Genomic DNA, 138582 nt, shown 5'->3' with positions numbered 1-138582 from the left:
CAGCTGGGTTGGAAGAAGTAGAAGGAGCCTATGCAATAATTCTTCCTGCTGGGTGTAGACCTCGGAGTTGGAACCCAGACTGGACTTTCTAATGGTGTGACTTTAGGCACCTTGGTTTTTCTGGTCTCTAGTCCCCTCCACCATCGTCTCAGTAGCTGGGAGTAACTGGAATGGAACGATGTAAGAGACCCACTTTGCCGAAACCTCAGAAGCGAGAAGGCTGTGGCCCAGACACGCCAGGCGTGCTAGCAGGGAGTGGCCAAAGTAGGGAGAACAGGACATGGGCAAGCACTTGGGGACTGTCTCCAGGGAAGAGGGGTAAAGGAATGGGGTCACAGTCCATCTGATAGCTGGGCCCAGTTGGACACAGCTGGGTGGCACTCCCATCCACTTTAGGACCCTCTTTACCTACTTTTGGCCAACATGAAATGAAGTTCCGTAAGAAAGCAAAATACAGAGACAACTTGGGTTTGTTTGGTTTTCGAATACCACATCCTCCTACTTCATAGAATGGGTACACTTTTTACCTTTCTGGATTCAGAAGAGATAATGGCTTTGAAAGCATTCTGTAAACTTCACAGCTTTGGGAATCGGTCCATCATCCCACCACTAGCACCATGACCATCGCTAAAACCACCAATAAGAAAGAAACCTTAGACCTCAGAAAGGCCCTCCCACTTCTGCCTGGAGGAAGCAGGGAGAGGAGCTAGAGTTCAGATTTATGGGTATCATCTTCCTCTCCTTCCAGTTGCTTCCTGAGGAGATGTACTAGTTATATGTCACCCTTGGGCCATGGCGTGGGACACATGGGCCAATCCTGTGAGTTCATGACCTCACTCAGTTCTTACCACCATATGTGGAGGCTGCTTTTAGACCAACAGGCATGAGCAATGGAAGGCAAGAAGCCACTGTGAGGGGCACCTGGGTGGCTCAGTCGGTTAAACATCCAAATCTTAGTGTTGGCTCAAGTCAGTATCTCATGAGTGTGAGCCCCACGTGGGGCTCCACGCTGAGAGTGTGGAGCCTGCTTGGGATTTTCTCCTTCTCTCTTTGCATCCCACCCTGCCCCCAAATAAATAAAGTTTAAAAAGGGGGGAGGGCACAGTGACCAGCTGGCTGAATGTAGACAGGTCCATCAGGCAACCCTCCCTAAAATATCCCTAAAAGTTCCCTATGTCACCATTCCTCCTCGCTCTCCCTCCTAAAAAGCAGCCCCTCCCACTGCCTTGTAGACTGCCCCTCCTCTGCTGTCCAGAGTCTCCCTTGTGGAGTATTCAGTAAACTTCCGTCTTCTTCGATCTGCCTCAGGTGAGTTATTTCACCGCCCGCACCACCAGCTTACACCCAATCATCATCTAATCAAGAGATACCCCATTTAGGCACCACACACTCTGCAGGAGAACTATTGCAACCATTGTACAGATGAAGAAACCGAGGTTCCGAGTCGTTAAGCACCTTAGCCAGAGTCATGCCACAGTCATACCGCCCGATCTCCCCCCCAAAACCTGCGCCTCCTTCAGGTTTTCGCATCTCTGCAAGTGGCAACTGCAACTTTCTAGTTCCTCTGGCCAAAATCTTGGACGTTACCCTGACTTCTCTCTTCCCATCACAGTTCACTACCCATATTAGTAAATCCTGGTGGCTCTGCTTTCAAAATATTCAGAATCTCACCACCTCCCACTGATGTCACCACGACTGCCCTTATCTGAGCATTCATCACTTTTCACCCGAATTACTGTGGTAGCTTCCTAACTGGTGTTCCTGTTTCTCTTTCCCACGCAGTGACCAGAATGATCTTTATGAAATATGGGCCAGGGGCACGCGGGTGGCCCACTCCATTAAGCACCCAATCCTTTATCTCTGGGTCATGAGTTCAAGCCTACATTGGGCTCTGTGCTGTTTTAAGTACACTTGTACTTAAAACAAAACCCCGTAAATCAGATCCTGTCTTCTTTCTGCACTAACAGTTCGGTGGCTCCCATCTCAAAGTTAAAGCCACAGGCTTTAATTGGAACCTACAAGGCTTTGGGGCGATCTGACCTCGCCTAGCTTCCTGACTCAACTTTTATCCTGGTTTCTCTCATCCTGCTGCAGCCACACTGGCCTCCTTGCTGCTTGTTAACTGTGCCAGACATGGGGCCTCGGGGCCTTTGTACCCACTGTTCTCCTTTCCACCAGGCTCTTTCTCCAGGTATCTACACGAGGCTCTATCTCACCTCCTTCAAGTTTTTGCCCAAATGTTCCCTATCCATCCTGTTTAAAATTACACCTCCTGCCGCCCATCTCTGTCCCCTCTCTCTCCAAACCTCTGTTTTACTTGTCTCCACATCAAATCATTTTGACATGCTGTATATTGTATTTTACTTCCTTATCTTACTGATTATCTGCTCCCCCACCCCCGGCCCCAAAGAACGTAGGGACATTTTGTCCGCTGGTGGTCCCCAGTGCTTGGCAGTAAACGTTCAATGTAAAGAACAGATCAGTGAAGGTTCTGTGATAGGACCCAAACTCACACCTGCTGGTCCAGGGCCTGCCGCTGCTGAGCCCCACAGCTCCTCTGCTCTGAGTGCCCTCCCAGGATGTGAGAACCCAGTTTGCCATGAACAGCAGGAGAGAGCCTTTTAGAGAGGGGAGCCAATCACATGAACCCAAGGGAAGGGAGTCAGACCCCATGGTTCCCTCTGGGAACCTTCGAAGTATGCAATTTTGAGGGAAGCGTGGAGTGCCAACCAAGCACAGGCCCACGTAAGCAGCACTTGATGGCCCCAAGTAAGTCACACTTCCCCTCCAACCTCAGTTTCTACAGCTGTGAGATCCTTGGGCCTTGGACCTGGAGTCAGATGCCTGCCCATCCTTGTCCCATCCCCCATCTCTGTCTCCTGTCCCATCCTCTCCCACTCCCCCCCCCGCCCCCCCCGCAAAGCACAGTGAGGGGCTTCTGGACCTAGGCTAGTGAGGCAAGTAAAGGAAACAGGATGTTGTCTCTGGTAACAATGGGGAACCTCAGGGGTTGGGGGGGGCGGGTGAGAAGGGAGGTGGGGGAGGGGGAGCAGCTGCGGGGACCCAGGTCTCCTCATAGTTTACTCTCCACTCCCCAACCCGCCTGGGATTCACCGCCCTGTCCACCTCCTTCCCACCCTCACCTGGATTAACCCTTCCCTACGCCCATCAGCCTGCCCCAGAAATTTCCTCCAAGACAGAAAAACAAAAGCTCGACGGATTTCCTCAGCTTTTCCTTTTCCTGAAAAGATAACCATTCCTTCTGGCAACAGAGCTGCACAGCAATTCCTTCCAGTTCCTGATGTAGCCTCGTGTACTTGATCCTGCCTACACCACCCTCACCTCTACCCTCCACCCTCGCTGCTGGGGAGAGGCCAGAAACTTTGAGGAAACTGGCCAAACTTCTTGTTCCTTAAAGTCAATTAAAAACAAAAAGGGATCTGAGGGCCAGCTTGTGAAGTTTGTGACCCCGGAGTCTTCCTCCCTGGTTCTCGCCCCAGACCCTCGGGCGTCTCCAGAGGGCTGCTGGGCATCAGTTTCCTGGACCATTCATGTCCACAACAAGCATGGAAGTACAAGCAACCCAACCGAGGGCCATGCCGGTGGGAAGTGCCACCGAGGACATGGGACAGATCCACAGAGGGTCGGCAGATAGTGTGAGACGAGCGTCGAGCGTCGGGGTAGACCAAGGATGGGAGGGGGGTGAGTTGCAATATAGTTAATTGTTTGTTTGTTTGTTTTTATGTAATCTCTACACCCAAAATCAGGCTTGAACTCACCACCCCGAGATCAAGAGTCTCACATTCCACTGACTGAGCCAGCCAGGTGCCCCATATAGCTAATGGGTTCTTGGGAGATCAGGGAGCTCTGGGCCTTCCTGCTTGTCCCATCCAGGGGTCCACAGCACTCTACTACGTGGCCTCCTCTTTGGCAGCCTGTGCAGAGAGGCGAAGAATGGATTTACATGCTGGCTCTGGGACCCTCTGTCAGGGCCGCCGGGGACGCCTGAGTGGACTGTGCACTGTACAACTAAAGATGAGGATAACACCCTCCGGAGCCCTGTTGCCCCTCTGGGGGATCAGCACTGGCCTGGAGCCTCCCCATTTTGGGGAAGTTGAGGGCAGAGCTACGCCCAAACAAGAGTTCTGAAGAGAAACCAGGGACGCCTCATCAAGCGCAGGGGTGCTGAGGGCGCAGGTGCTGAGGGGCAGGTGTGGAGGCCAGCCAGGTGCGGGGAGTGTCGGTGGGGAGGACAGAGCACCAGCCCGGAACTGGGAGTTCACTCCTTTCACCTCACACAACTCCTCTTGGCTTGTGACAATAGTCACTCAATTATCTGAGTGGAGCTGTTGCGAGGATCTAAGGCCTGAGAGGAAGTTTCGGGACCTTGCAGCATCTCCCATGTAAGAAACCATGCACTTGGGAGGGACAGTCCCATGACTATCCCATATTCCTCTGCCCACCAATTCCAAGCAAGCATAGACCCATGAACCGGCAACCAGGTAGGAGGCCACACGCTAGACATGCTTATTGGGCGTGAAGAACTGGGCCAGGGAGTTGAGTTTGCCTGGAAGAGGAACTCGAGCTGACAGGTGGCGCCCTCCCCTATCAGCAAGAACAGTTGCTGCGGCCAGGGAGAAGGCGGCCCAGACAGGGGCCTGTGCAGAATGCGGCCCATTGTCCCCGCTGAAACAACTGTCACTCTCCCCAGGCTCAGCTGACGGGACCTGAGGTGGGGGGGTGTGAGCTCTACCCCTCTGGTAATGCCTCACAGGGAAGTCAGCTGTTGGGGCTGGACAGCTGCTCCCTGGGCAGTGGGTAGGACGGACGTGCACCAAGAGGCAGGAGTCGGGGGTAAGGAAGGACATGCCTGGCATATTTGACGGGTGGAGAGACAGCAGCAAAACCCACAAGCCCCGGGAATAAATCTGACGGAGACTGACCAAGACTTGTCATGGCAAAAGCAAACAGAATTTTTACAGAGAGACCAAAAAAGGAAGACCTTAAATATATGGGTTAATGTGCCACCAGTGATAATGGTCAGGAGAGCATCGTGTTATACAAATGTTAGTTCTCCCCCAGATTAATCTGGAAATTCAGTGTGATTCCAATTAGGATCCCAACAGTGTTGGTTTCTTCTCTTTCTGGAATTGAGGAAGCTGATCAAAAAATGTATGTGGAAGGGGCGGCTGGGTGGCTCAGTCAGTTGAGCATCCAACTTAGGCTCAGGTCATGATCTCATGGTTCGTGGGTTCAAGTCCCATGTCGGGCTCTGTGCTGACAGCTCAGAGCCTGGAGCCTGCTTCAGATTCTGTGTCTCCCTCTCTCTCTGCTCCTCCCCTGCTTGTACTGTCTCTCTCTCTCTCTCACAAAAACAAATAAATGTTAAAAAAATGTTTTTTAATGTATATGGAATAAAAAGAACCAAGAATGGCCAAGTTGACCCAAGAATTAAAAGATGAAAGGATACCAATCTGGCCCTAGAGATACCACTCTGGCCAATCTAATAATATGGGAATTAAAACGATGTGGCAAAATGCAAAAACAGACATAGTGCCTAAGGAACAAAATAGAGAATAGAATATATGGGGCAGAGGGGGAGTTTCTGGTCAAAGGGGAAGGAACAGGGTCAGAGCAGAGGGTGGGAAACAAGGCTGGGACAGTTGGCCACCCGTGAGAGAAAGATATGTTTCGATCTTCTAGTGTACCAATTACAGAAATATATCCCAGGGGCATTAGAGATCTGAATGTGGAAAGTAAAACTATATAACACAGGAGCTTATCTTTAGGAATTTGAGATAGTCGAGGCTTATTTGTTTTATAGATTTTTACAACCGTTTTGTTATGTTATCTTCACAATTCCACAAAAGTAGAGGTAATAGTATACCGAAGTCTCATTTATCAATCACCCCACTTCAAGAATAATTCAAAACCTTTCAACTGGGGCGTCTGAATGGCTCAGTTGGTTAAGCATTTGACTTCAGCTCAGGTCATGATCTCGTAGTTCGTGAGTTCGAGCCCTGCACCAGGCTCTGTGCTGACAGCTCAAAGTCTGGAGCCTGCTTCGGATTCTGTGTCTCCCTCTCTCTCTCTGCCCCTACCCTGCTCATGCTCTGACTCTGTCTCTCAAAAAAGGAATGAATGTTAAAAAATTTAAAAACAAAAACAATTTCAATTAACAAAAGACACTAACAACAAAACGAAAAGACTGTCCCTCACAGCCTGGGAGAAGACATTTGCAATCCACGTACCTGGAAAGGATTTGGTATCAATCATAAATAAAATACTTGTAAAATTGAGAAGAAAACAACACCAACAAGGAAGCAGCAATAACTACAAGGAAAATAAGCAAAAGTCATGAGCAAGTCATTTCCTGAAAAGGAGGCATGAGTGATCCATAAGTGTGCAAAGTTATTTATCTACATCAGCATAACGGGAACTGCAAAGAGTATCTGAAAGAGTTCTGCATCTCTGAGAAGTAGAGGATACGAGAGCTAATAGTCACAATCGTTGCAGAAGGCCATCTGGCGATATCTGGCGAAGCCGGAAATGCACGTTTGCCTGGAATCCAGCAATCCTACTTCCAGACAGGATTCTAGAGCAATGTTCACAGATGTGCATAGGAAGATGTGTGCAAGGGTGTCCGTGCATGCCTTTTGTAAGAACAACAACAAAAAAACATGGAAACAACCAATGTCTGTCAGTAGAACAGAAAGTCAACTTTGGGGCACCTGGCTGGCTCAGTCATTGGAACACGGGACTCTTGATCTCGGGGTTATGAGTTCGAGCCCCACATTGGGTGCAGAGATTACTTAAAATCTTTTAGGACCACCTGCGTGGCTCAGGGGCTGGCTGCTCTTGCTTTCCTCTCAGGTCACAATCTCACGGTTTACGAGATTGAACCCCATGTCCAGCTCCACGCACATGGCGTGGAGCCTATTTGGGATTCTCTCTCTCTCACTTTCTCTCTGCCCCTATGCCCCTCTTTCTCTCTCTCTCTAAAAAAAAAAAAATAATAAACTTAAAAAATCTTTTTTTTGATGTTTATTTTTGAGAGAGAGACAGAGACAGAGCACAAGTGGGAGAGGGGCAGAGAAAAAGAGAGGGAGACACAGAATCTGAAGCAGGCTCCAGGCTCTGAGCTGTCAGCAGAGAACCCGATACAGGGCTCAAACTCAGGAATGGCGAGATCATGACCTGATCTGAAGTCGGACACTCAACTGACTGAGCCACCTACGTGCTCTGTTTATTTTTTAACTTTATTTATTTATTTTTGAGAGAGAGACAGATTGAGAGAGAGAGAGAGAGAGCTGGGGAGGGGCAGAGAGAGAGGGAGAGAGAATCCCAAACAGGCTTCACTTAATCAGCACAGAGCTCGATGTGGGGCTCAAACTCATAAACTCTGAGATAATGCATGACCTGACCCGAAGTCAGACACTTAACCAACTGAGCCACCCAGGCTCCCCTCAAGAAAGTGGCTTCTTGAGACGGAAGCAGCTGCTGGTGAAGATGCTGTGAAGACTGTTGAACTGACGACAGAGGCTTTAGAATATTACGTCAACATAATTGATAGAGAGCGGCAGGATGTGAGAGGACCGCCTCCAGTTTTGAAAGAAACTCTAACGCGGGTCAAATGCTGTCACACAGCAGCACATGCCGCAGAGAAATCATTTGTGAGAGGAAGGGTCGATGGATGTGGCACACTGGACCGTTGTCTTACTTTAAGAAACTGCCACAGCGGCCACCCCAACCCTCAGCCACCACCACCCTGACCAGTCAGCAGCCATCCTCATGGAAGCAGGACCCTCCAGCAGCAAAAAGATTATGATTTGCTGAAAGCTCAGATGAAGGTTAGCTTTTTTTTTTTTTAGCAACAAATTAGTTTTTAATTAACATGCGCACATTGCAGGGCGCCTGAATGACTGTGTCGATTAAGCAACCGACTCGGTTTTGACTCAGGTCCTGATCTCACGGTTTGCGTATTTGAGCCGCATGTTGGGCTCTACGATGACAGTGCAGAGCCTGCTTGGATTCTATTTCTCTCTCCCTCTCTCTCTACTCTTCTTTGTCTCTCTCTCTCTCTCAAAATAAATAAACTTAATTTTTTTTAATGAAAAAGATTGCTTTTTTTAGACAAAATGCTATTGCACACTCATGAGACTACAGTATAGTGCAAATGTAACTTATATATGTACCGGGAAGCCAAAAAAATCCACTTCACTTAACGTTATTGAGTGGTTTGGAACTGAACCTGCACTATCTCTAAGGTTTGCTTGAGTTGGTCTCTCCAACCTCTTAGGCTTTTTCTCTGGATTTCCCTAACTCTCTTCACCTTTCCCTATCTCTCTCTCTCTTTTTAAGTTTATTTATTCATTTTTTTATGTTTTTATTTATTACTGAGACAGAGAGAAACAGAGCATGAGTGGAGGAGGGGCAGAGAGAGAAGGAGACACAGAATTCAAAGCAGGCTCCAGGCTCTGAGCTGTCAGCACTGAGCCTGAAGCGGGGCTTGAACCCATGAACTGTGAGGTCATAACCTGAGCTGAAGTTGGATGCTTAACCGACTGAGTCACCCAGGTGCTCCTAAGTTTATTTATTTTGAGAGGGAGAGAGAGAGACAGAGAGACAGAGAGACAGTGAACGGGGGAAGGGCAGAGAGGAAGAGAGGGAGAATCCCAAGCAGGGCCTGTCAGGCAGTGCTCAGTGCACAGAGGCCAATGTGGGGTTCAAACCCATGAAACCGGGAGATCATGACCTGAGCTGAGATCAAGAGACAGCTGCTTAACCGACTGAGCCACCCAGGTGCCGCACCCTTTTTTTCCCTCTTTCCCTCCCTGCCTCCCCACAAGTTTCTGGACCCCAAGAAGCAAAGGCAGTGTGGGCTGACCGTTAGGGAGCATGGTGCTGGGAGGGAGGCCTCTTGCTTCTGGCCGTTCCCTGGGGCGTTTCCTTCTTTCTATACTCAGTCTCTCCTTGGGTGTCCAGAAATGGTCCCTTTCTGCCCTCCCTTCCTCCACTGGCCCTCTTAGGCAGAAATTGGTGCTTTGTGCCAGGGATGAGGCTGGCATCAGGCATGCAGCAGTAGGTCAGGCACAGGGGACAGGTCAGGGGAACCTGATGTGGAGGTGACCTTGCCACGCCACCCCCATGGAGGGGGAGCACAGCCTGCATCCTGAGCCACAGACCCAGAGAGACTATCAGTGACCACCAGACCTCTCTTTTTATCTCCTCCTGTCCTCTGTGAACCCAAGAGGAGAGCCCCACACAGGATGGCCTCTTTCTCCCTCTCCCTTGCACCTGCTCCCTCTGTGAGGGAATTCTGGAAACTGCCTAAAGGTTCTTGGAAGACCTGAATGGTGGTTTGGGGAATTGACATCTCCAGTACCCTGAAGGCAAATCCGTGTGAGTTATGGAAAAACAGATGCTTTTAAACTCTGTGTAATTCAATGGAGGGGTTGATCCTGTTTGAATCTGATAACACAAATGTCAAAGAACAGGAAATATGGGCATGGTTCTTTCTAAAGAGCTACAGTTTATTTTTTACTTTAATTTAAAAAAATTTTTAACATTTATTTTTGGTAGAGTATGAGTGGGGGAGGGGCAGAGACAGGGAGAGACACAGAATCCAAAGAAGGCTCCAGGCTCTGAACTGTCATCACAGAGCCAGACTTGGGGCTTGGACCCACCACCTGTGAGATCATGACCCAAGGCGAAGTCAGACGCTCGACTGAGCCACCCCAAGACCCCTAAAGAGCTACATTTTAAACACATTTCCATTCTTGAGATAGATAAATAGATATCTACACAAAAATCCAGCTACAGAATTCCCATTAGAGTTAGAATCATTCCAGGAGAGGGGCGCCTGGGTGACTCAGTCAGTTAAGTATCTGACTTCGGCTCAGGTTATGATCTCACAGTTTGTGAGTTCGAGCCCCGCGTCAGGCTCTGTGCTGATAGATAGCTCAGAGCCTGGAGTCTGTCTTCAGATTCTGTGTCTCCCTCTCTCTCTGACCCTCCCCTGCTCACACTGTCTCTTTCTCTCTCAAAAAATAAATAAGACATTTAAAAAAATAATAAATAAATAAATAAATAGAATCATTCCAGGAGAGGGTCGCAGTGTGGTTGAGTCAGTTTTATTCAAAGAGGGCCACTTTCAGACCAAGTGATATTAATATATATTATTTAGTAGGGACCCAATATGGGGTGGTGGTTAAGCAAACAGGCTCTGCCGGGAGTTCAAACCCCAGCTCTTTCACCTCCATTGTGGAATCTTAGGCAAATAAGTCATTAACTGCTCTGTGCCTCGGTTTACCTTTCTGTGAAATGACATTAATACTGGTTAGATATTAGAACAGTGCCTGGTAGAGAGAACATGCTCAGTGAGTGGTAGCAGTCTTTTTTTAAATGAACCCACATCTCCTATTCATTTGGTCCTTAGACTTTTTCCCAGAGTGTCCTCTTCCCTAGACAGATGAAAAAAACTGAGGTTCAGAGAGGACCTCGGTGACAGTTGGAAGAGGGTGCTGGGAAGACAGTGGAGGTAGAGAAGTTTGTATATCAGACCCAGGAAGGTTCTAATTCCAGCAGCGCCAGCTTGGGCCCACAGGAGGTGTCCTTGTGGAGAACTTTGGACGTTGGACATAGGGGGTGATCACGTTAGTTAGGAGAACCATTCATTTCCCTAGTCAACAAACAGTTCCTGTCCCTGGGAAGGCATTTGAAATACCTTGAAATATGTCAGTGAAAGACAGCCCTGCCAACGGCCTATCAGTAGGGGACCCAGAAGAGTAAACAGGAAATTACAACAAGGAGAGATAATTGTGCTGCCAAGGAAAGTGCCTGGCACCTTAGATGTCCAGGAGGCCTGGCCAGCATGGAGCCCGTGGGGAGCAGGGGTGGAACTTCTCGGAGAAGGCCTCCCGCAGGACTGACCGAGCTTGGAGCCAGCTGAGGCCTAGCGGAGGGGCAGCCGGGGTGGGGATTGGGAGGGGGGGGTAAAGGGGTGTGGGAGTAATGGGGGTGTGGGGCAGTAGGGGAGTGGGGGTGAAGCTTCAGAGAGGGACCGGAAAGAGAAGGCAGAGGTCAAGGGTGCTCTGGGAGCAGAGGAAGACCTGCTGCACGGAGGAGGAACAGAGTCCGGATGAGGAAGAGCTTGAGCCAAGATGGAGGCCACACAGGGGGGCGAATTCAGGAAATGTTTGGTTCCTGAAAGGCGTAGGCTGGAAACCACGCTCCGGCGCATCTTGTTCTGACTAGCTGGTGCCACTAAGGGACAGAGGGAAAGCAGAATCTTTCTGGGGGTTGGGTTGAGGAACCCAAGTTTCCAACAGGGGAAGGTGCCTCTGAAGACCCACAAGACCCAGAGTCTGGTGTGATTGGCAGGAGCGTGCACAGCGGTTAATCTGGGGCAGGGCGGGAGAAATGTGTGTGGGAAAACGAGGCAGGGGATGGGCAGGAGGGGCAGTTCCTACGCCCACCGGCAGCTCCAGTTTACCTGCCTGTGGAGACAGAATAGACACAAGGAGAAATGCGAGGGCTGTGAAAGTGCAGTGATAGACTCCCAAAAGGGCTGTGCAGATTTAAGAAATTAAAAAAGAAATTAATTTGTAAATAAATGCACACACAGATACACACACACATAGGCCTTGAGAAACAGAAAGTGGTTATCGTGGGAAGCAGGCTAAAAGGCGAATTTTGGTTTTCTTCTGTGTGCTTTTCTCTATTTTCCACGATCTAAAGAGAATATGTAATGGGGGGGGCGCCTGGGGGGCTCAGTCGGTTAAGCATCCAACTTCTGCTCAGGTACCAATTTCTTGATTGGAGCACCACCTCTGGCTTTGCACTGATAGCTGGGAGCCTGCTTAGGATTCTCTCTCTCTTTCTTCTCTGCCCCTCCTGTGCACACATGTTCTCTCTCTCTCTCAACAATAAATAAACATTTAAAAAAATAATATGTAATCCTAAAAGTCAGACAAAGGACACAATAAATGTATTTACAATAAGAAGAGTTTTAAGCATAGAGCCAGATGTCACCAAGAGGTCAAATGTCACCAGGATGAATGAGGAGCTAGAGGGGTTTGGGGACGTGGCTCTGAGAAGGCTCCGAGGAAAGCAGTTCTGCTGGAGTGAAGGAGAGGGGTGGGTCTGTGTGGCAGGCACTAAAAACCCAGTGGAGGGGCGCCTGGGTGGCTCAGTCAATTAAGTGTCTGACTTCAGCTCTGGTGACCATCTCCTGGCTCATGAATTCAAGCTCTGCACTGGGCTCTGTGCCGACAGCTCAGAGCCTGGAGCTGCCTTGGATTCTGTGTCTCCCTCTCTCTCTGACCCTCCTCCTCTCACTCTCTCTGTCTGTCAAAGATAAATAAAAATTTAAAAAAACCCAGTGGAAAGACAAATGACAAACAAAGGGAAATACTGGCAGCCCCTATGGCAGAACAAAGAAAAATCTTCCTAAAATATAAATAGCTCCTAAAATTGTATAAGGAAAGACACAAAAGCCCAGTATAAAAATGGACAAAGAATATACAGAGGCAGCTCACAGAAAATGAAATGCAGGCAAAACAGGAGTCTTAGCTGAGATTCAACTTGCAGTAAGAGAAATGCAAATTACCAGGACACTGAGAAACCATTTTGTTTCTATCAGATTAGAAATATGTAAGTTTCACCACATACTGTGTTGATGTGGGGAGACACGCACCCTCTTATGTTGCTGGTGGCATATACTCCCTATATGGAGGGGAGTTTAATGTATATACTGAATTATTGATGAATATATTTTTTAACTTAACATTCTACTTTTAGAAATGTATCCCATAAAAACACCTGCATTATATAAAACGTCATTGTGTGGTGGCATTCATTGTAGCTTTGGTTATAATAGTCAAAGGATTGGGAACAACAGTCAGTAAAGAATAGGTAAGTTAATGTCAAGACTTCACTACCTAGTGAAATCCTATGCAGCTATAAAAAAAATCATAAAGAAGCTCTCTGTACACCAATAGAAAAATATCTCCAAGGTATGTATTTTAATTACTTCTAAAAATAAACTATTTTGGGGGGTGCCTGGGTGGCTCAGTCAGTTGGGCATCCCACTTCAACTCAGGTCACAATCTCAAGGTTTGTGAGTTTGAATCCTATCGGGCCCTGTGCTGAGAGCTCAGAGCCCGGAGTCTGCTTCAGATTCTGTGTCTCCCTCTCTCTGTTCCTCCTCTGTTCGCGCATTCTCTCACACTCTCTCTCTAAAAGATAAACATTAAGAAATTTTTAAAAATCAACTATTTTTTAAAGTATTTTATCATTTATTTTTGAGATGGGGAGGGGCAGAGAGAGAGGGACAGAGAATCTTAAGTGGGTTCTGTGCCAACAGCAGCGAGCCTGATGTAGGCCTTGAATCACAAACAGCGAGATTGTGACCTGGGCCGAAGTTGTACACCTAATCGACTGAGCCACCCAAGTGCCCCAACTATCTATTTTAGAGTAGTTTTAGATTTGCATAAAAATTGTGAAGATAGTACAGAGAACTTCTGTGTGCCCCACACCCAAACCCCCCTATAATTAGTATCTGACTTTAGTACAGTATGTTTGGTACAATGGAGGAGCTGATGTTGCTACATTAGTATTAACTAAAACCCATACTTGATTCAGATTTCCTTAGCTTTTACCCAATATCCCTTTTCTCTGCCTGGATCCCACATCACACTTAGTTGTCTTTTTTTCCTCAGGCTTCTCTTGGCTCTGTTTCTCACACTTTCCTTGTTTTTGGTGACCTTGACAGTTTTGAGGAATACTGGGCAGGTGTTTTGCAAAATGTCCCTCAAGTGAGACTTGTCTGTTTTTCTCATGATTACACTGGAGTTTTTGGGTTTTGAGGAAAGAAACCACAGAGGTAGAAAGCCATTCTCATCACATCACATCAAGGGTGCGTCCTGTCAACATGACTTATTACTGCTGATGCTGACCTTGATCAGCTGATCAAGCCTGAGGTCGTGTTTGTCATGTTTCTCTACCATAAATGAACTCTTTCCTCCCACTTTTCATACCGCCCTCTTTGGAAGGAAGTCACTAGGTGCAGCCCACACTTAAGGGGTGGACAGTTATGCTCCACCTTTGACATACTCTCATTGTTGTGTTTTTTTTTTTTTCTATTGTTTTGAGCATTTCCTTACTTTCTGGCACAAGACGCTTTGGGCTCATCTTATTACCTTTCCTGCACCAGCCCTAGAATCAGACATTTCTCCCACAAGCCCCAGTCCTATTTATTGGTGAATGGTATTAGAAACCAAGTACTGGGCACTCGGTGTGCTCATTGCTCTTGGGGTGTTGTTGCGTTAGGCCCTCTCAGCCTGTGTGTATACTGACCCCTGTAGACACACATATCTACAAATATATTGTATGTAATCGTCTGTATCTATGTTAAGCTAAACATTAATTCATATGGATATCTCCAAGTCTAATCTATGACCACTTGGATCACCTAGCCTCTTTTCCTGGCTTATCTGTAATATTCTCAAGATAATATATTTTTTTAAGTGAAAAAAGGAGAGTGCAGAGGAAAAAGATGAGTATACTAGGCTACCTTTTGTGCAAAGGAGGTGGAGAAATAAGAAAATAGGTTTGAGGGCACCTGGGTGGCTCAGTCGGTTAAGCATCTGACTCTCGGTTTCTGCTCAGGTCATGATCTCACGGTTTGTGAGTTCGAGCCCCACATTTGGCTCTATGCTGACAGTGCAGAGCCTGCTTGGGATTCTCTCTCTCTCTCTCTCTCTCTCTCTCTCTCTCTCTTTCCCTACTCGTTCTCTCTCTCTCAAAAATAAAAATAAACCTAAAAAAATAAAAACAAAAGAAGTTTGTATTTGCATAGAGAAACTCTTAGAAGGATGTACAAAAAGCTACTGAGAGAATAGAAAGTGTACATTCTCACAATAGTTTGCACACAAGTGTTCATGGTAGTGCTAGTGACAGTTTCACAACAATGTGAATGTTTGTAATGCCATTGAACTGTACTTGAAAATGGTTAAGATGAGAAATTTTATATTCTGTTGAAACCATCATTTAAAAATGTAGAAAAAGTTATCGTGTTCATTTTGCTTTACTGTTTTCCACTCAGCATATTTTCAGAATCTGGTAGCTGTTACTGAATGGTGTCCAGTCCATGGCTTCTAACTGTTACATTAGAACAGTTTTTCTGGCACATTCTATCTTTTTAATTGAGAAATAACTGGCATATGACATTATATTCCATTAGTTTATATACATTATAAACATTCTATTAGTTTACATACAAATATGGTTCCTTTTTTTTTCTTGTGTTGAGAACTTTTAAAACAATTTTTTAAATTTATTTTTGAGAGACAAAGAGAGAGATAGCAAGCAGGGGAGGGTCAGAGAGAGAGGAGACACAGAATCTGAAGCAGGCTCCAGGTTCTGAGCTGTCAGCACAGAGCCTGATGCGGGGTTTGAACCCACAAACCGTGAGATCATGACCTGAGCCAAAGCCGGGACACTTAACCAACTGAGCCACCCAGGTGCCCCTGTGTTGAGAACTTTTAAGAATTCCTCGGACAGGGCACCTGGATGGTTCAGCAAATAAATGCAACATGCGACTCTTAATCTTAGTGTTGTGAGTTCGAGCCCCATATTAAATGTAGAGATGGCTTAAAAATGAAATCTTAAAAAAAATAGAACTATTCTCCTAGCAACTTTCAAACATACAACAGTATTATTTATAGTCATGATATTGTACATTACATTCCCATGACATATTTATATGGAAATTTGTACATTTTGACCCTTTCATCTGTTCTGCACACTCCTCCAACCCCCTCTGGTAACCACCAATCTGTTCTTTATATGTATGAGTTAGATTTTTTTGCTTTTTGTTTTGTTTTTCTTTTTCTATATTCTACACATAAGTGAGATCACACAGTATTTGTCTGTCTTTGTCTGACTTATTTTCCTTAGTATATTGCCCTCGAAGACCATCCATGTTGCTGCAAATGAACGGCAAGATTTCTGGCACACTTTAGACCCCACCTTCTCAGAAACCAGAGGACGAAGCTATCGTGACATTCTGAGGGAATGGAGAAGTCGGGCTGAGGCAATTCCTCTGTTGTGGCCTTATCTTTGCAGAAAAATGGGAGGCGTGGAGGAGGGGGTATGAAGAAATGGGGGCAGCAGCTGTGAAGGATGACAGTTAGTCAGGATGTGAGATCTAGATTGCCACATGGCTTCAATCAAGGTCACCCAGCCTGAGCTGTGCAGTTGCAGGTGGCGGGGGGCCAGTACCCTTCCCCACCGGAACCGTACCTCCCTGTGCTGTGCACAGAGGAAGCTGGCCACACTGAAGGCGAGAGGAGAAGAATAGAAAGTGTGGTTACAGATCTTTGAGAGACAGCAGGACAGAGTGGGAGTGTCTGTCCAGGGCATTAGGCTGAGGGAGGAGGCAAATGAAGTTGAGTGGGATCAAGTCTCAAGGGACTGGAGAACGAGTGAGGTGGGGGTGGGAGTGGGGGGTGAGGTTTGACAGGCTGCAGGAGGGAGCGGCCAGGCCCAGCTGTAGCTGGGGGGCACTTCTGTTTTACAGTCTGGATGCGCAAGAATGTGACGTATGCATGCTTACATGTGTGTTGGATGTGTGTGTTCATTAGACACATTTATTACACGTATGCGAATTCATTTCACTTCTTGAATGCTAGACAGCCGCCATGTAGTACAACTGGCGGGGGGTGCCCTTCACATCACAATCTGCATGAATGACACTCCCTTTAATCGTTCAGCACACAGACTGCAGATGGGGCTCCTTGGACTCTAAATGTGATGATGACGATGAGTTTGCCACCTGGGCAGTGCTTGCGGCTCTCCAAGCACTGAGCACCCTCATCTCTGCCGCCCATAACACAACCCCTGAGAGGTAGCCATGGTCACCTCTGTTAAAAAGAAAACCAAGGGTCCAAAATGGAGTCACATACGTTAAGGCCCCACATCTGCAAACCAAGATTTAATACCTAACTTAATAAGAGTTTCCACCTCTCCCAGGAATGTGACCTTTAACCAGTCAACCTGGAATTTCCTGGGCAACACTACGAAATTTACAGATAGGCTCCATTCATCCCCCTTTGCCTGAAACAATACACTCTGCTAATAATTTCCCTCTCCCGCTTGCCTTGGCAAACCCGTCTTTCTCTACAGCTGGACGGAGCTTTTCTCTGTTTGCCAGGTGGAATGCTGCCTGCTTTGTGAATTATTCAATAAAGCCAGTTCGATCTTTCAAATTATTCAATTGAATTTTTGTCGTTTAACAGATTTGGTGGCAGCGGCGGACTCCCGAAGATTGTGGATAGGTGCGGTGCCTGCGAAGCCCTTGTGGAGTTCAGCATCTTTCTCACCGTTTCCGAGGGCGGTGGGTAAGTCTCTCTTAGTTGGGAACCAAGCTTTCTTTGTGATGAGCTCTTGGCCTAACTGGCTTTCCAGTCCAGGGCTTAGTGGGTCAGCCTGAGTTGGCAGATGGTTCCATCCGCAAGCTGAGGCTGCAGCCCTTGGTTCCATCTGTAATTCCCCAGTTGTTTGGAACTCCTTGCCCCAGATCAAGACTGAGGTCTGTCTCTGGAGTCCACATGGGGTTTGCACGTGGCGGTGCACGGGGTCTTCCTATGGGCTGGGTCGCAGTGACTTCGAAATCCTCAGATTCCTCACTGGGAGTGGCTGGTTGGTAGCTGTGGTTTTCCATTTATATGGAATCAGTCCGCAGTCCCCATTCTTTGAGCTCAGTTGGTCCTTTCCCCAGCCCCTAGTTCTCTGAGTGCTGCTGTGGCCACTGTCTGTTTCCTAGGTTTCTGTTAGCCCACCCATGAGGTAAGATCTAATTGCTAATGGGGATCTTGGAGGCCAACAAGCCACACAAATTGGTGGGCATGAGTGAGGCATTTAAGAGTTGTTAAAGTGCTTAGAGTGCCACCTGACCCAAAGACGCCTGTGTTAGGATAAGCTGGTCACAGAACAGGTTAGACTGCCGCGCAGTCACCTTCCAGCCTCAAGAAAATTATCATGCGGGCCCCTGTTAAGCGTCCGACTTTGGCTCAGGTCATAACCTCAGGGTTTGAGCCCTGCATCAGGCTCTCTCTCATGTCAGCAGAGAGCCTGCTTCAGATCCTCTCTCCCCCTCTCTCTCTGACTCTCCACACCCTCATCTTTCTCTCAAAAATAAATAAACACTTAGGATGCCTGAGTGGCTCAGTCGGTTAAGCGTCCAGCTCTTGATTTTGGCTCAGGTCATGATCTCATGGTATGTGGATTCGCACACCCCAGTGGGCTCCACGCTGATGAGGCACGGCACCTGCAGGAGATTCGCTCCCTCTCCTCCCTCTTTGCTCCCCTCTCAAAATAAATATATAAATAATAAATAAACACGTAAATAAATGAACATTAAAAAAAAGATAAAAGTTCTGTGCAATGAGGTGAAACACGGAAACACCGCACGAACCCAACTCCGTGGTGCATCTCTCTTAGGTATTAATCTGGCTTTGAGAAACCCAAAAATGTAACGAAAAAAATAAGTAAATAACTGAAATAAAAATAAGTAAATAAATAATAAAGGGGGATCCTTAATTTTCACAGAGTCAAGTGTGCCACCTTCCAGTGCATCTCCTTATTTTATGTCTAAGAACTGTTCTAGAAGCTATAGATATTTACACAAATGCAAAATCTTACTAAGCTTGAACGGTGTCTTAAGAAACTTGGCTTCATAACCATCAGGTGGGGATCCCCCAAATAAGGCCGGACAAAGTGAGTTGCATCTCATTTGTGGCTAGATCTGGCTGGACAGAAATGTAGGCTAAACTCCTTTACTAGCCCTCAGGGGAATTACAACCTAGAATTACAGTGGCCATTACGAAGAATGTTCCAATCAGATAAGATCATTTAAGAGGCTTCAAAATTGCAAAACCAGCTTTATTGAAATTTCGGTGCAAAAAAACTGATAAAAATTTACAAAGTCACAGAAGCAATACAAATGACGGTAAGACTGTCCTAATTCTTGCTGCCTCCCCCCTCCCTCTGGACTTTACTCAAAGACTCCTAGTTATCCTCTGTCTGAATTGCCTCTACATTACATGACTGTAGACCAAAGTCCACCAGATTAATCACTTTAGAGACACCACTATATCTATCCTAAAGGAGCACCCCCCGCCCCTAGCCTCTCCCAGAGCTGATGGGACTCTGGGGAATCCTCCGGTAAGCTGCTACATTATTCCCTGAGACAACCAAGAGAGAACTAAAATTAAAAGCAAAACAAAGCCTTGCCAAATTCTAGTAAATATCAGAGCTATACTCTTTTCACTTTAAGCCCCGCGCAGAACCTTTGGATGGGATCCTGGAAAAACTGATGGAAGCCGGCTCCACTTTGAACTGATTAGCTCTTCCCTTCTCTGTGACATGTACCCATGAAGAAACAAACAAACAAGCCTTTCAACATAGGTGGATGGATATGTCAGGCCTCCACATTGAGGCTGCAGCCCAGTTCTTCAAAAGAGGGATTAAAGGCAACTGTCCTTATCTTAGAAATCTTTACAAAACTAGACAGGCAGCTCTAGAGGCCATTCAGAGTTCGCCTATTTCTTTACTAATTTCCAAGCCTCCCCTCTCTCAAGTGGCTTGTGAGTGACTGACTTTACAAAAGCAAAGTCTTTCTTCGAGTAATTTGCATTCTCTTCCTGGGACTTTGAGATAAAAATATTAAAAGTACAAACCTCAGGGAAGCCATTCTTCCCCCCACCTCTTTTTATTTATTTATTTAATAATGTCATAATTCTAGAAGTCTGTATGTCTTAATTCCCTTCACCTCTTTTGCACAAAGTAATTCTTACCAGGAGTAGAATGAAAGGGAAAAAGGCCATTTGAAGTTTTTAAATTTAATTAAAAAATTTTTTTTGAGACAGACAGAGAGAGAGAGAGAGAGAGAGCGCGAGAGCCCAATAGAGAGAGAGAGTGAGAGAGAAGAGAGAGAGAGAGAGAGAGAGAGAGAGAGAGAGAGAGAGAATCTTAAGCAGGTTCCACAGTCAGCGAGGAGCTTGATGTGGGGCTTCATCCCACAACCATGAGATCATGACCTAAGCCAAAATCAGGAGTCAAAAGCTCAACTGACTGAGCCACCCAGGTACCCCAGGTCATTTGATATTTAGATGAATGGGGGCGCTTGGGTGGCTCAGTTAGTTAAATGTCCAACTTCGGCTCAGGGCATGATCTCACAGTTGGTGAGTTCAGGCCCTGCATTGGGCTCTCTGCTGGCAGCACAGAGCCTTGCTTCAGATCCTCTGTCTCCCTCTTTCGATTCCCCTGCCCTGCTTGTTTTCTCTTTCTCTCTGTCTCTCTCACTGAAAAATAAACATTACAAAAAAAAAAAAAGAAAGAAACTTAGATGAAAGAAAAGTCATGGGTTTTCTCCACAAATATTAGTAGAAAAGTCTTTAGCAATCTGAGCAGGTAACCTTATAAACTTAACTTATTCCATCTGCCAGGAAAACAGTTTGGATCTACCTGTTCTTTTATAAACTAGTGGGTTTTGTATTTTCATGCCTGTCTCATGGCTAAAAAATTTAAAACAATAACTGTAAAGTCTGTTTATACATTTCTCGTAGATAGGTGACATTTTCTACCTCCGGATGGAATTGCTAGAATTAATTTGTAAAGGCTTCTATTTAACTGGCTTAAAAATAAACACTTATAAATTAAATATTTCTAAATTTCAGAAGTATGATAGAAACTGACCCAAATGCTCATCAGGTTCACATGCTTCAAGAAGGTGTTTTAGTATTAAAGCTAAATTAAGGTTGTTAGTTTAATGAAAATAGACATGCCTTTGAAGTTATTAGAATTACATATAATACTTTTTCCTACCCTGGTTTCCTAATCAGGAAAGATCACGTTATCTCTGTTACAAAATTTATCAACAAGAAAAATAGTTTGGGACAATGGTTGATTTTATCTGATGTCTCATAAAGTTTTTGTGGGTAATCTAAACATAATTGTGAAGAAAAAATAAATTGAGTAGAGATAGCTAAGATAAAAAAAAAACTTTATGTAAACTTTTAACATAGTTTCCTCATGGGGCGTCTGACTGGCTTTGTTGGAAGAGCATGTGACTCAGTCTCAGGGTGGTGAGTTTGAGCCCCACGTTGGGAGAAGAGATTACTTAAAAAAAAAAGTTTCCTGAAATCTTTTAAACATCTTTTTTGTTTCGTTTTTAAATTAGGCTCCACACCCAACTGCGGGTTGACCCTGAACAAGACTTGCACGGTCTCCCGCCAGAGCCAGCCAGGCACCCCTTCATCAAGTCTTTTTGGTAACCTGAAATCTTAGTTTTGCTAAATAAAGTTAAATTCATAGAATATCCAGATCATTTCCAAATAAGATAAAATGCTGAAACATTAATTGCTGAACACAGGCTTATTCTTTTTTTTTCTTTTTTCTTTCTTTTACAGAGGAGCTAAGATAATTGCATCTATTAATAAATGGTTTTTGCCACAGTGAGAAATTTTCTATTAAAAAGCATGTTCTGGGGTGCCTGGGTGCCTCAGTTGGTTAAGCGGCCAACTTTGGCTCAACTCACATCTGACTTCGGTTGTGAGTTCTTCAGATTCTGTGTCTCTTTCTCTCTCTGCCCTTTCCCTGTTCATGCTCTGTCTCTGTCTCTCTCAAAAATAAAGATTAAAAAAAAATTTTTAAGCATGTTCCTAGAAATCGTATTAAGTATTTAGAAGTCTGACAATTGGCAATATGCTAATGTAAAAGATAGTGCACAATTATTTACTTCTTAGTTAAGGTTCCCAAGAGTTAAGAATTTAAATTAATAGGGCGCCTGGGTGGCTCAGTTGGTTAAGTGTCCGGCTTTGACTCAGGTCATGATCTCACAGTTCGTGGGTTCGAGCCCTGCGTCGGGCTCTGTGCTGACAGCTAGCTCAGAGCCTGGAGCCTGCTTCGGATTCTGTGTCTCCCTTTCTCTCTGACCCTCCCCTGCTTGTGCTGTCTCTGTATCTCAAAAATAAATTAAAAAAAATTTTTTTTAAAGAATTCAAATTAACACATATGATTACAGCTACTAGAAGGCAAATGTCTGTGTAAGCAAGAAAAGCAGGATGTGTGCTTTCAGTAAAAGAAGTTAATGGAAATGCATTTTTGTCGACAGAAGTATAATGATTTTGTCCTAAAATGAGGGTATTTAAAGAGGGAAAATAGAGGACAAGATCTGAATGTAAAACAGAAAGAAAAAGAGAGTTATAGAAGATTTGTGGAAAAGGAAATTTTCAAAAGGAATTTTAATGTGTGATCAAGCTGGCTAAGATTAAAATGAACTTCTCTAAAAATTTTTTTATGTTCTTTATTTATTTTTGAGAGACAGAGAGAGACAGTATGAGCAGGGGAGGGTCAGAGAGAGAGGGAGACACAGAATCTGAAGACAGGCTCCAGGCTCTGAGCTGTCAGCACAGAGCCTGATGCGGGGCTCAAATCCACGAACCGTGAGATCATGACCTGAGCCGAAGCCAGACGCTTAACCGACTGAGCCACCCAGGCGCCCCTAAAATGAACTTATCTAGAAATGAGACTAAGGGCCGACTGGGTAGCTCAGTTGGTTACGTGCTAGACTTCAGCTCAGGTCATAATCTCATGGTTCCTGACCTCAAGCCCAGAATCAGTCTTTCTGCTGTCATTGCAGAGCCCACTCCGGATGATCCTGTCTCCCTCTCTCTCTGTTCCTCCCCCATTCACTCTCTCTCTCTCTCTCTGAAAACTAAATAAACTGTAAGGTGCAGAGATGATACAGAAAACCGAGGTCAGAAATAAATGTAAAAAGCCTTTATTGGGAGTGCTCTCAGGGGAGGTTCCCTGGTCCAGACAGAATGGGCCAGAGAAGTTGGGCCCGGGGATGGGGTGGCATGTTTTTATAAGTTGGGTGGGTGGAGGGGGGTATGGAGTATTGATATGTCCATATAGGGTAGTTTTTTGCATCAATTCCTTGTTCCGGGTGAGGACATGTCGTCTTTCATAATGGGAAGGTTCGGTAGACGGTCTCCTGGGAAGTTTCTGGGTGGGGCCACATTGAGCTATGGCGGTGACCCTTGTGGCCAACCCTCGCAAACATAAACATTTTTAAAAATGAGCTTTAGTATCAAAAGTACACTGCTGCAAAATTAGAAGTTGGCTTTATCTGTCAAAAGGACAAAGTTTTCTCAGGGCACATGATCAGCTCAGTGGGAAGAACATGTGACTCTTGAACTTGGGGTCATGGGTTTGAGCCCCACATTGGATGTAGAGATTACTTAAAAAATATATATGTATATGTATGTATATGTGTATGTGTATATATATATAAAAAACACATTTTTCTGGATTATTGCCTGCTCTTAATAATACATTAAAAACAAAGGTTTTTATTTACTTTTTTTTTTTTACCTTTAGTGTAATCTGCCTAGAAACACAAAGATTCTATGTTTGCCTTTTTTGGGTCTTTGATTATTTAGGGGGAAAAAAACTTGAGTCTTTTCAATGTTATAAGAGCTGAAATTTTTAATAACTATTTAACTTTCTGTATTTGCTTGCAAATTATTTACTTATCATTTTGGTTAAATGGATAACTAAGTATTGTGAAAGTAACCTATGATTCTATTTGCCCAAGTGTTTTAAGACCTTATTTATTTATTATTAAAAATTTTTTTTTTAATGTTTATTTATTTTTTTGAGAGAGACAGAGACAGAGCATGAGGAAGGGAGGGACAGAGAGAGAGGAAGACACAGAATCCAAAAATTTCCAGTTCTGAGCTGTCAGCACAGAGCCTGACTCAGCCTCAAACCCACAAACTGTGAGATCATGACCTGAGCTGAACTTGGACACTTAACTGACTGAGCCACCCGGGCGCTCAGTTTGCATTATTACTTTTATTTATTTATTTATTATTTATTTTGAAATTTAAAAATGTTTTTGAAAATACATTTTATTTTTTATTTTTATTTTTGGAAAGAGAAAGTGGGTGAGCATGAGTGCGGCAGGGACAGAGGAAGAGAGAGAGAATCTTAAGCAGGCTCAATGCTCAGGACCTGAGCTGCAATAAAGAGTCAGATGCCTAATTAACTGAGTCAACTACGTGCTCCACCCTTTTGGAGGTTTTTAATGAGCTTCCCCCAAATCAAATCCTAAACAGTCTTTTTGACCTTGAACTAACCTTGGGTTCTTTCCGCAGTTTCCCAGAACATCTCTAATATAGGTCAACTTATGAAATGTACTAGGTCAACTTATAAGAGATCAGAGAGCTTACTGGATATAGGTTCGGTTTAAACTCCCATTCTGGTGAATAATTAAAGATTGGGCAATCTGGAAAGGTCCTAAGAATGTAACTTGATAAGGAACATTGTAACCTGAAGTTTAACTTGTTTTTCAAGATTGTTAAGTAACCCCACCCCTCTACTGAGACCTGGCTGAAGCAAAGTCCACAGGTGAAAGTCACCTGGTCACTGTCTCTCAAGGTATCTTAGGTGTCTATGACTGGTCATTCTAAGGGGACAAAGAACCTTAAAATGATAGGTTCCCACCAAAACTAACATCTGTGTATTACAGAGTAATTGGCTATCAAGGAATGCTGTGAATTGTAATTGGTTAACTAAATGATGACGTGTTCTGTCCTATAGTCTCACTGCTGCCTTTGTTCAGAGCCATTCTCTGCTCCTTAACACCAGGGAGATCAGATTTGGCCCGGCCATGAGAAAAGCATGCGGCCGTGAATAAAATTATGCCTCACTTCTATTCAGCATTGGTGGTCTTTTCATAATCACCCCACAACATTTGGAGGTCCCACCAAGATTTCCAAGACCACCCAAAATTTAGAGCCTGAAGTGGAACAGCTAGGGGAGAGCTCCTGAGATGTTCCTGGGCCCCAGCTTTCCGTCCTCAGACTTGGCTTAAATAAGGTAAGCGAGGTGGCGCCAATTTCTGTTTTCTGTCCTGCTGGCCAGATCTGTAGCTTGGTGGGAAGGCTGGACGTGGCTTACTTCCCCCAGGCGCTGGTGTGTTGGAGGAGACATCCTCACTCACCACTGGGCCCTTAAGTCACCTGGGTCTTCCAACCGCCTGGGTCTTCGGACTGCCTGGACTTTTGGGCCACCTGTTTTGGGCTTGATCACCCCGACTATTCTGTTTTGTGTGTCCTGTTTTTTGTCATTTTTGGTGTGACCCACTGTTTAACCTTCGTCATGGGTCAGTCTTTGTCTGAGTCTTGGTCCCCCCCACTTGAATGCATGTTAAATAACTTCTCCAGTTTCAGGAAAAGAGGAAAAAACTACGGCTTTAACCTAAAGCCATCCTGACTGCAGACGCACTGCCAGCTGGACTGGCTGACATTCTCTGGGATTGACTAGCTTCCAGAGGGCTCCTATAATCTTAACCTTGCCTCTTCTGCCTTCCCCTCCCACTCCCTGTTTCTGCACCTTCTTAGGTGTGACATGCCTCATTGCCTCCTCCCACCCTCAGGGACTAAGAGCAAAGTGCATTTCCATGGACTTTTAGGCCTTGGGAGCCAGGGAGACACTCTTGTCTTTCTGCCACTCTGAAGGGGGCACCCATGCTCTGTGAGAGTCACCTGTCTGAACCTCTGGAGGTAAGCCAGTTCATCCTGGTTGTCATTGTCATTTTATGGGAGGGAATGTAATAACCTCTGGTGTGTATGTGTGAATGTGCGGCTCGGTCTGGCTTGCCTGCTGAGTTTGATTCTGTGGCTCCATGGGTGGGCACCCTTAAAGTCCCAAAAAACCTATGGAGTCTGGGTGGGCCCATCTGCAATTCCATGGTGAACAGCATACAGTCTATAGCAGCATTGGAATAGCTTCTGATTGTAAGTCACAAAGCTGAGACCACTACGGCTAAGCATCACCTAAGTTCCTTCAGACAGGTATCTGACTGGTCTCCTCATTAGAGGAGACACCCCTAGCCCTTTGTCTGTCTTTGCAACACCACATCATGGGAACATTATGGGGTTGGGACTGTGCAGAGAAGGAGACCTTATTGGTCTGGCTGAGATAAAATCAGACTAAAGGGGATGCTAACTCTGTTCCTCTGCCTAGTTGATGTACGGGCTTCTCCCTCATTCAGTTCCCAGGTTAATAGCTATAATTGGAGCCAACGGTAGTTAGTCTACCTCAGGGCAGAGACTTTAAGGGAATATTCCCAAGCAACTGCTGAAACTGATTTTGTTTCAGGGAAGGTTCCCTGTCTTCCCTGGACTGACATGGACTGCCTAATTCTACTGATTAAAACAAAACAAAAGAAATTTGAAGTCTGCTCCTCTGTCTGAGCTGAAAAAATTTTAAACTGGAAAGTCTCTTTCTCTGCCTTCAGGTGCATCTCCTCTTTTGCCCTCCTTTCCCCCACTCCTTTTCGGCACCTCCTGGGTGAGGAAAGGCCAATCTGCATAAGTGACCTCTCCCAGCCTCAGGCAACATCGGTTCCTCCTCCTGTCCTAGGTGTTATAGCACAGACCACAGAAGTCAGATTTTCCCAACCTTCCAAGGTCAAAATTAACTATGAAAAACAAAGTGTCTTGTGTGGACTCAAGTCAAACTTATTCAGTGTTTAAATTAATCTAAGTCTGTTGGTTTGAGATAAAAACAGAAACAAACTTGTATTCTACCTGGATTTGCCAAAAGTCAAATAAGTTCCTGTTATCTCTGTTCCAATTTGTTAACAAAGAATGACTTAAAGTGATGGTTAATTTGGTCTGTCTCATAGTTTTCATGGGAAACTGTTCAGACAGTTTTAAAAGTTCTTGGTAACCTAAAACATTAATGTTTTGCTTGCATGATAAGTTGAGATTGAATTCATTGGCTAGCAGATGAGATAAGAAGCTAAAGCACTAATTACTAGATATAGGTTTCTGCCTTTGAGTTGTTGTAAAAAAACTAAGGATATTTAAAAGTGTTAAAAACATGTTTTGTACTTAATTGGTTCATAAATTTGCCTTCTAAAAAGTTCTGGTATAAACACCTTTCAGTTGGTTACTAAGTCCTCAAATGGAGATTAAAGTTTCCTAAAAGTTAAAATTCTGCTAAGTGTATTCAAGGCTGTTGAAAATAAGAAAAGCAACTCTATATGCAGGAAAATGGGGGATATGTAAGAAAGATTTAAGAAATGAAAATACATTTTTGTTGAGAGTAAAATAAAGTAATTTTGTCCTAAATGAGACTGTTTGTTTGGAGAGAAATGGCTTTGGGACAAAGTTGAAAGGCAAAGGAAAGTTGTAGAAGGTTCATAAAGGGAAACCATTGAAAAAGATTCTTGTGTGTGCTCAGGATAGACTGAGGTTGAGATAAATGGAATTTTATAGGTACATTGGTATAAGGTTGAAATTCTGCTTTTCTCTGTGTTCAAATGACAAAGTTTTCTTGGATTGTTGATCTGCTCTTGATTAGATAAGATAAACAAAGTTTTTTTTCTTTTGTCTGCTAATAAAACCAAAGCTTTAGGTTTCATCTTTGTCAAGTCTTTGATTGCTTATTTGAAACTCCTTGATGTTAAAAGAGCTAAGTTTTGCTAACAACTATATAATGCTATGCATTTGCCTTTGGGATCTTTTATTGCCACTTCGGTTAGTAAATGGAGTTTTGAGATTTGTAATAACCTGTAATTCTATTTAGGATGTGTTTTATAACTTCCTAAGGTTTTAACAAACTTCTCAGTATTCAAATGGTAGAGAGGTCTTTTGACCAATTAGGCCCTTTTATTGAGGATGCCAGGTTACTTGGAAAAGCACTGTTGTACAATGGTAAACCTTAGGTTGTATTACATGGGTAAATGCTGCAACTGCCCAAATATATATGCAGTTCCTAAAGTCTTAATGTTTTTGGTATAAGGTCATTACTTAATACTCTGATTACTGAAAGTGTTAAGTGTCACTGAGTTTGTCAATTGCATCAGAATGAACTCTCAGATCTTTAACAATGACCATTTCTGAGATTTGTCACAAGACATGTTTCTTCTTCAAGGAGATTTATAAAAAGGACTTTGGGGACAAATACGGGTATTTGACATCTTTAAGATTAATACTAAAATGGGTAGAAATTTTCAGAGCTAAAAGCTGTGTTCAACCTGAACAAGAATTAGAAACATGGGACTAAATAAACAGAAAAATTATAGTTTTGTGACTCTTGTTGGAAACACTGTTCTTTAATGTTTGCTTAGCCAGATTAAGAAACTTTCTCTTAAGATATCTATGATATACAGAAATGTCGTAAAGTATTTGTTTGTAAACTGAAGTATTTATCTTTTCTCTCTACTTAAACCGTCTGAAATTCAAAAACTCATAGTGAATATTCTTTCTTTCATGGCAATTACAATTGTTTGCATAAGTTCAGTAAGAATCTGTTCATTTTGTAGCAGGACACGATTGGAAATACTGGTTATTTTACCAAGGCTTTGATTGGAGAGTCATGCATGGACTCTCATATGACCAGACAACTTTAAGGAACTAAGGTTGACTTTATGGAACATGGAGCCATAAAGCCTCGTGGAAATGTTGGCTGCATACCTTGCTCACAGAGGTCTCAGCAGCCTCCCCAGGTGAGTAAAGAAGGTCATTTCCTGGCAGGTGCAGGAACTTCAGCATATCTTGGGAACCTCAGGAAGAGGAATTTGCCCAATTCTACAGGTATTGCAGGCCTGTCTGATGGGAATTACTTGGCTTGGCTTCTGGCCTGGAAAGGCTACTAGAAGGTCAACCTGGAGATTCCTTATAAAAGGTCCCAGAAAAGCAAGCTTTATAAAATCCTCATGAACAGTCCTTATTCTTGCTGAGCTTATGTAAATAATTAAGCTAGGGTTGTTAAGAATGGACTCGTTCTGGGGCGCCTGGGTGGCTCAGTCGGTTAAGCCTCTGACTTCGGCTCAGGTCAGATCTCACGTTCGTGGGTTTGAGCCCCGCATCAGGCTCTGTACAGACCGATCAGAGCCTGGAGCCTGCTTCTGGTTCTGTGTCTCCTTCTCTCTCTGCCCCTCCCCCTCTCATGCTCTGTCTCTCTCTGTATCAAAAAACTAAATAAAACATTTTAAAAAAATTAAAAAAAAAAAAAAAGAATGGACTCGTTCCACAAATGCATTGGTCTCGATTTGGCTATCTGGAAACAAGGTTTTTTAAAGAGAAAAACTATGTTTTAACAACGCACAACTGTAAATGTTATTTTAGTTCTGAGTGTCTTTGAATATTTGTTGTTTGGCTAAATTAGACAACTTGAAATCACCTTCAAGAAAATTGTTACAGTATTTCATGTGTACACAATCTACAGAGCTTGTTATTCTGTGAGGATGCTATTTAAAGAATGGGGGTCACCCTTTCAAAAACTGAGAGGTGGACTTAACAGATATAGACCTAAACAAACTTATTAAAGTTTCAGGCATCACTCTGGAGTTAAGTAGGCCAGCTCAGAAGAACCCTCAACCCGGTGAGGTGATCCAGATCCAGTCAACCAGCTTAAGCTGACCCTCAAAAAGACCCTGGCTCCAGAGATCTCCAGCCCTGCTCCAGCCACACCCCAGAAGCTGGCTGGTCTATGCACAGCAGAAACTTGAGAAACCGATAAGCTCCAGTCCAATAAGATAAACTGTTCTTACCCTTTGCCATCGGACTGGCAGATGTTGCCCAGAAAGCCGGGAACAACAAAAGGTTCCTGTTTATACTCCCCTTCCTCTTGTAAATAGGATGTTCTGTTAATATTAATTGCCTCTACCCATTTATAAAAACAGGGCACCTTCAATGGAAGACTCTGTTGAACTAACCCTTCGCTAGTATAATGATTATGGATTATAGGCAGTGCAGGAGAGCAGGCATTACATCTCTTGGAAATCCTGTTTTTCTGGGGACTTTCTCTTAGGGTTATAAACAGCCTGATGACCCTTCTCATATAATAGCATGAGTGCCTCTAGCTAAGTTTTCAAAATTGGGAAGCAAACAATGGGCAAACATCTCTAACCTACATCTCCTTAAGTCCTTGCAGGCCCTATTCCCAGCCATTTATAATTTGATAAAACAAAGCCGAAAGGAAACACTCCCCTGCAGTCAAATCTCCAGAAAAGGAACTCACCTGGAGGTTGGGTCTGGGTGCAACACCATTTTTCTCTGAACCTGGATTGGACCTTTTCCAATCATCCTGTCTACTCCCTCCAATGTGAAAGTTGCTGGCCAGAGACTTCTTAGTACCGCCCTCTGGAACTTGGTTTGCCTGTTCTTCGGGTTTAACCCCATGTTTCAACCTCCATCTTGTAAACCAGAGATCTGATTTTCTGCATCTTAGTTCACCTCCTTTCTCAGAGGTTTTTTACTTCTCAAGTGAAGGAGGTAGGGAACACCTCGGTTTCATTCCCCTAATCTTGGTTGAAAAGAGAACTCATTTCTGCCATCCTAGTGCCTCCCTTTATAGGGCTGGGAGTAGCAGGGTCCCTGGGCATGAGGACTGCTGCTTTTATTACAGGAAATCAAAACTTTAAACTTTTTAAGTAGACAAATTGATCAAGACGTATAGAAACTAGAAAGAAATATTGATAAGCTATCTGAATCTGTAAGCTCTTTAGCTGAGGTATATCTCCAAAATAGAAGGGGAATAGACCTGTTATTCCTATGGCAGGGAGGGCTCCGGGTAACTCTTGTAGAACAATGTTGTTTTATGTCAATAACAGGAATCATCAAGCAGAGCTTGAGGCAGATTCAAGAACAATTGGAAGAAAGAGAAAAGAGACAAAATAGTGAAAATTGGTATGAATCTGCATTTTCCTGGTCCCCTTGGCTAACAACTCTCCTAAGTGCCCTTGCAGGACGCCTCATTGTTCTCTTTCTAGCTATAACTATAGGATCCTATTTGATAAGACTGGTACTTCAGCTAATAAATCAAAAATTAGGATCTATAAAGCTTATGGTATTACATGGCCGATACATCCCAGTAGCCCAAATGCCAGAATAAAGTTTTTCAAGGGTTTGAATAACTAACAAACAGGAGTGGGGAATGTTATAGGTCAACTTATGAAATGTACTAGGTCAACTTATAAGATATCAGAGAGCTTACTGGATATAGGTTCGGTTTACACTCCCGTGCTGGTGAATAATTAAAGATTGGGCAACCTGGAAAGACCCTAAGAATGTAACTCGAGGGGCGCCTGTGTGGCTCAGTCGGTTAAGCCTCCGACTTTGGCTCAGGTCAGATCTCACGTTCATGGGTTCGAGCCCCGCGTCAGGCTCTGTGCTGACAGCTCAGAGCCTGGAGCCTGCTTCTGGTTCTGTACCTCCTTCTCTCTCTGCCCTTCCCTCTCTCATGCTCTGTCTCCCTCTGTATCAAAAATAAATAAAACATTAAAAAAAATAAAAAAAAAGAATGTAACTCGATAAGGAACATTGTAACCTGAAGTTTGACTTGTTTTTCAAGATGGTTAAGTAACGCTACCCTTCTACTAAGACCTGGCTGAAGCAAAGTCCACAGGTGAAAGTCACCTGGTCATTGTCTCTCGAGGTATCTTAGGTGTCTAACTATGACTGGTCATTCTAAAGGGACAAAGAGCCTTAAAATGACAGGTTCCCACCAAAACTAACATCTGTGTATTACAGAGTAATTGGCTATCAAGGAATGCTGTGAATTGTAATTGGTTAACTAAATGATGACATGTTCTGTCCTATAATCTCACTGCACCCTTTGTTTGGGGCCATTCCCTGCTCCTTAACACCAGGGAGATCAGGTTTGGCCTGGCCATAATAAAAGCATGTGGCCGTGAATAAAATTATGCTTCCTTTCTATTCAGCATTGGTGGTCTTTTCATAATCACCCCACAACAATCTCAAAGGGTTTGTTCTCTTTCCTTATAAAAAGGGAGATATCAAACTAATTAGGTTTATTTGCTATATTAAATTACATGGGGAGCATTGTCAAATAAGAAATAATGCTGATGTGGGGAACAAAGGCAAAAGGAAATGTAGATAAAATTCAATTTCCTTACATCCTGCAGCCCATTGACAAATACTTGAGACTGGCAGAGAATAACAGTCTTCCAGGAACTCCCAACTGTCTTATCGTTAACGCTGGAAAAACAAGCTTAGCTTGACAATAGTTAGGCCTCCAGGATCTTCTGGGTCTTCTTTAACATATGAAAGTCCTTTTGGAAACTTCCCCTTACCCCAAGTATCTAATTAGTCACTCCTCACAGTCCTAGTGTGACTCTTTCTGCCCAGAGGTCCAGTTTCTGTGCTTTACTAAGACCACCCTTTTGCACCAAAGACTTCTCAAGAATTTTTTCTTGGAACGCCTGAGTAGTTCAGTAAGTTAAGCATCCAACCTTGCTTGGCCCAGGTCATGATCTCATGGTTCGTAATCTCGAGCCTCACACCGCTGCAGATCCTCTGTCCCCCTCTCTCACTGCTCCACTCCCCTTTCTCAAAAATAAACATTTGGGCACCTGAGTTGCTCTGTTGGGTAAGTGTCCAACTCTAGATCTCGGCTCAGGTCATAATTTCAAGGGTAGTGAGTTCAAGCCCCACATCAGGCTCTGTACTGACAGTGCAGATCCTGCTGGGGATTCTCTCTCCCCCCTACTCTCTCAAAATAAATAAACATTAAAAAAAATTATTTCTTGGCCATCGGCTCTGAACCCCAGCACTTCAAACTGCATCAGTACTAAACCTCCTTTATATTATGCCTGTATACATGTTCCAGAAATTATGTAAAATCCCTGGAAATCTGAGGTGTCCTACTATAATGTCAGTGTTGTAGGTTAGCAAACAGAGTAAAAAATTGAAAATCATTAACTTGCTGGTTTGCTTTGCAAATGTATCTCTCTGTTCACTGTTCTGACCAACTACGTGGTGACTGCTATGTGGCTCTCTGTTGGAATTATCAGAAGCTGCTAACCCCGCCTGCAAATTTGCCTGCATTCTAAACAGACAACCTAGATGGTAAATTGCACTCCCACCGCCCTATTTGAAGCTGACCAGACAGAGCACACATGTGGGAAGTCACGTATTCACTATCTCACAGAACCTGGCGTGCCTAACTATACTTGGTCATTTCAAACCTCATGGAAAACAAAGAACTCTAAAACCGATAGGTTTCCGCCAAAAGTAGTGTGTGTGTAGAAAGATACTATTGGTGGTACTATGACCTGTAATTGGCTGACTAATAAATGGCGTACTCTGTCTCACAATGCCCTTAAAAACCCCATGTTCCAGCCCAGCGGCGTGCTCCCTGGGTACTTCCACCACTCCAGAGGAGCCATTCGGCTGAACTAAAATAATCTGTAATAAAGCTCTCTAAAACTCTGTTGCCTGAGTGAGTTCTATCTCGGTGGGTTACAACAGTCAGCACTTGTAATTCTAATTACTTTCTTAATTCTAACTACTATGTCACAAGAATAACCAAATTTCTTTGTCAATTACATTATAATGAACTCAGCAGAACTTTACCCAGGCCATTGACAGGCAGTTGTTTTACTCAGATAGTTTTACAAAAGCATCCTGTAGGTGTGTTTCACCTTCAGAGAAATTTATGGAAAGGAATCTGCTAAGGACTCTCGAACATACGAATCATGAGATTACAACCTGAGTTGAAATCAAGAGTCAGATGCTCAACTGACTGAGCCACACGGATGCCCATAGAATACAGATTTCTGATAACTTTAAGATCATACAACTGGACTGGTAAGAACAAAGATTGCTCTTGAATCTCCTTGGAAGGGACTATAGCAGGTCCTCCTCACTGGCCAGATGACAGCCAAACCACAGGGCTTTAAACCTTGGCTGTGCTCCTTGGTGCTGGAGAAGGCCCCCTCTGACATGTGCTGGGGACCGCCAATCCAAGCGAAGAGGAAGAGAACTAGTCAACATCGAAGTCAACTGCTTCCTCCAAGATGCTGGATCCTGAGATGTCACACTATAACTGAATATGAAACCCTTTTATCTTTTCTTTTTCTCACAACGTCACTGGCCTGGAAAGATGACCCCCTCACTGATGTCTCTCATGCCACTTCAAAGGGGGGTAACCTTTGCCTTTTGGCCTGCTGGATTCGTCATCTCAAAGTCTTATCTGTCCACATTCACAGTGCCACCTTAGTGGAAGTAGTTTGTGACCTGATGGTGTTTGTCCCTTGCCTTTGTGGCCATCACTCTCCTTGGGCCTACAAATGTCTAGAGAGTTGGTGCATGATATGATTTGAAGTGGGGTTTGGGAACAAGCAGTCAAGGAAGTATTCTTGAGGGGCCCTGGGTGGGTCAGTCAGTTGAGCGTCTGACTTCGGCTCAGTCATGATCAAACAGTCTGTGAGACTGAGCCCCTCGTCAGGCTCTGTGCTGATGGCTTAGAGCCTAGAGCCTGCTTCGGATTCTGTGTCTCCTTCTTTCTGCCCCTCCTTCATTCACGTTCTGCTTCTTTATTTCTCTCTCTCTCTCAAAAAGAAGTAAACATTCAAAAAATTTTAAAAAGTACTCTTGAGACATTTTTAATGCAAAAAAATGTGGTTTTTATTAAAGCCCAGAGACAGGATCTGTGAGCAGAAAGAGCTGTACCAGGATTGTGAGGAGCAATTGGTTATATACTTTTTAAGTGAGGGGGAGGGGAAAAGGAAGTTTCCAGAAGGATTTTCTAATGTTAAAGAGGACTCACAGGATGCTGGAGACCTAGCTATTGTCAGGCTAAGTCTGTTTTTCCCTCAACAAAGCATTAACATTAAGACAGTTGGAGGTGCCTGGTTGGCTTGGTTGGTGGAGTGACGACATTCCACTGGTGATCTCAGGGCTGTGAGTTCAAGCACCACATTTAATGCAGAGATTACTGTTTGGCCATGGAGGCGGGTGTGACCTTCAGATGCCCAGGCAACAAGGGCCACCTCCCTACCTCAATATGGCCCCACCCGGGAACTTCCCAGGAGACCATTCACTGAGCCTTCCCGCCATGAACGACAGATGTGTCCTCACCTGGAACAAGAAATTGATGCAAAAAACTACCCTATATGGTAGTATATGGAATACCAATACTCCATTACCCACCCCCCCAGCCAACCTCATAAAAACGCACCCCTCCCCCCTCTCCTCGGGCTTGACTTCTCTAACCCATTCTGTCCCATTCTGTCAGGACCAGGGAACCTCCCCCCCCATAAATGCTTTTTACATTTATTTCTGACCTCAGTTTTCTGCATCATCTCTGCGGCCTTTTAAAAAAAATGTAACAAGACAGTTGCGAGTTCCTGGAGGAAAGTCACACTCTGTCTGTCTCAAGTATTTGTCAATGGGCTACAGGGTATCAGGAAATTGAATTTTATCTACATTTTCTTTTGCTTTTGTTCTCCCTGTCAGTGCACAGCCAGGCAGTGCTTCTTAGGTTATCTCACTGTGTCCACAACTTGTCACAAGTGAAATAAGACATGTCACTGGTTGACTTCCCTGGATTTACATCATTGAGTTAGAAAAGACCTATCAGGGGTGCCTGGGTGGCTTGGTGAGGTGAGTGTCTGACTCTTCGTTTTTATTTATGTTTTTTTTTAAGTTTATTTATCTTGAGAGAAAGGGAGACCATAGGGGAGGACAAGAGAGAGGGAGAGAGAGAGAATCCTGAGCAGGATCCACCCTATCGTGCAGAGCCCGATGTGGGGCTTGAATTCACAAACTGCAAGATCATGACCTGAGCTGAAGTCGAATGCCACATGTGGAGGGCAGGGGCAGAGAGAGAGAGGGAATCTGAAGCAGGCTCTAAGCTCTGAGCTGTCAGCACAGAGCCCAATACGGTGCTTGAACTCGTGAACCGTGAGATCATGACCTGGGCCAAAGTCAGACACTCAACCGACTGAGCCACCCGGGGATCCGGAGCATTGGACTCTTGATTTCAGCTCAAATCATGATCCCAGGATCCTGGAATGGAGCCCCTGTGTCAGGTTCTGTGCTGAATGCTGAGTGTGGAGCCTGCTTGGGATTGTTTTTCTCTCTCTCTTTCTCTTCCTCTGCCTCCTCCCCCTTCACTTTCTCTCTAAAATAAAAAATTTAAAAGAAAGAGAAAGAAAGAAAGAAAGAAAGAAAGAAAGAAAGAAAGAAAGAAAGAAAGAAAGAAAGAAAGAAAGAGAAAGGAAGGAAGGAAGAAAGGAAGAAAGAAAAAGAAAGAAAGGAAGGAAGAAAGGAAGAAAGAAAGAAAGGAAGGAAGGAAGAAAGGAAGGAAGAAAGAAAGAAGACCTACCAGGAGGGATTCCCAACTCAGGGTTTGCTTCCTGTGACAGAGCCATTCTTACCTGGTTAGGAGGGAATATAACTAATATGATCAGAAACCTCTCCTTAACTCTGAAAGATATTACAGAATCTGTCCCTAAGACAATAGCTGCCCAACAAAAATCCTTAAACTATGCAGGCAAAGTTGCCTCGATAATGGGATAGCCCCCGATTATCATTTCACGGAGCAAGGAGGCATCTGTGCCACGGCCATTGCCATCTGCGGTGCCTGGATGAACACTTCTGGGGACGCTGAAACTCAGTTGCATGAGATCACCGCACAAGCCATTGGGCTTAAAACAGTGACTCCTTAGGCAGGGTCTTTCTCTGACTTATTTGATTGTGACTGGTTTGGGTCTTGGAGACCGTGGCTCTGAAGTACATGCCAGACATTGAGGATTATCCTGTCTATGATAATCACAACAATCTCTGCGGTGCCTTGCACTCTCTCAAAAGCTTTGAATGCATGTTCACAGCTGTACTTCACCAAGTACATGATCTTCCGAAGACTGGACTGTGAGAAAAAGAATGAAGAGGACAACTGACTTAAAAATTGTGAACCTTGGGGGGTGCCTGGGTGGCTCAGTCGGTTAAGTGTCTGACTCCAGCTCAGGTCATGATCTCACGGCTCATGGGTTTGAGCTCTGTGCTCATAGCTCAGAGCCTGGAGTCTGCTTCAGATTCTGTCTCCCTCTCTTTGCCCTTCCCCCACTTGCACTCTATCTCTCTCTCAAAAATGAATAAATGTTAAAAAAAATTAAAAAGAAATTGTGAACCTTGGATGGCATGGAGTCCATACCATGGAGCATGCAACTGGTGATGTTGGGGTTGTGAGTTCAAGCCCCATGTTGGGTATGTGAACATTGTGAACCTGAAGTTGCAGCCTGTGACTATCATAGTCATGGAATATCTTAAATTTTGGTCACGTCGCTCAGTTAAGCTTAGAATCTAATTTAAAGGGAGAAATCCTTAAAAAGAGGAGCACCTAGGAGGCTCAGTGTCTGACTGTTGATTTCAGCTCAGGTTATGATCCTAGGGTTGTGGGATCAAACCCTGAGTTGGACTCCATGCTGAGCATGGAGCCTGTTTAAGATTCTCTGTCTGTCTGTCTGTCTCTCTTTCTCCTTCTGCCCTTCTCTTCTGTTTGTGCATTCTCTCCCTTTCTAAAAAAAAAAAAATTGCTGAAAAGGAAAGACCCAGACCTCACATGGCACATGGAGTTGCTTACATTAAGGCCCACAGCAGCAAACCAAACCAAGACTTAATAACTAACCTAACTGTAGTTTCAATCCTCCCAGGGATGTGACCTTTAACCACTCAACCTGGAATTACCTGGACAGCACTAGGAAATTTAGGGAGAGACCCCTTCCATTCCCCTTAGGAGGGTGATCTTACCTAAAACAATACACTCTGCTAATAATTTCCTTCCCCTACCCCACCCCCTACCCTTGCAAACCTTTTTCTACAGCTGGACGGAGCTTTTCTGTTTGCTGAGTGGGATGCTGCCCAATGCATGAATTGTTCAATAAAGCCAATTTGATCTTTGAAGCTACTCAGTTAGATTTTTGTTATTTAACACCCCCAACCCACAGGTGAGAAATAAGAGGCTTCCAGAGAAGTAAAATAACTTGCCGGAAGCCACCCGGATGGAAGCTGGTGGCATCTTGTGCCAGGGCAAGGAGCAAGAGATGGGGTTGGCGTCTTGCTGGGTTCCCAGAGCCAACTGGGACTGCCCAGGACCTCTCAAAAGCTCAAAGGACCTGGTAGTTTTGGGGCCTCCCCAGACGACCCCCGCGCTGCCCCCCAGGAACCTTAGAGAGCAGCTCTGTGGCGAAAGGGAGGCAGAAGGTGGCGTGGAGGAACCAGCCTTTAAGAGGTTCCTCAAGAGCGTGTGACCTCCTCTTAGACAAGACTTGAGAGGGCAGAGGAAGGAAGAGGGCGGTGGCCGGCGGAAATGATTCCTGGGAGGCAGTGGGGGCAGCAGAGGAGGGAGACGGTAGATGACTCCGTTTAGTGTTTGAGGCCACACAGGAGACAGGAAGTCGGGCTGGTGCAGAGAATTAGTCACCTGATCCAAGGAGATGGGAAATCCAGCTCCCCCCTAAGCATAAGTTGTGCAAATGGAAGGAAGCCTCAGACCACTGCTGCAGGAAGGAACTTGAAACCAGCCACCCGCCAGAGGACAGGAGGAAAGTGCACACAGACTCAGGAAGGATCTAGATGCATTTAAGGTGGACAGGTCCCTAAGCTAAAGGGATTTGGAGGCTGCCTCTGGCCAAGGGGTTGAAGGGCTCACATGCACAGGCCCGAATGTCCAGTCCAGAGAGACTGGAGGGGAAGCCACGGAAAGATCTGGAAGGATGGGTGATGTGCAGCTGAGGGGCTGCTGCAGGTGGTATAAACTTCTTGCTGCAACAAGAAGCTGGAGACTGGAGGAGACAGCATTTGGGCCAGAGACTCCAAGGTCAAAAACGGACAGTCAAGGGTCCCTTGATCCTTCCTGTGAGGGCAGCAGTTTGGCAGTAGCAAGTGTCTAACAACACAGATGATTTGAGTCGGAGCACGTTTCAGGCAGGAAGGAGCTCATTTGTTGCCACAGTCATGCTCGCCCCTTCCTTCCCGTGTCTCACACCCCAGGGGGGGGGGTCTGCTTTATTTCTATGACTGGCTGGCTCACGTGGGTGCTGGAATTTTGGCCTTTGAGACACCTGTAATGAGACCTTTGGAGACCCCAGTTTGGAGGAGGGGACAAGACAAGAGGCTAGAGTCCCATGGTCCCCTAACTTTGCCCAATCCCCTCTCCTCAGATGCTGCTCATTGGTACCTCACTCTGTGCTCTGTGCGGTTCTCCGGAGGGACTGTTGTGCCTTTAGCGTCCAGGGTACTGCCCATAAATGTCAACAGCGCCCTCTAGTTTTTGTAAGAGTCACACATTCCTCCCTGGAAGTAGGGGTGAGATCACCCTGAGAGCTCCTGGGACCCTTCATTGGTGCTGGGGAAGTGACTTCCACTCCTGCCAGAATTTTCTTGGCATAGAAGCAGGGAGACACAGAAGCCAGTAGCATGGGCTGTTTATTATCATAATGCCCCCAAGGGAGGGAGAGAAGAGAAGGAGGGGCCTGGAGGGATAAGCAGCAGGTAAGTGTGAGCAGGAAGGTGTGGAGAGCCTCCACAGCCATTGGGGAAGTGACACTTAAACTTCAATAGAATATACTCAGAGAGGGAGAGAGACTCAGGGAAATCCAGCCACCAGAAGCTGGCTGGGAATAAAGAGAAACATTCTGGGCTGGGAGGGTGGCCCATGGAAGGCCTGGTGCTGGAGTTAAGCCTGGTGCCTGGGGCCCAGGTGCCGCTACCTGGAGCTCATTCCAGGCAGGGAATGAAGAGCCCAGAGCAGCAGGGAATCCCCTGCCCCTGAGCCCGGAGCCCCGCAACGGTGGTGGTGGGAGCCAGGTTTTTGGTGGCTCATCTATCCCCACATGGTGGTCTGCAGCCACTGAGGAGAAGAGAAGCAGAGCCAAGGATGGCGGGGAGGGGCGGGGCAGGATGGGGGGGAGCAGAGGGCAGGGGGAGCTGCGAGTACCTGGTTCAGATTCAAGTGAATGTAGCCAGTATTCTTGGGGTCCATGGATAGAAAGTATGCTGTTTGAGAGAAGAGGCAAGGGGAAGGGGTTGAGAGCAGAGTCTACAGTCTGCAAGACCCACTCCCAAAGCAGCAGGAGGTCAGAAAGGGCCTCAGAAGCTGTCCCTTGCTGCATCCCAGCTAACCCTCAGCCCAGGAAGGAGTTAATGATCACAGCTCCAAGCCTTGCTATGAGCCACATAAGGAGGGTCGCCATATGTGAACTCCTATATTCTGTACCTCCATCCTATGAGGACAATACTCATACTGCCCGCACTTTCTAGATCACCTGTGCCCTAAAGAGGGGGACTCTCCGTGTGGGTATGTGGGAGGCGGCCAGTGGTCTGACCCAGGGTGGCGAGTGGGCAGATGACTGACTCACTGAACATGGCCTTCAGCCTCAGGAAGCAGCTGATGAAGCTGTCAAAATCCACCATCATGTCCTCATTTGCATATCTGGCCACCAGGACCTGCGTCACCTTGTTATTCAGCTTGATGCCTGGAAGAGAGAGGAGGGCAGAGGGGGGATTCCAGCCCTCTGGCCACCGCACCCTCCCTCCCCGCCCACAAACCATCTCCTGATCTCCTGCTAACCTGCTTTCTCAATTGCCAAACGCATCTCATAGGAGTTCAAGCTGCCTGAGTTGTCCTCATCACACTCTCGGAAGATGTCCTGAAGGGACAGACAGAGGGGGTGTGCATAGCACGGGGGTGGCAGTCATGAAATACTTCAGTAAGTTGACCTCCAAGCACTACCCAAGACCCCAGCGCGGCCTACCAAGGCCCCCGCCCTGGGAGCCCAATATTTCTGTCATCTAGTGAGTAGAGGGGCCTCTGGCAAGGGGAGGGGGTAAGACCTGAGTCAGGGGTCTGAGAGACCCACTCCCAACTGGGCCCTCAGCACCCATCCTTTAAGTTGGTGATGCCTGGACTATATTGGTTGTAGCTAATACACCAACACTTCAAGAGATCCTGTCCTGTGTGAGTGTGTGTGTGTGTGTGTGTGTGTGTGTGTGTGTGTGTGTCTAGTCACAGTCTCCAATTCTAGCATCATCCTTATTAATCCCCATCACTGATTTTTTCTTTTTTTGAGAGAGAGAAAGAGAGACAGTGTGAACAGGGAAGGGTCAGAGAGAGGGAGACACAGAATCTGAAGCAGGCTCCAGGCTCTGAGCTAGCTGTCAGCACAGAGCCCGACACGGGGCTTGAACCCAAGAACCGGGAGATCATGACCTGAGCCGAAGTTGGGTGCTCAACTGACTGAGCCACCCAGGTGCCCCAATCCCCATCACTCTTGAGGACCTCCCTTCCCTGCCCCACCCCCCACTGCCATAAACTCCTCATTCAATGTTTTTTTACCGTCCATTTCTTGATTTTTCTCCACAGGATCTGGAACTCCAGAAGCCCCAGCTTGCCAGAGCCATCTTTCTGGGGGGCGGTCAAGGATGCCAGCAGATGGAATGAGGAGGGCATCTTGGGGCCAGGGAAGGAGAGAGGCTCGCCAAGTGGGGTATATGAGACCCAGGGCACTTGTGTGGTCACTATGGCAACAGCCAGAAGAACTGACATCATTTGCTACCTCAGAGCCTAATCTTCAGCAGGAAGGGGGGCGTGGCGGCAGGATTGGGGGTGGGAGAGTGCTAGCCAAGAAGATACATCCATGAGATTGACCATACAGCGGCACACATCCAGGCCAAAGCCCTGGGTCTTGAAGTTTCTGACTGTGAGGGAGGGAAGGAGCAGGAAGAGAGGAGTGAGCAGGGCATTGTAGGGGATGCAGGGATGGCCCAGGCAGGGTGCGAGCTGTGGGGGCACAGAGGTGGAAGACTCACGTTTGGTGACCATCTTGTTGAGCAGCTTCTGTAGGTCATACATGCCTATCTCCTTGTCCTAGGAGGGGGACCGTAAGTCCCTGCGCCGGCACCTTCACCCCGTCCACCTCCTCTGGGCGCCCAGCCCTCAGCCTCTCACCTCTCCTCCTGCCACTATCTCAAACAATCGTACGAAGTCTTGGTCTATGTCATTCTCACAGAACTTCTCCTGGAGGGAAAGGAATGGGAAAGGGACCCAATCTAGAAAGTTCTTTCACACTCCTCAGGTGCTTGCTCCCATCCCTCGACCCCAGCGCATCCCCTCACCTCTTGGAGTAGCTCAGCATAGTTGGCTTCATCCAGTTCCCTGAGGAAAAGTGAAGGAAGGTTCATGGGTTACGTGGAGTTGGGGGGAGGCAGGGAATTTAGTGGGGTGGTTCTGGGGCGATCATGCCGTGTATCTGAAGCAACACGGAGCAGGCTCACGGGATCTGGGTTCTGATTCTGGCTTGCGGCTGAGACTCCCCTTCCTTGTGCCTCAGCGTCCCTGACAGAGCTGGGGAGGACCGGATGATGGCTCTCTGAACTTGGCCAGGTGGTCTTGGAGCAGCGAGGCAGGGCTCCTCACCAGGACTCGCTGTGCTTCTCTGTGAAGACCCGTAGCAGGAAGTCGGCGTCCTTGTGTGGCTCGAAGGTGGAAGGGACGATGACATATTCCCCGGGAGGCAGCCGGAGATGGCTGCTCACCTCCCTCGAGTTAGTGAAGATCTCTGAGAAGCCATGGTCCTGGTACTTTATGAAGAAGTCCTTCTTCAAGTAAGTATCCTGGATGTTCTGAAACTACATGTGCCTTGGAGGTGGGTACAGGGCTGGCATTCGAGTGTAGGAAGAAAAGGACCCCGAAAGTGAAGCCAACCTGGGCAAGGCTGGGGCGAGGGGAGGCTGGACCACTAACTGACCAGTCCCTAACCACGCCCCTGGCATGTCACCCGGGTATCTCTGGCCTGACTCCCACCCAGGGCCCCAGGGCACTTGAATCCTAACCCAGTAGCCCTGGCTGAGAGCCTTGGCTGAATTCCACCCCTTGCCCGTCCACATGCAGCCAGAGATGGGGCAGTGCCTGCCCCGAATCGAGCCCCACGTCTTCTGTACCTCCTTTGGGACCTAGGAAGAGAAAAGAGAAGAAGGTCAGACTCCCAGGATGGCAAGGGGGCTCAGGCCTGCAGAAGCCAGGGGTGTCTGTGTGTGTGTGTGCACACATGGGTGTTGGGGGGAAGGGCACCGGGACATGGGTGGTGGGGCAGGGCATGGGTTCTGATAGCCAAAAGTCCTAGAGTTAATATTAAGAATCCCTCAGTTTGGGACAGCAAAGTATAGTTTACACAAAGTTTTGTCAGGGGGAGGTTTTTACCGCTGCAGATTAAGGAGAGTAAACCAAATTTCAAGAGGGGGCCGTAACATGCCCAATTTCACAGTGCTAAAAAGGGAAAGAGCTAGGATGAAAATTGAGGAGAGCATTTTCCTGAACACGAGCATTTTCCGCAACAAAACACTCATCATATCCTGCAGGTAGTTAACAGGGGACACCTGAAACTGACTACTGACCACAAATAATTTTGTAAAAAGGGGAGTTACACCAAGATAAGTAGGTTGAAGGGGTGCCTGGGTGGCTCAGTCAGTTAAGCGTCCGACTCCTGATTTTGGCTCAGGTCACGGTCTCACTGTTGATGAGTTCAAGCCCCGCCTTGGGCTCTGTGCTGGCAACACAGGGCCTGCTTGGGATTCTCTGTCTCCTGTCTCCCTCTCTCTCTCTCTCTGTCCCTCCCGTGCTCTGTCTCTCAAAAATAAATAAAATAAATATTAAACAAAAAAGATAAGTGGGTTGTTGTCCTCTAGGGAATGACCAGAACCCATAGCTGATGGGTTGCAGAGCTCCAGGTGGGACGTAGAGACTATAACCTTTCCTGAAGGACCACAACTAACCTTGGAACTATCTTTAAAAAAATATATTTTTTTAGTGTTTATTTATTCTTGAGAGAGAGTGAGCAAGAGAGAAAACGGGGCAGGGGCAGAGAGAGAAGGAGACACAGAATCTGAAGCAGGCTCCAGGCTCCAAGCTGTCAACACAGAGCCCAACGTGGGGCTCAAACTCAAAAACTTCGAGATCATGACCTAAGCTAAAGTCAGACGCTAAACCGACAGATCCACCCAGGCACCCCTGACCTTGGAAATATCTTGAGGGCAAGGCTTGTGTGTCTTTTTGTTCACTCTTGGACCAGTGGAGGCCGCACTGGGAGGCCTGGCATACAGTAGGTGCTCCATAACTATTTGAACATATTGTCATGTATTGGATTTTGCAAAGCACAATTTCGGAAACATGGACAGGGGTTTCTCTTTGCCCCTGGAGTCAACGCTCTGGGTGGGGTGTCTGGGGCGGGGAGACCTGGGGACAGTGTGGAGAAGTCTCAGAGCATCTGGAAAGCAGGACACAAGCTGTTTCTGAGCCTCGGGTGTGTGAGCTTGGACAAGTAAGCTCACCTCCCTGGCGCTCCATCTCCCTCCTCTTCTTGGAAGGTGTTAGTGTTCATTAAGCCTTTGGAAGGGTCTTGAAGGGGGTGAGGCCAGGACGGGGCGCAAGACTGGCTGGGGGACCTGTTGGGGCACCCACCGTGTAGAGGACAAAGCCAATGGTCTGCAGCTGGGCACCGTGGGACCGTGCCCGTCGCCAGTTCTTCTGCATCAGGGCCACCAGGCAGGTGCAGACAGCTTCCTCATCCTCGGGGTCGTCGTCCTCCTCGGAAAGAAAGATCCTAAACTGGGGGTTGGTCCAGAATGTGTCTGTGGAAGAAGCAGGCCAGGCATGGCTGTGCCCTTCCCAGGGTGGACCGGCTTCCCAGCCACACACCTGCCTCCTCGGCGGGGCCCGGTGGGCCCTGCCGGTCCCCTGGGGGACCTCCTCGTGGACCCCGAATCCCAGCACCCACCGAGGTGGTTCCTGCAGCCCCCCGCAGTGCTGCCCCTCCGCCAGCCGCCCTCATAGAAGGTGGTGTGCCAGCAGGCCTGGTCCACCAGAGAGAACGTGTCAGGCATCAGGTTACAGATCTCCAGGAGGGTGAAGTTGTCCAGGAAGTCTTGGTAGGACATCCTGCGGAGGGACAGCGTGAAAGCTAGAGAGGCCGTGGCCCCCTCGCACCTGGAGGCAGCCTCCCCATCGAAGGCCCCGGTGGGAGGGCGGCAGCGGAGGTGAAGGGACTTGGCGTGGGGGCAGAAGGAAGCCCACCCCGGCCGCACTGACCAGAACTCCCCATCCTCCTTCTTCCGCAGCAGCTGTTTCCGGGTTTCTGGGGCCACCTTGTCCCACTCGCTGGCGCTGGTGCAGAGACAGGAGGTGGAGGGAGAAGGGCAGGGCTCAGGAGGTATTTTGTCCTCCCCAGGCGATTCCCTCCCCGCCGAACCCCTGCCGAGGGGGCTCCTGAGTTGGAGGGAGGCACCAGCGGCGGGGCTGGCCCTGGAACGCCGGCCGGTCCATCTGTGGCACCTACTGGCTCGTGGGCCGGCTGTGCGCTCTGCCCCTCAGCTGAGAGTGCTGCTCGGGGGTACCTACTTGTCACTCCAGGCTCCATTCCACTCGACCCGGCCCCAGGGATTCCGGACCCGAAGCAGTGTTTGCGTCTGGCCTCCATAGAAGACCTGGTGGAAGGTGTGTGTTGGGAGGGGTGTGGCTAAAGGTGGGGGGTGGGTGGCAGGGACTCTCCTCCATCTGGTCTCCGGCGTTGGGTGCACTTGGCAGACTCACATCCTGGAGGCTGGTCACGGAGTAGGCGTGTCCTCTCACCAGCATCCTCTGGGTCATGGTCTCCAGGTCACTTTCGCTGGTGACCTGCAGCACAGAGAGGAAGGAAAGGAATCCGGTCAGACGCATCGGGACACCCGAAGAGATGTAAGCATTCTTGAGGTTCAGGTTTCTTTTTTTTTAGGTTTATTTATTTATTTTAAGAGAGAGAGAGGGAGAGAGGGAGGGGCAGAGGGAAGGAGAAAGAGAATCCCAAGCAGACTCCGTGCTGTCAAGGCAAAGCCAGTCAGAACTCGATCCCATGAACCGTGAGATCACGAGCTGAGCCCAAATCCATAGTCAGACACTTAAGCTAGGTACCCCCTGGGTGGCTCAGTTGGTTAAGTGTTGACTTGGGCTCAGGTCATGATCTTGCACCAGTGAGTTGGAGCCCTGAGTGGGGCTCTGTACTGACAGCTCTGAGCCTGGAGCCTGCTTTGAATTTTGTGTCTCCCTGTCTCTCTGCCCCTCCCCTACTCTCTCTCTCTCTCTCAAATATAAATAAACATTAAAAAAATTTCATGTCAAGACTGTCATGTGCATGAATTCATATGGTATGGAACTCTCTTGGGTTTTCTCATTTAGCACAATTCCCTTGGGATTCATCCAAGTAGTTGCATGTATCAACAGTTCATTTCCTCTTATTGCTGAGTTATATTCCAAAGACGTCTAGACTGTTCCCAGATTCTAGATACTATGAAAAAAGCCTCTACGATCATTCGTGTGCAGCCCTTCGTATGCTCTGAAGTCTTCATTTCTCTAGGTTACATGGCCAAGAATGCAAATGGCAGGATCCTACGATTCCACTCTGGGTTCATTTATTTATTTGAATAAATATTTGCTGGTTGTCAATTGCACGCCAAGTAGCATCGAAGTCCCAGGATCCAGCAGCGAATGACCCAAGTCACTGCCCTCAGGGAATGTGAAACTGTCGGCAGAAGATCAGTGGGGAATAACTCCATTGATAAGTAAGACCATTTCAGATCACAATAAATGTTGGGGAGAGAAGAAAAACAAAGTAGAAAGCAAATGGAGGTGGGAGCAGCTGATTTAGAGTGGGAGGCAGGGAAGAGAGGCCAGAGGAAGGGGCAATTGAACTGAAATGTGAATGAGAAGGGGCTAGTCATGCAGCTACCTGGGGAAAGAACCATCTGATTGAAAACAACAGCAGGTACAAAGGGCCTGAGGCAGGACCCAGGATGGCTTACTTCGATGCAGCAGCCCATGAGGGAGGATCGCTCTACGGCCTTCCTAAGAATCCTCAGCAGGTTCCGAGGGGGCTTCTGGAGTTGGAGGCTATAGGTCACGCCCCCTGTGAAGTCTTCAAAGCCTTCTACTGTGTTGCCTCCTGACAGGGCTTCATAGGACCCACTCAGCCTGTAGGCACAGAAAGGGTAAATTAAAAAAAATTTTTAAAAATGTCTTTATTTTATTTTGATAGACAGAGTTAGAGAGCGAGCAGGGGAGGGGCACAAAGAGGGAGACACTGAATCTGAAGCAGGCTCCAGGCTCTGAGCTGTCAGCACAGAGCCCAATGCAGGGCTCGAACCCACGGACTGTGAGATCATGACCTGAGCCGAAGTCAGATGCTTAACCGACTGAGCCACCCAAGTGCCCCTGGAGAGGGTACTTTTATGTTCTGGGATGGAGAGGCCAGCTTGGACATGAGAGGGTGTGGTGAGGGAAGGGAGGGATGCCCTGAGCTCCCTCTGCCTTTTTCCCTGGGTCAGCTGTCCCCATAGCTGCCAGTTGTCAGGCAGGCTTGGAGGCAAGCCCAGGCTTGGGGCACTCACTTGGCATAGGCCTTCTCCAGTAGGGCACTCCAGAACTCGGCACGCTCTGCTGAGTGCACGAACACCAGCTTGCCGTTCTTTGTGGGCAGCCGGTCATCCACAACCACGTCCATCCACTGTCCAAACTGCCAAATCTGTGGGCAGCAAGGCGGACCTCAGTGGGGCTTAGGACATCTGTCTGCCCCAGGCCAGCCTCCAAGCACACAAACACATACACCTTCACCCCCACCTCCAGCCCCACCGTCTTATATGAGAATCGTGTTACACGATCACCCCCTAGTGGCCAGGATCAGTAACACACCAGTGTCGGAGAGCCCACTCCCTAGAAGGGCTGAAAAGTGAGTGAAAGGCAAGGAAAAGCCTGAAACTCACTCCCAGCCTCATCTCCAGTTTCTGCCTTGGGCTCCAGAGGGACCCTAACCACATTTTGACCTTGGCTCGGCTTTAAGGGTTTTATTTTATTTTTATATTGTTTTATTTTTTAATGTTTATTTTTGAGAGACAGAGAGACAGAGCATGAACAGGGGAAGGGCAGAGAGAGGAGACGCAGGCTCTGAAGCAGGCCTCCCGGCTCTGAGCTGTCAGCACAGAGCCCAACGCAGGGCTCGAACTCATGAACCGTGAGATCATGACCTGAGCCAAAGTTGGCCGCTTAACTGCCTGAGCCACCAAGGCGCCCCTAGGGATTTTAAATTTAGAATTTAAAAACTCTTGTGATTCTCAGAAATATTTTGTGACATGGAGAATTTGTCCATAGGTCGCTAAATTTAAAGAGCAGATTACTATGTGACAGTGACTCCCAATGTCATACACACACACGCACGTGCATGTTTCTGCCAACAGAAAGAGACGGATGGAGAAGGAGAAGCAGGAGAAGGAGGGCCACCACCAGATAATTAGTATTATTTTATTTAAGGGCTTTAAAAACTTAGCTTACATGATTTTAGTGAGCAGATATTTCTCTGATAATTAGACAAAAATCCACCCTAGTAAACGTCATTTTTCAAAAAGAAAAAATGTAACTTCAAAGCAAATATAATTTTTTCTTCCTCCCTACCCTCTTTGTCTTTGTTTCTGTCTCTCTCTCTCTCACACACACACACACACAGACACACACACACACACACACACACACACACACACCCCACAAAACAACTCTGGCTTTCCCATCATCCTTTACCTGAAAATGGAAAATGCCTGCATAGTTTTTCCGGAAGCTCTGGCCCCGGGGTACCACACGGTACAGAAGTTTGGGGCATGTGGTGAGCGAGCCAATGGCAGCCAGCAGCCAGCAGTCCCCTGGAAAGACAAGAAGGGGGTTGCCCCTCCAACACCCCCAGGACCTGGCTCGTGGCCCCCTCCTTTAGCCTTCTCACTAAGGAGTGTTCAGGAAGGAATCTACTAGGGAGAAACCGGGCTGAAGGAACAGGCTCCTGGGGGATGAGGGTCGGCGGTGAGCCTCTTTAGCTTTTCTATTAGGGAAGAGATTCACAAGTTAGAGCTGGATGCTTTGGTTTTGGGATTTGGGGAGGAGGTAGTTGGCCTTCGTCTGGCTCCTCACACTGAGATCTACTTTCTCTGGGAGAGGGCCAGATTTCTCCCACCCTCTTGAACAAATCCAGTCACCTTTCTCCACGCCCTGCCCCCCTCTACTTTGACGCCATGATTACATCAGTGTAGCAATCAAGACATCACTCCTTCATATCAGTTACATAATACTGGAGACCCAGTGGGCTTCATCTGTACCCCAGTTGGGTCCCTGGGGCTAGACATTGATGGAGCACAGGGGCAGTGTCCCTGGTCTAGGGTCATCCATCAAGTTCTCTCTCTTGGGTATCTCAGATGTCCTGGGGTGGCCGTGGGGCAGGATGGTAGCCTGAGTGAGTGTCCTGGGCCAGGCTGAGCCTGAGGGCACTGGGAAAGCTTCTGCGATTACGAATGGCCCCCTGGTTGCCTGGGGTACCCTTAGTGGGAGGCAGAGGGTGGGAAAAGGAGGGTTCGAATCACTCCAATCCTCCATTGCCAAAAGGATGCCTAAACAGGGAGAAGCGAGGTCCCTTCCGGTGGCCCAGTGAGAGACACAGGGCCTGAGGTCTCCTTGGTTTCTGCCTTGCCCATAACTTGCCCTTTTCTCTGCCACAAATAGGACAGAACTCAGCCCCAGAGGAAGCCCACGCTGGTCTCATCCTTGAAGATGCAATGATGGGTTTGGAGGAATCCTTCCTTAGGAAGGAAGACATCCCTCAGGGCTGTCATGGGAGCCGTGGGAGAGTGGCCTGGGGAAACCAGTGTCCTTTACTGCACTCGTCAGACTAAGGAAGTTCTGGCACCTGTAGTGGCTTAAAACTATGTCCACAAGCTCTTTTGACAAGCCTCCCCTCAGTGGGTGGAGCCTAATTCTCTCCCCTTGAGTGTGGGCCAGATTTCCTGCTTGCTTCCAACAGATGGAATGTGGTGGAGGTGACCGTGTGTGTTCTTCCAAGACCAGGTGGTAAAAGGCATGATGGTTTCCTCTTGGTTCTCTCTCTTGGCTCATTCTGGCCGGGGAAATCCGTTACCACGTTGTGTGGCCACTCAAACGGTCCTATGGAGAAGCCTACACGGCAGACAACGAGGCCTCCTGGCCCACGAGTGTGCCATCTTGGAAGCAGATCCTTCAGCCCCTGGGAAACCTTCAGGTGAGCACAGCTCTGCCTCACATCTTGACTTCAGCCTCACGAGAGACTCTGAGCCAGACCCACCCACCTATGCTTCTTTCAAATCACTAACCCACAGAAACCCAGGTGGTAGATGTTTGTCGTTGCCTGAGGCAAAATTTTGTGTAGCAATGGGTAACTAATAGGCCGCCCAGCGTACTCCCGGACCCAGCTAGCAGCCGGAGGACTGGTGGGACTGGTGTCAAGACATACTTGACAGTCTCACTATCCTCTCCACAGAAGCAGAGGGGCAGGGACGCAAGAGAGATTGTCTGAATCTAGGCGTCCCAACCCCCAGCCTCAAAAGACACTCTGGCCCTCCCCCCACCTCAGCCTTCTTCCCCGATTTACCCCCTCCCTACAACCCCCACCGGCTTTCCTGCTCCCTACTTACCAAGTACGCCCTGGCAGATGTCTGTTGGACTGACCTCGTTCATAATGAAGTAAGGATTTCTTGAGATTTGCTGCAGTGAAGGAATAAAGGTTTTAGAGGGTCCAGGACACCCCCCTCCCAACCTTCATCTCCCCATTCCAGTGGCATGATGCCCACCTCCAAGTTCTAGGGGAAAACAGGACGGGGGAGGGCACAAGACCAGCTTGACATAGTTGTAGGGTGTGATAGCAAAGGTCAGTGAGTGACTTTCCCAGGGATTATCTGAGAAGTTTTACTTAAGGATGTCCATAACTGTCCCCAGCCCTGGCGGAGGTGAGGACTAATTCATTCCAGGGCCAGGATTGGGGCCGGGGGCGGGGGAGTTGGGAGACTGGAGATTTCAAAGTGACAGGGACATGGTTACAAACAGCCCTCCACCCCGACAGTGAGTCCCTGCCTCCCCTCCCAGTACCCACAGTGGGCCTCTGCCAGGAGATGTTCTGCACACTTTTGGAGTTGGGACCCAGATCCTTGAAGCCCAGGGACCTGGGTTCGGCAGGGAAAAAGGAATCCTCGAACAGCTCTCCCTTCCTCAGACAGGCTGCTTGCAGGTCCTCAAAGCTCTGGTTGTTGAAGTTCTGGGCGTTGTGGTACTGGCCCACACCCTTGGCTTTGAGCCGGCTCTGGGTTATGTGAGCCGCCATTCCCTGATCAGTGAAAACCTCCTCCGCTTAATGATGAAAAGACAAACAACCCAATTAAAAAATGGACAAGGGATCTGGAAAGATTTTGTTTTTGAAGCTGTGACCAATAATCATCTGAAAAAATGCTCAATACTACTGGTCATCAGACAAGTGCAAATCAAGGCCACCGTCATACACCACTTTGCTCCTGCTAGGATGGCTATTATGTAAAAGACCGATAATAACAAGGGTTGGCAAGGATGTGGAGAAACTGGAACCTTCATACTTTGCTGGTGAAAATATGAAAGTGTGCCGCCATTTTGGAAAATAGGCTGGCTGTTAACAGTTAAACATAACATCATTACCATTTGGTCCGGCAGGTCCACCTCTAGACATATGCCCGAGAGAAAGGAAGGTATAGGTCTGTACAAAAAGTTGGACACAAACGTCATTGCATTATTCGTGATAGCCAAAAAGTGGGAGGAGACCTCCCCAAACATCCAACCGCTGATAAAGGGACAAATAAAATGAGAAATATACATACAGCGAATATCATTCAGGCAAGGATACCATTCACAAAGAAATGAAGTACCCATCCGCGCTCCAACATGGAGGAACCTCAGAATCATTGTGCTAAGTGAAAGTAGGCAGTCACAAAGGGCCACCTACTGTATGATTGGTTTGTACAAAATGCCCCAAATAGGGCAATCTATATAGAGACTCAGAGTCGTAGAAGGATGTGGTCTAAGTCAAAGAGGGCCTAGTTAGTGCCAGGGCATGGAAGGAATCCATAGTGAGGAAAAGAAGGGGCAGCTACGGCGGGGGCGGGGGGTGGCAGGAGGGTTCTGGGGTGCCTAGAGGTGAGACCCAGATTGAGCCCGCAGAAGGCTGAGGTCCACCGAGGTAAGAGCGGGGGTCTCAGCCATTCGCCCTCCCTCGATGTGACAGACAGGGAGAAGAGTTACAAAAGCACGGCTAACAGTACTGAGTGTCTGCTCTGGGCTAAGTGCACCAGCCCCCAGAACGGTCCATGCAATACCCTTAATTACTGGAAGAGGAGGCAGGGGCCTGGAGGTCAAGGGGTTTGTCCGAGGTCACAGGGTGAGGCCTGGGCATGGGACTAAGTCTGACTGCAGACCTCAAGCTAAATCCATGATCTTTTCCTTTTTTTCAAATAAAAACATTTTTTTAAATGTTAATAGATTTTTGAGAGAGAGACAGAGCACAAGCAAGGGAGGGACAGAGAGAGAGAGAGAGAGAGAGGAACAGAATCGAAAGCAGGCTCCAAGCTCTGAGCTGGGCTTGAACGGATGAGCTGTGAAATCATGACCTGAACCGGAGTCAGATGCTTAACCGACTAAGCCTCCGAGGCACCTGGCCCATGACCTTGACCATTTCCTGATGCTACCTCCTGAGGGAGGCGCGGCTCCTCAGCGAGAAGTCCTGTGGAACTAGCACCATCTTCCCACCTTCACCGACTACGGGGATCACGCAGGCCATTTGTGGCTAAATTTATCTGGTGCCCCTTTATACTCTTCTCAGGACCCCAACCAGACCAACCTATTCCCAGGTCCCACATCAGCATCTCCTTGGGACTTCTCTAGGTCTGGTAATGCCTCAAGTCAGGCTGCCACCTAGAGGCCACAGTGCCTTCCTGCACAGGCAGCCCTTGTTTCTCAGCTGCACCAGATTGTTCCTGCCTCTGTGCCTCCGCCTGCAATCATTCCTGATCCCATGCACACAGCTTGTCCACTGGAGAAAGTTCTGCTCAGCCTTCCTGTTCTTGCTCAATGCCACCTCCTTGGGGAAGCCCTCCCCTAATGTGCCCATGCAGAGTTTGGGGCCGCCCTCACGTCCAACGCTTTGTTGTGACACCCATCTCTACCTGCCTGCTGAGTTGACTTGTCCGTGAGCTCTCAAGGGTGGACGTGGGGGCTCCTCTGTCCATTACTAGGTTCCATCTGTCTCTTGGGGAGCCTTCATGGCTCAGTCAGTTAAGCATCTTGACTCTTGGTTTCGTCTCAGGTCATGATTTCACGATTCATAAGTTCGAGCCCCATGCTGGGCTCCATGTTGGATCCTACTTGGGATTCTTTCTCTCCCTCTCTCTCTGCCTCTCCCCTCTGCACACTCTCTCTCTCTCCTCTCTAAAACTAAATAAATAAATTAAAAAAAATAAAATGAACTCCATCTGTCTCATATAGCACCTAGCCCCAGCAGGGGCTGATAAATGCTTTCAGTGGATGAATGAACAGATGAATGAATGCCTTGCATTGCACTGTAGAGACTTTTCACCTATGTTTGCAAATCTATGTTTTCTCTCTCCTGCCCTGACCCGCAACTCCCTGTCCTGCTCTGGTCCCTTTATACTATACATTTTATTTATTATTTGTCTCCCTCAGTAGAATAGAAGCTTAGGAGGGCAGGGATTTTTGTCTCTTGTTTGCTGCTGCATTGAGCACATATTAGGTGCTCAATAGACATTTTGAATGATGTTCCCCAGTGCTCCTAGAAGGGAGGAGCCTCTTAGTTTCTATCTACTACAAAAGAGCTCACCTCAGCCTAGGGAAGCCAGAGCATCGGTGCAGGCAATTAAAAATGTCCTTGGGGGTGCCTGGGTGGCTCAGTTGGTTGAGTGTCTGACTTCAGCTCAGGTCATAATCTCATGGTTCGTGGGTTCGAGCCCTGCGTTGGGCTCTGTGCTGAGAGCTCAGAGCCTGGAGCCTGTCTTTGGATTCTGTGCCTCCCTCTCTCTCTGACCCTCCCCTGCTCGCACTGTCTCTCTCTGTCTCTCAAAAATAAATAAAAAACATGAAAAAAAAATTTTAAATGTCCTTGACCACAGCATAAAGGCTACTCTGGAGTCCCCTTGAGGTCCCTTGGGTCTAGAGTTTTCTTGGTCCCCAAGGAGAAAAGCTCATTGGATTAAGAGAAGTTTGGGGAATAGAGACTTGGGATCCGGTCTTTTGCTTCGTCCACAGAGCCTATGGTTTGTGATGAGAATTTATCAGGGATCTCCCCCAGTTGTAAAAGTAACTAGCACTGAGGCGCCTGTGTGGCTCAGTTGGGTGAGCGTCTGATTCTTGATATCGGCTGAGGTCTTCATCTCAGGGCCATGAGTTCAAGCCCTGCTCTGGGCCCCGTGCTGAGCATGGAGCTTACTTAAAAAATAAAAAACAGTAGCTAGCACTTACAGAGCAGTTATAAAAATAATAATTAACAGTGTTGGAGGACTCAGCATGTCTGGCATAGTTCTAAATGCTTTACATGCATTAACTCAGTGAATCCTCACAACCCTGTTGGCTGAGTTTACTGTTATCATGTCTCCCTGCTGCACGTGGGGAGAACCAAGGCCCAGAGAGGTTGAGCTTCCTCAAGGCTGGAGAGCTGGTGGGCAGCAAAGTCAGTCAGAGTCACACCGAGCAGGCTGGTCCATGCTCTCACCCATTCCTCACAGCCTAGGCATCCTCCGTTTTACAACCAAGGGACGGCCTCTAGGTGGTCTTTGTTAAGTCACTTCCCCTCATCCAGGAGAGGGAACTGAGGATGGATAAGGGGTCGGGAAAGGGGTTGGGAAGGCAGCTGATTTCTATTTAGCAGCCCTGGGCTGCACCAAACCAAAGTGGATAGCTGTGTGACCTTGGGCAAGCTGCTTTACGTCTCTGAGTTTTGGTTTTCTCAGCTGTATAAAGAGGCCACTATATCCTACCTTGAAGGGTGTTTCGGATTTAAATGATGCAACACATGAAAAAGATTGGCATTTGGGAGATGCTCAGAAAATGTTGGTTGCCTTTCCCTCACTCACCTGGCTGGGTAACTAGTATCGCCGGAGTTTCTACGTGGACTCCTCCCCTTCCCAGGGCTCAGTGATCATAAGGATGCAGGAACACTTACACTCAACATGTTGGGATCGTCTGTGTGCCTGTCTGTGTCTGCAGCTGTGCGGCTGTGTTTACGCTCCTTTTTTTTTTAATTTTTAAAATGTTTTTTATTATTTTTGAGAGAGAGAGAGAGACAGTGCGAGCAGGGGAGGCTCAGAGAGAGAGGGAGATACAGAATTTGAAGCAGGCTTCAGGCTCTGAGCTAGCTGTTAGCACAGAACCTGATGTGGGGCTCGAACCCAGGAACTGTGAGTGGCCTGAGCCACCCAGGCGCCCCATGTGTTTGCGTTCCTTAAAGCAAACTGTAGCTCATCTCTGCCACATTTTTAGAGCATGTATTCTGTGCCAGGCACCGAGGAGTCAAAAACGAACACCCCCCTGTGTGGAGCTCTGAGAGGACCCTACTTAGACTATCTTCCTTCAGGTTCAGCCTCACGGGCCACAGAGGCAGGGATCAGGTGCCAGGAGAGAGGCCACCGGGTGGGGTGGGATCCTTGGACCTTAGGACAGTGGTCTTCAACCTGGGAGACCATGCCTCCAGGGAACACTTAGCAATGTCTTGAGGCATTTTTGGTTGTCATAACTGGGGACCAGGTGGGTGCTACCGGCACCCAGAGGGGAGAGGCCAGCGATGCTGCTAAGTGTCCTATAGTACTCGGGGTGACAGACCTGGGGTGAGTGAACGGCCCAAGGGCACTCACACAGTGAGGTGAACGGCTCTGTGTCCTTCCACCACTTAGGTCGACTCTGACTTGGCTGCCCCCAGGAGTGCATGTGCCGGGCTCCCCTAGGGGTCTAGAAAGACCACAGGAGGTGCTAGGGTGTCCAAGGACACTGGAGAACATCAGGGAGCAGCGGGCCAAGGCTACGCTCATGTCCCCACTTGTCGCCCCACCTTTAGAGTCACATCTCACCATTCATTCCAGCCTCACTTCCTGTATACCGAGTCTGCCGGCTCTGAGCCTGTTACTCAGCTGGCTGACTGGGGAGACTTACACAGACACACGCTCCACCAGGCATCCCCAAAAACGTCTCTGGAGAGGGTGACAGACGGGAGCCCTGACAGGTGGGCTAGGGGCATGGGCAAGTGGAAGCACAGACAGATAGGTAAGCCTGGCTGTGGGAAGGACAGGCAGATGGCCAGAGCAATATGGTAAAACAAGGCATGAATGGATAGGAAGCTCTCTGGGCCGGGTGTGCCTCTTGTCCCCTTCTCCAGACCGGAAGTCATCCCTGAGGGGCTGCTTCGGCTTCCCCACCAGATGCAAGGCCTGCAGATGTGCGGACAGCTGAGGTTCCAAAGCTGGCTGTCTCAACTTCTCGGGGCACTTCTGAAGGGTGAGGACTGGGTTCAGGCTTCTCCTAGGGTTGGCCCTACACCTCCAGGGGTCAGGCAGATGGTGAGGGCCCTGGAAGCCAGGATCCAGGGGGCCCCATATAGAAGCCAGCTGCCCTCCTAGGCCGGGTGAGGGGCAGGGCTGAGCCCTTCTGCCCCACAGAACGGCTCAGCTCTGTCCAGCACCCCTCTCCCCAGTGCTGTCTCCCTCGGGTCTTGAGGTCAGGTCCCCAGGCCTGCCTACACAGTCCTGCTCCTGGGGCCTTCACACGGTCTGGTCTTTCTGGATCAAGAGGCCAGTTTTACTGGGATGGGGAGAGGTTCTCTCTGTTCCCTGAGTTTTATTTCTCTAATAGCCTCTGGGGCTTCCCTCATACAAGCCTTTCTCACAGGCAGCTGTGACAGTGGGATGTCTGGTCCCACTCCGCTCCAGTGGAGACAGGAGGAAAGGCTCCTGTGGGTCTGGCCATCAGTGGACCGTCTGAGGAAGAGGCCCATCTGCTCAAGGGGACACAGCCCCTTCCACTGGGGGGAGGCCCTGGCCTGCAGATGTCCAGGAAGTGTGTAAGCCCATGAGCGCCTACCTGCGGAGTACAGCATGCTGGTGACTAGCGTGGTGGCTTGACAGTTGAAGCTTCTGGGGGAGGGGGGAGGAGGTGGGGGTCCCCCTCCCCCACCCAGAACTCTCCAATTGCAGGGGGAGTCCCAGGGCAGTGGCACGTTTGATTTTTGCCTTCCTCTTCGGTCCTCCTTCCCACCGTCCCCCATAGGTGTCATGGTCAGTAACCTAGATGCATTTGATCTGCAGGTGCCCTGCCCACCTGCTGTAGGGTCCTTTTCCTGTGAAGATGGGAGTCCCAGCACCCCTACCCCGGGGCACCTTCACCACACTGGCTGTCCAATCAAGACAAGTCTGGATCCCTCTCCTCCAGCCCAAGGCTTCCAGGGAGGGCTTGTCCCTGACACCCCAACCTGACCTTTTTATCCTGAAAGCCTCTTCGTTTTTGAAACACAGCTTCCCAGGGACATGGCACTGCCCCTATGTGTCTCTGTGTCTTCACCAGGCATTCTCCGTGTCTCTTTTCTTCATACAGACACCACTTTGTACAGGATTAGGGACCCACCGTATTCTAGCATGACTTCATCTTAACTGTTCACTTCTGCCATGACCATATTTCCAAGTAAGGTCACATGCTGAGGTACTGACTGGGGGGTTAGGATTTCAACACGTCTTTGGGGGGACTCAATTCAACCCATTACACTCTCCTTGGCACGGTTAGGCCGCTGGCCTGGTTGTCATGTCTATCCAGGGGAAAGACACGTCTTTGACATGACAAACCTGCCCCATAGTATGGGCTTTCCAGGAGTGTATGACCATTGAGGATGGGGACTGTCCGGTTGTCCCTCTGTCCCCCCTGCCATGCCTGGGGAGCTCTGGCTCTGGAGCAGATGCTCAGGCCACTGAATGGAATCATAGTCTTGTTCCAAGTTGACCTTGGACAAGTCTTCCCCGCCCCCCTTTCTGGATCTCAACTTCCTCATCTATAAGACCATTAATTCCAGTTAATTAAGTTCTTATTATGTGCCAAAAGCTGGGCTAAGAGCTTTCCGCTTGTTTAATCCTTAAACAGCTCAAGGACGTATTGTCATTATCCTCACATTATAGATGAGGAAAGCGAGGGCCAGAGGTGACACAATAAGAAATGAACCCTCAGTCTCTGCCTCTGGTTCTTGGCACAGGAGTCCTAAATCCTCTGGAGTTTTGCGAGTGACAACAGCGTCTTTTGTTCTAAAGAGGTCATTTCTGGAGGTCTTCTGGATAGGCGCAGGATGGGGGCTGATGGCCAGAAACACCAAGTCATGATTAGAAGCTGGAGCTTTCGGCCCCGCTCCTCATTCTCCAGGGAGGGAAGAGGGGCTGGAGACCGAGTTAATCATCAGTCATACCCACATGAGGAAGCCTCCAGAAACCTTCCTAAACACGGGGTTTAGAGAGGTTCTGGGTTGGCGAACACATTTACTTGCTGGGAGGGTGGGGCACCCCAACTCCACAGGACAGAGGCTCTTCTGCTGGGGACCCTTCTGATCTAACCCGTGTACTCCCTCCACCTGCCACTCCCTGGTGTCCCATAACATACCCTTTTACAAGAAACTGCTAAATGTGTTTCCCTGAGTTCTGTTGAGCTGGCATAGTAAATGACAAGATTTTTTACAAGTTTATTTATTTGTTTTGAGAGAGAGAGAGAGAGAGAGAGAGACTCTGCCCTGTCAGCATGGAGCCCCATGTAGGGCTGCGCTGAAGTTGGACGCTTAACCGACTGAGCCCCCCCAGGGGTACCCATCGTAGCAAATGATAAAACCTTAATAGTTGTGGGTTCTTGTCATTCCTCCTTTTTGGGTGTCAACCTTCTTGGCTGAACAGTGAAAAGTTTGAATGGGCAAGGTAGTCCTGGTCTGGGGCTCCCACGCCACCCTAAGACTTTTTTCACCCTTGTCCTAGCACCACAGCAAAGTCATGTTAGCAGGAGCAAGGGACATCACCACTGTGTGCCCTTAGCTCCTCACCTCTGAATTTGGGCTTCTCTGAGGATTCAGTCAACTCACAGAAGGTGGTCAGAAGGGTGCTGGACCTGTGCTCAGGTGCGTCTCTGGCTTGCCCGCTGGGCCGGGGCATCTAGAAGCAGCCTCTGCTGTGTCACCAGCACCCACCTCAGGGCCTGGAGCACAGGAGGTGCTCGAGGTGGGTTCACAGAGGGATCAAGAGCTGCTGTGTGCGGCCTCAGGGGCCTGCTGTGTGTGCTCCCTGCTTGGAATTCACAGCCAGTTTCTGCCCACCCCCAGCTGGTACTCTGCTTCTCAGCCCTGGGACTCTGTGGTCTCCACTGGAGGCCCACGTTTCACAAGACCGTGCATCTTCAATACAGGGGACCCTGGCCTTCCAAGCAGGGGACATCTGTCCATAGCCTGGGGGTGGGTGGACCCCACACACTGTGTGCCTCCTGTCCTTTACTAGTGCCTGGGCAATCTTTCACGGGTTTTTTGCTTTGTTTGCTTTCCCTGTTGTTGGTTGTTTCTGGTCGACTATCTGTAAGCCTTTGTGGTACCTGCTTTTTCTCTTCCTCTGCCTGGTCCTCTGGGGTCTCCCCTTTTCTCTCCTCTGTGAGTTTCTTGACTCACTTTCTTTTCTGGGTCCTGCTGATGGGTGGTGGGTAATGGGTAGGTTGGATGTTGAGGGCCTTCGGGATCACTTGGCCGTACTCCTTGGTTTTATTGATGAGCAGACGGGTTCAGAGAGGAGAGGTGGCTCTCCCAGGGTTGCACAGCATGTTTGTGACAGAACCGGGACTGGAGTTTCCGGCTCTCCGAGAGCCAGGAGACCCGATGCACACGCAGCATACACTGCGCATGACCATGTGGCTGGGTCGGCCTCTTGGGGATGGGCTAGAGTGGCCATAGGAAATTTCTTACAAAAAGTGGATTACTGGGGTGCCTGGGTGGTTGAGTTGGTTAAGTGTTGACTTTGACCTAGGTCATGATCTCATGGTTTGTGAGTTGGAGCCACGCGTTGGGCTCTGTGCTGACAGCTCAGAGCTGGAGCCTGCTTCAGATTGTCTCTTGCTCTCTCTGCCCCCTCTGGTTCATGCTATGTCTCTCTCTCAAAAATAAATAAACATTAAAAAAAGAAAAGTGAATTACAGTTGGGTCTGGGGATGTGGAAGATTTGACTGGGCGCTCCGGAGAGGGATGGGACAGACGGGCTGGGGGCCTGGCTCACTGAGATTCTCGGAGGGCCTTCCAAGCCTCCTCCCAGGCAGGTAACTGTGGACAAACCATAGTCTCCCTGATTTTCCGCAAGAAGAGGGAAACGACACTGCTTTGCAGGTGCTATTAATGATCACAGAATTAATTCTCGTTGGCGTTTATTGGGTGTTTCCCATGGGCTGGGCGCTGGGCCAAGTGGGCATCTACATCTATTATCTCACGTAACCCTCGCAGCGAACCCATACCTGACCCTGGAGTGAGCTCTCTGGGGTGTAGATGCTTTAAACACGTAACACAGTCACTCAGCGTGATTCCAGGCACATAATAACCGCTCAATACGTGGTAACAACAATGACAACAGATAATAATGGCATTATTTGCTGGACTACTGTGGCCCCATTTTTCTTGCCTCTCATCCTCCAGAGCCACCTGCTAAGTCCCTTTCTAGAAGCAGCCCTGTGGGAATCACCCTCCTCCAGGAAGTCTTCAAGAAGATGCTAGGGAACCTGTGGTTTTGCACGGCCTTTCTCCCTGAATCTCTGTCCATCTGTGTGGCTTCCAGGGGATTCAGTATGTGTTTGTGTCCCCATCCCTCAGCCTAGTGGTCCTGTAATTTCCTCCAGGCAGTGGGTAAAGACGGAGCGGAGAGCTGACAGACGCCCGAGTAGGGGGGCAGTGTGACCGCAGCGGACTCCCCTGCAGGCTCCCAGGCCCCTTCTCTCCTCTCCCCAGGGCATCTCAGGTCCCACCCAGGAAGTCTTTTGCCCAGGTTCCAAACAGATCATCCGGGTACACAAGGGTGCTTGGTTCCCAGCCCACTTGTCAGGGGTGGCAGCACAAATCAGACACCTGCCTCAGAGCTTTTCTTTTTTGTTTTTATTTTAAAGGAAAAAAAAAAAAACAGTGCAAAAACCCAGTTTCCAGTGTCAGCCATGCCCACCCCCCACCCCTAGGTCACCTCCCTGGCTGGGGGCCTGACTCTTCCTCCCACTCAGCAGCCCCTCCCCTCTCATGCAACCCACAGGCCTGGAGGCTCCATTTCCCTGGAGTGCCAGATCCCAGGGGGCCTTGGGGGAGGAAAGAACTGGGGGGGGGGCGGCCCCTGATCCGCCTGGCCCCCACCAGGTCTCCAGCCATGGCACCAGGTACCCCTCTTGGCTCTCAATAACCCTTTCCTGACCATACTACTAGCCTGGGGGGCACTGATCTGGGGGAACCCTGTCTGCACCCCTCTTTGCCCCGGGTCCGGCTCGGGGCTCTCCTCACTGAGGTTGGGGGGTTCCCTCCCTCCCTCCATGGCGGGGGAGAGTGGTGTAATCCCCAGATTTAAATACCTTAATGAAAGCAGGGGATGGGGGAGGAAGGGGCTTTAGATCTAATAAATTATTAGCGTTTTTAGTGTCCATGTGGGGGGGTGGGGGGTTGGGTGGGGGCAGGGCGTGGCCTCCAGGGCCCCTCCCTCCCCTTACTGGTGAATCTCATTCTCTATGAGGCTGTCCTCATAAGACGGGAAGTCTGTGTCCGTGAGGCCATCAGGTGGCATCAGCAGCTCCTCATCTTGGGACGAGGACAATGGGGGCTCATCCCCTGAGCTTCCAGGACCCCCGTCCCCTTCCCCGTCCACCTCTGAGTCCTGCAGCACCTGAGCGATGTATTTCTGAAAGGGGGAAAGAGTAGAGGGTGAGGGTGGACAGCTGCTCCTCATGGCGAGGGGTTGGTTGGGGGATCTCGGTCTCCAGGGAGTGGGACAGTGATCTTCCTTCCAGGGAGAGGTGGGCAGCCCCCTCAGTGAAGCCAGATCTCTCCCTGCCCCTGGGGTCTGGAATGGGCTTCACTTTCCAGAGGACTAGTGGAACCCTCAACTTAGGATTGCGCTTCAATTAGAGGCTCCTCCCCATCTCTGGCCATGAATTGGGGCACTCACCGCAGATTTGGGGACAGCGGCAGCAGTGGGGGGGCGTCCATTGCTTCTGGCGTCCACAGTATCTGTCTCCGTGTGCTCAATCTTGAGGGGCCCAGAATGAGTCAGAGAGTGGGGAGATGTCCTTGCCTTCAGCCGCAATCATGACCCTGCACCCTCTTGGCACCCTTGTTGCCCTTGCCCTTAGCTCCCACCCATCCCCCTGCTCCCCTGCACCCCCGTGAGCTTTTGCCCTCAGCCAGCCCCTGCCCCCCTTGCCCCACACCTTGTAGTTGTGGGCACTGAGGTATTTGAAGTGTCCGAAGCAGACGTGGCAGAGACAGATGACGATGGTGATGACCAGGACCACGAATGTGAACATGGACGTGGGGGCTAGGAACCCTGGTGGGGGGGGGGCAAAGGATGGGGCCGCCACCTCTCCTCTGGGCACCCCCCCCTTTTGCTACCTCCCGAATGCAATCCCACATTCCCACGTGCTGCGGCTTCTCCCAGGCTCCTTGCCTGCGGCCCTTGGCCATCAGGGACCCTCCCACGGCTTGCTCTGCCTTGACTCTGGATGGTGGTCCCCCTCCCCCAGCTCCCTGAGGTATGTGTGTGTGCTGGGGGGGTGGCCCTCACCCGTGCGCATGGTGGAGAAGAAGAGCAGCCAGAAGAGGCAGAGGATGGGTGCGGCCACCACCTGGTTCACAGCCCCTGAGTGGATCTTCTTGTCCAGCTTGGCCGGCAGGTAGGCGTAGTAGAGATTGTACCTGTCTACCAGGTGCTTCAGCAGCATGTACATGAGCCCTGGGGGAAGCCACACGGGCCCTGACCTCGGAACCCACGCCACCGGGCTGCTGTGGGTCCGTCACGGGGCATCCCAGTGCTACTGGGATCGCCGAAGGGCTGGCCTCCCTCCTCCTGCCCCGGCTCCAAGCCCATTGCAGGGTCCCAGACGGTTGCTTCCTTAGCTTGCCTGCTCTGCTCTGCAGCCCCTCACTAAAAATCCTGCTATTAGAAGTCCATTTATTTGGGTCAACAAGCTTCTTCTCCAACCCCTTATTGGTTTGTTTTTCTACCCTGTCCCTAAACACATGGGTATAAATTAGGTGGTAAGTTCCATTTTCCTGGAGGCTGAGGGACTGGGAGTTTTCAAATGAGGACAAGGAGGTTAGTTTGGAGCCTTCAAGAACTAAGGGAGGTGGTTAAGGGGTTAGGATGTTATGCAGGGGAGCAGAGGTCACTGGTAGGGCTAGAGTTGAAGAGAAACTTTGCTAAATTTCGGAAGGAAGAGGGACTTGTCCAAGACACCCAGTTCAGTTACAGGGGGTCTGCGAGTGGCAAGAGTCCCACCCCACCCTGGAATCCAAAAGTCTTTCCTGAGCTGACGGGACTGTCCATGTGTACCCGAGGGTGCTGTGGAGGAGTTCAAGTGTGTGTGCAAGTGCGCACATGTGAACACCTCTGTGGGTCTGTGATGTGTGTCCGAGTAGGTCGGCTGAGTGAAGGCAGGTGTGGAGGCATATGGCCATGTTGGGGGACTTTGCCCGGGGGCCTGGCACACCAGCTGGGGCCAACCTGAGCTGAGATGGCCTTCCCCCTACTCCCCCCAGGCCCGGCCCCAGACTGAGGCAGGGACCGGGCGGGAGGCCCGAGGGGCCGGCCTCCCAGCCAGGACCCTGCCCACTCAGGGCGGCCTGCCCTACTAGAGTGAGGCGGGCGAAGTCCTGGGTCCCCCCGAGCAGGGCCCAGGTCCCGGCGCGGCGGCGCCTACCGAAGGGCACGATGATGGGGCAGGTGATACTGTAGGTCATGACCACCGTGAAGACGCACATCATCCAGGCGTAGGCTGCGCCAAACTGGAACTCGTAGGCCTGATGCTGGGGGGGAGATGGGCAGGAGGGTGGCTCAGGGAAGAGAAGGGCAGACTAGAAGGGCACAGGGCAGGTGGGAGGGGGCAGGGGGCCAGGAACGAAGCCATGGGGAAGAGGAACCCAATATCCAGGGTGGGGCAGGACAAAGCAGGTGGGAGAGGGGCTGTGGCTGAGACAGAGGTGAGGGTGGGTACAGTGATGGGGCATGGTGGTGGGGGGGGCCTTTTAGGAATCAGGGGCTGTCAGGTGGATAGGCCTGGGAATGGGATGCCCAGAGACCTCATGTGAGGTAGGGCACAAGGACCCTAGGTCTAGGGACCCGGACCTCCCCCAACTCCCATCAGGACGCTAGACTGTCAGAGCTGGTAGGTGCCTTCGGGGTTCTCTATGTCTGTCTATTGCTGCACATATGGGTAAACTGAGGCTCCAGATTGGAAAGGGATAGCCCAAGACCACAGAACTGGGTCCTTCAGGTTTCAGCACCCCTGTGTCCCACAACCTAGCCTAACTGCCACTGTTTCTGCTTGGGCCCACGAGGGGGCGCTGCGCGGGCCACCGCGGCCCCCAGACGGCCGTACCCGCTTCACGTTGCGCCTCTCCGCGGCAGAGCGCGCTAGGCAGAGCCGGATCATGTACATGAGCAGGCCTGGGATGCGCAGCAGGTCCATGGCGTTGCCGATAAAGGCTGAGGCAATGACGTAGTTCACGAAGAAGGCGCCGTTGTCGGGCAGGAACACGCACCTGCAGGCACCAAGTGCTCCAGCACTGTACCCTTGGGAAACCCGGTGGCGGCCTGCCCACTGCCAGCAGGGAAGCACACCACACCTTTGTCCCTCCTTCATGTGGACACCCCAGCTCAGCTCTCAGGCACCTGTGCCCCAGTGCACCCAGTGTGTGAACCCCAGAGGCTGGAGTGTCAACAGACTCCTCCAACACCCTCAGCGTGAGTAGATACAACCTGGAAGTGTGAGCTCAGTGGTGTCCCTAGGACTTGTGCACTATAAGACCCAGGGAGAGAGCTCCACAGTTCTGGGGCCACCGGCATTCAGGGTGTGACCGTCTGAGATCTCCACGGACAACCCCCATGAGCTCCTAAAAGATCCCCAAGGGCATCAGCCCTAGGAATGCCCAGAAAGTACCCCTTAGACCTTCAATTCAGCCATTGTTATTGCCCCCAGAGTAATATTAGCCCCAGACACTTCCAGAGATCCTTGCTCAAAGATCTTTGGTGTCTTTGTCAATGCCTATGACAGCCCAAGTGTGAGCCCAAGATGATCACAGATAGCCTAGAGCTAAGACCCCTGGAGTTTGTGTCCACATACACAGATATGCCCCCCGCCCCCAGCCAAAGAGCCTCATACGGCTTTCCAGAAAAGGTTCTCCATATAGAACTCCACAGTCACACCTTTGGATAATGAAACGTCAGAGGTGTTCCCAGAATCTGTGTCCGACAAACGTCCCAGAGTATGAGCCTCAGAGCTCCCTGTCATACTCCAGGGTGGGAAGCCCAAGAGCCTTCCACAGATACTCTGAAGTGTGGGCTCCGGAGCCCTTCAGGGGTCTACCCAAGTCACTCCCCAAGTATGACTCCTACTATAGACACCTCTTCAAACCTCCTGAGTGAAACTCGCTTCCCACAGTTAGTCCTAGAATCCGAGCTCTAGAGACGGTCAGAGAAATCCCCCAGCATGGGTCCTAAAGCCCCAAATAAACCTTGAAGGGGACCTCTAGAGGGGCTCCCGGAGAACAAGCCCCAACACAGACCCCAGGGACATCTCCCATGTCTATACCTGTGACACTGTGTGCAAGCTTTGGGGTGACCCTGCCACCCCCTATAAGCCCCCTCCTCTTTCTGGCAGTGGGCGGAAGTGGAAGCTGCTGCAGCCTGCCATGGGGGAAGGCCGTGTGTCTCAGGCATGCCCACCCCTGCCCTCCGGTCTCTTTCCCTGGGGACCCAGGTCACTCACTCAAACCGAATAGCTGCCTCGGCCAAGAATTTCTTGTCAAAGAGCCAGCGGAAGAAGAGGTCCAGGCTGGAGAGGAGTGGAGAGGTGTGGTGGGGGGATGGAATGGCCCAGAACACCAGGGGAGAAGGAGTCTAGCCTATGAGCCTCCGGGGATACCCCGCAGATGTGGGTTCCCCACCCCACCCCCTCTGTGAGGAAAGTGGGAGCCTGACCCACTCCCCTTGCCCATCCTGCAACAACCCCTCCCCCACCCCCAGCTCCCATCCCATCCTCCGCCACCTACCTGCTCAGCCCCAGCGAGGGCAGGAGCAGCACCATGAAGATGAGGAAGGTGTAGCACTTGTGCATGGTGGTCCTGTTCTCCCCGGAGCTGGGGCAGGGGGCACAGGGCAGAGGTCAGCCGCAGTAGCCCCCATGCCTGCGCCCCTAGCCAGGATGGGATCACAGGAGGCTCGGCTGGGATGGGGGCCTCCCCCGGTGAGGGGCATCCCTCCCCAGCGGCTCTGGGGCCGCCCAGGGCGGGGGAGGCAGAAGGGGAAAGGGCTGCCCAGTGGGGCTGGGCATGCACAGAGTGCAGTGTGTGTGAGGTGTCTCACCGTGTCCAGTGAGCTTCGAAGAAGGCCGAGTAGTAGACGATGGTGGGGAGCAGGGCCGAGAAGCACCACAGCAGCAAGGTGGGGAAAAACTGGGTGATGATGGGGTTCTGCAGCGGGGCACAGGGGGTCGTTTCAGGCAGGCACAGCCTGATGGGCCCCCATCTAGCTTGCTTTGCTTACTGGCCCCCTCCCCAACTTAGCCCCAGGCCCCACAGCTCTCAGGGTCCCAAGACAGAAGTCCAGAACCTGTGGGGGCCAGGGTCTTATGAATAACATCAGTAGTTAGCATTTGTTGAGTACCTACTAAGTGCCCAGCATTGATCACGTGCTTTACGTGTACTGATCCTCGCAACAATATTACCCCATTTTACAGATAAGCAAACTAAGGCAGGAAGAGATTCAGTAGGTTACCCAGCTAATAAAGAGTGAAGGGGAGTAGAATTTGCACCCAGCAAGACTGGGTCTTCCATATTTTGCTATTATCACTCGGTGATTTTCAAACTGTCTTCCTTTGGACGTTGAGACTCTAAAGGAGCTATGCTGTGTGCGTGGCAGGAGAGGTGAGGGGAGAGCTAGTGGAAGTGACTGTCACTCTACAGTCATCTGAGAAGCCTTGCTCTTCCACACTGGGTTTCACCTAAGAGTCTTTTTGATAAAGGCACCAGAATCTGAGTTCGGAGGCCAGTGATATAGTCTGGACCTCCATTCTTCTGTCACAGAGACTGGGGATGTGAAGGGACTTGCCTGAGGTCACATGGTCAGTTAAAACTGGCCCTGGGAGCTCTCTCTTCCCCGGGTCTCTCTAGATGTGTGCAAACCCAAGGGTGGTCTCTGCTGGGGGAAGGAGGCAGGGAACCCGAGGGAAGTTCCTAGAGGGCTAGGAAAGCGGAACAGAGGCCAGGCTGGGCAGGAGGGCACTCTGGATTCCCCCTCTAAGAGGGGTCCGAAGCCTGGCATTCGCGTCTCCTGACACAGCATGGAGGGGTGGCGCGGGGCATGGGCCTCACATTGAGGTACTCTACGGGCTTGGTGACGTTGAACTTGTCCATAGTGGTGATGATGATGGCCGGGGTGGTGAGGAAGAAGAGGAGGATGAAGAGGACGACATTGATGACCAGGCAGCGCAGCCACCAGATGAAGCCTCGGATGGACAGGTGCTCCCTGGGAAGGTGGGGGAGAGGGTCATGCCGGGGACCGCATGCTGACGGTTCCCGGTGACACCTCCCTTCGACCCCCTGGGCCAGCAGGCCCCACGAAGACTGCCCCTGCCACCCCCATGCTCACCAGTAGATGTTCTGGGGGTCGGGGGCGTATGACACGGTCCAGTTGGAGATGTGCAGGGACTCGCTGCAGGACGAGGAGCGCGGCTCCCCGCGGCAGGTGCAGCCCTGGCACTTACACACATTGAAGTCCTTCAGGATGCTGGGGGACAGTGGGCACTGGTCACCAGGGCACCAGCCACTGCGGACCCCACTGCCAACAGCTGGCCGTGAGCGTGGGGACCCAGGACTCCCAGCCGGGCAGTGGGGGGACAAGAACTGGACTGGGTGGGCAGGGCAGGGGCTCACATGGCAGTGATGGTCTCATTGTGGAAGGTGACAAAGGCCATGCCAAGCGGCTTCTCGTTCACCTTCTCCTTCTCTCGCTTGTAGTCCTCCTTCAGCTTCTGCTCCAGCTTCGTGTAGTACTCAATGGCCTCCACCTGCCGGGGACAGGCGCAGCGGGTGAGGCAAGGGCTCCGGTCAGAGAGCCAGGCTGGGCTGGTCGCCACCATGCCCAGCAGCACTGACCCTGGGCTTACTACAGGCCAGGCACTGCTCTAGGCTTTCTAGGTGTTCACTCGTAATCCTCACAAGCCTCAGGTAGGTACGATTAGCCCCATCCTACAGATGAGGAAACCGAGGCACAGAGCAGTCAAGAAACTCGCCTGAAGTCACAGAGCTAGTAAATACAGCACAACACTGTCCTCCTGGCTGACCTCTTCTGATGTGGCCCCTGAAAACTCGGTCCCTGGAGGGACCCAATAGTGGAACTGGAGCTTCAAGGACTGTAGGAACAGGTGGGGACTGTGAGGGAGGGTCGCTCCCTACCTCCAGCCCCTGGGCAGCATGGCCTTGCCTCCTCAGGGGGTCTGTTTGCCTTTGGTGTTCTTTATTTATTTTTGAGGAGAGAGAGAGAGAGAGAGAGAGAGAGAGAGAGAGAGAGGAGAAAGGGGCAGAGAGAGAAGGGAACAGAGGACTTGAGGCAGGCTCTGCATTGAGAGCAGTGAGACTGATGTGGGGATTGAACTCACGAACCATGAGACCATAACCTGAGCCGAAGTCAGACGCTTAACTGACTAAGCCACCCAGGCGTCCCCTACCTTTGGCGTTTTATGTTTAAGGTCTGTGTGTGTGTGTGTGTGTGTGTGTGTGTGTGTGTATGTATGTGTGTGTGTGTGTTTCTGTTCCCGGGGTCATGGGACATCACCTGGAAGGTGTTCATCTCTACTGTGATCTGTCTTCCTGAGGTCTGCTCAGCCCCTCCCCATGTCCACCAGAGCTCTGGGGGCCTGAGGTCACCTCCTACCTGCTCACAGCCTCGCACCACGCAGCAGCAGAGGTGGCCACAAGGCTTGGGGTTGATCATGGTGGGGACATTCTCCTTGCTCTGGAGGTTTGTGAAGTAGAGCTTTCCCCGCTCGGCCTTCTTCCTGTGGGATCCAAGCGCCCAGTCACCCACCCCCCATCTGGGCCAGGGATGGCTGGGAGGGTGGGCAGGGAGCCCAGCTGAGAGGTCGTCTAAGTCCACTCCATGAGGACAGGGGCGACCTTTCTCTTGGGTCTGCTTAGAATGCATGGTTCGGATATGTCCCCATTCCAGGGTCTTCCCGCCCATCCCCTGAGGGCCGGAAGTTCTTCCTATAGTCTGGCCTAAGGTTTTCATACTGCAGCTGAAGAAGGGTGTGTCCTCGGATGGGGTGGGCAGGGTGGGCCCCTTTCCTCTTGCAACAAACTCTAACCTCCAGGCCTTGCTCTTTCCAGAGCTGAATTGACAGGTGATCCAGGGGTTGAATTAAAATCAAATGCCCTGGGAAACACCTGGAAGGGGAGCGTGTGGCAGCCAAGATGCCCTCCATGATAGGCAGGGCCCCCCAGTGTCCTTGCCCCCCATTACCTCTCTGCATCGAGGAACATAAGGCGAGCCACGTTGTAACACGGGCGAGCTTCCAGAACCGTGCAGTTGGGATAGGCCTCCCTGAAACACAGGCCACCATCACCTCCTGTGGCGACCCCCCTCCGCTGCCTGCCCCCGACTTGCATCCACGAGCCCACCACCTTGAGGACATACACCCCCAATTCAAGCTCTCTCTTTCGGGTTTACAAAAATGGGAGCTCCGTGAGAATGAAACTTGGAAATTCCTCCCCATGTTGATATGAGCAGCAGGAGGGAGCCCGAAGGCAGGGGGGGCCAGGAGCACATCCCGATGGTAACGGTGACGGGGATGCGAGTGTGCGCCTGCATGGTGCTAGGGGAGGCCATGGCCGTGGTCTGATTCTTGTTTGGAGCTGTGAACTTGCAGTTGAGAGAAACGGCTTCTACTCACGAGTTGTTCTCTTACCCCGGTTCCCAGAATAGCTGGTCACAGTCCAACACTTAGCCTCACCAAAGAACCGACCCCGACCAACCCACTGCCCGGTCTGCAGATCCGAGATTGCCCCTCGCCTTGCCCTGGAACCGAGCAGGGAGAGACTGTGCATGCCTCTCGGTGCTGGTACGTGGCAGGACCCGAGGGGAGCCTGCCGACTGAAGGCACAGCTCCTCCCTTCTCATCGCACGCTGCTCTCTGCTCCCCAATATGGACTGAGCCCCATCTTTTAAAAGATTGTTGAAACGAAGAACCACCAAGTGTTAAAGATGCACAAGGTTTGGTTCACAGATGCACAAGAATTTGCAAACTTCAATCTGGGATGGGGTCCTTGAAAGAACACTCCAGACGTTCCCCCTGACACTGTGATGCTCCAGCTATTTTAGGGCTCCTCTGTGGAAGGGCCTAGAGCCCCGTGGCAGGCTGAGCCCTCATCCTCACCTGACTAATCTCTAACTCCTTAATCCCTGCCATGTAGGCTCTCTGATATCACATGCGGGGTATGCCCTAATTCTGCCAGGTCGGGCCTCTAATTCAGACAGAGCCCAGACCTGGATCACACGCCCTACTCATCACCGTACGCTTGGGCCTGGGCCAGCGACATAGATGTAGTGGATATTCACTAGACATGTGCTGAACGAATGGACCGATGAGATGGCTGTTCCCTGATGCTCACCTCCTTGACCCCAAAACTCCATTTAGGACCACAGTCTCCCCTACCCCTGCTTAGAAGCTGACCGCTGAATTTTAATCACAGTCTGCTTCCCGAACAAAACCATAGACTGACCCCTGAAACGGACAGCCTGAACCACGAGCTCCCCACACACACCCATCCGGCCCGGTTCTCCTTTGTCTCCCTGGTAGGAAGCTCATAGTAGGTGTACAACAAGCATGTGCTGATTGGATGTCTAGTTAGTGGGGTTCGCTTCCTCACTGTGTGCAGGGCCCTGTCAGGTTGCTCCTCCCACCCCGCGCCCCACTGGAAACAGCACCCCTTCCTGACCGCCTCACCCTGTTCCTCTCCTTGCTTTGGTTTTCCCCTTGGCACCAACCCCTACTTGACACAATGTCTGTTACTAGTTTATTTGTTTATTTTCTGTCTCGCCCACCAGAATGTGAGCACACAAGGGCAGGGGCTTTTTATTTTTCTGTTTATTGCCATAACCCTAGTTTCCCCTTCAGGGCGGGCGCCTAGCAGGTGTTCAAGAAGGATTTGTCATTAGAGGACTAGCCAGTACAAGCTGACAACTGATTCCGACAGGACAGTGATATTAAGATGTCACCTAATTCTAAGCACACACTGTCCTTAATCCTGACTCAGACTGTCCCCTCGTGCCGAGGACAGCCAGGACTCCAGACAGGATCCCGAGTCTCTCTCCCATTGACCGAGCATGAGCTAATGTTGACTGCTGTTTTCGAACTCCTGGGAGGGCAGGGCCTGCTTCTAATTATTCATGCTCGGGTACAGAAAGTGATAATCAGGGCATGTTGAGTACATGACTGTCCGTCCGCTGATGCCAATCACAAACCACCTGCGACAACGCGGTCTGCCGCCTGAGCCTGGCCAGACACTGACTTCCAGTCCTGTTCTGATCCAGAACAACTGGCTTCTGATCCAGGCCGACTGGCAGTGGATCTGGACCTCACTGAGTCCTGATCCTGAGCAGAGACTGAGCCCTGATCCAAACTACCGGTGTTCCTTATTAGGACCACTGGCCAAGTCCTAACGCTGGGCACAGACTGGACTCAGATCGATCTCGGATCAGACCCTGGACCAGCTCCTGACGCTGACCTTCGCCCTGTGAACCCCCCGAGAGCTCAAAGAACTTTCATTCATTTCTATGGTCCTAAGGCTTAATATCATTCGAGAAGGTAGGCTGAGCGCAAAGATGAATGTCTGACAGGATCCTTCATCCAGGACACATACTGCTCCGGCCACCCGGCACTCTTGGAGGTGTGTATTCCCCTCCCGCTCTGAGACAGAACTCCAGAGCTGAACAGAGCCTCCGAGAACATGCAGCTCAGGTCCCCCCAGGGTCCCTGAGGAGCCACTGAAAGCTGAGAGCTCCTCCCTGCCAGTCTGCACACAGAGCGTCACACACAGTTTTGAAGCCATACACCTCAAAGGGCCCATGGACCCTGGTCATCAACCCATGACCCAGTTCAAGCTGAGAGGAGAGATGGAGTGGGAAGTGAGAGAGAGGAAGGAGGGGATGTGACATCCACTTCCTTCTCTCACTTTCCAAGTATTTCCTGTATTTCCCCTGCTCTTAGGGGGCCTATTACCCAGCCCCAGTGCCAGAATGCCCTGGAGCCACCTAACTCTTAAGTGGTCTAGCCTCCACCCCGCTGCAGCCCCAGGCCTCAGCCAGATGGTGTGAGGAGTCTGAGGGGCCTGAAAGGCAAAGAAGAGCCCATAGAACCTGGGGTCAGGGGGGAGGAGTGGCCACTCACTCAAAATGCTTCTTGATCTTCTCTGACTCGGCATATTTGGAGATCCCATTGATGAAGAGAGTCCGCTTCACCTGGGGGTGAGAGGGGAGCGGGTGTGCCTTGCAGAGGAGGCTGGAGAATGCCAGGAGGGCGCGGGGAATGGTGGGCCAAGGGAAGCAGCCCGGTGGGTAGGAGGAGCCCTTTGGGAGAAGCCAGGTCCCAGGGACAGCAGGGGAGTGTATCTCATTGAAATCAGGCAGCGAGCTTAACAAAAGAGGCACTGGGCGCCTCGCTCCGAGGGATCAGCTCCTGGGTCAGCTCCGCTCTCGCCCTCTCGAGGGGTCCTTCAGGGGGAGGGAGGGGTACTACTCTCTGACCCTCAGGCCACGAAGCGGGCCCGTGGCTGCTATGGGGTGGGCATTCAGTACTGGGCTGGTGGATGGATGTACACAGGCAGGGAACATCGATATGATAGCACCAGCACCAAGGTTTCCCGAGGGCCAGGCACCGCCTGGTTTCCACACCTGTCCCCTTCCTTAGCAAGGTTCTGCTGTCGCCTCGTTTTAAGCGAGGCTTAGGGAGGTAACTTAACTTGCAGCACAGGGGCTCTGGAGCTACTGAACCAGGACGGAAACCCAGGTGGCCTCACCCTGGCACGGACACCCCCACACGGACACCCCCACATCCCCGTAGGGCCCTGAGGGGAAGCAAGAGGCTGGGGGCGGGGCAGGCTGGCTAGGGCTCCACTCACCAGGTCGTCCTCCTTGTAGCGCATCTTGGAGGTGTGTCTCCGCATGCTGTAGACCGTGAGCAGCAGGTACAGGAAGGCGAAGGAGGTGTGCAGCCATAGGAGGTTGTTCCTGGGTGGGGCAGAGGGGTGCCCGGAGCACTGGGGCCGGGAGCATGCGCAGACAGCCCCCAGCCTCCCAGGGTGAGTTCAGCCCTGGTTCAAGGCCCTTCTACTGCCAGTGGCCTCCCTCACAGGGCAGGCCTCCCACTTCACGTCGTCCAGGCCCCAAGATTACTCCACTATTGCCAAAATGTCCGCAAGAGGTCATCTCTCCCTGCCCTGCCCACTGGCCACACTGTCCCCGAACCACCCTTGCCATCCATCCCTGGCCTGAGGTCACACAGCAGCTTCTTTCTCTGGTCATCCCCCGGAACCCCCAGCAGACATCCACCTACTCTGTCTCCAACCCAAGTCCCCAGGGCCCTGCAGCCACCTCTCCCTGCAGTGCTCCCCCTCGCACCCCTCCTCATCACGGCTGGGCTCTGACCTCGCCTGCCGGCTTCCTGATCTTACCCTGATTTCAGGTTGGCAATGGTGGTTCTCCCGAAGCTGTAGGCATTGTTCTCTGAGGAGGAGGGAGAGGATGATGCCGGGGTCAGGGCATGTACCCTCCTGGCCCCTCCCCTCCCTTCCCCGCCTAACCCATCCCAGCCCTCACTGACCCAGCAGGTCCCCTGAGAAGTTGACGGGCAGCACGATGCCCACAGAGAGGACGCCCACGACGACCAGCAGCCCGATGATGTGCCGCTGGAAGGACAGGTAGTGCACCGCATCGCCCCCACATTTGTCCCGGATCTCGTCATCCCTGTGGGTGCGGGGCGGCAGAGGGATCAGCTGAGGACCCGGTGGCACAGGGGCCACAGCTTGCCTGCCTTGCCTGACCCTGCCCCCACGCCCACCCTAGCCCCTGCCAGTCTGGCAGCAGAATGGGGGTGGACTGGGGTCTTCAGGGTCCCCTATTACTGGGAGAGGAGGGACGAGAAAGGGAGAGGGAAGGGGAGGATGCAGGGAGGAGGGGAGGGAAAGGAGAAGAGGAGAGGGAGGAGGGGAATAGAGGGGAAAGGGGAGACCGCAGAGAGGAAGAAAGGGCCAGGAGGAGAGGGGTTGTGGAGAGGGAGGGTGAAGAGGGAGAGAGGAGGGGTTGATGGAAGACATCGGAGCAGCAGGGAGGACGAAGGCTGGGGGCACCGCAGCACCTTGTGGGTGCTGGAGAAATACCTAAGTGGTGCCACTGGGGGGGGTGTCCTGGGGGCCAGGGTGGTGACCTGTCCAGGCCTCCGCCTCTCTCAGCGCTCACTGCCTGCCTGCTGCACTCTGGCTCGGCCTCCTGACTTCTGCCTGCCGGATACAGGCTCCTGCCTGTTGCTGGCTGGCTGCTCCCAGCCCGCCTGCTGCCCCCACCCGCTGGCTGCCTGGAGGCTCTGAGGTTGGGGGGCTCTGGTCTCTGCCCTCACAGGGTGGCAGGGGTGCAGACAGCTGAGGGCAGAGCAGGCCCACCAGGTGGGGGGGGGCGGGGCATAAAGGAGATGGCGGGGTAAAGTGAGGCCAGCTCAGGGGACAACAGAGGCCAGGACCCCAGGGCCCGGCCTCCTGGAGTGGGGAAGAGGGTGCTGGGCTGCCTAGGAGCGCTAAGGCCCTCAAAGCTGCTGGCCTCTGGGTTTTGTAGGGAAATGACAGGTTCTGAAGTTTTTCTTTGTTTCTCTCTTTTCTTACAGCCTGCAGACTGTTCACTTACTTTATCCTGAAGATGGCTGTCAGCCAGGAACAGAAACCCTGGGGGGACAGAAGGCCATCAGCTGGAGCCCCCTGCCAACCCCAACCTCACCCCCCCTCAAATCCTACCCTCCCCATTCTCATCATCGCCTCCAGGCTGGGGCTTACCTTGGAACAAACTTCCACACCCCCCAAAGAAAGTAGCTCATCCCAGAGTGGGAGAGGGAAGATGCCTCAAAGAAAGGGACTGAGGCCGAGCAGAGTGATCTATGGATGCTCACTCCCGGAGCTACAGACCCCCGTCAGGGGCCAACAGGGCAGGGCAACCAGAGGAAGGCCTGTGGCTGTGTGGGTCAGGATAGGGAAGGGTAGGCTTCAGGGTTCTAGGAAAGGTAGTGGGAACCTCCAGACCCGGAGCTAACAATAAGGGTTTGCAACATGGCTGCCTACAGCAGAGGGGCAGTCCAGGCTTCCCGAGTTCCTGCCACCTTTCTTCCAGGACATCCTAGAGGGACCAACCCCCGGGGCCCTGTGAGCTGCAATCTCCCACCCTCCAGCCCCCAGGCCAAACCTGCAGCAGAGATCCCCCTAAGAGCAGGGTGGGGCCAGATGGGGAAGGGGGAAGGCCTGGCAGAGAGAACCATCCCCCACCTTCCTACCAGTGGAAGGTCCAGGCTTAACATGGGATCAGGGAGAGGTGATTTCCAGTTAAGATGCAGGACTGTGCTGCCTGCTGCCAACATCATCTGAGTCTGGGGACCATCAGGACACCTCTGGCGGGCAGGGGTGATAACTCTGCTTGGCCGCTTACTGGTGTGAGTCCCACTCAGGAGGCTGCCAGCCTCCTTCCACCATGGCTGCTACAGGAGCTGCTGCCCCCCAGGCCACCCAGCCCCAGCTGGAGGCCCCAGGGCCAGCCTAGTGCCTAAAGATTAGAGTTCTGACAAGGACCCACACCCCGGCAGAATGACAGGGGCCAAGCTAACCTTGTAGTACTGGGTCTGACATGCATGAGGGTCTGGGGACTGCTAGGAATCACCTTATCTACAGGGACTTCTATCACTCAGCTCCAACCCACAACTGGTGACCCCACCTAGACAGGGCCACCAGCCTGCAACCTCTGAGCAACACAACGAATTCCTGGTTTTGCTCAATGTGGCAGAAAGGCCTGCTAGTACTTCTAAAACCCTAAGGAAAAAGGAGTCCTTGGGATTAATGGGCGCAGAGCTGTACATGGTACGGGGTGTGGGATTCATGGTGTTAGGTTTGTGCTGACTTGGAGGCTGGCATGGAGCACGGGGCAAGGCTGGGTGGTCATCCTGTGGCTCTTGGACAAGCACTGTCCTTGCTGAGAAGGCTACATTCCATAGGTCCTTGACTCTCTATCACTGAAGGCTAGGGGGCTTCTGGGCCCCCGGCCCAGAGGAGGAGTGGGTGGCTAATGAGTCTGGGGGAGGGCACTCACATTGTCTCTTTGGTCAAAGTCCACGGAGCTGGAGACAGATGTGAGACGCTCATACCGGTCATGACTGTCCCCGTGCATAGCTGAGGCCACACTGAGGGTGAGGAGGTGAGAGATCAGAGAGCTTGGTGAGTCTGAGCTCCTGGGGAGTGTGGCTGAAGTGGGGGGCTCCCACTCCAGAGCTCCAGGGGCTAGACAAGGCACAGAAAAGCGCAGAAGCTAAAGCGGGGATGAATGACTGCCTTCTCCCTGCCTCCCTTAATTCCACCTCATCCCTTCAGGGCGCCTGGAGGGCACACCAGTGCAGGGCAGTGAGTGAAGGGAGAAGGGTGTCTTCATCTTTACACCCTGAAGTGACAATGTGAGCAGGCCCTGCAGTTCTGGAGGAGACCAGCAGGGGGAGGGATGGGGGGGGCAACAGAGCCAATATTTTGCAAAGGGCAGCAGGGAGCTGAAGGAAAGGATCGACTAGGTGAGCCCCAGAAGGGCTGGAGGGATCAGGGACTGGGGGATGCCTTCCAGGTGGGCCCCTACCCTCCCTCTTCCCTGGCCCCAGCAGCTGCTGCAACTCCAATGCCAGTCCTATATAGACAGAGACAATGATGTGACACAAAAGGCCAGATGTGGGGCTCCATGGGAAGCCCCCTTCCCAAGGCCTCCAGAAGGGGTGAGCAGGGAACCCTGAAATTGAAGAGCTAGTTGTTAGGGGATGGCAAGCCACTGGTGACACCCAATCTTGTCTCTGGTACCAAAAGATGAATGTACTCTTAAGTTTCTGAGAAGACAGGCCCTCCAGCCTGGCCACTGGCCATTGGCCACCGCAGAGAGAGCTGGACACGCGGGGAGGGGCTTCTCCCAGGCAGGAAGCCAGAGGGAGACATAGGGGAGCAAGGCAGAGACAAGTTGGGAGCCCCCTGCTCTGCAAAGCACACCGCCTGCGTTAGTCCGAAACACGAGCCTGCAGAGGAGAAAACTGCAAAGAGAAACCAGTGACGAGGCAGGAAGAGAGAAGAAGCAGGAGAGAAGAAAAGAGAAAGCTGGTTTAGTGGGGATGAGGGGGCAGGTGCCCCACATACTATTCCTGTTCCACTCGCTCCCTCTCCTGCCGCCGCCGAAGCCTGGGGACAGAGAAGAGACAGGGTTAACAGGGGAGAGGGGAGGGTCCCTGGGGCCTGGCAAAGGACAGAGACCCAACTGTAGGCCCTCATGTCCCCCATGCCTGCTCTGGGACTGGTCCCTCTGCATCCCCCTAACAAAGGGGGATGAGAGAGAGCTGGCTCTTTCCTATCCCCAAGGAGTGATGGGTGTGTGTGAGTGTGTGTGTGTGTGCAGGGGTGAGGGAGAATCCCAAAGCCTTACCTGTCTGCATCTGTCACCAAGGCCAGCCGCCCGTAGTCCCACGCCACCTTCCGGAGAATGGAGAACAAGAACAGCAGGGCCTGGGGGCAGAGGGAATGGTTAGCAGGTAGAGAGACCGCTGGACTAGCCTGGAGGGTGGGGGCAGAGGGGCTGGGATCGGGTCTCAGAAAGGGCTGACCCTGGCTTGGGTGGGTGAATGGTCAGAGGCTAGGCTATACGGATGGCTCCCGTAGTGAAGCCTGGGGAGTCAGAGACCAGTGGAAGAGCAGTGAGAGAGGCTGGGGTTAGCTAGCCAGGTACAGGGTATGGATGTCGGGCTGGGAGGCAGGGGGCGTGCGTGGGCACTCACAAGGAAGCACATGAAGTCAAGAGCCAGTACGGTGGGGACGCCCCCAAAGGGCAGGCCCTGCAGAACGGTGCTGCGGATTCGGGCACTGTAGCAGTAGTCCTTGGGGTTGCTGTTGTTGAGGGCTGTGGTGCCCAGGGTGGCCAGAAGGAAGGGCAGCATGGCTGCTACTGCCGCATGGTCCTCCTGAGCAGAGAGCACAGGGATCGGCTGGGCTCATGCCCTATCCCCCTCATGGCTGCCACCAGGAGCATGGGGAGAGAGAGCATGGGGAGAGGGAGCAAGGGCAGATCCCACCCGCCTCCCCCGCTGCTTGGGTGGGTAGAAGCACTGTCTTCCAGAGATAAGGGCCTGTGGAGGGGAGAGTTGAGTCACATGGATTTACCTTCATGGTTCTAAGGCTGAGCCCCCACTCAGGGTCTGGGGAACTTGGCCCAGATCTGGAATGGGGAGACTGGTTTTCCTAAGGTGGAAGTTGTGAGTTGCTACTGTCTACCTCCCAGCACCTCCACACACACACACACACACACACACACACACACACACTCACTCACTCACTCACTCACTCGCTCACTTTCATGCTTGCTTTCTCTTTCTCCCTCTCTGTCTCTGTCTCAGGCAACTGAGCATGAGGAAAGATGGGGAAAAGTCTTAGGCCTGAGGATTCAAGGCTAAAAGGTGGGGTCTGGAGGCCAGGGGAGGATGGGCCAGGAGCCAGCTAGTTCATCCTGATCTTCCCTTTCTGCCTCCATTACAAAAATGGCATGATTTCATTTGCATAGAGATTTCAACTCTGTTAATTACTTTCTCAATATATTGACTTCAAAAAAAAAAAATGTTCAGCTTCAGAGCTGGCTCTCTGTCCTCAGAGTAGGGACCTGAGGATGAGGTCAGAGTGGGAAATCAGTTAAAAAGTTAGGACTTCTGGGTTTGCGTTATCTGCCTGGTCCCAGTCACTCCTGCCAACCCTCATTCCTTTTCCCTGCGTTGGAAGGAGCTCCTCCCTTCCAGCTTCCTCACCTCTCCAATTATCTCAGCACAGGGGTCACCTGAGTGGTGTGCGAACTACAACTCCCAGAGTGCCCTGCTCCTGCCTCCGGAGCAGGGCAGGCTGGGAATGCCGTGCCCTCCAGCGAGCTTTTCCATTGGCAAAGGAAAGTGAGTGGGCAGGGGCCTCTAAGCCTGCCCAAGCCCCCTGCAGCCAGAGTACTGCCCTCCAGCCCGGTTCCCTGGGCTGCCTGGCCCTCTTCAGTCTAGGTGGATGGGGTGGGTAGGAGGAGGGAAGGGGCAGCCAGCCCGGATACCTGGGTTCTGGGAGTGCCTGGGGACGGAACCTAGCAGGGCTCTGGGGAGGCTCCTAGGGTGGAGAAGTGTGGCCGAGGCATGCTGCTCCACCCCCGTCCCACTGGGGGCCCCTGGGGGCCCCATCTGCTGACATCACTGAAACTCTGCCTGGGGCGGGGGCCGGGGGGTCCCCAGGGAAGAGAGGAAACCAGACAAAGAGAGAGAACAACAAACCTAGAATCAGTGACTGTAACTCTGGGAGCAAGCTTCCTCTAGCTCCTTGGGGGTGGGGGGGACTTAGAGGGTTTCTCCTGCCCACAGGTCCCGGTTTTCCCCTTCCTAACATTTCAGTTACAGGGGAAGAGGCACCAGCTCTCAAGTGGAGGGGGAAGCTGTGGTTGTTTATACGTTTCACTTGGTCCCAGGGAGTCTCTGAAAAGCCTGTACTAAGAAGGCTAAGGCAGTGACTGCTCACTGTGTTGTCTCCCTCTTCCTTCCAGCCCAAGTGGCCTTAAGAAAACCCCAGACCCCACTAATTTAGTAATTCCAACAGGCGCCATTTATCGAATACCCACTGTTTCAAGAATAATACATACACGATTTCGTTTAATCCTCGACAATCCTGAGTTGGATATTCTTGCCATTTTAAGATAAGGGCACAGGGGTTCAGAGAGGTTAAGTAACTTTCTCCAAGTCACACTGCTAATACAATGATGGAGTTCAAACCTAGGTCAACTTCCTTCTAAAGTGAGAACACTGTTCAGGGCACCATGTTTTTCTGATATGCCTAGAACAGGACTCTGCAGAACACAGAAGCTTCATAAATTCTCATTCTCCAGCAAGAGAATATCAGAGCACTATGGGAATGTATATGTTTAGGTGTGCAGACATGTGTTGATGTGTCTGTATGTGTGTTGGGGGTGGGTTGGACACTAGTCTGTAAGGTGAGATGTGTGAGGGTGTGCCTAGAAGCTTGGATATGTAAACATAAGGTGTGTGGAACACTGGGTACCAGGGTTAAAGGGGAAGCTAAAGGTAGCTACAGGTATCTTGGATCTTGGGTCTGTGATGGTTGGGGGCCCTCTAAATTAGTGCGCCCGCAACTGCAGTCTACTCTAGCAATCAAGACAGCCCATTCCCAGTTTTTGCCTGTCTCTCTCCCCAACTCCAAGGCTCCAACTCCAGACCAGAATGTAATGGGGACAAACCCCCGGAGCACCACATGCCGCAGCCCCGCCTCCCATCCTGTCCACACTGAAGAAAGGTGGAACATTCTAGGAGCTTCTGCATTAAGGGGACCCCATAGGGTGGGTGAAGGTCCAGGTAGATGTTTAGTAACTGAAATATGGTGTCCATCTGCTGCCTCCCTCTTTAGAGTCACAACGCACTCCCCTCTTCATAACTGCATTGGCCTTATCCTTCACCCCCAGGAAGGCAGGGCATTTCCTGGATCAGATCCCTATCCCCTCTTTACAGGGGAGGAAGTGGGGGCCCAGGCAGGAGAAGCTACTCACAGGAGGTGACAGGGCAGGTAAAGGCTCTTCAGGCTCATTTGGTTCCTCTTCCTGCACTCCTAATTGTGGGGGGTGATGCTCCAAATTGTGGGGGGTGGGGTTGCTGGGCTGAACTTCACCTAGGGCAGCTGCTCAAAGCTTTTAGTGAAAGCAGCTAGGAGGATGGAAGAAACTGAAGTGGGATATTTGGGCGGGCAGAGGAGGTGAGGGGGCAGTTCATCCCCCGGGCCAATGGTATCCTGGGATTTCTCTAGTCTGACATTGAGACTTCAGCTGGCAGTATGCAGAGAGTGGCGGGGAATTTTATTTCTAGCTGTCTAAAGGTTGTGTTACCATTAAAAAGTGGGTGCATGGTGAGGGTCAGGGAGTTAGAAGGTAAACGTTTTTTTCTTCCAGAGTCACTTGGTAAGATTTCATTTAGTGCTTGGGATCCGGAAGGCTGTGTGGTTTGAAGGGAGGCGATGATGATAATGGAGGCCAGCTCGGCTACTATGTAACCTGGGCCTCAGTTTCCCAAACTGCAGCAAAGAGGTATTAATATCCTTGCTCTATGCCTCCAAGCTTCATAGGGATGGGCAAAAAAAGTATCCACAAGTGAGGATAAAAGTAGCAGGAAAAGGGGTGTCTGTGTGACTCAGTCAACTGACATCAGCTCAGAACTCTGAGTCTGTGAGTTCAAGCCCCACGTCGGGCTCTGTGCTGACAGCTCAGAGCCTAGAGCCTGCTTCGGATTCTGTTTCCCTCTTTCTCTGCCCCTCCCTCACTTGTGCTCTGCCTCTCTTTCTCTCTCTCTCTCTCAAAAATAAATAAACATTTAAAAAATGTTTAAAAAGTAGTGGGAAAAGAATACATTTATCAAATATTGATTTCACTCTTCTTTGAGCCAGGTGCTGTTCTCAGTGCTTTACACATGTCAGCACATTTACTAGCCATCACAACCCTGAGAAGACACTGAGGCAAAGAGAGGGTGCATAACGTGCCCCATGTCATACAACCAGGCTGTCGTAGATCCAGATATGGACCCAGGCAGCCTGGCTTAAATGTCTGCTCTTGACCATGGCATGCTGCTGCCCTGGCCCAACGGAGAAGTGGCTTTCACGAGGGACGTGGGAGTTAGAGGGGCTGCCCGTTCCAGCTCTGGAAAAAAGCCATACCCTTTTTCTACCTGTTTCCCTTTCTTCTTGCTTGTGGCTGCCAGACCCGCCACTCAGACCCTGGGTTTCTGACTGCAGGTTTTGAGAGCGATGCATAGGACAGGCGGCCGAGCCTGGTGGTTAAGAGCTCCGGCTCCATCCAGGGTGAGACAGATCTGGCCGCTGACCTGGGCAAATTACTTCACCACCCTGGGCCTCTGAATTCCTTCACAGTAAATGGGAATCATAATTCAATTGTGTGGTTGTTTTGAGAACTAAACAAGATGACTTATGTAAAGATCTTAATACAGTTCAAGGCACATGATGGGTTCTAAAAATATTAGTTACTGTTATTAATAAAGTGTTGGCATAAAAGGGGTTGGTTTAGTGGAGGAAAACTGGTAAAAAATCAAAATAAAGGGAAACAGGCTTTCATGTGATAGAGCCCCTCAGTCAGGGTGGGCTTCTTGTTTAGATTAAAGAGTTTTACATGGCCTTCAGGACGCTGCCGCTGAGTGACAGGGAGTGTCCCCAAACGCTTCAAACATACCCAATCCATCTGCAGCAGGCCAGAAAGGTGGGGGCCCAGGAGGGTGATGCTATGCTAGGATGGGTCAGAAGTTCAGAGAAGAGAACCCGTTATTGATCAACAACCAGGCAGGGTGCCAGGCTCTTTACCCGTGTGATCTAGTTGATCCTCACGATAAATCTTGTAAGGAGGTGGTAGTAAACGCACTTTTTACTTAAACCTAAGGTTCAGACAGGTTAAGCAACTTGTCAAGGTCACACAGCTAAAGAATGGCAGGTCTGGAATTTGAACTGAGGTCCCCAAGACTCTGTTATAATTGGAGGGAACTTGTAGGATGTCCAAAAGGGGGAGTTAGCTACCCAAACTACCTTTAGCTACCTACCACCTGCCTTCTGCCTTGCCCCGTCCCCACCCACCAACCATAGGCCAAGACTGAGTTGGGTGAGCCAACAGCAGGCCCCAGCATGTGCCACTTGGAGCAAGCCAGGGCCTGGACCCTCTGGTGCCCTGGAGGACAGTCCGCTGCCAGCACAACCAGGGCTGGAAGTCTGGTAGACACTCCCACTCCTCTCCTCTCATGGCCTGGGAGGCAAGACTGGGGGTCCATACTCAAGAGGGGTGGAGCACAGCCTCATTTTCCCTGGGCAGACCCAGGGAAAGGGTAGAGAGTAGTATTGGGCAGAGAAGCCCAGACCCTCCTGCCCCGCAGGGAAGTGGAGTACTGAGCAGCCAGAGCTCCCCCCTCCAGGGGACCCAGGCAGGTGGCAGCACAGAGCCCCAAGGGCAGCTAGCCCCTCTGACCTCTCCTCTCCACTTCCCAAGCGTCCTTCTCTTCTGAGGAGCAAGGCGCCAAATCTGTGGGACTGTCCTCCCTAGACGGTCAAGAAGGCCAGGAGGGACAAAGCGCGCCCCCTCCCCCCAACAGGGCCTTTGCCCCACTCCTTGTTCCGCCTCCAAAGCCTTTCCCCACCGCACCCTCCAACGCAGGCCCGGGCGGCTCATGAATGAACTGCACTGTGCGGGGCGCAAGGAGAGGACACGCTCCCGGGGCCAGTCGCCTCCCTAGCCCGAGACCAGTCCCCAGACGGGCCGGGGGCAGCGGCCGGCCTCCAGCCAGCACCCGCGAACCCTGCCCTTGTCCGAGCCCGAACCCCTGCCCCGGGCAGGCTTCGGGGGTACTCGGCCCCGGAACAGGAGAAAAGATAAAAGAGACCCAGGGCATTGGACTTGGCGACCCTGGAATCCAAAACTCGGGGGCGGGGGCGGCAGGTTCCCCACAGCGGCGGCGAGCTGATGGGGGCGCAGCTGGAACCCTGGAGGGGCATGCGGGGGACACACACCTGGACTGGGCAGGTGGGTGAAGAGTGGCGCTTGGGGGCCGGGGGCGGGGGTCCCACCCCTCGGAATCTCCCTAGGGGTGGGAACAGACGGCGGTGCACATCTGGACCCTCGGCAGGGGTCAGAGGACTCGCATTTGGCTCAGGATGGTGCGAGGTTAGGGGCAGCGCGCGGCACCACTGGGTCCCGCGGGCCCGGGCACCTTTGGGTCCCGCAGGAGGTTGAAGGGAGGGGACACGTAGCTGAGTCCGGGGTTTTCTTTGGGTGGTGGTCCTCAAAGAAAGAGAAAGGGTTGGGGAAGGGTCGCGTACTTACCCCCAGGCGCAGACTCCGCTCCGGCTAGGAGCCCCGGGTTGGGGCGGGGCGGGGCTGGGGGAGGGGGAGGGGGAGTCGCTGGGCGGCTCGAGCTCCGGGCTCCTGCGGCGGCCGCGGCAGTGTCTGGGGGAGGGGGAGCGGGAGGAGGGAGGGGGGGATGAGGAGGGGGCGGGGCCACGCAGGTTCCACCCCCCACGCCAGAACACGCAAGGCGCGCGCGCACTCTCAGATCGGCCGGGCCGGGCGCGCAGGCGCAGTGGAGAGGCCGCGTGGGGGAGGAAGGCGGCGCTGGGCCCCGGAGGTCCACCGCGGGATCTTCCGGGGCGGCGTGAGCGGTACGGCCGGGTGGCGGGGGGAATGGGCGCCCGGCTCTTCCTTCTCCGCTTCCTTTCTCCCCTGCAGTAGGGAAGGCGCACTCTCCGGGGTGGATGGGGAAAAGCCGGAGTGGGAGGTTAGTGTGCCGGGGCCGAGGAGCAGTGGGAGGAGCCCGAGTGGGGAGGGGAGGCCTCTGACCCCCGCCCTCCCTCCCAGTCCCAGAGGACGGCGGGGGCTCCCAGGGTCTCTGCGCCCCGCGACCCCCGCGTGCGCTCACCTGCGCTTCCCAGGGATGTGGGGCTGGCTAGGCGAGGGGTGGGCTGCGGTCCAGCCTTCTCGAGTTGGCCGTTGGCCCGATACCCTGCCCCGGCTCTTCGAGTTTGTCTACTTCTCTTCGTCGTCCTTTCCCTTTTCAGCTTAGGTATTGAAATGACTTTGTGACTCGTTTGCCGGGCGCTTCTGTGGTGTGGAGAGCGAGTCCGCTGCGTTCACTGTCATGCCGATGAGTGGCTCCCCCTTGCTCCAGGGGGTTCCCTGGTTTCTCATTTCACCAGAGGCTGCATCAGCCAGGGATTAAGACTGGAAAAATGAAGAGAGGGGAGGGAGAGAGGGGGGACAGACCGCGTGTATACTTTTATAGCACCCACACAAATAGATCACAAAGGCACACAGAGTACCAACCTATTCATTGAATTTTGGGTTCCCGGAAGGCTCTATCTTCCCTTCGGGCTGAAGAGGGGGAGGTTTGGGAACAAAAAGGAAGTTTTGCGTTCCATACTGGGCAGTAAGTGAACTTTGCCAATCTAGGAGAGTGAGTGGACTGAATTTATAAACAGGGTAACAAAAGGGCATACGATGAAGTCGCGTTGGGAAAAGCTGGGATATTGGGAGATACTTAAGCCGGGGCTGCCGGACCGAGGAAGGGCACTGCTGTGTCTGGTTCTTGTGATGGGTCATTGTCTCTGCTGGCTTTTTAAAGGGATCATTAGAAGCTTGTGGAATGCAGCCCTAAGGTTTGATTTCTTGCAGTTCAAACTGAACTCCCATTCAAACTGAGTTCCATTGGTTAGTTGAAATCCAATTTAGTGGATCACAGCCATCATTGAAAAAAAAAAGAAAGGTGGACGATATCAGAGCACATTTTACTTAGTAAAATGGGAGTTGTTTTGGGTGGGAGCAAGGAGTCTAGAGGAAAAGGGATCTTCTCTGGTTTTTGTTTTTGTTTTTGTTTTCTTATGGATGGAATTGCTTATTTAGCCCTTAGGGCTTCTTGGGTGTATGTTTCCTATGGAAAGTTTTGCATTTGATGTTGATTTTATGGTTGTAAAGCTGGTGTGATCCATTGCTAAATAGCACTTGTGTGGAAGTGGGTCTCTGAGGACCACTACAAGGTGTTTCTTATGTATTACCATTTAAAACATTTTTTTATAATGTTTATTTTTGAGAGAGAGCGCAAGCGGGGGAAGTGCAGAGAGAGAGAGAGGGAGGCACAGAATTCAAAGCAGTCTCCAGGCTCTGAGCTGTTAGCACAGAGCCTGATGTGGGACTCAAACTCACAAACTGTGAGATCATGGCCTGAGCCAAAGTTGGTGCCCCAGTATTACTATTTTTTTTAAGTTTATTTATTTATTTTGAGGGAGAATGTGTGTGCACGAGTGGGGAAGGGGCAGAGAGAGAGAGAGGCAGCAAGAATCCCAAGCGGGCCTGGCACTGTCAGCGCAAAGCCCGACACTGGTCTCAATCCCATGAACTATGAGATCATGACTTGAGCCGAAACCATGAATTGGATGAGCCACCCAGGTGCCCCTATGTTACTATTATTAAATCTGAACATGTGGGGTATTCCTGGTCTGTTTCTGCCTGTGCCTGATTAAGGTTTTTTTTAACCACATATTAATGGAGAGAAGAGGAAACTTTTCAAAAAGCTGAAATGATAATTGAACCAAACATGCTGTGGAATCCATGAAGAAATCATGGCCAGAACAATTTATTATTGCTCCTGAATATCAGGGCTAAAAACCTTGCATGAAGTCCATTTTCAGGTGGTACTCTGTTGGGCACTAGACACGATTATTTAGACTCTCCTCAACATTTAGAATCTTAGATGATGTAAAAGTCCTTGGAAGCCTATTTTGTCCCAATTTTGTGTGGGGGGACCCACATAAAATGGACTTTCCTTTTGTTTTTGGTACTTGGATAGTTCTTATGGCTGTGTGTGTGTGTGTGATGGGGGGAGACTTGAGGCCGCCAAAGGTCTCTCTTGGAAGGTCTCAAAAATCAGGTTACAAGTTAGCCTTCATTTTAGAGGTTATGAATTGGCCGTCATTTTAGAGGCTGATGGTTTTTGGGTTGTCCCTCACCCCGGTGCGATTTTACATGTGTATTAGCAGTGACAACCAGCTTGGAAGAGAGGACTGAGTCAGAGTCCAGAAATGTTGCTCTGGGTTAGGTAAGATGCTTTCTTATTGAGGCATCAGGTAGCTTATCATTTATTAGTGAAACACAACTCTGAGTGGGAAAGTACCCCTGTCAAAAACTTTCTAAAAATCATTTATGTCTTTAGAAAAGGGAAGGAGCACTTCTCCATATTTACTTTAAGCTGAAAAACACTTTTAGAAGTGAGTGATCTTTAAAGACACACCCAGAGTTGGGGGGTCCCTGGGTGGCTCAGTTGGTTAAGGGTCTGACTCTTGATTTTTGGGTCAGGTTATGATCTCTCTGTTTGTGAGATCAAGCTTCCTGTCTGGCTCTGTGCTAACAGTGAGAAGCCTGCTTGACATTCTCTCTCTCACTCTCTTCTTGCTCCTCCCCCACTAGTGTTGTCTCTCTCTCTCTCTCAAAATAAATAAACTTAAAGAAAAACCTTAGTGGCACTTGGATGGCTCAGTCGGTTGAGTGTCCAGATTTTGGCTTCAGGTCAGCTCATGGTCTTGCAGATCATGGGTTCTTGTCCTGTATTGGGCTCTGCACTGGCAGCATGGAACTTGCTTGGGATTCTTTCTCTCCTTCTCTCTTCTGCCCTTCCCCTGCTCGTGCTCTCTCTCTCTCAAAATAAAAAAGTAAACCTTAAAAATAAATAAATAGATGCTTTTGTAGTTTATAAGCGTGATGATTGGGTGTTCACGCCATTGTGTGACATGTGCCACCCTTAAACCTTGTTATGACACCGGCACATTACCTGTCTGACAGGAAAACAGACAAACAAACAAACAGTGTGAAGACACACCCATGGTGCTGCCTTGAGAATCAGGGAGCGAGGCTCTTCTCCCTGGTCAGCATCTGGGAAACTAACTGCTTATGATGCAGACCTGGTCCTTGCTGGTTAATTCCAAGAGGGCTTCCCCACTTGAAGATGACCCTTTTCAGGAAGGAAGCTAATGCATTTTCATTTCCATGCCTCTTCGCTCTTCGCTATGACCCCTGCTTGGCAGAGAGTTGCTGAGTCCTGGAGAGGTTGATTCTAGGGGAGGATGAGGTGGAAGAGCTATGCTTTCCATCAGCAGCATCCTCTCTCTGAGTCCAGGGGCTCCTCTAGGCTCTTCTTGTTCTCTACTGCCTGCCTGCCTGCCCAGCTGACAGCTCGGTAAACCTGGCCCCTTGCCACTGGCCCAGTAAAGGTACTAATGGGAAGGAAATGTGTAACTGATTAAGTAGGACTTAACTTTGCCTTATACAGTTTTTCTGAGTTTTGATCTTACCAAGATTGTTGCAAACTTACTTCTGGACTTATCGGTGTTTGCACACCTGTGAGGCAGGGATGGAGGGGGAGCAAATTTGGAATAGATAAAATCCACATATTGAAAAGCCCAACTTGAATAATTGAGAATTGTCACATATATTAAAGAACCACTATTTTATTTTATTTTTTTTAGTGTTTATTTATTTTGAGAGAGCGAGCACATACCTGCACACACGTGAGGGAGGGGCAGAGAGAGAGCCTGTGCTGTCAGCACAGAGCCTGATGCAGGACAAAGGGCTCCATCCCTTGAATTGACCTCTACCGAAATCAAGAGTCAGAAGCTGAATGGACTGAGCCACTACCGAGCTACCAAGGGGCCCAAAGAGCCTCTATTGAAATATTTTTGTAACAGGGTGGAGCATAAGATAAAGAAATAAACAAGCATAGGACAAGACCCTGGAAACTATGTGAATCAAATTGAGAAATGGGATCCTCACTGGTAGCCTTGGTAGCAACAGCCCACTGTGCCCTGGAGGATGCTTTGTTCATGGATCGTGATGTTGTGAAAACGGACACCTTGGCAGGGGAATCAGATCGGCTTCAGCCTCCGTTCTAATCTGGGCTGGGTGTAGTGTAGCTATTTATTGAAAAGACAGCTTTCTTTTCATTTATTTATTTATTTATTTATTTATTTAATTTATTTATTTTTAGAGAGAGCGTGAGTGGGGAGGGGGCAGAGGGCGAGAGAGGGAATCTTACTTAGGCTCCTTGCTCAGTGTGGAGCCCAACACGGGGCTCAATCTCACAACTGTGAGACTGTGACCTGAGCTGAAACCAAAAGTCAATCTGTTAACCTACTGAGCCACTCAGGTGCCCACGAAAAGACAGCTTTTTAATTTCTGAGTTTTAAAAGATTGGACAGAGGAGAAGGAGCACTTGCCCTCTGTGTGGTATGTTTGTTTCTTTGAAGTTTATAAAGGGTTAAAACAGCATCTTAGCCACGTAGGGTGCAGTAGAACCAGCTTTCTGACCTTGGACAATCGGCGCGTTGCTTAGCATTTTGGACTTCCTTCATCTGCAAAATGGCACTTTATTGAGCCCCCAGAACTATTCAAAACCCTTAGCAGAGTCAACCCCTTACAGACTGTTGCTCTTTATTATTTGTATGTTTCTGTCCGATGCTCAAGAACGGACTCAACCAGGGGTGCCTGGCTGGCTCAGTAGAGCATGCAGCTCTTGATCTTGGGGTTGTAAGTATGAGCCCCTCACATTGGGTGTAGTTATTACTTTTAAAAAATCTTAAGAGAAAAAAAACGTGACCATCCACCAAAATGATCTGTGAAAGCACTTGGAGAATTATGACATGTTATATTTGTGTGAGGTCAAAAAAAAAAAAAAACCCCACAAAATTTCCAAAAGAGAATAATTGGACAACAAAACAGTAATGAATTCTTAAGTAACAAGTAGGAGTACTTACTGGTACAGAAAGATTGGGGTGAGACCTGCGGAGATGGAAGGGGCTTTGTCTGAATGATAGGAGGGAATGCCTTTTTTTGATTCCTGGAAGCTGGTAAGCTTCTGCTTTTCCCTGCTTTAATTAAGGATATTTCTATCCTTACAGTTCGTCGGTGTATTTCCTTTCTGTGGCTGGGCCTTGCATTTGTATAGTGTTTCTTTTCACTTACTGACATGTCATTTGAACAAGCCTATGTGATTGTGCTGAACTTTTAATTTTTTAAATTAAAAAAAATTAATGTTTATTTTTGAGAGAGAGAATGGGGAGGAGAAGAGAGAAGAGGGAGACAGAATCCAAAGCAGGCTCTAGGCTCTGAGCTGTCAGCACACCCCAGGGCCTGGCATGGGGCTCGAACTCATGAACCATGAGATCATGACCTGAGCCAAAGTCGAATGCTTAACTGACTGAGCCACCCAGGTGCCCCTATTTTTTTTTTTTTAATTTTTGTCTTTTAAGAGTCCATTCCTCTTGAGAGGGCTTTACGTTATACCCAACATGCCAAGCACTTAAAGATGGAAATTGTTCAGGTGGAAACAATGAATAAATATATATGTATATGTAATGTATATCCGTGATACTAAGTACACAGTTTTGCTGATCCTTACTCAAGGAGTGGTACATTCCTGCTTTCCACAGAACACCAGAGGTATAGGCTCTTCCTGTCTGCTTTTCCAGCTCAGTCTCTATGTGTTAAAATTAGCTAAACATGTTTGTTGTATCTTGGAGGCTTCCCCAAGTCACTAGGAGCCAGAGTTGAAGGGCACAAGAAGGACCCCCCCCCCGCCCAGTCCCCAGCCCCCAGCATGGAGCCTCTCTGGGACTGGAACATGGATTATAATTGTAGATTAACTGTGTTCATTTAACAGATACTTAGTGAACTCCATTTGAATACATTGTGCCCAGTCTCCTGAGTGTGCAGCCCAAGAGTAGCACAGGCCTGGCCCCTGCCCTCACTGAGTGTCTTTCCCATGGGACCTATAAAGCGATACTAAGTAAAATACTTGTGCGGTCCTCCCTGGCCTCCAAAACTGAAGGGAGATCTTAAAGTTCAACCAGGATGGAAAATGAGCACAGTTCTTGGATTATATTCAGTAATCTCTCTCGCTCGCTCGCTCGCGCTCTCTCTCTCTCTCTCACTCTCTCACTCTCACTCTCTCTCATTCCCCCCTTCCTCCTTCTCTTGCTCCCCCATCCCCCTCTCCCTGGAGAGGTTATGATTCATCCTCTAAACCTGGAGGGCAACACTTGGTGCTGACCAGGAAGTGGCATGAAAAGCCAACGCTGGCACCGGAGTCTTCCGAATAGCTGGCCTCTGAGTGAGAGTGTTGGAGAGGAGGAAATATCATTTGGGTTAGTTTCCTGTGCACACAAGACTCAGAGTGACCTTGCTTGTGAAACAAAGCATTATATATAGACTGCTCCGAAGTGAATCAGGCCTGTGTCTGCAGGGTGGATTCATGCTAGGAAATAACATCAGGTTCAGTTGGAGTTACTTTGAAGTAAATTGCTGCCTCCATTACTCTTGCCTGATCCGGACCAGTTGTTTAGTGGTGGAGTGAGGTGCCCTTCCACTGTGGGCACTGTAGGCACCAGGCCCAGGAGATGATTCCAGGGGCTGGTAAACATGGCATGGGCTGATCCTCCCTTGGCCAGCAGGATGGTTCTCCCAAAGCAGGTCTGCATGTGATGTCCTGGTGCCTGATAGACAGCAGCTCTACAGGGGCTGGATTTCCTTCTGTGTGGAGCCGAGGGTGAGGGTGTTGGCTACCTCATTTTTAAGTTTTTAAAAAAATTTGTCCTTGGGGGAAAGGCAGAGAGAGGGAGACAGAATCCGAAGCAGACTCCAGGCTCTGAGCTCTTAGCACAGAGCCAGCTGCTGGGCTCCAACTCAGGGACTGTGAGATCATGACCTGAGCCAAAGTTACATGCTTAACTGACTGAGCCACCCAGGCCCCCTGACTACCTCATTTATTGTATTCAACAGATATTCATTGCCCTCCTCTTCTGTCAAGACCTGCTGGGGTGGGAGTGGAGGCGACCACAGATTTTGTTTTTGAGAAATAAGGGACATGTATACAATAAGTGAATATATTTGGTTCTTGTGTGCTTCCAAGTTCATGGGAATACTTACTGCTGTCCATTTGATTTTTTTTTTTTAACATTTATTTATTATTGAGAGACAGACAGAATGTGAGGTGGGGAGGGGCAGAGAGAGGGGGAGATACAGAATCTGAAGCAGGCTCCAGGCTCTGAGCTGTCAGCACAGATCCTGACGCGGGGCTCAAACTCACAAACCCTGAGAGGGTGACCTGAGCAGAAGTCGGATGCTCAACTAACTGAGCCACCCAGGCACCTCCCATTTGATGTCTTAAGTCCTTTGGGTGTGGAGGTTACTATCAGATCCACTGAAGGGCCAGTGAAACGTCTTTGAATTGGACCTTTTCTTGTGAAAATGCAAGTACCTGCTGGAGATGTCAGCGTATCACTCCTGTGTCTGAGGTCAGTACATATAATTCTCGTGAGCTGAGTCTCTGACCCCTGAATTCCTGTCGTGAGTCCAGATGCCATGTTATCAAGATCCCTGCAGAGCCTCTGAGTTTTGGAGAGTAGCAAGGCCTGGAACGTTAAAGGTTATCAGCCTTACCTCAAAAAAATATCCAAATTTATGCAGGGACTGGGTTTGGATAGTGCACGTTGGCGCTGTGAGAGTTTCTGTGGCCCAGGACCCCCAGATGTCCTTGGTGTGCAGGAGGGGTAGTGGGCAGGGCTGAGGTTGTACACAAGGCTGCCCTGGGGGAGAGACGCTTGGCACTGGGGCAGATTGAGCTGGGCAGAGCTGGGCATCGGTTGTGGGGGTGGCTTGTGAGCAAGGTATGGAGCGGAGGCCTGGCTTTGGGTTTGTGCCCAGGCTGCCCTGCGGATTTGCGAGAGGAGCCTGGAATCGTGGGTTTGTCGTACCCAAGTCCGGAAAGTTCTGGGAAGCCCCCAGCACTTCGGCAGCCCTTGGACTAACGTAAGTGTTACCGAGGAAGAGGTGCAGCGTGAAGAGGCAGGGTGTTGCAGTTCTAGGGAGAGGGATTGTGGGTGGGCGGCGCTGGGCTAATCTGGAGGGTTCTGTGGAGGAGCCGAGGAGCCTCTTTCCTCCTTGGGAGTGAGAACGAGGGCCCGCCAGCGTCAGATGGGAGAGCTTGGCTGAGATCGGAGGTAACCGCCGCCTGGACCAGACGGACTGCTTTTCAGAGCCTTTTTTTTTTTTAGGCCAATTTTTAGTTATTGCTCAGAGTGTGGAACTCTTCTTGCCACCTACACTACAAATTGTCCTCAAAACTTAAATGGATTAAAGCGAATAATTTTCACCTGGTGCTTATACAGTTCTGTTGATTCAGCCAGCATTGGGTCGGGTATGAGTAAAATGTGTGTGTGACGCCAGGGATGGGGCGGGATGATTTAACAGTAGGAAAAAATACTAATATTTAAATTAAAGTTAAGCCATGTTAACTATTGAGTAAGAGCATGGGTTCAGATTTCAGTTTTGTCACCCCTGGCTGTGTGACCTTGGGCAAATTATCTAACCTCGCAGGGCCTTGTTCCTTCCTGTGTGTAATGAGGCTGATGCTGATGCCTATGTCATAGTTTTTGTGAGACTTAAATATGACGATAACAGAAAGCACTTAGTCTGGTGCCTGATGCTTTATGACTCTTAGGTAAATTTTCCTAAAGAAAGAAACCAGAGAAAGACCAGATGACCCTGCAAACTGCTTTTCACCCCGAGCTCCCTTTCGAGAAGTGTGCTTTGCATGGCTGGGTAAAGCTGTCCAATGTGTGGCAAGGACCCCTGGGCTGAAGCTGGGCCCAATTCTGGGTCTGGGTCTGTCTGCGGCCGACTGTAGGACGACACAAGAGTCACTTCATCTCTCTGTTTCTCGGTTTCCTATTCTGTGATGAGATGTGATTGGATGGGTAGTGATGATGATGATGATGGAGGCAGCCAGTAGGTACTGAGTGCCAGGCACTGTGCTCTGTCCTTTGTTTTTGTGTGTTTTTTTTAATCTTTTTTTTTAAATCTTTGTTTATTTTTGAGAGAGCACATGTAGGGAGGGGGAAGAAAGAGCGGGAGATAGAGCATCCCAAGCAGGCTCCATGGCATCAGTACAGAGCTTGATGTGTGGCTCAAACCCGCAGACTGGGAGTCAGGACCTGAGCCAAAATCAAGAAGCCTGACCGACTGAGCCACCCTGGCTCAGTCCTTTGCGTGGCATATCCTATGACCAACTGCAAGTGGGTGTCCAGATGGGGAAACCGAAGCTCATAGCTCCTTATCCAGGGTCACGTAGCTATAAAGGTAAAGCTGGCCTCTTCTGATTTCTTTGATTCGGCATGTCAGATGTTAACAGTTCTAGAAGTTAGCTGCCTTTCTTTGCATTTGATTTTGTGATCGTGACTACGTTTTGGCCAGTGCTTCCTGGGTTGGTCCTAAGGAAAAGCACTGGAGAATAAGCTTGTAATTTGAGGCTAAGTTGTAGTTAATAAGCATTTCCGGAGTGTCTAGATATTTCTGTGAAAGTAAATAGTGCCCCCCCCCCTGCTTTGTTAAATAAAATCTAATCAGAGGTGCTTTGAACTTCCAGGAGGGAAGGCTGTGTGTAAATATTACAGTGGTAGAGGCCTTTCTCAGCAGAGTTCTCGATGAGGCCCTCTGTAGCCAAACATTTGGATAGAAGAACAGGCATGTTTTGCAGCTAGAGTTGCTGGCTGGCTGTAGCATTTTCTTAAATGTACCCCTAACTGACGCCCAGGTCTTGTAGGCAACTGAGGCTGCCATATTTGTTGGTGCCAGGGAGCTGCGGGGTTGGGGTTCTGCAAGTTGGAGGAGTCGGTTTGGGGTTGGTGTTTGTTCTTCTATCTCCACCTTGTTGTCCCAAGCCTGGCTTTCAGCTGCAGAGCGGGGCAGATCGTTTTCCTGTGTTATGTTGTTGTTGGGAGACTGACCCAGATAGAGGCTTTGGTCAGTGACGTGGCGAGGGCATCCTTTGCCTCTACTTGGCTAGCCTGGAGCTGTCCAGGTGTTCTGGCTTTTATGTTTGGGGAAAGGCGACGTGGTGACAAGACACGCTGCCCATTGGTCAGGTAGTCTGCTTTCAGGAAGTAAGAGTTCTGGTTTCAGGAGGCACGTGAGTGTTAACAGAGGCACTGGTGTGTCGGCTTTCCTCCACGGAGGACTCAGGAAGGGGCCGCTGGCTGTGTGTACCAAAGGATTCCTGCTTTCTCCCTGCCTGTGAAAGCCATGTAACCAGGAAGGCATCCCCTGTGCTATTGTATTAGAGCAAGACCTGCTATGGGCCAGTCCAGCTCTCTGACCCCAGTGAGAATATGAATCAGCAGAGCTGGAGCTGGAGTTCCACCTAATCATCGCCTATCTTTTAACTACAAAGATTTCTGTTTAGTGACTGACGATCTTATGCTAGAAGCACCATCTCCCACACAAGGCCCCAGCAGGCTGGCTCTGAGCAAGGACACTGACTTAGAAATAAACCCTTTCTCCCTCTTTTCCTGCAGGATTTGCCATGGCTTTCTTTGCTGGGCTCTGGGGCCCCTTCACCCGTGCAGGCAGAGCCCTCGGCCAACGCAGTTTCAGGTAACTTTCCCATTCAGTTCTTAAAGCTGCCGCTTTGAGTAAAACCCCCGTCAGGGCTGGGCATCGCGTAACTAGAAAGGGAGTGGGAACTCAGAGAGGTCGGCTTGTTGGCTAGGAAAGCTGAAGGGGCCAGAGCAGTTGGGCTTTGGTCAGGTCCGGTGAGAGGATTGGTAAGGAGGTGACTTTGCCGTTGAGGTGGGATAGGGAATGGCCTACAGTAGATGAAACTTAGGTCCTTGCCAGACTCTTGCAGTGACTCTGACATCTCTCGACACTGTCATTCTCCAGTGCTTGAAAGCCTTTTCTTTTAAAAATGGAATCTCTTTTAAAATGTTTCGTGCTTACTACCAAAACTCAAGCACGGTGGAGGTATGACAGCCTCCCCTCCTTTTAGATGCCAAGCCAGGACACAGAGCACGGATGTGTTCCTATTGGCAAACATGCCTTCTGGCCCCATTCGTGCACTCACTCCCTGGCGTTTACAGAGCACTGTGCCTAGGGTTGGTCATAGATGAATAAGAATTGCTTCCTGTCCTGAAAGAGTCTTCACAGTTGGCCACAGGAGCGAACTTGGAAACAAATAACTCTGAGGAAATGTGACCAGTATAATAATAGAGGTTTGTACGGTGCTTTGGATGGCTTGAGACAGGAGCTGCTAACGGAGGAGGGGGGGGAAGGGGGAGCAGAGGCAGCCTTCCCGCAGCGGAAGTGGGAGCAGGCCCGCCCAGGCCTCCAGGGAGGGCTGAGAGGCATGGTGTGCCTGGAGGGCACAGGCTTCTCTGGTCAGTGGGAGGAGGTTGTGGACCTCAGCAGGCAAGTGGGGGCCAGATGGTCGACAGGGTAGACAGTGGTAGACCAGTGTACGGTTCTCCGTGGTGGGGGTGGGGGTTGGCCTCAGTCTTATGTTCTAATGAGAGCCCTTGGTCTACAATGGGAGGCACCCAGAACCATTTGGGACACTGATGTTACAGTCTTGGTGCGAGAGAAGAAGCTGCAGAGCTGAACGTGTCGGTGGGGTTGCAGGGAAGGGACAGAGGGGCTTTGCAGGTATTGGCAATAGGACTTGGCAGCCTGGGTGTTGATGGAGAGAGAGGTTTATGGCTTGGGGGCTGGGGAAGCCATTTTCTAGAAAGGAAGTGCAGCAGCGGTGGGAGGTTTGCGAGGGGAGATGATGAGGTCAGTGCGGGACGGAGCGAGTCTGCAGTACCAGTAGGGCGTGTTGTGAGGAGCTCAGAGTGGAAATGCAGGGCCAGCGCTTAGGCGAGAAGTGGGGCCGGAGATGAAATGTACTAGTTGGAAGCAAAGGGAATAAACGAGATTACCCAGAGCAGGCATGTGGATGTGGAATTTGAGGGGAGAGCCTCGGGTTACCCTGGAGAATGCCAGCACTTCAGGAAAATAGAAATCCAACTGTTAATCAGACTGCTTAATCGTATTTTACCTGCCTTTAACAGGTACTCTTAAAAAAAAAATCCATCCTAGTGGAGAAGATGCATTGAAATGAAAGATTGTTACCTTGACTTATGTCTGGTTTCTCCTGTATTACGTTAGGGGCCTCCCTTAGCAAACCCACTCATTCATGCAGTCTGGTTCCCAGCACCACCTAGATGGGAAATTTGGGAATCGGTGTATTCTGGAGGAGCAGGTTTTGCAGGCTCAGCAGTGGGTGAGGCCTGGCCTGTAAAATTCTCCCTTCATCCCCAGAGTTCTTTTGGATACTGAAGGCTGTCAGTTAGGTTGCCATGAAGTTCCTTGTAACAGAGAATCAGGTTCTCCATAAAAGCCCTCCAGGTGGACACGTTGACCTGGCAGCAGAAGCTTTTTTGACTCTGAGGAAACGGTCTTGGGCACAGAGAAGTCTCCACAAGCACCCGACTTCCTGTCAGGGCCCTGGGCTCTGCTCTGTTTGTTGCTAGTGTTTGATCTCTCCCAAGCCCTGCTCTCTGAGGCCTCTGCACCCTGACCAGGAAAGTTACAGACTCCAGACATTTTTTTCTCTTTCCCCAGCACCACCGGGAGCCTCAGTGCCATTCAGAAGATGACGCGCGTCCGTGTGGTGGACAACAGTGCCCTGGGGAACACCCCATACCACCGCCCGCCTCGTTGCATCCATGTCTATAACAAGAATGGGGTGGGCAAGGTGGGCGACCGGATACTGCTGGCTATCAAGGGGCAGAAGAAAAAGGCACTCATTGTGGGGCATCGCATGCCTGGTCCCCGGATGAGCCCCAGGTTTGACTCTAACAATGTGGTCCTCATTGAGGACAATGGGAACCCTGTGGGGACCCGAATTAAGACACCCATCCCCACCAGCCTACGCAAGAAGGAAGGTGAATTTTCCAAAGTGCTGGCCATTGCTCAGAACTTTGTGTGAGCTGCAGGCAGGCCACTGGTGGCCATGGAACTCCTGGGAGGGAACTCGGGGCCCTATGCTAGGGAAAAGCGTCCTGTGAAACAATAAACTTTTTTCATGTATGTTCCTTCTTGAGCTTTCTGGGCTGTGGTCCTGAGGTAAATGGCACCAAAGCAGTTAAAAAGTGGCCAGCCCTTGTCTGGCCACACAGATGATGGTCTTTGCATGAAAGAGCCTATGAGCTCATCCAGGATTATCAAGCTCTGGAGAACGGAGGTGCAAACCACATGCCAATTCATAAATGTACAGTTGGGCTCTGTCTCTTTCTAACTGGGCAACCTTCTTATTTATTTATTTATTTTTTGGGGGGGGGCCTTTCAGAGAATTTCTTTGTGCATCCGAGGGCTTCAGATATTAAATGGCTATGAAGCTTACAGGGTTAGCATGCATAGGCACAGAGGGACTTGTTTAGTAGAACGTTGCCCTCCAGCTTCGCAGAACCCCGACAGTAATCCTCTCGCTACTGTGGAGTACCCTCTGCTAGGGACCAAAACCACTCCTCTGTGTTCAGTAGGAGGAAGCTCCTGCCCTCGACTGCTGGCGAAAGGGACGCACCCTTATATTTTGCAGATGACCTAATCTTGGGCCTATGTAGGTGGGTCCCGTTTATTTGTTGACCTTCTTGGAGAGACTTGGGGGTTCCCTTAGTTCCTTTGATGAAATCTCATCAACTCATTTATAAATTCATTCATCTGTTCATTCAAGATACCCGAGCGCACACTCCTTGTATATTCCAGTGGTCTCAGAGGCAGAGCAGCGTAAGAATTAAGAACACAGGCTCCAGGGCGCCTCGATGGCTCATTTCGCTAAATGTCCAACTCTTGATTTCGGCTCAGGTCATGATCTCATAGTCTGTGAGATCGCGCCCCGTGTTGGGCTCCTCAATGAGAGTGCAAAGGCTACTTGGGATTCTTTTTCTCCCTCTCTCTGGCGCCCCCCCCAACTCCCTCCATCCCCCCCCACTGCTTGTGTGTGCACGAATGCACTGTCTCTCAAATAAACATTTAAAATAGAAATAAAACAACACAGGCTCTGTAGCCAGACCTGGGTTTGAATCCTCTCTCTGCCATTGACCACTTAATGACTTGGGGCAAGTTGTTCTCTGTTCCTCAGTTTCTTCACCTGTAAAATGGGGATATAACAATGGCACCTACTTGGTAGGATTGATGTGAGCATTCAGTGAGGTGGTACCTCTGAGTACCCAGCAATAGTGAGCATTCAGTAGTTATTAGCGATCTGCTGTTGTCATTTCTATGCCTGTGCCTGCGCCAAAAAACAATGGTGGATGCAAGTAGGTATGGTCCTTGCTGTCATGGAGCTTACGTGTCCCTGGGGAGGGTCAACACAGACGACAGAATTCCTCAAATGCAAATCCTCAGGGGTGAAAGTGCCTGGGATGGAGGGGTTAGACTTTTTCTGAGGGACTGGAGGCAGCTTCCCCAAGAAAGGTTGCATCAGTTGCTTTCTGAGGAATGAATAGAAGTGGTAGAAGTCAGAATAGTGGTGGGGGTGGGGAGGAGTGTGGATCTGAAAGGGGAAGAGGGAAACTTATCTAGGCAGGAATTATGGGAGTGTATAGATCTGTAAATAATTATTGAACTGTACACATTATGTGCTTTATTATACCTTAGCAAAAATAAATGGGTAGGCAGTAGTAGGCAAGAGAGGAAGGAAAAATCTTCCAGGCAGGGGGAAGAGCATGTGCAAAAACCCTGTGGCAGGAGTGAATGGTATAAGTACCAGGGATTTGGAAAAGCCAGTGTGGCCGGAGCAGGGAGAGTGGGAGGGGGTGTGGTGTTGGCTCAGGGTAGAAGAGCAGGGCCAGGCTGTGCAGGGCCTCACAGACCCCAGGCAGTTTTCCTTGTCGTGAGGCTGCTGGGATACTGTTGTGGAGTATTTAGCACATGGGGTAGGGGTGGTGGGAGAGGAGATCGGCTTAGAGTTACTCTGTGGACAGGGGCCAAAATGAGTGGCATAGGCTTTGCAGCAGGCCCTGTGATGATGTTGGATGAGGAGGGTAGTAAAGGAGGGAAGGAGAAACCTTCAGGAAATGCAGTTGACTAGGCTTGGTGGTGCGTTAAGATGGTGGGGAAGGCCAAGAATGGGTCATGGCTTTCTGGCTTCCATGCCTGGGTGGTTGATCCTACCAAGCATTGAGGGGGCAGTACCCTCGGAGAGGTCTGTGCAGGGAGGAGGGAGCAATTGGGGGCATCTGGATGGGGATGCCTTTGAGACATCCAAGAGATCTCAGGTAGGTTGTTGGATATAAATGATCTCTTAAGTTGGAATGGCACCTAGTATCTGTTTTGAAAATATTTATGTGTATGTCTATTCTTGGATTCCTCACAGTCCTTAGGTGTGACAGGCATTGGTCCGTGGTTTGAATGAGGACACCAAGTTTCAGAGGTAACTTGATTTCACAGGGTCTTAAAGCTCATTGGTAGCAAAGCTGGTCTGGAAGTCAGATCCTGGGCCTTCCAACTGAGGAGTCTTCCCACAGCATTAATGGGATCTGAATTTTGTGGTTGATGAGTCCTCCCCACCTTGAATTGATTCGTTAGCTGTGATCCTAGAGGATAATTTGCGTTTCCTGGAGTCGGAGGGTACACCGTGGAGCCTGTTGCCTGCTGTGTCTTGACTGTGAGGAGGTGAGGGCTCATAGTTTTCTGTCTTCCTGGTTGAGGCGTGTACCTCTCCCCAGGGCTTTTGGACAAAGCTTGACCCAAGGGACCCCTGGGTACTTGAGGCGCTAACGTCCCTCTCCATCTGACCCTCTGGAAGGGCTGATCGAGTCTGGCTGGCATGCTTTGCTGCAGTGGCTGACTGTGGCCAAGGAGGAGGGATCACGCCTAGCCGGGGACCTGCTTTGTCAGTGGTGAGCAGCTCTCTAACTGCAGCAGCTGGTACTCAGCAAGCTCTTAATTTCTCTGCTTTCTGGGCTGCTGCTTCCCGAAGGCTTTAGGGGGAAGAGACCCCTGTCCTTAGGCGAAGGAAAAACAGGACTGTCACCCTCAGCCGGGTACCACCTGCTCAGGAGCCCGGCCTTTGCTTTTTCGAGAGCTGCCCTCCCTCTTCGCAGGTCACTTGCTTTCTGGGCTCAGGCTCACTCCTTCCTGTGCCCTTAGTCAGCAGACGGCATGCGGTGTGGATCCTTCCACGAGTTTGCAGGGTCCTGCCGCTCTGCCGCATTCCCTCTGCTGCTGGGGCTTACCCAAGTCATTCAGGTGACTGTCCTCGCTGTCCCTTCCTCTGGTCTCCACTCCTCCCCAAGGTGTTCTGCGCTGACCACGGGAAGGCTGTGGTTTCCACAGAGCCGAGTGGCCGGAGCCTGCCCTCCTGCCTGTGACGCAGGCCTTCGCAGCACACAGCCCAGAATAGCCTCAGCTTTGCTGCTCCTCCAGCTGCCCTATCACTTTGCAAACTGGGATCTCATTTGCTGTCCACCCCCCCCACCCCAGTCTCTCAGCCAGTACCACTTTCTTTGCTCATGAAATATTTATAATCACAGATTATGTTTCCCTATGAGGATAAGCTTGCTTTTGTTTTTTTCCCTTCTGCACCCTGAAGAAGCTGCCCCTGACAGGTCAAAGTGCCTCACGTCTCTTGGTTCATGGGCTTCATCACTGTGCATTCTACAGTGTCTGGCTCGGCGATGACACTGTCGTTTTACTCCCGCTGCTGCAGCGCTGCCAGAGAAATGTAGTGGAAGGGGCTGCAGCGGTGGTCGTGGTTTGGAGACCCGGACTCTTGTTGGGCCTGTGCCACTAGCTAGTTGTGTGACTTTGGGCGAGCCGCAGCCTCAGGGGAGTTGCACAGCAGCCGGGTGCTCCGGAAGGCCTCGACCTGTGGGGGTGCCTCTGGAGTAGTCCAGACACGCTTCCGGCCGCAGCCCTTGCCCCAGCCACTTTGAAGGGTATGTCTTTGGCTGCAGGTGGGGACCTGGCCAAGGAACGTGTAGAGGTCATCCTGTCGCCACCAACACTTCTGGCAAACAGAGGCCAGGCACCTCTAGTCTTCCTGTTTCCCAGGCAGTTCCCTCCTGAGACTTGCACCCAGCCGTGCTTTAGCGAGGGCAGGCAGTGTGTGTGTGTGTGTGTGTGTGTGTGTGTGTGTGTGTGTGTGTGTGTGTGTGTGTGTGTGTGAGAGAGAGAGAGAGAGAGAGAGAGAGAGAGAGAGAGCGAGCGAGCCAGCGAGCATGGTGAGTCAGGATTCATGGGAGGCCTGCCTTCTGTGTCCAAGGGAGGAAAGGAGCCCCTTCCTCAGCAAGGGTGCGAGCCCCACGGGCTGCCTACTCTGGGGCCGATGGGCTCTGGCCTCACCTGGGTGCAGGCGCCTTAGATTTCCTGCTCCCTCCCCTCATTGCCTTTCTTGGCCTCTTCTCATGTTCTCTCTGGTTCTTTCTCAGCTGCTGAGAATTCTTGTTTTTGATGAAAATTGCATGATACTGGAATCAAATGATTAACTGAAATTCAAATCTGTCCTGGCAGCTGCATTTCTTTCCTTCCTCTGATTTGGTAATTCAATCTCTAACAAAAGTTTCGGGATTCTCTTTTATTCTTTCCCACCTGGAGGATGGATAGAGATCACAGTTAAGTCCCCGCTTGGCATTCTGGACATTTGCTCAATTGTTTTGCCAAATATTAGTCATTTTCCAAATTGTTTGGACTTCCCAGGTTCACAGTGGTCATGAGTTTGCTTCTCAGTTTTCAGCATCAAGCTAATGTCTTTATGAGGTTGTTTTTTTTTTTAATGTGTGTGTCCTAATGATATTTTAAAGCCAGTGGTTTCTAGCCAGATTCAGGGACAGTGATGCCTGTTTCCATTTGTTTGATATTATGACAGACTATCTCAGGACACACCACAAGTGTTTTGTTTTTAAATGGAAGTGAACTGAAACATTCTGGGAATTTCACAAGAGCTCTTGAATAATCGGGGTGCCCTTGGATATTATGAAACCGTCCTTTGAAATTGCTTTTAGGCCAAATGTTTACCTGGCAAATAGAGGCAACTCTTGGTCAATCGGGACTGATGATCCAATGTGGGGTCAGAGCAGTCCTACCAGGTCCCTGCTCTCTGCTCTGGACTCCCTGTTGATTTGTGCCGCTCCTGAAGGCAGGAGGGCACAAGAAGAGAGAAAGAGGCCTCTCCCACACGCTGGCTTTTTCAAGGCATGCTGCTCCTGGCCTGCGTTACATTTCACGGACTGGGAGTGGGCTGTGCCACCCGTGCCCACAGGCTCACCCGGTGCCCTTCCTGACCGGCACACAGGGCCAGGGGGTGGGGCTTTCTTTTGTCCGTGGACCTCGTTGGCCCTGTCCTTAACCAACTACATTAATGTACCGATTTGCTACCAGCTCTGGTTAAAGGTTTGCTGGTGAAGGAGAAGGAAACCCTTGCTTGAAATGAGGTTTTACTTTATTTTTTAGCACTTTATTTAGATTTTTGAGGGACAGAGACAGAGCGCGAGCAGGGGAGTGGCAGAGAGAGAGGGAGACAGAATCCAAAGCAGGCTCCAGGCTCTGAGCTGTCAGCACAGAGCCTGGCGTGGGGCTTGAACTCATGAACATGAGATTACGACCTGAACCGAAGTCGGGCACTTAACTGACTGAGCCACTTGGGTGTCCCTGAAATGAGGTTTTAGGGTTGTCTGTAGATTTTGTTTCTCCAGTTTTGTCCCCAAAATGTGCAAAACATTGAGAATTAATTACATAGTACTCCACATATTTGGAGCAGACTTTGCCGCAGATCTTCTGTCCCACAGGCTTCCCTTTATACTTAATTACGTTGCTTTCTGGCAGGTGACTTTCTGCAGGGACAGTCCACATATACATGTTTTTTTCTCCCTTTTGTTACACATAAAAGTTAATTTTAGTCTTTACATTTTACTCCTTTTATTTATAAGATCATGTATTTGCCTTTATTTTTATTTTTAAATTAATTTAATTTACATCCAAGTTAGTTAGCATTTAGTACACTAATGACTTCAGGATTAGATTCCAGTGACTCATCCCCTATGTCCAACACTCAGTGCTCATCCCAACAAGTGTCTTCCTTAATGCCCCTTAACCATTTGGCCCGTCCCCGACCCCCAAGCCCTCCAGCAACCCTCAGTTTGTTGTGTATATTTAAGAGTCTCTTTTGTTTTGTCCCCCTCCCCATTTTTATATTATTTTTGCTTCCCTTCCTTTATGTTCATCTGTTTTGTATCTTTTTTAATGTTTTATTTATTTTTGAGAGAGAGCATGAGCAGGGGCGGGTCAGAGAGGGAGACACAGATTCCAAAGGCAGGCTCCAGGCTCTGAGCTGTCACCACAGAGCTCGATGGAGGACTCAAACCCACAAACTGTGAGATCATGACCTGAGCTGAAGTCGGACACTTGACCAACTAAGCCACCCAGGCGCCTCCAGTTTTGTATCTTAAGTTCCACATATGAGCGAAGTCGTATGATATTTGTCTTTCTCTGACTGACTTATTTCGCTTAGCATAATATACTTTAGTTCCATCTACTTTGTTGCAGGTGGCAAGATTTCATTCTTTTTTGATTGCCAAGTAATACTCCATTGTGTATATACACCACATCTTCTTTATCTGTTTATTTGTCGATGGACATTTGGGCTCTTTCCATACTTTGGCTGTTGTTGATAGTGCTGCTTATAAATGTTGGGGGGCATGTGCCCCTTTGAAACAGCACACTTTTATCCCTTGGATATGTACCTAGTAGTGCAATTGCTGGGTCACAGGGTAGTTCTATTTTTAACTTTCTGAGGAACCTCCACACTGTTTTCCAGAGTGGCTGCACCAGTTTGCATTCCCACCAGCCATGCAAAAGAGATCCTCTTTCTCCGCATCGTTGCCAGCATCTGTTGTTGCTGAGTTGTTAATTTTAGCCATTCTGACAGGCGTGAGGTGGCATCTCATTATGTTTTTAGTTTGTATTTCCCTGATGATGTGTGATGTTGAGCATTTTTTCGAAAAATGTGTCTATTGGCCATCTGGATGTGTTCTTTGAAAAAGTGTCTATTCATGTCTTTTGCCCATTTCTTCATTGGATTATTTGGTTTTTTTGGGTGTTGAGTTTGATAAGTTCTTTATAAATTTTGGATACTAACCCTTTATCTGATATGTCATTTGCCAATATCTTCTTCCATTCCATTGGTTGCCTTTCTTGTTTCCTTCCCTGTGCAGAAGCTTCTTATCTTGATGAGGTCCCACGCTCCAGCTTCTGGTTGGCCCTTTCTCACTGCCCTTCCCCCGCCCCATGGCCTGGGCTTGGGGTGTATTCTTTCCTTCCTCCAGTTCAGGAATGTGACCGTAGTGTTTGTAACTCTGCTCCAACATATGGCACACAGTAGATACGCAGTAAATGTTGAATTCATAAATTGCGTCTGTTCAAGTTTGTGGTGAGTGTTTAAAAGGAAAGGAGAACTTTGGGCGCCTGGGTGGCTCAGTCAGTCAAGTGTCCAACTTCAGCTCAGGTCATGATCTCACAGTTTGTGAGTTCGAGCCCCGCGTCAGGCTCTCTGCTGTCAGTGCAGAGCCTGCTTTGGATCCTCTGTCCCCCTCTGTCTCTGCCCCTTGTCCGCTCATGCTTCTCTCTCTTTCTCAAAAATAAATAAACATTTAAAAAAAAAAAAAAGGAAAGGAGAACTTTGTGCTTCCTAAGTAACTACTGGTTGTCTAGCGTGTACTTTGAGTTTTCCCTTCTGTGACACCTGACCGGGAGCAGAGGATGCCTTTCTCAAGGAGCACATCATATCTAACCCCCTGTGACATCAGTTTATTTGAAAGCAAAACTAGAATGGTTTGAACCTTTTACTATGACTTGGGGGCTTGTGGAGCTCCTCAGGTTTCACAGATGAGAGAAGCAGATTTGGGATGAGAACTAGTACTTTCTGGTCCTCGGTCCAGTTCTTTTCAGTGCTCCTCACAGTGTCACTGAGACTGTCACCACTGGGCTTAGAAATGTGGCACACTTTCTGAAAACCATTTTTGGAAGGGGCCACGCCCCTACCCAGCCCGTTGGGGCAGAAAGCAGCATCGGTCTGGGGTGTCACTGGGCCAGGTGGAGCGGGGGTGCTGTGGGGCTGGGTGGGGAGGAGGCAGGGCGTTCTTGTGGCTTCCCCCCACTCCCCGACCCCGTGTCTGCCACCAGGTCCCAGCACTTCAGAGCCCACCTCTCTGCCTTCTCCTCCTTCCTCTGAGTAGCAGGGCACTTCCCCCAGGAGTCCACTTGACTTGTGGATACCACCACTGGTAACCCCCTGCCTCTGTGGAGCGCGTCCATGGTGTAGAGCACTCTCCCATCTCACCGACTGCCAAGGTGTCTCCTGGCCTTGCACTCTGTGACTCTGGCCTCAGCGACAACTCTGGGTGGTAGGTCTTTATTTCATAGATAGAAAACTGAGTGAGTATACAGTGGAGTTGGGCTCAGTGTTCCTTTTATGAGCTTTGGGGCCCCCTCTGTGCTTCGTACCCCCTTAGCGTAGCACTTTTCATACCGCTTTGTAATTGGGCAGGCCCTGTATGCTCAGGGCTGTCCACCCCCTTCTCTGCTGTCTCCTGGGTGCTCAGTAGGCACACAAAAAGGACTGACAGCTCAGAGGTTAACCACTAGGCAGCACTGTCTCTCAGTGGAGTCTCAGTTTAGGAGTCTCTGTTTAAGATGGTTAGTGTAGGAATGGGCAAAGATGGAGACATTTACGGAGTGCTTCCCAGAACGAGTGCTGGACAGGGTTGCACATCTCCGTGCACATCCTTACCCATGGGCTTCATCCACACGGGTCAGGTGCCCGGTGTTTCCAGCTCATAGGCTGTCTGCCCATGCTGGTAAGCCTGCGAAACCGGAGTTCATGTTCATGTCCAAACCATCAATATGTGCTTTCTTGGAGAGAACCTGTGATGAGTGTGGCTTTTGGCCATACCTTTGGTATCTGTTTCCAGGACTAGCCAGGATGAAAAAGGAGCCTTTAACTAGAACTTGCTTTAAAAAAAAAAAATTATAAAATACCGTTCCCCTCTCCTAAACTTGGTTTCCTACATACAACATTTTAGTAACTGTCAAACATTTAGGCAACAATTAAAAAGAGAGTTACAAGGTAGCTTATGAGGGTTCAGAGGACAGCAGTCCCTTCAGGCTGGGCCAATGTGTGTGGGATGGATGGAAGGAGTGAGATGGACATAAACAGCTCAACCCTTGCCTCAAGTTCTTGGGGCTTAAATGATGTCCTTGGAAGCACTCAGCAGTCCTCAGGCTCTGTCAGTGGACAGAAAGAAGATGGGAAAGAAAGGAAGAGATGCATGTGACAGAGTGACAATGTGCCACCATCAGTTGGTTTCAGCATTAGGTGCCTAGGCTGTTGGTTGTTCTTGTTGACAGAGCTTTACCACCTTCCTCCATCTTATTTCCTCCACTCTCCCCACCCAGAAAGATACGGAGTAAATAAGCTTCTTACTAAAGTTGAATTTTTTAAAAAGTTTATTTTGAGAGAGAGAGAGCAAGTGAGCAGGGGAGGGGCAGAGAGAGGGGGAGAGAATCCCAAGCAGGCTCCACATTGGCAGCACAGAGCTGACTGGGGCTCCAACCCACGAACCATGGGCCCGTGACCTGAGTCAAAATCAAGAGTGGGACACTTAACTGCCTGAGCTATCCATGCACCTCTGAAGTTGAGTTTTGAAATCTTCATCCTGTGTAGAAGAAAAGAACGCTGTGGAAGGGATAAGGCAGTGGTGCTCAACTGGGGACATTTGTCAGTATCTGGAGGCGTTGTGTCACAACGGGGGGTAGCATCTCATGGGTAGAGACCAGGGTCAGTGCTAGACATGCTATGATGTACAGGACAGACTCCATAACCAATACCATCTGGACTCCAGTGTTGATAGTTGGGGTAAGAAAAGTCATGCATGAGGGGACAGAGGACATCTGGGAGTCACAGTGAACCACTGGTTCCTAAATCATGGTGTTGAATTAGAGGCGTGAACCCTCTGACACTGAAATCCATGAAACTCTGCACTTGACCCTGGTTTATCTGCCATTGCCCTGGCTTGAGCCCTAAAGGAAATGGGGGATTTAGGAGGGCGGTAACTTCCTGAAGGGTTGAGAAATAGACCAGCAGAGTCCAGGCCATCAGAGGATGGAGGGTCTCAGAGCACATGAGAGCTGTGGGCTGGGGTTGAGGGCAAGGCTGGAGGTTGGGCTCAGCCACGGGCCAGGTCACTGAGGCCAGTCGCTTTCCTCAGAGCTTTGGCTTCTGCCTCTGCCCCCACCCCCATTCTCTAGGACTGTCCTAGTGGTGGCACCAGCAGCCTTCCAACCTCACCCACCGATCTTACAACTTTGGAGGCCCTTTGGGTTCATCCCGTTTTCCCTATTTATTATGAACTGTCAGAGAGTGCTGCCCATTTTCCTAGAGCAAGGTGGCACTCCTCCAGCCCGGGGCCCAGCACAGTCCCGGCATGCTGCTGTCTGCTGCCGAGTCACTGCGACAATGCAGCCGCCCACCGGAGACAGCTCTCGGTGTAGACATCGCACCTCTTTCAGCCTGGGGTCCGTGGTGCCTGGTGGGAGGAACAGAGAAGAGAAACCCATGTATCTAGGGCTCATTTAGTGCCAAGCACTTTCCACGTTGTGTTCCAAGTAGCCCTTGCGAGGACGGCTTGTGACTGCTGTGCCTGACATGCGAGTGAGCAAACCCAGGCGGGGGGCAGGCTGGGATTAGAAGTCAGGCCTGCCTGACTTCTAATGGTCCCTGCCCTGGAGAAGCCCCTGGAAGGTGATGGGGATGGTTCATTCTATGCGAAGTGTTGGGAAGCTTCCGCCTCTGCAGCCCTTTAGCCTGGGAGACCCAGGAAGACTCCTGAAGAGATTCCTGGGAGCCAGAAGATTGGTCAAGTGCCATCCAAAGTGACAGCTACTTTCATCCCAGCCAAAGGCAGACATATTACACCGAGTGAGAGGGACCATGACCTGCCGACAGTTTGGGGACCCTGGAGGCCGGCAGGGCTGCACCAGCCCTGAGACCCAGACCTTGTCACCGCCTGGCTTCAAATGCCCCAAAGCCCCTCATCCCAGATTGCGTTTGTCAAGTTGGGCCAGGCTGTTGTTCAGAGGACTTCTCTAAGCAGTGGCCTGAGGGCCAGGCAGGTGGCAAGGAAATCAGTAAGTTCAAGGGATGGTAAGAGCACCAGGGTAGGACAAGGCAGGGATGAAGGATGGGAATCGGGACATATTTGGGAGGAAACAGATATTTAGCAGGTTGAGATAGTTTGGCACAGAGGAGTCTTGTTAGGAGACAGGGCAGGGGGTCCAGAAACTCAAGACAGCACAGCCAGGCTGTGGGGACAGGGACTGTGGGGATGAGTTACTGAGGGCTAAGGTTTGTATTCAGAGGAATTGTGTGGTGGCAAACAGGAGAGTGGGTGGGGAGGGGACAGCCAAGCCTGGGGCAGGCTGCTGACTGTGCCTGTGGAGGGGAGCGAGGCCAGCTGAGGGTGCCTGGCAGTGGCCTCGGTCAAGGCTGGGAGGGGAAGCTGCCTGCAGCCTCCCTGATATGGCCGGGCCCACCTGGAGGCCAGGTCAGACTACTGGTGACTGGAGGCATGGGGCTTGCTAGCTGCCTTTCTCTGTGCCACTTCCCAGAAATAAAGGGGGTGCATGCATCCTGCACCTTGACTCTTAAACCTGCTGGGCCACCCAGCTGTCGAACTGGCCCAGGGGTGGAATGGGCAGGATGTGGTGAGTGTTTGGAAGTAGACAGAGACCAGGGTGCCTTCCAGGTCTGTACCTTGGGGGGCTGGTGGGTCCCTGGGCGAGGAGAGGAGGAAGGAAGCTCTTTTCTAGTTGTTGAGCTGCAAGTGTTTGGGGGACACCCTTTAAACACAAGGTCGAGGAGAGAACAGAAGGAAGGTTTCAGAGGCATGGAGACCCCCATTGCCCACCCCGCTACCTGGGGAGAGGAAGGGGAGAGAGCAGCAGGCAGCCAGTGCAGAGCCCTAGAGAGGACTGTATTTAAGAGGTGGCTGCGGGAAGAGGAAGCTGGGCAAGAGATCAAGAAGAAATGGGAGGGTTAGAGGAGGAGGGCTGGGGAGTGGAGTCCAGCAGGCGCAGAGGTGAGGGGAGAGGGTGTGAGGAGGAAGTGGTCACCCTGGTCAGATGGCGCAGGGGCCCTTCCAAGTGAGGTGTGCAAAGGGCTAGGTGAAGGGACCACATTGCTGCCACGGGCGGGGAGAATTAGGTCAGAGGCAGCCCGCAGTGGGGCGAGGAGGGGTGGGGGCAAGCGGACCATCCCAGGTCCCGAGGAGGGTGGAGAATTTCTTCAAGAAGTTTGTCTGACGAGGGGAGAGGAGAGAGAGCAGCATGAGGGATGCTTTAGGCGGAGAGAGGCCCCAGCGGTTTGTAGGCAGATGGGTTCTCCTTGCTGTAAGAAGATGCTAGCATATGTAAAAATCAAAAACAAAACAAACGGAGGCCAGCCTTGAAAATTCCCAGAGCAGGGCCACCTGGGTGTCTCAGTCGGTTAAGCAGCACACTCTTGATTTCGCCTCAGGTCATGATCTCGTGATCAGTGAGTTCGAGACTCTGACAGCTCAGAGCCTGGAACCTGCTTTGTATTCCGTGTTTCCCTCTCTGTGCCCCTCTGGCTCTCTCTCTCTCAAAAATGAATAAACGTTAAAAAAAATACTGCTTGGATGATTCACTGGTTTTACGTCTGTTATTTTGGAACTTTTGGTACCTGCTAAGTACTAGGTAATATCAGCATGAGAAGACGCATTAGCAGGGGCTGTGTTTCCCTCCGAAGGCCTCCTGGTGATGCCCAGACCCAAGGAAGGTGGCTCCCGGGAGAGAAGTATAGCAAAGCTGCCTGATGGAGAGCCTGGGCCTTGGGCGGAGGTGGGCAGAGGCCCCCGGAGGGTTGGATTGGGGGGGTTCTTCTGACTTAGACCAAAGATGATGTGATGGGGCAGGTGAGCAGCGATTGGCACCATCCTGTGCAGGGAGACTGCTTCCTGTGCACTAGTGATCACCTCTTGGCAGGTGGGTGTGGCCTAGGGGTTAGGGCACACATTTCGTGACCACTCCCTACCTGCTGGCCCACTTTCAGGCATTTCATGTGCTGTTATTATCTCATCTTCCCAAAGCGTCAGGAGGTCGGTCTTGGCAGTTTTCCTGGGTCGTGCCCTGTGCTGACGTGGGGACTGAAGTGCTGATTGGTGGAGCTGGGGGGTCGGGCCCCTGCACTTGCTGCTGGAGGTGGTGGGACTGGTGCAAGGGGGAGCCAGAACAAGCGAAAGACACCTGATCCCTGAGCCTGGTGGCAGACTGGGCACTCAGGGAGGTCAGTATAGGTTGTTGGGAGGGCAGGACATTGAAGGGTTCACTCCTGAAGGTGGGAGGGAGGCTATCCGCTGAGAGTGGGGTGGGGGTGGGACAAGTAGGGGATCAGCTGCCCAGAGGGAGGGAGAAGGCTGAGGATGGAGAAGGGGTGGTTAGGGCGCTAGGGTGCTGGGCTCCTGTGGTTTCAGGCCTGTGCAGAAGAGGGGTCTGCCCAGCAGGGTTCAGTGGCCATGGAAGGGAGGGGGAGGGGAAGGAGAGCCGATTGCTGGGGACATCCTCGGTGAAGGTTCTGCAAGGCCCGGCAGGGGAAGTGCCCCCACTCTCCCAGTTGTCTTGTGGCCCCACGTGGCCCCATGACAGAGTTGACCCCACCCTCTTCTACTCCGGGTCTGGAACACGCTTCTGTTCCCTGGGGCTATGCATGAGGTTACATGAGTGGAATGAAGCCTCTGACTCTAGGGGATGGGGACAAGGCTGCCACCTGGAAATATTGCTTGAACCCAACTGTCTTGCTTTTGTCCCCTATGAATTCTTCAAGGTCAGGAGCAGTGTTGGGCACACAGGAGGTGATTGCATATTAACTCCTCAAGGTGGGGGGCTGGGGGTCCTGCCTCTCAGGAAACCGTGGCCCCCACCTTTGGTCTCTGTCTCTCCAGCACACGCGGACACACACACATATTCCCACGAACACATCCACGTTCACGCACACACACGCATGCACACACGTGCACACATGCGTACACAACTTGGGTCACAGTTTCCCCCAGCAGAACCTCTTCAAGGGCCGGGCCTGTCCAGTGGCATCGCTCTGGTGTGACCCACTGAGGCAGGGCGGGGACTCCACTCATGCATCCGAACTTGCCCACAGCAGATTTAGGCTCTGAGCTCAAGGAGAGTGCAGACTTTGTGTGAGCTCCGTCTTTGCCCTTGAGAGGGTCTGGGTTGCCTAAAGATCGTGGCCAGAGGTAAGGAGGCCAAGGACAGGGACACAGAGGTGCCTACCACATGTGCTGGATGCTTTGGCACTGGCCATCTTACTATCTTCACAGCAATCCTATGAGACAGGCCTTTCTTCACTTTGTAAAGTGGAAACTGAGGCTCGTGCTCATTGGCTGCCCACAGTGAGGAGAGGAACCAGACAAGCCTCCAGAGGTTGTCTCCACTGTAGATGGAACTCTGGCTGGCAAAAACCACTGGGAGGGAAGCGGCTCTATGTTGCCCACCTTGTCCTTTTGAGCACATAACATATTTCGTAAAGGCACAAAAGTTAACACAGGTCAGTGCTTCTTAGCTTTTATGAGGCCCTCTGAAAACCAGAAAACCTGTGGGGTTGTGCCCCTCTCCCCAGAGTAATCCATACATGCAGAGGCATGCATAAGTAAATTTGCATATGATTTCAGGGGTTCAAGCCCCTCCTCCCCAGGACTCCAGTGGCTCCCAGTTTGAGAACTCCCACCAGAGGTGTTCATTGGCAGTGTGACAGACAAGGCTGCCTGGCACAACGTACAAGGAGGTCTGTACAAGGATGTTCTTTTCGGCCCCGTTTTAATTTTTAGTTAATTAGTATTAATTTTTAAAAATGTTTATTCCTTTTTGAGAGAGAGAGAGACAGAGTGTGACTGGAGGAGGGGCAGAGAGAGAGAGGGAGACACAGAATCCAAAGCAGGCTCCACGCTCTGAGCTGTCAGCACAGAGCCCGGCGCGGGGCCCAAACCCATGAACCGTCAAGATCATGACCTGAGCCGAAGTCGGACCTTAACTGACTGAGCCACCCAGGAGCCCCATGGCCTCATTTTTAATAATGAAAACCAGGGACAATTTGAACAGTCAGCAGGAAGGGCTGGTTTGATAGGTAAAGCCTATCCAGGCGCAACGGTTCCAAGAAAGAATGGCGTAGGTGTAAAGATGTAGCTCTCCTCTCCAAGACATACTTTGGGTGGGGAGAAGCATGTTGAAGATTGATACCCATGCACGGCATTTATGTAAAATAACACAAAATAAAATCACTTGACAGTCTTCCTTATTTCTGCACATGTAGAAAAATGTGTGTGAATGCATAGAAAAAAGACAGGGACCATATCCATGACAGTGTCAATAGTGGGGGTCCTGTGGGGAGGGTGGGGAGTCCTGTTTAAGTATGACAAAGCTCTATCTATAGAGTTTTAATTTTTTTTGAGAAGAATATACTTCTGTATTATTTATATACTTGAAACTAATTTTAGGGACACCTGGATGGCTCAGTCGGTTGAGTGGCTGACTTGAGCTCAGGTCATGATCTTGTGGTTTGTGAGTTTGAGCTCTGCGTCGGGCTCTGTGCTGACAGCTCAGAGCCTGGAGCCTGCTTCTGTGTCTCCTTCTCTCTCTGCCCTTCCCCTGCTTGTGCTCTGTCTCTCTCTCTTTCTCTCAAAAATAAATACACATAAAAAATAAATAAATAAAATTAAAAACCACTAATTAAAAAAAATTTTTTTAATGTTTTCTTTATTTTTGATACAGAGAGAGACAGAGCATGACAGGGGGAGGGGCAGAGAGAGGAGGAGACACAGAACCGGAAGCAGGCTCCAGACTCTGAGCTAGCTGTCAGCAGAGCCTGATGCGGGGCTCGAACCCACAAACGTGAGATCTGACCTGAGCCGAGGTCTGACGCTTACCCAACTGAGCCACCCAGGCGCCCCCAAAAACCACTAATTTTAAAATGCAGCATACAAACCGGGTATACAAGGGGAAAAAGGAAGGAGGAAGGTATTCTGAAGGAGGTGGTGTGGGGTCAGGGAAAACCTCATGTCAATCTTGTATTCTAGTATTGACCTTGACAGTGATCTGCCAGTGACCTTGGGCAAGTCACCTTATCTCTCCGAGCCTCAACTTCCTCTTCTGTGAAATGGTGATGCTAATGTCTGCCTTCCAGGGCTGTTGTGAGAGTGAAGTAGGATAAAACAGCCCTAACATATTGTATGTGATGAATGAATCACAGTCATTATTGTGATTTCAATTTCAGCCTGCAAAATATTTGAGCTCTTACTAGGTGACAGGCAACATGGCTTCGGGACCGTATCTGGTTCAATCAGAGATGACTTCCTGAAGGAGGAGTTCAAGCTATTTGACCATGGGTAGGAAGAAGGGCAGCAGAGGTGAAGAGGGATCACGTCTGTGTCTGTTACTTAGAACGATCTCTCTTATCTCCATGTTATAGACAGCAGTACTCGGAGAGTCGAAACAAGTTGTCCATAGACACAGCTAGAAAGTGAAGAACTGATAGAAGGGATGGGAAGAGAAAGAACTTGGGAAGATGGAGGAAACTGAGGGAGTTCTCTGGGAGGGAAAGAGGGAGAACATGGGCCTTGTTACCAGGAATACTGCTGAAGACAGAGATGTGGGGCCCTTAATGGGCCAGCGGGGCCTTGGTGAGCACAGAACAGGCCTAGGGGTCATTGCGGGACCTGAGGTGTCTCAGCCACTGAGATACTCTGGACAGCAGCTCCCCAGCTCCTCTAAGGCCCAGGTGGATTCCTGGATTCTGATGGATGGATTCAGGACCACCCCCAGGGAGGGAGGGAGGGAGGCCAGGCCTGGCAGTCTGAGAGGTAGAGGCCTGGAGTCTCTTTCCAGTAAGCATCTGCAAATTGGGTGAGTTGAGAGCTGGCTGGCAGGACTGACTCAGGTCACTGAATCAACCCCATGACCTGGCAATTCCACTCCCTGAATCTTCAGGCAGGACCACAGGGGTCATGTGCAAGGGCTCTCATGGCAGGATTGTTGAGGGGAGCTGGAGGAAACCTGGGCGCCTGTCTCCTTCTCAGCAGGTAACTGTGGAAGGTACCCACCAGGGACTAGCAACGTAGACGGGGTTTAAAAATATGGTACTGAGAAAACGAAGTAAGAAATATATGATGTACTAAACAGGAAATTACAAAATACACGCACCTGCTTTGCAAGAACACCTACAAATCGTTGGCCGTGGGTGGAGGAGAGGAGTGGGAATAAAAATCAAGATAAAGACAAAGGGCGTGGCGAAAATTCCGTCCCTGGGCAGGTGAGAAGGGAGGCGGGCTTGTAAACCCTACATTTCTGTGCGCACCACGACATCTAGTGGGCAGAATGGGTCCCAGAGCCCGAGCCATGATGGTGGCGCCTGGACACCCGGGCCAGGGCTTGCCTGATTGGGACCCTCAGCAGAGGGGCTGGGTCTGCTGTGGTCAGGGTTCCAGGTCCAGGCATGGGGGGCTTGTCCTGGTTCAGGGGCGGGAGAAGCTTCAGGCCGGTTGAGCTCCTCACCACCTGCTGTGGTGGGCCGGCAGGTGTTTCCTGAGGGACCAGAGGGTGAGGTCCAGATGCTAAATCCTTCAGTCCTGGCAGGAATTATCTGGCAGGGTCATGGAGCAAGCAAAGAGGGAAGGAGATGGGCCTGGGAAGTGTGGGCATGGACAGGAAGCCTGGGGTTGAAGGGGTCACTGGCAGCAGGGCGTGGGGCCATTGGCTAGGAACGGACCGTGGTCCTAGGCCAGGCCAGGCCTGGGGCGGGGCTGGAGTGAAGCAGGGTGGGGTCCTGGGGTGAGGTCCTGCAAAAATACCTCCTTGTCTGCTGCCCGAACTCCTCCGCTCTCCCAAGTACCCACCAGACAGGTTGTGGAGGTCATGTATAATCAGAATAAGTATGTCCCCAGCTGGAAGTGGTGGTGGGGGCGGGGGTAGAGCAGTGCCGGTGATCTTGATCTCTAGGATTTGAGGGGCCCTACCCTGCTCCACCTCCCTCTGCAGTTCATGATTCATTACTCTCCTGCTCCTGCCCCTCCCCTTTCCCCTCTTCTTCCTTCTTCTCTTCTCCATCACATTCTGTCCCCTCACTTATATTAGCTGTCCCTTCCCCCCATTCCCAGCCTCTCTTGCTTCCTGCACCAAGTTATCTTCCTAAAGCGCAGAACAGCTTAGCCTGTTTAAGAACCTTCCCTGGCTTCTCATTGCTTGTGAGTCAATTCAGACAACCTTGGTAGGCACTCAAGTCCCTTATAATCTGGCCCAACTGCCTTATGACACTTTTCTTCCAGCTTGGCAACTCCATTTTTCCTTCCTTCCTTCCTTCCTCCTTCCTTCCTTCCTTTTCTTTTCTGTTCCTTTCTTTTCTTTTCTTTTCTTTTCTTTTCTTTTTTCTTTTCTTTTCCTTTCCTTTCCTTTCCTTTCCTTTCCTTTCCTTTCCTTTCCTTTCCTTTCCTTTCCTTTCCTTTCCTTTCCTTTCCTTTCCTTTCTTCTCTAAGTTTGTTTGTGTATTTAGAGAGACAGAGCAGGAGCAGGAGAAAAGCAGAGAGAAGGAGAGAGAGGAAATCGCAAGCGGGCTCCATGCTGTCAGCGCAGGGCCTGATGTGGGCCTGGAACTCACAAACCACGAGACCATGACCTGAACTGAAATCAAGAGTCAGATGCTTAACTGACTGAGCTACCCAGGCGTTCCTTCTCCATGGCGTCTCATCCCCCTGCCGGTCTCCCCTTGGCTTCAGCTGCTTTGAATACTCTTCCTCCCCACTTCTCTGCCTGGTACAGTCCTCCTCATCCTTAAAGGCCCAGTTCAGTTGTTAGCACCTCCACAAAGACTTCCCTGGTAAACAGGCCACCTGCAGGCCCCTGTCATGAAATCAGCTGTCATTAATACTGTCCAGTGTCCAGTGCCTCTTGAATGGGTAGAGAAAAAAAGACCTCTGGGTTTTGACAATGGACTCTGTGGAGGAATCTTCTCTCTCTCTCTCTCTCCCTCTTTTTTAAAAAAAATTTTAATGTCTTATTTTATTTTTGAAAGACAGAGCACGAGCAAGGGAGGGGTAGAGAGAGAGGGAGACACAGAATCTGAAGCAAGCTCCAGGCTCTGAGCTGTTAGCACAGAGCCCGACATGGGGCTCGAACTCACAAACCGTGAGATCATGACCTGAGCAAAAGTTGGAAGCCCAACCGACTGAGCCACCCAGGTGCCCCTCTCTCCCCCTCTTTTTGGTGTTTGTGTATTTATCTTAAGAGAAAGAGAGACAGAGAGAGAGTGAGTGTGAGCAGGGGAGGGCCAGAGAGAGAGGTAGAGAGAGAATTCTGAGCAGGGTCCCTGCTCTCAGTGCAGAGCCTGACTTGGGGCTCGATCCCACAGCTATGAGATCATGACCTGAGTCAAAAATCAAGAGTCTGATGCTTAACTGACTGAGCCATTCAGGCACCCTGGTAATTTTCTTCTCTGAAACGTACAGTCCTTCTCTGCTAAATGCAGATGAAGCTCTCATTACACAACCCACGCTCCACGCTGCAATCGGCAGGGTCTTGCCTGATCTGTCTCCAGCCCCTCTGCGGGTACGTGCTCCAGCCGCAGCAGCCCCCGCACACTGTTCCTTCTTGAACACGCTAGGTCCCTTCTGGCCTCCTGGCCTCCGCACCTGCTGTGTCTTCCTTTTCCTCCACCTCATTTCCAATGTCCCCTCCTCAGAAAGGCCCTCTGCAACCACCTCCTGAATTGTGGGCTCCATTCTGTTTGGCCTACCTTCTGTTTATTTTCTTCTCAGGCTTACCTTGGTCTGGAATTTTCCTACTTTTTGATTTGATTGGCAGCTCATGAGTACTTGAGGATGACACTCTTTTCTTTGGGATTATGGGGATGACAGGCTTGCTGAGTGTTAGCCCTGGCCTCGGCTCTCCACCTGCTCTGGGCAGGGGGTCTGTCTCTTTCATGCTTGTACCCTTAGCACCGAGCCCCACACCTGGCCCAGAGCCGGCCGTCAGGCCACATTTGCTGTCTGTCTGTCCATGCTTGTTCTTCTCCCTTCTTTTCCCTTCACAGCTCTTCATGGTATCCTGATGGTGTCTAATGGTTTCTTCCCAGAGCAGCAGTGCCTCCCAGGCAAGTCCCAGGTCTCTGCCACTTACTTTGCTTCCAAGCCAGACACGGGATTTTAAGTGAGCAGTTTGCGGTGCATTCCTGGCTGTGGCATCAGAGGCCTTGAACTGTGCCTGCAGCATCAGCATCACACCTGGGACTGTCTGGTCTAATCTGAGAAACTTGGAGAGGGCCAAGAGGTCCCAGTGATGCCCACATGCCCCTCAGAACTTGGCTGTGAGCTGCTCAGGATGAGTGGGGTCCACGCAGTCTAATGAGGCTTCATTTGGTTCACCAGAAAATTGGACAGTGGCTTGTCCCTTCTTAAGCCAAGCGAGAGGTCTGGTAAATGGGAGAGTGCCGTGGCACCACACCTCCCCCTTCGCTGCTGGAGGACGGGCCTCTGGGACGCTGATGCAGGAGGCAGTCTCCAGGTATGCAGAGGCTGGCCAGTGAAGGCATGGCCACTGCTGTGCAGATGGGGGGGCTGCACAGAGCCACCCTGCTAGGGGTGGTCCCCAGGAGCGCAGCCCCCTCCCACCCACTCAGCAAGTGAGACGGGATTCACCCTCTGCCAGAAGAGTGAGACTTGACAGGCCGATGAGACAGGACCGTGCTTCTTAGATTTGAGGATTTACCAACACAGTTTCAAACAAAGTCATTTTGGGAACTGATACAAGGGTTGCTGGCATCTTCATTTTGTTCAATAAAGACATAGGCTAATTTAAAAAGTCACCTTTTAAAAAACACTGTAAAAATTTGTGGGAAGGTTACATAAAATTTACCGTTTGCACCATATAAAAGTGTATAATTCAGGGGGTGCCTGGGTGGCTTGGTTGGGTGTCTGACCTTTTTTTTTTTTTCTTGAGAGAGAGGGTGGAGGAGGGGCAGGGGCGGAGAGAAGGAGAGACTGAATCCCAAGCAGACTCTGGGCTATCAGCACAGAGCCGAGGGGGGTTCAAGCTCACAAACTGTGAGAGCATGACCTGAGCTATGATCAAGAGTCAGATGCTTAACCGACTGGGCCACCCAGGGGCCTAACTGTTGTCCGACCCTTGATTTCAGTCTCAGGTCATGATCCCAGGGTGGCAGGATTGAGCCCCGTGTTGAGCTCAGCTGTGCACTGAGCATGGAGCCTGCTTAAGATTCTCTCTCTCTCTCTCTCTCTCTCTCTCTCTCTCATTCCCTCTGCCCCCTCCCCCCTAAATAAATAGGGTCTCTCTCTCCAAAAAAAATAATAAAATAAAATAAAATAAAACACTGAGGTGTACTGAACCTAGTAGCATTTAGTATGTTCACAAGCTTTTGCAACATCACTGCTACATAGTTCCCACACCCATTAAATGGCCCCTCCCTATGCCTCCTCCCCCAGACCCTGGTGGCCGCCCATTTACTCTGTCTCTACAAACTCACCTATTCTGGACATTTCATATAAATGGCAGCCTACCACACGTGGCCTTTTGTGACTGGCTTCTTTTGCTCGGCACCATGTTTTCAAGGTTCATCCATGTAGTAGCACACATGAGTACGTTGCTCCTGTTTAGGGCTGAGTTTAGCTCCGCTGTAGGGATATACCACATTTTGTTTATTCATCTGTCAGTTGACGGACATTTTGGTACTTTCTACCTTTTAGTTATTGTGGATCGTGCTCCTATGACATCCTTGTGAAAGTTCTCTCTGAACAGCTATTCTCAATTCTTTTGGTCCATGCAAGGAGCGGAATTGTTGGGCTCATACGGCAATTCTGTGTTTACCTTATCGAGGACCTGCCACACTGTCTCCACAGCAGCTCTGTCCTTACGTATTCTCAGCATGTGAGGGCTCCAATTTCCCCACCTCCTTGCCAGCCCTGGTTATTTTCCTTTTTATAGTCATCCTTGTGGGTGTGAAATGGTATCTCATTGTGGGTTTTGATTGCATTTTCCTAATGACTAATCACATTAGTCATCTTTGGCCTGAACCCTTTGGGGGAACTCTGGCAGGTCCCTTGCCCACTGTGTGCCTCAATTTCCTGGTGTCTAAATGGGGATACTATCCAGGGCTGTGTGAGGGTGAAGTGAGTGACCCATGGGAAGAGCTTGCTACCTGTCCCAGACATGCAGGGGGCGCTCAGGACCATGTCCGGCAGCCCAGCCCCACCCTTGCTCAGCTAGGGGAGAGGCTGCTGCTCTTGGGGGGCGCTCCTGACTCTGACGGGCTGGGACTCTGCAGGGTAAGTTAGAGTTGTTGCCCTCTGTCCGGCAGTCTGTGCCTCTCTTCCTCTACCTCCCTGGACTGGGAGGGACCCGTGACCCTTCAGAGGCTGAGCTGGGACTGACTTCCAGTCAACCAAGAAGACGTTTCTGGAGTGTAGATCCCCTGAGCCCCTTTTTCCATTTCTTTTTTTTTTTTTTAAGATAAGTATATTTTATTTGAAATAAACAAAAATGCTTACACAGCTCAACAGGTCACTTGGAAACAAACTTGCTTGACTGTATTGCTTAGCAAAGACAAGCACTCTTCTTTTATGACATGTATTTGGATAGGTAGGAAGACACTATTGGGTTTTCCTGACCTTCCCTTAAGGCCTGGTCATAGAAGCGTAATAAATGGAATAATGGAAATAAATCTACCATTACCAGCTGTCGTGTCATATCTATGTCACCCGTGTATTCTGAGATCACACGTATCCCTGCCAATATGCCTGGGAAGGGTTACTATATCACAGTTACATTTAAGTGCTTGGCAGGCAGGACTGAGGCAAAGTAATTTGGAAGCAATTTTACATCCTATTTAGAACGAATCCCTAGTGTTCCCTCAACTAACAGGTTACAATGGAAAAATACTGCCTGGAACATATCCTTCTCACTCTGGTTCATCGTTTGGTTTTGTTGGTGATTTACATAGTTGTTTGAATCATCTGCTTATAGTACAATGCGGCCACAAAGTATTAAAGTGCAAGATGCCTAGTCCTCCGTCAACATCTGCATTCTTCACGTTTTATACTCGACTGCATCCCTAGTATGTCAGCAGTTCTTGAATAATAAAAAAGAATAATAAATGGGTAAAACTCTTCTAAAAATGCAGATGTCTATACCTATAATGGTACTAGAAGGGAAGGAGACAATGAGGGAAAAGAAAAGAGCAAACACGTTCATGCACAGGGAATGTGGTTCAAGTCTTTGCATTTAAAAGCAGCTTCCCGGGCACCTGGGTGGCTCAGTTGGTTAAGTATCCAGTTTTGGCTCAGGCCATGATCTCACGGTTCATGGGTTCAAGCCCCATGTCGGCCTCTGTGCTGGCGGCTAGCTCAGAGCAGCCTGGAGCCTATTGCAGATACTGTGTCTCCCTCTCTCTCTGACCCTCCCCTGCTCATGCTGTCTCTCTCTGTCTCTCAAAAAAAAAAAAAAAAGAGCATAAAAATAAATAAATAAATAAATAAATAAATAAATAAATAAATAAAAGCAACTTCCCCAGAGAAGCTGGCTAGGATGGCATTTCCAGAAAACTTCCTTTGCTCCCACAAAAGGACCTGAAAAGCCCTATCCAAACTTTTGAACACTACAGTTATGAGATGCCGTAAATGATGATCAAAGCAGTCAGAGGGAGAAGGATGAATGTGTCTTCCATTCAGCTCCTTTGTATCGTAGCCTCTCTAACTGTTAATAGATCAGTAAAAACTACTTAAGTACTGAAAGTGCTTTGAAGGGTAGGGGTAGAAAAGTACTGAGCATATTACCTGTCTATATCAATAACAGGGATTCACGGCTAGGAACATTTTCTAAACAGTAAAATGACTCCAAGATACATCTCTCTCTCCATCATTAAATGTGGCAGAATTAAAAAAAATTTTTTTTACAAGTCAATGTAGTGAAAACAGAAAATTACAAGGCAGAGAACACAAAAGAATCAAGACAATGCTCAAGGTTCAACAGTATTCCATGAGGCTAGAAAACCTGCAAAATATCACTCTTGTTTATGAATCACTTATTTATCATACGGCCGCGTGTTGAATCTTCTTTCTGCATACGGAAGAATCCTACATTCAGCCTTCAAGCATTCTGCATTTCTTTGCCAATCGGTAGCTGAGTATCTTGCTCCAGTCGATTTCGGTGCAGGTAACCGGAAGCTGCCAGAGCAAGGTCTTGAATGTGGTGTCTGGCGTTGTTTGATAGCTTTCCACTAACTGGTGTCTGGTGTTTGTTTTCTGCATGCTCTATGGTTTTAATAAACTCCTTGGCAGTTTGGACTTCATTTGAAACAGTTCCTGAGTCCTGTACGTCTTTCTGACTAACCAACTGCACATTGCCATCCTCGTAATAGTGAACCTGAATCTTAAGGACTCCAACCACCTGGGCTTTAGGTGGCGTGATGGTGGCTTCCACTCTGATCTCCAACAACCGTTCCAGAAGTTTTTAGGCTGAAACTGGTGGCGTTGAATACATGCAATCGCGGTCTGTTGCCCATCTGTGGTTTCAGCATCAGTAGTCCAGAAGCCGTTGGAATAATGGTATTTCACACAGGCCCTTAAAGAACCGTCACAGGATTCTCTCCAAGACTTCAGACCTCCATCTACGTCCTCTGGCTGGGGGTCCACTTGCTTCTTTCCGTAAATCATCAAACTTAAAGGAAATTTTGTTTCTGGGATCTAAAACTCTGCTGTTACCCAGGTCAGCATGTTCTCTACTCAAGACCTGACCTTCGTATCCTTCAATCTTCACAGGCGAGAACTGACCCAGTTATACTGGGCAACTGCAGGTGCTGCCCCTCCCCCAAGGAGATCGTCATTGTTAAGTCGTAGCGTCGCTGAACACTTCATGAAATTCCCCTGCGGGTGCGTGAGTGACGAGTTTAGCAGCATACCCTCTCCTCAGCGGACTCTGGATGCCGGAAGTCAGCCATCTTGGGCCGCTCTTCCTTTTCCCACTTCCGTGCACCCTCCCTGCCCTCTGTGTGCTTTCCCTTTTGTGGGCTCTCTCTCTACTGATGCACCCAGCTCCTGGAGCAGAGTGAAAGTGCCTGGAGTTTACCCCCCCACCCCAAAGTAGCCCTTAGCCAATGAATGGAGTGCAGGTGAGACAGGCCTCGGCTCCCTTGCCTGGGGTGGGGAGAGCCCTGAGGTATAATGTGCACCACAGAGTCCCCTTGGGATGAAGCCAGCCTCTGCCCCCTCGTGGGCCTACTCAGTTTCCCTCAGTCTCTCTTCAGTGTCCCAGTGTCCCCCTGGGCTCTGGTCTCCCTGGGAGCACTGCCTTAGGAAATCACTGAGCTGGGAATCCCCATCTCAGGATGTGCTTCTGGGGAACTTGACCTAAAACCGGGAGCACCTACTATATCCCAAGCCCTGTGCCAAATGCTGAGATAGACGGTGATAAACAAGATGTGGTTTCTTCCTCCAATGAGCTCACAGCTCAGTTGGGGCTGATCCTGACAGCAGTAGGAACACTAATAGCCAATGTTGCATACCTACTATGTGCCAGGCACCAGGCTGAACACTTGACACACTTTACTTCATTAAAACCCTGTAACCCAGGGCACCTGGGTGGCTCAGTCAGTGAAGCATCTGACTCGGTTTTGGCTCAGGTCATGGTCTTCTGGTTTGTGGGTTCGAGCCCTGCCTCCGGCTCCATACTGGCAGCCCCAAGCCTGCTTGGGATTCTGTGTCTCCTCCTCTCTCTGCCCCTCTTCTGGTCTCTTTCTCTCTCTTAAAAAAAAAAAAACCACCCACAACAACCCCATAACCCTCTGTGAGGGGATGGTATTATCACCACCACTTTATAGATGAGAAAACTGAGTTCCACAAGTCACCTAATATGTGGTCTGGCACCACACAGCATGGAGGTGGCAGTGGTCACCTGGAGCCCCGGCTTGTCTGCTCCTGACCCACTACTGTACGACGTGGCATTTGTTTGTAGAGGGCCAAGTTTCAGGGGGAGGGAAAGGGGTGGCCCCTGTGAGGGTGTTTCCTAAAGAATTTGTTACCGATCTTGGTTAACTTTCCTTTTTTTTTTTTTTCCCAATACTTTATTTATTTTTTTTTTTTTTTGAGAGAGAGAGACAGTAAGAGCAGGGGAGGGACACAGAGAGAGAGAGAGAGAGGGAGAGACAGAATCCAGAGACAGGCTCTAGGCTCTGAGCTAGCTATAAGCACAGAGCCCGAGGTGGGGCTCGAACCCACGAACCGTGAGATCATGACCTGAGCCGAAGTCAGACTGACACTCAACTGACTGAGCCACCCAGAATCCCCATTCTTTTTTTTTTTTTAAGTTTATTTATTTTGAGATGGGGAAAGGCAGAGAGTGAGAGAGAGGGGAGAATCCCAAGCAGGCCCCTCACCCGATGCAGAGCCTGATGGGGGGCTCAATCCCATGACCATGAGATCATGAGCTGAGTCAAGGTCAAGAGCTGAACATTCCACTGACTGAGCCATCCAAGTGCCCCCATCTTGGTGAACCTTCTGTGAAAGATTTTAATTAAGAACAGAAATAAATAAATTCAAGCCCATCTCTGACCTTCCCCGCTCACTTACCTTCCACTCTGCTTTCCAGACCAAGAGGGGAGCAGAGGTCCTGCCAGGGGCCAGTGCAGCCTGCCCCAGGTAAGACCCCGTCCCATGGGCTGTGGTATAAACAGGGGACCGGCTGCTACCTTGCTTGGAGCTCCATCTGAGCTCCCAGAAGCACTGCCTCAGGCTCTCATGGGGGAAGCAGCTGTGGCCATTGGCCTGTGCCCCTTTGTTTTTTCATTCATTTATTTATATATTTATTTATTTTTGAGAGAGAGAGAGAGAGAGAGAGAGAGAGAGAGAGAGAGAGAGAGAGAGAGGGAGAGGGAGAGGGAGAGGGAGAGGGAGACAGCATGGCAGGGGAGGGTCAGAGAAAGAGGGAGACACAGAATCCGAAGCAGGCTCCAGGCTCTGAGCGGTCAGCACAGAGCCCGATGTGGGGCTTGATCCCATGAACTGTGAGATCATGACCTGAGCAGAAGTCGGATGGTTAACCAACTGAGCCACCCAGGAGCCCCGGCCTGTGCCTGTTTGTGATAGAGGCCCGTTCTCTTTATATCAACAGCCACCAGACCCCTGGGGAATGAGAAGAACTGTCTCAGGAGAAGCCAGACTGTTGCTCTTGGAGAGTTCATGGGGGTGGGGTGTGTGTGTGTGTGTGGGGGGGTGACAGCACAGACTCAGGGCAGACTACTGGGATCAAATCCTAGCTCTGCCGTTTTACAAGCTGAGTTACTTTGGGAGAATTGCTTAATCATTCAATGCCTCAGTTTCCCCACCTGTAAACGCTGCCTTGCCCACAGCAGGAACTGCTATTACTACTATCACAAGAAGGGCATTCAGGTTTGGCTAAGATTCCTCGACTCACCCAGCAGCACCTGGTAAAACCCCTGAGTCTGGACCTGCCTTCCTAGACAGGTGTCCCTGGTCCCTCTGTGTCCCTGGAGGGGGTGCAAGATAAAGGCTTCTACCTCCCTCTTTCTCCAGCCCTCCCCTCTCTGGCTTGCGTCTCGCCCATGCAGGGTTCCTGGTGCTCCTCTGAGTCAGAGGCCCTGGTAGTTGGACTGGGGGCTTGAAGGGGACTGTCCCAGGGACCCTACCCTACCTCCGAACCACGGCGCTCTGTTAGCCTACAGGCCTCATCATGATTGAGGGGGCAGCTGGCTCAGGGTCGTGCACCTGTGCTCAAGCCATGTGACCTTGGCCAGCTCCTTCCCCTGGTCCTGGTGACAGTGTGAGCATTTATGAAACACTGCACCTTCCAGTCCTCCAGCTCGCTGGTGATTCTGGTCCTCTCATACAGGCGTGGGGGCAGAGACAGCAAGAGCTGAGAAACCATGATAGGAACAGAGAGATGGGTCTGGGAGGGGCTGGGTTAGCAGAGTCGGCCCCCTCTGAGAACTCCCAGGAGTTTCCTCAGGCAGGTGCTGCTAAGGTGAGGGACCTAGGCCATGAGCAGGGAGAGGCACAACCAGAGCCAGGTCTGCTTAGATGTGGTTCCCGTGCCTAACCCTTGGGGCTCAGTGACAAAGGCTGGGTCTGGGGGCTCAGCTCCTTGTGGCAGGACCATGCCTCTGTCCCACACCTGGTCCCCTGACCAGAATGGCAGACTGGGAGGATGCAGGAAGGCTGTGGCCACACACAGGGCGGGGAGGGGGGGGCTGTGTCTCCTTTATCAGACTGGGGACTCCCTGAGGTCAAGGGGCTACTCTCCTCAGATGACAGACTCTTAAGGGGAACTTTTTCTTTTTTTACGTTTCTATTAGAGAAATTTACAAACATACACTCAAGTAGAGAACGAAGCATAATGAACTCCCGTGCATCCGTTTCCAGGCCCAGCAGTCCTCAGCTCATGGCCAATCTGGTTTCATCACCCCCCATCCACTCTCCCCTACCCCCACCCTTACTTAGATGATTTTAAAGCCCACCTCAGGCTGCGTATCATTTCACAGATATTTCTTTTTTTTTAATGTTTATTAATTTATTTTGAGAGAGAGAGAGAAAGAGAGAATGAGCAGGGGAGGGACAGAGAGAGAGAGGGAGACACAGAATCTGCAGCAGGCTCCAGGCTCTGAGCTGCCAGCACAGAGTCCGACACAGGGCTCAAACTCACAAACGATGAGATCATCACCTGAGCCGAACACTTAACTCCCTGAGCCACCCAGGCGTGTACATCTAAAGATAAAGACTCTCCTTCAAGAAAAGGACAAAACCCCTTAATTATAGAGATTTTTTGGAAAGCAGGGACTCACTTCTCACTTCCTCCTTCCCTCTAGCTCAGGGGAGCCCCCTTACCCAAGGTTTGAGGCTCCTTTTGTCTCCATTTCCAGGGCATGAAAGATGCCCACACTGGGTGGGCTCTGAGTGTGCAGTGGACTGATTTTGGCCAAGACCCTTCTCTGCCAGTGGAGAGTGACCTCTGAGGTCAGCAGGGCTCTGACCCACCTGCATGGGGCTCCTGGCTCCTCCTGTGGCCTATGTTGGGGACTTTGGGACTACCCCCCTTTGTGGCCTTTGCGTGCAGACGTGGTGGGCATCACTGGCTTGTGTTATTCGTGTGTTTATTCCTTTCATTCCCCCGACACCGATCCCCTCTGCCCTCACAGTATTGGATGTGGATCTTTCCATTTGTATGTTTCCTGCAAATAGGCACTGTTGTTTTGAAGAAAAAAAAAAGTTTTTGTTTTTTAACTTTGGTAAATGTCATTGTGTCATAATCTCCTTCGCTCAGCACTGTGTTAGAAATCTAGCCTTGTTGCAGGCCTGGGTGACTCAGTCAGTTAAGTGTCCAGCTCTTGATTTCTGCTCTAGTTATGATCTCACAATCATGAGACTGAACCCCTCATCAGACTCTGCGCTGAACTTGGAGCCCAAGATTCTCTCTCCCTGTCCCTTTGCCTCTCTCCCATGCTCTCTCTCTCTCTTTAAAAAAAAATCTAGCATTGTTGCTCCAAATGGCTGTCACGTATCCCGTGATGTGCTGCCCCACAATTTTCCGCCCACCCCCCTGGAGAGAATGAGCTGCGAGGCTCCGCCTGCCTGGACCAGAGGGACCCAGCTGAGACTCCTGGGAAGCAGTCACAAGGGGAGCTGCCGGGTCACAGGGCACCTAGTATTTCACTTGATGAAGCACGGCCACTCCGAGTCCCCAGTGCACCAGCCTAGCCTATGCCCACCACGCCAAGGGCCCCGGTGTCCCCACATCCCCACCAGCGCTGGGCTTTATCCAGCTTTCCCACTGTAGCCCATCCATCAGGAAGAAGTGATGTCTTGTGATTTTCAGCACCTTTTCTCATGTGTGTTTGCCTGTGGGGTCTTGTCTCCCTTCACTGCCCACTCATTTCTCTTGCCTGTTTTGGGGGGTGGTGAGGGTGGCCATCCTCCCGTAGCTCCGCAGAGGCCCCTTGGATCATCTCATCTAGGTACTAATCCTTTGCGGGTTGTGACATGGCCAGCATCCGCCGTCACTGTCATCTTCAGGCACTTTGAAACCTAACCCCTCTCCCTCCTGCCAGCCGACGGCTCCTTTCTGAGTGGATGGCACAGGTGAGGCCCTTCTCACTGTCTCTGCCCTTTTGGTAAATGCCAGGCATCTGGGACAGGGTACAGCCTGCACCAGGAACTTGCTTATAGCATGGGGCTACGGCATGGGGGAGGGAGGGACTGGCCAGGACAGGACGGAAGCTGCCCCAGCGCCCTGTCTCTGCCCCTTGGGTGCCCTTGCCCCTGCAGCTCTGGATCTAACTGGCTCCTTCACTCACACACAGCAGCACTAGGCTCCATCATGATGTCAAATGTGGGCCCTCCTACTTGATTAAGACCCTGCCCCAGGCCTCAAATTCTCCACCTTGGTGGAGGGAAAAAAGAAACACACACACTGACCACGGCGGTGGTTAGGTGGGAGCCTCAGAGAGAGGGCCGGAGCAGAATGTACCCTGCACTGACTGCCATCGCTGGTCAGGGAGGGCTTCCCAGAGGAGGTACCTTTGGTCTGGGCTTTGGAGGAAGCATGAGTGTTCTCCAGGCCTCAGCAAGTGGGAATAGGAGTAGAGCTTTCCATCTTTATTTCCAGGGAATATGATTTCTGGGTCTTTCCCTTCCATGGAGTTGAGGGGTCTTTGGCCCTGGCTTCTTCTGAAACGGGCCCAGGGTGCCTCATGAGGAAAAGGAGGCTGGCTTGGAGGGTTAGCAGATCAGCCTTCTCTGAGTGACCTGGGGCAAGTTCCTTTTTTCTCGCTGGACCTAGGCCCCCTCATGTGAATGATGAGGACCTGGGGTGGAGAGAAGGGCTCCGGGATCCCGGAGCTCTTCAGAATCCCTGGAATGATGCCAACATGGCGGCAGTGGCTGTCTTACCCTCTTCGTCACCCCCCACCCCCTTCAAGGGACAAGGGCCTTGAGGGGAGACTGCCCTGGGTCTATGGTCCCAGTCTCTCCCCCGGCTCCCCCAGGCCCCCTTTCTGCTAGACCCAGGGCAGGCTTGACTTGTTTTTCAGGTTTGCCCTCAGAGCCTTTTGGACTTCCCTTGCAACAGCTCCTATGAGTCCAGCCGGTCCTGTGCGTCAGGCTCTATGCTTGGCGTTTTACTTCACTTACTTCCTACAAGTCTGTGAGGTGGGTACTCTTATCCCACGGTGCTCAGAGAGAGTAAGCCACCCAGGTCACCCAGTTTGTCAGTGGCAGGACAAAGATTCTAACCCAGCTCTGCCTGCTCTGGGGTCCAGTTCTTAATTGGCTCTGCTCCTGCCCCATGGGTCTTCCCTTTCCCAAATTCCGACTGCCCTGTTACCATTCCCTAGCCAAGCCCTCTCTCCATGCTTCTCCTTGATCCCAAACCGCTCCCTCTACCTTTCCCAGAGTCACTCCTACTTTCCCTTCTGCCCCACCTCCACCCCAGCCCTCCACACCCTCCTGAGGCTCCTCATTAGACCCCAGGCCTGCAGAATATGGTGGGCCCCAAGGAGGGAGGCATCAAGTGGGGCCTCTGGGCCTCACATCCCACGGGGTCACTCCTCTTCCTGAGGTCGAATAGGGTGAGCCATGGAGGAGGTCACGCTCGAGGGCCCAGCAGGGCTAGGGATCTGGGCCTGGCAGCTGGCCTGGCAAGTGCCCAAGGTGACCAGCCCGACGGTACGTGCGTGTCCTGCTGGAGGCTGCTGGGTTATCAGAGAGGAGTGAATGGGCTGGCACAGCCCGTCTCTAGGACATGCAGGGACTCACGCCACCTGGGTGTGTTCGTGCGTGCACGCATGTGCCAGCTGTGCGGGTCCTGCTGTGGGCCTGGGCCCAGAGGAGGGGCAGTGGGAGTTCTGGGTTCAGTACTTGACTCCCTGGTCGCTAACAAATTCGGCACGTGTTTGGGACCCGGCGAGCCTCTGACTCTTCTGCACTGTTGTTTTTATAGCCAGGAGCCTTCTCCTAGACAGCAAGCTTGTCTCCCGCATGGGGACTCCAGCTGGTGGAAGGGCCCTCAGTGGGTGCGTGAAGCGGGCGCTGGGCCGGAAACACAGCTACACAGGCTGTGTCCCGAGGCCACCGGTCTCCCAGCTGCAAAGTCATGGCCCCTCAGTCTCAGCTCAGTCTCAGCTGCTGTCAGTGAGTGGGACCAACACCACCCGGGATGGTTGCCTGGGGTCTGAAAGGAATACCAGGGTGTGAAAACTGTAAGTGTCACGGCACAATGTAAACGTGGGGTGGTGGCGCTGGTCGGGCTCTCTTATTTCCACTGAGCACCGTGCTAGGCCCAAGAAAGGTGATCGACAGCCCCCTACGCCACACACACTCTACTTCTTAAGTATTTAGCCCATAAGGATTTTGCCTCAGGCCCTGAGAGGTGGAAGATGATTGGGTGAGGAACATTTCATGAATGGATCCATGAAGGGACATCTGTTTATGCAGGTGTTGAGACAGAAGGCTACCCCCACAACTGCAAGGTCATGAGGGCTGGACCAGATGCCTTTTGAGGTGATTTTCCACTGCAGGTACTTTCCAGGTTCTGTGACTGGAGCTGAGTTTATCTCCTCGCCTTTTTAAAAAAATATTTATTTTTGAGAGAGAGAGAATGGGAGAGGAGCAGAGAGAAAGAGACACAGAATCCGAAGCAGGCTCCAGGCTCTGAGCTGTCAGCACAGAGTCCGACGTGGGGCTCAAACCCTCGAACTGTGACATCATGACCTCAGCCAAAGTCAGAGGCTCAACTGACTGAGCCACCCAGGCACCCCGAGTTTGTCCCCTTTCTATGACACTCTAGCTCCCAAGCCTCTCTGATGCCAGTGCTGGGCTGGGCACAGAAGCTTGTGCCCATACAGTCCTGGCCTTGGGGTTTCTTGGGAGAGCCCAGAGCTAGCAGAATGGGGGCCTCTGTAGGATCTCTGTGATGGGCCAGGGGGAGGCAAGGGAGGTCAAGGCTGAGTGTGTGCGTGTTAGTACCAGGAGCCCTTTGTGGAGCAGCCTGGAAGGCTCCCTGGAGGAATCAGTTATGAATCTCAATGTAGGAGCCAGTGGGCTGGTCCCTGGTCCCAGCCATCATGGCCTGTGGACTGGTATGCACCCGCCCCCTGCTTGTTCAACCATGCCCAGACCACGACCCCAGATGGCAGGAGGGAGACGTGCCCAGCTTGGGGTTTTGGTTCTTGGTGCCTCACTTGGGTAGTCTCTTGGGAAGCTGGAGCTTCTGGGTGTGGTTCTGACGCTACATGACTTGGCCAGTTCTAATCTCTTAGACCCCATTTCTTCCTCGCAAATGCCTGGTTAACAAAGGTGATCGCTGAGGGCCCCTGGGACTCTGGGTGGGGGGGGTCTCTTGGGAGCTAACTGGCCAGCCCAGCCCAAGACCTTGTGCCCTGGGGGTGAGCTGGAAGTGCTGGGGATTTCTCTTTGTAGCTGCCACCGTTTGGGGGCTGCCGAGAACTCCTAGCAAAGTTTATTCCCTGGCATCTGCTCCCTCCACCCCCCTCTTCTGCCCCGTTTTGTCCCCTCAGTGTTACATTCCACAGAAGAAAGTGATCCTTCACTCAAGGCCTGAGGATTATGGGCCAGAGAGAAGCCTGTGTTGCCCTGGGAACACGCACGTAGCCCTTTCCCATCGGTACCCTCCTCCTCCTCCCACCAAAGGCTGGGGCTGGGAGCTGCTCCTGGCACATCCCAGCCCGAAGGAGCAGCAGGGCATCTGGGGTCAGGGGGCTGTTCAGGCTCTTTCTCCCTCCCTGGGGGTCAGCGACCCAGGATGGGGGTGACTTGGGTTGAACTTCTAGTGGGCTTTCCCAGGAGGTGGCTAGGGGCTAGGTCCTGGGGTCTCACGTGCCTGGACTCCCCTGCCCCCTCACTTGTGCCCTGACCCCCCCCCCTCCCAGGCTGAAGCCCCCCTATCCTTACTAAGCTGAGGATTTCCGCAGGCTCAGCCAACCACCTGACCCTAATTATGGCGCCTTCATCCTGTTGGGGTTAAGCTCTCAGTGGCCTTCCCTGCCCCCACCACATTGGTCAGGCCTGGGGTCAGACACTCAGGAGGCTCAAGCCTGCTGGGCTCCTTCTGGAAAGAGCTGAGGGCCAGGATTCTCTCTCGGGGCCACAGAGGGTGAGGAGGCAGCTTGCCCTGGGGGTCTGGGTGGACAAGTTAAGACGGTCCAGAGAAGCTGGGGAAGGAAGGCGTGGTTTCTCTGGGGAGCCCTGGCAACAGCCCTGGGGAGCTGACCTCTGGAGGGCAGGGAAGTCTAAAGATAAGAAACTCCTAGAGGCCACAATCTCAACCCTAGCTTCATTTACAATCACCTAGAAAGATTTTTAAAAATACCCATACCCCAGTCCCGCTCCTAGTGACCTTGATTTCCTCAGCCAGGCCTGGGGCAATCATTGGTATTTAAAAAATTCTCCCCAGGTTATTCTCATGGAAAGACCATTTGAGAATCGATGAGCTATCCAACACCTCAAGGCCCTGGAAGCAGAAGGCCCTTGAGGGAGGTCACTCCACTAGTTGGGCAAGGCTGGGTTGGAACTTGGTGTTTCTAACCCTCTGGCAGGCCACTTCCTCTTGGCTTCCTCAGTCACCTGGAGGCTTACCAATGTCCCATTCATTTCATCATTTAGATCCTTAGGAGCTGTGTGACCCTGAGAAAGTTGCTTAACTTTGCTGTACCTGCTTTCCCTGCCAAGGAGGCCCGAGTGATAAGAATTGAATGAGATGATACCTCAAAGGCCCCCGGAAACACATGGGGGAAGAGTAACCTTATTCTTTCTGCCTTCTGCCTAGGGCCAGGGCAGGGTCTGTGCTGAGGCCTCCTTGATCATCCCGCCCATCTGGCAGGTACAAGTGTCAGAACTCCCTCAGATGGAGTGAGGAGTGGTTGTCTAGAGGTTCTCTGGGTCCTGAAAGAGAGGTGCGAAGTGGAGGGGAAGTGCTGGAAAGAATGTCTCCCTCTCCCACCAGACAGACCTCTTGCCTTTTTGGAGGCCGGCACTGGTATGGGGCCTGCAGCTACAGGAATGGCCACCAGGTGTCACCCTCAGCTCATGCTTGAAGTGAAGGCAGCCCAGAAAGAGGAAAAGGAGCCTGCTGGAGAAAGGGAAGAGCACCCCCACTACCACAGCTCCCCCCTTCCCCGGGAGTGGGTGAACTTGGAGAGGGCCCGGCATAGTGGGATGGTTGTTAACTTCTGCAGGAAGGTGTTGTGCAAAGCCTCATTCATCTGCCTTCAGAATTGTCCTTCGATGCTGCCAGCAAATCCCAATTCAACAGGTACTTTACAGGGAGGGGGGGGGACCTGGTGCACATGTCCTGTAAGAATCTTACTGAACACCTACTATGTGCAGGCTCTGTACATCTGTATACACAGTTGGCCATTCACCATGCACAACACCCCTTTGAACCCTTTGAATTAGTATGATTATGAGTCCCATGTTACAGATAAGGAAACCAAGGCTTGTACTGGTTATGCGTTGGCCCTAAGGTTACCCAGCTGGACAAGGATTGAAACCTGTCTAGAGCCTAAATTCTTTCTCCTACACCATATTTACTTCCAGAGAGTCCTAGGATAGGAAACCCGCGCCAGGTTTCCCACTGGGTTTGGAGTGGATGTGGCTGGTGGCCCCGCTGTCTGGCTAGAGAGGAACTCAGGTAGGCCACACTGCCAGCAGGCAGAGGAAGGAGCCACATCCACTGGTGTGGCTGGGAATGGGGTCTGGATTCACTGTGGGTGTTGGACACAGGCAGGCTGCACAACACTGCAGCCATGAGACATATTATCTGTCTGCCCTTGTGTTTCTCTAAGCAAACTCCCCCTCCCAGAGTTATTTCAATTTCTTTACTGGTCAATTCTAGGGGCAGATTTTGTTCATTCAACACACCGGCCCTGCTTCCCAGCCCCCTGCTGGGCTCTTTCCTGACCACTTCTCAAAGACAGATACTAAGAGGAAACAGACCAGCCATCCGACACCTGCAGCCACCCCGCTCAAAGTATAGACCAGTGGTCTCCAAAGAGTTTTGGGCCATGCTCCCTAACAATAAAAAACATTACTGAGACACACTAGTAATATAAGCATATTTTTATGTTGTTTACCTTATAAACCACACTCACACTGAATGAAAAGAGGAGATTAAAAAAAAATAGATGTTCTATCATGTTCCTCCTGTACCTCTGGACTCATATACACACCCTTTAGCCTCAGCTTTCCAGGAGAGGAGAGGAGAGTGTAGGTCCAACTCCGCTCCAGATGAATGTGTGGTCAGGGTTCCAGAACATCCTTGCCCGCCCCTTCCAAGCCCTAGCAACGGAAGAGAGAAACTTCAGGGATGGCCGGTGCGAGTGTGGGCAGACAGGACGCAGAAGCAGGGCCAGGTCTGAGGAGAGATCCAGATAATCCAGACAAGAGGCAGGTTTTTTTATTTTCGGTCCTGATGCTGAAAATCGTTGTGATTACTTTTTACACTGTCCCAAGACACACAGGACCAGGACATTGTGCCCCAGGTAGGAGCTGATTTCATGTCCTTTGGGTAGTTCTGTTCCATTTCCAAATCCCATTCCCCCTTCCCAGAAGCTGGGGAGCATTCCACCTCCTACAGGAAGGAGAGAGCCCATCTGGGGAGGCACTTAGGTCCCCCTTCCTCTGGGGTTGCAACCCCCACTGTCCCTTCTGGGTTAGAGGCCCCTGTGTCCTCCTCACCGGGGTAGATCCTCATGTAGGGCTCAGCACTTGGGGGGACCTCCAGGAATACAGGTTGCAGGAGAAAAGGGGCAAGAGGCTGCATTTGGGGTACAGAAGGGAGCCCCTCACTGAGGCTTAAGAGAAGGCTTACCAGAAATCTTAAGAGAAGCCCCTTCCCCCCAACCCTGTCTGGGTGCTGGAGAAGAACCAAATGGCCTGTGAAGGCATCTGTCTGCCCCTGAGGGTAGCTGCCAAGACGGCAGCCATTTTGGCTGGCCTGGTGTGGGTGCCTTTGTGAGCAGAGGCTGGGTGTCTGCTTCTGTAGTCACTGGGCGCTTGTTCTGTGGGGTGAGGGGTGTGGGGGTGGGGGCATGTACGTGAGGCCGGGCACGAACAGCCTCACCTACCAACCGTACTCCTGCCAGGTACAACCAGCTACTGCAGCTGCCCGCCGTCCGCCTCCTCCCTTCCCTGGGCATGGCCAAGCCGGGGGGCAAATGACTCGGCGGGTACCTCCCCTCACTTGGACCCACTGGTGCAGGGCGGGCTCACCTAGGGCACAGGCAGGACTCCCAGCGAGGTGGGTGCACTGCCAACACCCTTCCCTGGCTCCAGGCCAGGAGGATGGGGGGAGTGAGGCATGGGAGGGGGCTCAGGGCGGAGATCATGCCCCCTCCTCTCGAAGGCTGGATGGGTAGAGCAGGACAGAGGGGTCTGAAAAGAAGAGGGAGTTGCTCTGTTTAGGGCCAGGAAATGATTTCCATGCAAATTAGATGCAAACTCCTTAATGAGTTTGCAATTAGGAGAGGAGGCTGCCAGGCCCGGGCAATGCCTGCGGGTTTTATGAATGGGCCTGCGTGGGGTGGGGGTGGCGGCGCGCCGGCCCGCCCCCACATTTCCCTGCTGCTCTGGCCGCGACATGCCGCGCCGCACGTTGCTGCCTACCGGCCCCGCCGCGACCTGGCCCGCCACCAGCGGGTCAGCTGCTTCAGACGGGGCTCTGGAGGCTGTCGCCCAGAGTCCCCGCCACGCCGCCCCGGCCTCCCGCCCGCCGCTGGCGACTAGTCGGGCCGACACGCCCCACCCCCCTGGGGCCGGCAGGGGCTCTCGCCTCTGGCGCCCCTTTCCCTGGGTTACTGGAATGGTTTCCTGAAGCCGGAGGCAGTGAGGTTAGCCTTCAGGCCTTGTTGCCCTTTGGATGGGCAGCCCTGGGAGGTCAGTGACCATAGGAGAGGGGTGGGCCCTTACCTTGGGAGGGCAATGACCTTGGGAGGCATGGAAGTGTAGGTAAGAGGAGAGGAACCAGTTCCCATTCCAGAGCCCCCTGCACCTCCCCAGTCATGTGCGTTCCCACCTGCCTAACCTCCAAAGGCCTTTTCCCACCACCCCAAGGCACCTGCTTTCTTCCACAGCACCCCCTCGGGTCTGCTCTGGGCCTTGCTCTGACCTGGGGCCAAAGAGTGGGTCTCCTGGGTGGGTGGTCAGTTCTATGCAGAAAGAGACTCAGCAGAGTTTGAGAGTTTGAGACCTATTAGGCCACAGACCCATCCCCTCCCCCACTGCTTTCAGAGTAAATTAACTAATTACTTCCAATTAAAGCACCATGCTCTCTGTTCCCTCCTGGGCCTCAATCCCCACCCCCGGGGGTGCTCTTCACCCAGGCTGGGTCTGGAAGGGGGCCTGGCCATTAGGGTGGAAGTCCGGGAATCAGAGAGTAGAGCAGAGGAAGGGAGGGGGGAGGAGGCCATTACTTTTGAAAGGGTCTGGGTAGCCGGAGCCTCTGCCTTCCTTGGGGTCTGGGGTACATAGGCCCATGTGGGACTGAAAGCAGGGACCTCTTTTGGAGGGAAGATCTGGGCAAGGGGCCTGTGCAGATACTGAGGCCCTGAGGGCGACCCTCCTCAGAAAAAGCAACGTGAAGGACAGGTTCTAGGAGCTGCCAGTTCTTGGTGGCACCTGTTGGCTCCCTTACCCAAAATAGCAGGAGACACTCCAGTCTCCCCCTCTCTCTAACCCCGACTCCTCCAGCTACAGCAGGGAGAACTGCTTCATTCTTGTCCTCCCGCCCGTTTGTGGTCCTGAAGCAGAGGCCCCAGCACTAACGTGGCCCGCACCCCCCTGGCCCCACGTGTGAGACGTGATGGGGAGGATGCCTGGCGGCCAGAGGCAGAGTGATGGCTTGTTGACCTTTTCCTGAGACAGGGCAGTACCACACCAGGCTGTGACTCAGACCCCTACCCCACCTTGGGCCCCACAGTGCCACAGACCTGGGCTTGGGCCATCCTTGTGTTTGGGGGGTGGGGATGAATGCGGAGATTTGTCAACTGCAGACTTCTTTTTGGGGTCACCTCTCCCAGTCAGGGCAAGGCACCACACACATCAGTGGGTGTACGAAGCACTCAGGGCAGGGGCAGGGTTTCACCCACAGAAAAGGTTGCCTCTGGTGTGTCCTGAGCCTCCATCTGCCAGCTTGGCTACTGAAAGCCAGCTTAACACTCTCCACCTCCAGAATGGCTTCAGCATGCCTCCCTTATTTGTGGCCAGAGGCCACTCTCAGCTGGCTCCTGGTTTTCACTTATCTCTCTGACTCTTGTCCCAGTCTCCAGACCCTCAAGAGTGCATCTGCAGAACTCTGTTTTTTCCTGCACTTCCCAGTGGCCAGCAGAGGGCGCCCCCCAAAGCGGGAGGCTCGGGGGGAAGGAAGAACAGACAATCCGCTTCCCGGGATCCAGGCTCTGTGCAAAGTCCAGGCTCACGGGTCCGTTTGTGTAAAATGAAACTGACCCAAGATGCCTCCCTTCCTGAGGATCTGGACTTAACTGGTCAGCAGAGTGCCAGAGGTTAGACTGCAGGCTGAACCCAGGTGGCTGTCTTGGAGATGAACCCAGGTGGCCCCCGCGGGGACCGGAAAAAGAGGATGAGGGAGCTGCCCCCACCTAGCAGCCCTAATGGGGAAGGGGCACTGGATATCGTCAGCTTTCCTCCCCTGACCCTGGGAGAAGGGTTGGGAGGCCCGCAGAAAATAGTTGTTGTCCCGCCCCGTGGGAGGGGCTGCTGTGGATATCTGGGCCACGTTTGGATTTCTGGCAGGATGGGGAGCTGGTCAGGTTGGGATCCTCCAGGGATGTAAGATCCACCCCTTGGTGGCCTCTCACCATTACATTTCTGGGGAGTCTCTACAAACAGGTGTATAGGGCACAAACTGGTAATACGGGTGAATTCGTGCCAGTCTAGGAGGGGCCCTGACACTCATTTCTGTGAACGTGGCCCTAGGGCCCTGGGCAGCAGCCATCAGACCCTTCTGGGCCATCAGACCCTTCTGCCATCCTGTCAGGGTGTGCATGCCGAGATACTGGGCTTCCCATTTTGGAATTGCTGGGAAATAGGCTCTGTGTTCATTCTGAATATTCCACTTTCTCCAGGGACATAATAGAGAGCAGAAGGGAAGTGGGGCTACATTATCTTTTAGGTATCCCACCTCTATGAAAGGTGGAGTGGGGAAAGGCTTGCTGTTGGGTCATCTCACACAAAAGCCTGGGAATGCGTCTGAGTCAGGGAAAACAGGGCGACAGGACCCCAGGAGTGGTTCTTTCTTGGGTCTGGGGTTTGGGGAGGGGACAACACGGAGAAAAACCTGATCGGCTATGTTCCAGGACGCCCGGGCTGGAAACAGGGGGTTGGTCATAATGGTCTAGCAGCAGCGGGCGATGGCGAAGGAGGGAGGTGAAGGGAGGAAGCGTTGAGCCCACCCGGGCTCTCCCCAAGCCCCTCTCCCCCATCTCTCCCCAACCAGGCCCGCCGCGGTCCCTCCTCCAGACCTGGGCGCCGCCTCCCCCTCCCCTCCTCCTCCCCCTCCCACCCGGCGCTGCAGCTGCTGCCGACGGACCATTCTGCACGTAGCGAATGGAGGAGACGCACAAGGGAGGCCTCAAGTGCGCGCGCGCGGGAGCCGGAGCCGCGCGGGCGGGGGAGCGGCTGCGAGCGCGCGTGCGCGTGCGGCGCGGGCCCTG

General features: G+C 50.8%; 3 protein-coding genes, 2 long non-coding RNA genes, 1 other non-coding gene and 1 pseudogene across 18 annotated transcripts; 3 read left to right on the top strand and 4 right to left on the bottom strand.

Moving 5' to 3' along the window:
• Positions 1-34492: 34492 nt before the first annotated feature.
• Positions 34493-34965, bottom strand: LOC115297175. The gene is made up of 2 exons (XR_003911326.1): positions 34891-34965; positions 34493-34791 (listed from the first exon to the last, which is right to left on the bottom strand). It is a non-coding gene; the product is annotated as an uncharacterized LOC115297175 (long non-coding RNA).
• A 4337-nt stretch (positions 34966-39302) lies between these two features.
• CAPN11 (calpain 11) lies at positions 39303-56897 on the bottom strand. 4 transcript variants are annotated; one of them, XM_029944304.1, is made up of 23 exons: positions 56860-56897; positions 51424-51481; positions 50852-51105; positions 50397-50466; positions 48487-48605; positions 47307-47440; positions 46722-46890; positions 45478-45561; positions 45286-45371; positions 44977-45051; positions 44666-44826; positions 44350-44519; positions 42834-42845; positions 42310-42521; positions 42009-42048; positions 41842-41910; positions 41703-41760; positions 41527-41591; positions 41230-41298; positions 40465-40543; positions 40253-40369; positions 39832-39890; positions 39303-39744 (listed from the first exon to the last, which is right to left on the bottom strand). In XM_029944304.1, the coding sequence occupies exons 2-23, from the start codon at positions 51452-51454 to the stop codon at positions 39718-39720; spliced, it is 2160 nt and encodes a 719-aa protein (XP_029800164.1). In that variant the 5' UTR covers positions 51455-51481; positions 56860-56897; the 3' UTR covers positions 39303-39717. The 4 variants fall into 4 exon arrangements, with proteins under 4 accessions (XP_029800164.1, XP_029800162.1, XP_029800163.1 ...); XM_029944302.1 differs by having other exon boundaries at positions 42726-42845; positions 56860-56892; XM_029944303.1 differs by lacking the exon at positions 51424-51481 and having other exon boundaries at positions 42726-42845; positions 56860-56888.
• Positions 56898-60945: 4048 nt separating this feature from the next.
• TMEM63B (transmembrane protein 63B) lies at positions 60946-84307 on the bottom strand. 2 transcript variants are annotated; one of them, XM_029943607.1, is made up of 24 exons: positions 84219-84307; positions 78109-78291; positions 77760-77839; positions 77477-77518; positions 76404-76494; positions 74961-74998; positions 73888-74030; positions 73739-73790; positions 73187-73295; positions 72457-72527; positions 69531-69611; positions 68943-69066; positions 67943-68076; positions 67659-67796; positions 67382-67535; positions 66375-66481; positions 66062-66148; positions 65779-65844; positions 64390-64552; positions 63712-63817; positions 62577-62744; positions 62224-62339; positions 61962-62042; positions 60946-61694 (listed from the first exon to the last, which is right to left on the bottom strand). In XM_029943607.1, exons 2-24 carry the CDS (start codon positions 78265-78267, stop codon positions 61503-61505), a joined length of 2502 nt encoding a protein of 833 aa, XP_029799467.1. In that variant the 5' UTR covers positions 78268-78291; positions 84219-84307; the 3' UTR covers positions 60946-61502. The 2 variants fall into 2 exon arrangements, with proteins under 2 accessions (XP_029799467.1, XP_029799468.1); XM_029943608.1 differs by lacking the exon at positions 77477-77518.
• A 152-nt stretch (positions 84308-84459) lies between these two features.
• MRPL14 (mitochondrial ribosomal protein L14) lies at positions 84460-97838 on the top strand. Of its 3 annotated transcripts, none has more exons than XM_029943609.1 (3): positions 84460-84553; positions 95285-95363; positions 97371-97838. In XM_029943609.1, exons 2-3 carry the CDS (start codon positions 95293-95295, stop codon positions 97735-97737), a joined length of 438 nt encoding a protein of 145 aa, XP_029799469.1. In that variant the 5' UTR covers positions 84460-84553; positions 95285-95292; the 3' UTR covers positions 97738-97838. The 3 variants fall into 3 exon arrangements, with proteins under 3 accessions (XP_029799469.1, XP_029799470.1, XP_029799471.1); XM_029943610.1 differs by lacking the exon at positions 84460-84553 and adding an exon at positions 84560-84669; XM_029943611.1 differs by lacking the exon at positions 84460-84553 and adding an exon at positions 92672-92741.
• LOC115297346 lies at positions 87618-87721 on the top strand. Its single transcript, XR_003911430.1, has one exon. It is a non-coding gene; the product is annotated as a small nucleolar RNA U13 (small nucleolar RNA).
• Positions 97839-121979: 24141 nt separating the features above from the next.
• LOC115297057 lies at positions 121980-122829 on the bottom strand (annotated as a pseudogene).
• A 4558-nt stretch (positions 122830-127387) lies between these two features.
• On the top strand, positions 127388-133949 carry LOC115296612. 7 transcript variants are annotated; one of them, XR_003910954.1, is made up of 9 exons: positions 127388-127728; positions 127855-127978; positions 128929-129046; positions 129837-130095; positions 130331-130396; positions 132681-132734; positions 132858-133166; positions 133451-133544; positions 133749-133949. It is a non-coding gene; the product is annotated as an uncharacterized LOC115296612 (long non-coding RNA). The 7 variants fall into 7 exon arrangements; XR_003910951.1 differs by lacking the exon at positions 130331-130396 and having other exon boundaries at positions 127888-127978; XR_003910949.1 differs by lacking the exon at positions 130331-130396.
• Positions 133950-138582: the final 4633 nt, after the last annotated feature.

Source organism: Suricata suricatta, chromosome 7 (assembly GCF_006229205.1).
Source record: "Suricata suricatta isolate VVHF042 chromosome 7, meerkat_22Aug2017_6uvM2_HiC, whole genome shotgun sequence".
NCBI classification, from domain to species: Eukaryota; Metazoa; Chordata; class Mammalia; order Carnivora; family Herpestidae; genus Suricata; species Suricata suricatta.
This window is presented reverse-complemented; position numbering and strand designations above follow the sequence as displayed.

Coding starts and splice junctions, on each gene's coding strand:
- CAPN11 (XM_029944302.1), bottom strand. CDS start 51,454: ATGTCTAGAGGTGGACCTGCCGGACCAAATG. Junction 50,467..50,851: donor TCTCCTGGCAGAGGCCCACT/GTGGGTACTGGG, acceptor CCTTCACTGCAG/CAAATCTCAAGAAATCCTTA. Junction 42,049..42,309: donor GAGAAGCACAGCGAGTCCTG/GTGAGGAGCCCT, acceptor ACTTTTCCTCAG/GGAACTGGATGAAGCCAACT.
- TMEM63B (XM_029943607.1), bottom strand. CDS start 78,267: ATGCTGCCCTTCCTTCTGGCCACCCTGGGCACCACAGCCCTCAACAAC. Junction 74,999..76,403: donor ACTTTGACCAAAGAGACAAT/GTGAGTGCCCTC, acceptor CTGTCCCCCCAG/GGTTTCTGTTCCTGGCTGAC. Junction 74,031..74,960: donor ACAGCCATCTTCAGGATAAA/GTAAGTGAACAG, acceptor CCGCACCCACAG/GGATGACGAGATCCGGGACA.
- MRPL14 (XM_029943609.1), top strand. CDS start 95,293: ATGGCTTTCTTTGCTGGGCTCTGGGGCCCCTTCACCCGTGCAGGCAGA. Junction 95,364..97,370: donor CTCGGCCAACGCAGTTTCAG/GTAACTTTCCCA, acceptor CTCTTTCCCCAG/CACCACCGGGAGCCTCAGTG.